This window comes from Bufo gargarizans, chromosome 1 (genome assembly GCF_014858855.1).
Source record: "Bufo gargarizans isolate SCDJY-AF-19 chromosome 1, ASM1485885v1, whole genome shotgun sequence".
NCBI lineage: Eukaryota > Metazoa > Chordata > Amphibia > Anura > Bufonidae > Bufo > Bufo gargarizans.
In genome coordinates this window covers 384,716,949-384,861,127 of record NC_058080.1, presented here as the reverse complement: position 1 = coordinate 384,861,127, position 144,179 = coordinate 384,716,949, and the positions used below count along the sequence as shown (strand labels likewise).

General features: G+C 43.9%; 2 protein-coding genes across 4 annotated transcripts; one reads left to right on the top strand and one right to left on the bottom strand.

The window, feature by feature from the left end:
- Positions 1 to 25,571: 25,571 nt before the first annotated feature.
- ARMC6 (armadillo repeat containing 6) lies at positions 25,572 to 57,837 on the bottom strand. Of its 2 annotated transcripts, none has more exons than XM_044270557.1 (8): positions 57,765 to 57,837; positions 55,191 to 55,346; positions 52,748 to 52,830; positions 48,430 to 49,000; positions 47,090 to 47,235; positions 45,640 to 45,771; positions 35,753 to 35,890; positions 25,572 to 27,043 (listed from the first exon to the last, which is right to left on the bottom strand). In XM_044270557.1, the coding sequence occupies exons 2-8, from the start codon at positions 55,309 to 55,311 to the stop codon at positions 26,831 to 26,833; spliced, it is 1,404 nt and encodes a 467-aa protein (XP_044126492.1). In that variant the 5' UTR covers positions 55,312 to 55,346; positions 57,765 to 57,837; the 3' UTR covers positions 25,572 to 26,830. The 2 variants fall into 2 exon arrangements, with proteins under 2 accessions (XP_044126492.1, XP_044126484.1); XM_044270549.1 differs by having other exon boundaries at positions 57,681 to 57,810.
- Positions 57,838 to 58,029: 192 nt separating this feature from the next.
- SUGP2 (SURP and G-patch domain containing 2) lies at positions 58,030 to 86,033 on the top strand. Of its 2 annotated transcripts, none has more exons than XM_044270527.1 (11): positions 58,030 to 58,107; positions 58,714 to 58,838; positions 72,217 to 73,512; positions 74,715 to 74,814; positions 75,848 to 76,320; positions 77,771 to 77,882; positions 78,433 to 78,773; positions 80,950 to 81,011; positions 81,183 to 81,319; positions 81,852 to 81,979; positions 83,191 to 86,033. In XM_044270527.1, exons 2-10 carry the CDS (start codon positions 58,724 to 58,726, stop codon positions 81,970 to 81,972), a joined length of 2,757 nt encoding a protein of 918 aa, XP_044126462.1. In that variant the 5' UTR covers positions 58,030 to 58,107; positions 58,714 to 58,723; the 3' UTR covers positions 81,973 to 81,979; positions 83,191 to 86,033. The 2 variants fall into 2 exon arrangements, with proteins under 2 accessions (XP_044126462.1, XP_044126471.1); XM_044270536.1 differs by having other exon boundaries at positions 58,041 to 58,171.
- Positions 86,034 to 144,179: the final 58,146 nt, after the last annotated feature.

The window sequence follows — 144,179 nt, the reverse complement described above, 5'->3', positions numbered from 1 at the left end:
CAAATCCGATTTGGGTACATTAATAAACAATCTTGAACATACAAGAATGAAGAACCCTACCCCCCCCCCCTCCCTCCTCTAACCTGCACCATGCCATATTGTCATTTTGCTTAACTCTCTCTATCTCTACCTATGACGTTCGATTTTTATCTTTATTATTTGTTATTTTAGTTCCCACATCTTGGTGGAAACTATGTACCAAGTGATCCTTCAAATTTAGGCCTCTACGGTAAGTGATGCTCTGACTTGGAGTGTGGACTGATTCCAATTCTCTGTCCGATCTTAAAAAATACCAATGTTTTTTCAGAATCTGATGTATTTCTCTATTATATCCATCAAATGTGCCAATATATCTGATTATATTATTCTCTTTCTTTGTTGGAGTTCTTAAAAGTTCTCCTCTGTTAGTATGTTTGGCCCTATTAAAGGCTTTCCTATCTCGGAATCTCTGACGGAGGTCATTATTTTCCTTTATAAACAACTCCTCACTCATACAGTTTCTTCAAGCTCTTAAATATTGGCCAACAGGAATACACCTTTTAAGGGGAAGGGGGTGCCTGCTAGTCCAATGTAAGTAGCTGTTTGCAGATGTTGGTTTACTATATATCTCAGTTTCAGGTTTACCCTCTACTGTTTTCATTATTTTTAGATCCAGAAAATAGATTTTTTATTGAATCTCATAGGTATATTTCATACCTATTTCGTTGTTCAAAGCCTGGGTGAACTCGTGAATTTGTGAATGTCCGCAATCCCAAAGGATGAGGATGTTGTCTATATATCTGCTCTAAAATAATATGTGACAGGCATATGATGACATCCCCTCCGTGAACCCCATGTGATCCTCCCAACACCCTAAAAAGAGATTTGCATACGATGGGGCACATGATGCGGTCCCTTTGATTTGTTTATAATAGTGTTCTTGAAATTTAAAATAATTGTGCTCCACAATAAACTCTAACATAGTTAATAGCAACTTATTGTGACATTGAAAATGTGTGCTTTTAGTGCTCAAAAGGAATTTAACATGCCTGTAAAGGAAGGTGATGTTGAATATTTGTGTATAGTGAATCGACATCCAAGCTTGCTAGTAGTACATCTGATGTTACTGTCGCATCATTTATTTTAATGGGAAGATCTTTGGTGTCTTTAATGTATGAGGGTAATGATGTTACAAAAGGCCTCAAGAGCTGGTCCACATACTCGCTAATTCCCTGTGTTATACTATCATTACTGGAGGCTTCCTGGGTGTTTTGTTCTTGTGTACCTTGGGGAGAGCATAGAAAGTTGGAATGGTCGGACTCTTATTATACAGGTAGAAATATTCATCCTTCGAGATTAAATTATCATCTCTGGCCTTTATCAGTATTTTAATTCACTCAGATAATAATTTGTAGGATTTTCTTGTAATCTTCTGAATGTACAGGGTGGGCCATTTATATGGATACACCATATGCTGTGAAGATACGAGATGTGCAGCACCTGAAACTACGGATACTGGAAGCCTGTGCTAGCATTTCTCCTGCGGTGTTGCTATCAGTGTGTGAAGAGTGGAAGAAGAGGGTTGCATTGACAATCCAACACAATGGGCAACACATTGAACACATTTTATAAGTGGTCAGAAACTTGTAAATAACTCATGAAAGAATACAGTTACATTAAGACCAAGCACACCATTGTTTTTCTTGTGAAATTCCCAATAAGTTTGATGTGTCACATGACCCTCTTCCTATTGAAAAAACAAAAGTTGGATTCAAAATGGCCAACTTCAAAATGGCCGCCATGGTCACCACCCATCTTGAAAAGTTTCCCCCCTCACATATACTAATGTGTCACAAACAGGAAGTTAATATCACCAACCATTCCCATTTTATCAAGGTGTATCCATATAAATGGCCCACCCTGTATTTTTGTCTAAGTAATCTGATGACCATATCCACATAGTCCTTCCTCTCTTGGATTACAATATTTCCCCCTTTATCACTAGGTTTTATTATGATATCTACATTCCCTTTTAATTCATCTAGGGCAAGAATTTCCTCTGGAGTTAAATTAGATACTGCCTGCTCTTTTCTCATTTTAAAATGAATGTCCTGTATAACCAACTGGAGAAAAAGTATCAATCTCTTTTTGAACTGTGCAAAAAATGGTGTATTATTTTTTTTCGGTTTTAGGGCTCTTTCACACCTGCGTTATTGTCTTCCGTCGTCGGGGCTCTATGCCGGAAGAATCCTGATCAGGATTATCCTAATGCATTCTGAATGGAGTGAAATCCGTTCAGGATGCATCAGGATGTCTTCAGTTCCGGAACGGAACGTTTTTTGGCCGGAGAAAATACCGCAGCATGCTGCACTTTTTGCTCCGGCCAAAAAAACTGAAGACTTGCCGCAAGGCCGGATCCGGAATGAATGCCCATTGAAACGCAGTGATCCGGATCCGGCCTTAAGCTAAACGTCGTTTCGGCGCATTGCCGGATCCGACGTTTAGCTTTTTTAGAGTGGTTACCATGGCTGCCGGGATGCTAAAGTCCTGGCAGCCATGGTAAAGTGTAGTGGGGAGCGGGGGAGCAGTATACTTACCATCCGTGCGGCTCCCGGGGCGCTCCAGAGTGACGTCAGGGCGCCCCAGGCGCATGGATGACGTCATCGCATGGCACGTCATCCATGTGCCTGGGGCGCTCTGACGTCACTCTGAAGCGCCCCGGGAGCCGCACGGATAGTAAGTATACCGCTCCCCCGCTCCTACTATGGCAACCAGGACTTTAATAGCGTCCTGGCTGCCATAGTAACACTGAAAGCATTTTGAAGACGGATCCGTCTTCAAATGCTTTCAGTACACTTGCGTTTTTCCGGATCCGGCGTGTAATTCCGGCAAGTGGAGTACACGCCGGATCCGGACAACGCAAGTGTGAAAGAGGCCTTAGGGATGTGAAAGGTGGGTCCAATGTAACATTCATTTCTTCATTCCAATGTAACATTCACTTCTTGATTTTCTCTTGTTAAAATCTCCCAAATTTCCACACTCCTCTGTTCCTTCTCAATCAGCTTAGTTATATCTGATTAATATTGTTTATATGTCTTATGAAGGGCCAGCTTGCGTGCAAAGAGGTTCACATCCTTGATCCATAAAGATTTGTCACATTGTGGTATCGGAGTAAACATTAAAGAGGACCTTTCACTAGAATAAAACTTCTAAACTAACTATACAGACATGGAGAGCGGCGCCCAGGGATCCCCCTGCACTTACTGTCATACCTGGGCGCCGCTCTGTTCTCCCGTTATGTCCTCCGGTATCTTCATAGTTAGGCTCCACCCAGGGGAACCTGCCGGCGCCTCCTTCTCCCATGCTGCATCGCTGGCCAATCACAGCGCTCAGCTCATAGCCTGAGAGGCTTTTTTTTCTCTCAGGCTATGAGCTGAGCGCTGCGATTGGCCAGCACTACAGCATGGGAGAATGAGGCGCCGGCAGGTTCCCCGTGGTGGAGCCTAACTATGAAGATACCGGAGGACATAACGGGAGAACGGAGCGGCGCCCAGGTATAACAGTAAGTGCAGGGGAATCCCTGGGCGCCGCTCTACATGTCTGTATAGTTAGTTTAGAAGTTTTATTTTAGTGAAAGGTCCTCTTTAAGCCTTTGCTCAGAAGAGACTTCTGAGCTGGCGATATTTTATATTTTGATAAATGAATAATCCGTTTATCATTTGTGTCCTCTATGGGTACAGGTGCATCTATTTGTTGTAGGCCCACTTCTCCCTGTCTCTCAGCTGTATCCCCATTTGGCCTAAAAAAAGTGGCGCTATTGTTGAATTTTTTTTACACCGTATTGATATTTCTCTTCTATTTTGGGTAGGTCTCTTACGTGTTTGATATCTTCTTTTTTAATTTTTTCCTCTTCATACCTACTCTCCCACTCGATATACTCTGCACTGAGGTCTCAGTGCCAGAGGTCTCAATATCAGAATCTGCTTTTTGATATGTATTTCTGATATTATTCCTATTCTTCCAGATATAGACACGATCGTTCTCAAAGTCTATGTGATCTCTAACGTATTTCCGATGTTTGTGTTATTTATTTCTTGCTGTAATTGGTCTATATTCTTCTTAATTTTTTGTTTCAGGTTACTGAATTCAGGATGTCGGCTGAATTCCTGTATCTCTTTTTCTAATTGCTGGTCCAATTTGGAGAAATACTGTATTTTCCGGCATATAAGATGACTGGGCGCATAAGACGACTGCCAACTTTTCCATTTAAAATATAGGGTTTGGGCTATACTTGCTGTATAAGACTACCCCTGCCTGCCCAGCCCTCTCTGTCTCCAAGACGATCTTCTCCAGTCCAGGGAAATGACCATGGCAGTCAGGGCTTCAGTAGCGTTCTGGCTGCCATGGTTTTATTTTCACATTCCCAGTTTTCCACATAGGAACTACTAGGGGCTGGGAAAATATGGTGGGTTCATTGCCATGGTGGATCTGTGGTTGGCACTGTTATGGAGGGGATCTATGGATGGCACTGTTATTGGGGGGGGGGGGGTCTGTGGATGGGACAGTTATGGGGAGGGGGATCAGTGGATGGCACTGTTATGGGGAGGAGGATCAGTGGTTGACACTGCTATAGGGGATCTATGGATGACACTATATAGCATCTTATGCTATATGTGTCATCCACAGATCCACCCCATGACAGTGTCATCCACAGATCCCCCTCCCTATAACAGTGTCATCCACTGATCCCCTTCCAATAATAGTGCCATCCACAGATCCCCCTGCTCACCGCTCACAGGAGTATACATTTATAAACTGTAATCCGTATCCTGCAGTAACTTTAAATCAGTGCTCATCTCTTTGCTACCTTACACTCAGCTCCAGTAACAGGCAGTGCCGCCTAGTGGGAGGTGCAGGTGCGTGACGTCAGTGAGTGAGCGCCGCCTGCACTCGTCTACATTGGCATTTTTTATTTCCCTTGTTCTGCTTTATTATAGGAGCAGAATAAATAAAAGAGTGGAAGCAGCATTTTCATCAAATGAAAGAAATGAACACTACCTGATGGAACTTATTAATTGTACTGGGATCTGGTTTCCATTAGAAAGACAAAAATTGCAGCATGCTGAGCTTTTCTGCCCGATATTTTTTTACAGAGTCTGCAACAGAGGCTCCTAAAGGATCCAATGTAGCTGTGAATGAAATATAAAAGGAATGTGTGACCAAACTTTTTTCTAAAATGGCACCCGCTCACAAGGGCAGACACCCTAGGGTTAATGTCCACGATCAGAAATAACACCAATAACAGATATTTAACTTCTGAGATTATGTGGTCAATTGTGACCACAGCATCTGCGGCTTTTCGCCCCCGGTGCCTGAACAGCCTACCCATGTGTCAATCGAGGAAGCCGTTCCTTCACTGTGATAGGCTAGGTCGAGCTGGAGGATCCATGGGAGCCACAACATTAGTTCTTTTGCAGGCCGGTAGTTGGCAAGGCTCCATAGGAATACACTGAATATCCCATAGAATGCAGTGTTAAATCACTGAGGTTTGTGGGACAAGCAATTTTTTGTTTAAAAAAAAATAAAAGATAAAAGTTTTTAAAAATAAAAAAATTTAACAATTCAAATCACCCTCTTTTCCCCATAATTAAAATAAAAATAAAGAATAAAAAAAAAAATCATAGGCATCACCATGTCCCAAAATGCCCAAGCTATTAAAAAAAATTTTTTTTTAAAAATGTATTTATCCTGTATGGTGAACACTGTAACTGGAAAAAATTAGCAATTTGCCATTTTTTTGACACTTCACTCAAAAAAGGGGGATCAAAAAGTCATAAATATTCCAAAATGGTATCATTAAAAACTACAGATTGCCTCGCCAAAAAAATTAGCCCTCACACAGCTCCGTAGATGCAACTGTTTCAAATATTGATATTAATTTGGGTCCAGCTCAATCCCCTTCCTGTGTATATGTTAGTGCGTGCAGATCTGTGTCCGGTCATCTAGGGCCTTTGAAGGTGTCTTCTAGCTTAGGCTACTTTCACACTCGCGTTTGGTGCGGATCCGTCTTGAACACCATTGAAAGTGATCGGAGGACGGATCCGTTTTCTATTGTGCCAGATTGTGTCATAGAAAACGGATCCGTCCCCATTGACTTACATTGTGCATCAGAACGGATCCGTTTGGCTCAGTTTCGTCAGACGGACACCAAAACGCTGCAAGATCCATGCAGGGATCTAAAAATACACATGACATACAGTATGTTGCAAACTCAGAGTCTTGCCAAAGACCTACATGTTTATAGGTACCTATTTGACCACAATTTCTCCAGCAAGTTGTAGGATATGATCAATTAATTTTGTGAATATGAGCAGGTGTAATGTACCATCTTAACAATATTTTAAATGCGGTTTCCCAATGAGACGCATTCTTAGATACCTGTTTCACTATAGGGAAAGCTGAGAACCATTCTTCCATAGAGTATATAACCCCTAGCTCATCTTCCCATTTAAGTACAAAGGGAGGTTTTGTCGTTCTCGCAGGACGTTGTATAGAGTGGTTAGATTTTCGAAAGAACACATGTTCGTGCCCTCGAAAAGATGTTGGATTGTGGAGATGCCAGCCACCACTTAATCATCCAATTGTATGTCAGGGAGCCATACATTCAAATAATGCAATGGCATGTTCCTTACTGACACTTTGGCCAGTGGACCCATATATGGTAGGAGATTTTTCCAAGCAATAACTGATGCTTTGCTACTAAAGAGTGGCTGCTGATCTCTTGGAAGCTTTCGGGGATATAAATTGAACAACGAGATAAGAGGAATAAAAGACGCAGACTTTTCCAGTCCCACCCATCTCTTGTCACTATCTCTCACCCACCAATCTTTTGAATGAGCGAGTATATATGCCCAATAGTATTTCCTGAGGTCTGGGATACTCATCCCTCCCCCCCCCCCCCCAATCCCATGGTCTAGTCATTGTAAAGAGTTTTATCCTGGGTTTTCTACCAGCCCAAACAAAATCCGTGAGCAGAAAAAGGATTTCGGCACAGGTACCACTACGTACGGAAAACATATAGTATGACCAGCAGCATCATCATTTTGATAATTGCCACTCTACCCACCAAAGATATCAATGGCACTGAAAATCTAGCAGTCATAGTGGATATCTTTGACAGCAGCGGTGTGTAATTTGCTGAGTATAAGTCTTTACTAGAACTGGTCAGCGTGATCCCTAAGTAAGTAAAGCCTTTGTCCTGCCAATTGAAGGGATATCGGTAGATAAGTTCTGATCGTGCCGAGGGGTCCACCCCAACGGTGGGTTGTGGGGTATGTTCATAGTTTTGTAAGTTTTAACAGGATTCATAAAATTGCTTAAATTGATCTGCTATTAGTCTAGGGTATGTAATTTTGTTAGCTGTAACTAATGAGTGATGAAGCTGTAGCTTGTTTAAGACGCTTAGCTAAAAAGGCACCTGCTGTATTGTTATGCACATAACATTGCATTTAGAATTTTTTAAGAAAGTACTCATGCTGGGATGCAAGAATCACTTGTAGGCGCCCTACTAAGATCCCTCAGGGTTATGGAATGGGAGGCGTGCACCAAGGCTTTGTTTAGTGTTTCAATTTTATGGATACTGGAGAGAATATCATTCATCTCCCAGTTACGTTTCCTCTTCATCTGTGCGGAGCACTGGATGAGAGTACCCCACATCACCGCCTTATGTGCATTCCACAGAGTCTGAGTATCCATATCAGGGTTTGCATTTGTGTCAAAGTATGAAGCTGAATTCAATCTATCTTTATAATCTGGATGGGTAAGTATTACATCGTTGAGGCACCATTGAGACGGGAGAGGGGACTAGAGTTTTTCTGATAACGTGAGAGAAACAGGGGTGTGATCAGACCACGTGACAGACATAATATTAGAGGAGACTACCTGAAGTAGGGACGTTTTATTCACTAGGAAAAAGTCGATCTGGGAGTACGAGTTATGGGGAGAGGAAAAAAGGGTATAGTCCCTTTCGCTACTATGCTGACAACGCCACACGTCATAATATCCCTCTTTGTGAGAGTGGAGTGATGCCTCACGGGGGCAGTAGTATCCAACTGATTGTCCAAAATAAAGTAAAACCCCCCACCACCACCAGAATCCCTTTGCTCGCCGCTTCTATCCAGGACCGGAGAGATCCCCAGAATCTTGGTTGATGTCTGTTGGGGAAGTACACATTGAAAAAGATATATGTAACATTATTTATATCACAAATTACTCCTATATAACGACCGTGTGGATCCACTACCGTGTCATGAAGTGAAAAGGCTACATTACTGTTAATCATTATGGCTACACCCTTACGCTTAGTTAGACCGGAAGCCATGAAAATATGAGGGAATCTCCTGTTAGTGAATTTGGGCGTCTTCATTTTATGGAAGTGAGTTTCTTGTATGAATAATATTTCACATCAGAGATTTCTAGCTTTCTTCCAGACCATACTCCGTTTGAAGGGACTATTAAGACCCTTCACATTCAAAGAGGCAATAGTTATTACCATATTGGAAGCATATAGTATGTCGTCCTTGTTCCCCTCCCGTGAGAAGCCATGCCAACCACCATCACTTCTAAAAATATAGATGCATAGTGTAGGAAGGCGCAAGGATCCGTCATTGACGGAAGGTACGTGTCACTGAGGTTCCTGGCCTCGGTGAGATAAGAACCGGTAATTTTGTGTGTCAGCGGCAGCTAGTGCTCGCTGACACTGTTTTACTTAGTGTGGCTGTAAAGCCGATTTGGGCCGGTTCTTATTGGGAGCAGCCAAAGAGCAGGGTGGGTGGCTGTTCCCCACGTCCAAGCCAGGTTTTGGGCTGGGAATAAAAACCCAGCCAGCAGCTCAGCTGGGTGTGGATTACCTTTCAATTTCATAGTGGATCTGTGAAGCACTGAGGTGTTTGGGTTCCAACCAGCTGGTAGCGTGCTGGAGAGCCGCATGCTGAAAATCAGGCGCCCTAAAGCCTGCGGTGGACGGCTGTGGATTGCACTGGACAAAACAGTCCGCCAGGTGTCACGTTTGTGCTGTGGACTTTATGTGGTGAGAATTAACACCAGGACTCTGCACAGTGTTATTTTTGCTTTGTTGCTTTTTGTGTGAATAAACACTGAACTTTTGCTTTATTACTGTGTTCTTGCCTCTGTACTGCGTCCGCTTACCCTGCCTACCAGAGCAAATCCCTACAATAGCTAGATGTACCTGGTAACAAAAAAAAAAAAGAAACATAAAGATAACGACTAGTAACAAACTATTACTAAGAACCATCTTACATAGCTTGCCAGTCTCTGGTAAAGGGTGAGACCAAATCTAAGCATCTGGGGGGGAAGGGGGGGGGGGAATATCAGTATCCCACAGAATACTTGGTGAAACTGTAATTATAAACCTGAAAAGAAAAAATAAAGAGACAGCACAAGACTATATTGGTATCATCACAGACCCGAGCCTTGGGGCACCATAACATCAACTGTTTATCCTGTCTTTTGTCTAACTGGAACTGTAGACCAATCGGGCTCGCTCGTGGGCGCCTGATGATGACGGGAGCGTTTGGGGCGATTTTCTACCGTCTTGCAGGTTCCACTTCTCCGCAATTTTTTTTTTTAAAACATTGTTTATTGGATTTTCAAAGAAAATTGACAAAGTAAATCAAGCATTACATATGATATCTGACATCGAATGTTGAATGTTATCATTGGTCAGCAAAATGAATGTCCATGGTTACATGAATGCTTTGGTAATGACAATTACAGGCATTTAAATCAAACCAATAATCTCTTGGGACCCAAACAATCCCCCCTCAAATGTGTAGTATCTTTTTTCCTATTTATTCCAGAAGTCCGTTATTGTTTTTGGTCCTTTCCAGATGTTGGTGTTTTCCGTACCTAGTTGAATAAGTGTTAGTGGATTTAGATATTTGGAGCATTGCCAGGAGAGTCCTAGTTTTTTCCTTACTGCTTTCCATGTTGCGTATGTGTCTTTGAATAGAAGGCTTTGCCTGGCTTTAATTGGCAATTCTGAGAATTTCGTGTGTAGTAATGTAGATAAGTTCCAGGGCCTAAGCATTTCTCTCTCTAGTCCGTAATTAGAATGTTTGCTACATCCCCCTATCCAGTCTAAACAGTGGCGTAGTAAGCTAGCTAGATTGTACTTTCTTAAGTCAGGGAAGTTTAATCCTCTGGTTTGCTTGTTCAGCTGTAATGTCGCCAAGGATATCCTTGTTTTTTTTTATGTCCATATGAACGCTCTAAAGGCTGTCTCTAATCGCTTGATCGGGATAGTTTGCATAGGATAAAGTAATCTAGATATACACATCATCTTAAGCATCTTCCCAGTAGCGATAATGGGAGTTTCGTCCATCTGGATATATCACCTAGTATTTTCTTAATTAACGGAGGGTAATTAAGAGAGTATATATTGTGCTTGGTGTCTTCCCAATGAATATCCCTAGGTATTTGATCGATTCCTTTGCCATATTTACTGGAAGTCCAGTAATCTTTCTAAGATGATTTCTTTGTGGGCGTGGCGTTATATCTAGGAGTTCGCATTTATGCTTATTCACTTTTACTCACCGAATTTGTCTAAAAGTCGTAATATTCCTCTTATTTGAGTTTCATAATTGGAGAGAAAGAGGAGTATGTCGTCTGCAAAAAGTGCATGTTTGATCTCCATTTTCCCTACAGCCATGCCTTTGATTGTTGCTTCTTTTTCTATAGCTCTCGATAGAGGTTCTAATGCCAAATTAAACAACAGTGGTGAAAGTGGGCACCCCTGTCTAGTTCCTTTCTGTAGCTTGAAAGGTTTTGAAATATATCCTGGTGTGAATATTTTAGCTTGTGGGTCAGAGTAGAGTGTCGTGATGTAGTTCCTAAAGGGACCTTGTAGTCCTATGTGGTCTAGTACTTCCGTCAACCAATCCCACTTGACATTATCAAATGCTTTTTCTGCATCTATACTAAGTATCCCTGGTCTTGAGTGAAGTGTTGGATTTGCCTGTATCATGTCCAACACTGTGAGAACTTTACGTATATTGGAAACTGCGGCCCTTCCTTGTACGAATCCTACTTGATGAGTAGATATCAGTCGGGGTAGGAATTTGGCTAATCTGTCCGCTAGTATTTATTGATATTATTTTTATATCTACGTTAATTAGAGATATTGGTCTATATGATGCTGGCAATATAGGGTTTAGGTAGAATTTTTATGTATGCTGTATTGGTGATAGTTGGTATGTTTTTGTTAGTTAAATATCCAAAGATGTCAGGATGGGACTTATTTTTTCTTTTAGAATCTTATAGAATTCCCCTGTGTATCCATCTGGACCTGGGGCCTTTCCATAAGCAAGCCCTTTTATACATTCTGTTACTTCCATCTGAGTTATCGGGGCATTAAATATACCCAGTTCCTCTTGAGAAAGTTTTGGGAGGGATAGCGAATCTAGCCAGGCATTCTTTTCTATTCTGGTTTGGGAGGTATCAGAGTATAAGTGTGAATAGAATTTTTGTAATATTTCGTTAATGCGTTGTGGGTCATGTTGAGTCTTCCCTTGTGAGTCTTTCAATGCCATTATTGGTGGGTTAGATGTATGTCCTTTCGCAAGGCGCGCTAATAGCTTCCCAGCTTTGTTGCCATATCTATAAAGTTGTGCTTCTGCTTGTGTAATTTTTATCACTCCTTTCTTATGCAACCAATCCTCATATTCCGACTTAGCTTTTTCCCATAGTTTCTTGTTATCCTGTGTAGCATTTGTGCAGTATGTTGTGTAAGCTTGTTCTTTTAAACCAAATTTTATTCATTTAGTTTTGTCAATCATCAATTGCAGTTACATTATACATAGTCCAATGTTTACAAAATCAAATTGCATAGGTACATTGACAAATGTTACAAAGGATTATCAATCAGAACCCGTTACATCACGGGGATAATCACGAGTTTCATTAAACATATTCAACTCCCTCCCTCCCCCCCAGCTTCAAGAAGATCAGGTATTCTCCCTCGCTAACGCTCTCTTAATTCCCCAAGATATCGTAACCACCGACACCATATCGAGGCCAATAGAGGCCCTACTGTTCCAATTTACCTAAAGCACCTTTCATCTGCTCCAGCAAATACCAGGACGTTTGCATTAAAGGATTCATAAGCGCTTTGATTTCAGTGGGTTCTAACACATTAGTAATAAATCCCCTCCATCTGGTCATTAACCTTTGCAGTGCCTTTTCTGTACCCTGCTCTGCTGAATAAAACTCTCTGTGCAAGCACCATTTTACCTGTATAATAATCTCTCCAAGTGTGGGGGTTGTCTGAAGCAACCAGTTCTTGAGTATACACCGTTTTGCCGCTAGGATACAAACATGTGTAATCTGCGCTAACTTCATGCTTTCGGGGTAATAGTGGAACAAAATTAACCCTGGAGTTAATGCAATCGTGATGCGCATTATGTTCTTTAGCCACTCTATGAAGGTCGTCCAAAACTCAACTATCTTAGGACAAGTCCACAATCCGTGGAATAAGTTGGAATTCTCCAATTTACATTTTGGGCAATGTGTTATTTTATTTGCCTGCATGTTATTTTATAAAACCCATATATGGCTCTGTGTGCTATTTTAAATTGAGTTTCTCGCCAAATTTCATTGGGGGTCACTTTTCTCAGGCATAACCATCCCTTCTAAATGTCCTCATGCGTTCCCTGCTCCTCAAGCTCTTTATCCCATGCCCTGAACGGTTGGAGAGTAAAATTCTCCTGTCGAGCTCCATGCAGTCTGCAGTCTACCCTGTAGGTCTGATAAGGACAAAGGGGTAGTAACTGTGCCCCTTAGGAGGTCAAATCTATTTGTGGTGAATTCCTTTCTTAGGTCAATTATCCTGTGTTTTAAAAAGTTATATACCTGAAGATATGCCAAATAGTGGCCAGAATTCAAAGTGTATTTGTTACATAACTCTTCAAAACTAAGATATCGAAGATCAGTACTATGCCAAACATCATTTACCGAACATATTCCCTTTACCCTCCCATTCACTAAATTGTTTGTTAAGTCTGCCTCCCAAAAATTCGGGGTGACCCCAAATAGGCATATATTTCGATAAGGAAAATGGTAACCCGTGTTCTTTGCGCACCGCTTTCCACGTTGCTACCGTGTCCTTTATTATAAGGCTTTTTTTCAGAGATGGAGGCAAATTAGCAAATTTAGTGTGAAGTAATGCCACTAAAGACCAGGGGGCAGCTAAGTCCGATTCCAATTTATAGTTTGAGTAACTACTTCTTCCCGACAACCAATCCAGGGCATGTCTAAGATTACTGGCAAGGTTATATCTCCTGATGTCTGGGAAATTCACCCCTCCCTTTTCCCTTGGAAGCTGCAGTTTCCGTAGTGAAATCCTCGGACGCTTGCCTTTCCAAATAAAGTAACGAAACGCTGATTCTAAAGAATGTATATCCGCATGCTTAATTAGCAGCGGTATCGTTTGCATAGGGTATAGTAAGCGTGCAAAACTGATTATTTTTTAATAAAAAACATCTAGCCATTAGGGAAAGGGGAGATGCATCCACCTGTCTACGTCTCCCTAAATTTTCTGAATCAAAGGCGGGTAGTTCAATGAGTAAATTGATTCCAGGGTTTTCGCTAAGTTAATGCCCAGATAGCGGACCATGTGTTTGGCAATTTTTACCGGGCAATTTCGGTGGTCATAATCCTTGGCCTGACGTGTCTGGGAGAGAAGCAGTTCACTTTTGTCCGCGTTAACCTTGAATCCAGACGCGCTTCCGAAATCCGAAAGCCTATTTATTAATGGGAGCAAATCCCTTTGGGGTTTCGCCAAGAAAACTAATAAATCATCCACGTATATCGCGTGTTTTATTTATTTGGAGCCTACTTTCATTCCTTCTATCTCCCTGGTGATACTGAGATAACGGGATAAAGGTTCCAAAGCAATATTAAAAAGTAACGGCGGGAGGGGGCACCCCTGCCTAGTTCCCTTGCCTATAGCAAAAGCCAGAGAAAGAAAGCCCGGGGTGTGAATCCTGGCTGAAGGATTAGCATACAGTACTTGGATATAAGTTCTAAAATTCCCAGTTAGCCCTATCTTATCCAAAACCCTACCCATCCAACCCCAGCTTACATTATCAAACGCTTTCTCTGCGTCTATTGTTAGCAGAGCTGGGGATGGATGTGATTCAGGCCTCATCTTTATCTCATCTAGCACTGTTAAAACCTTCCGAATGTTCGTAACTGCTGAGCGGCCTTTAATAAAACTCGAGATGATCTTGGGAAGAACACCTGCCAGTCTCTCCGCTAATATTTTGGAAAGGATTTTAACATCCGTATTTATTAATGATATCGGTCGGTACGAAGCGGCCTGCAAGGGGTCTCTGCCCGGTTTCGGGATTAGTTTTATATGGGCCGTGTTAGCAATCTCTGGAAGTAGCAGCCCCGATGTATGTGAGTTAAAAACTTTTGTTAGAAGTTCCGATGTTCTTCCCCCCAGAATTTTATAAAATTCTCCCGTATATCCGTCTGGACCAGGGGCCTGTGTAAGCTTGTTCTAATGCCTGACTAAGTTGCTGTAACATTAGGGTGGACTTCTTCTTTATGTGACACATATGGGAGATTATTCTCCCTCTAAGTACAGCTTTCCCATAGGAGCTGTGTGTCTGTCGTGCCTTCATTATCTATTGCGTATTCTTGCCACCAGTGATTTAACATTTCACAAAATGCCTCAGTCAGATGTTCCCTGGATGATCTGAGATCAGGACCAACACTGTGTGCTCTCTCTACAGTGCATGATCTTTACAGGGTAAGTTCTGCTGGTATTTCCTTTTCGCATATCAGCGATAGTTCATGAGGTGAAATACTCTCTGGGAGTCCTATTATGAGTAGGTTACTCCTACGTGACCTGTTCTCCAGGTCATCTATTTTTTCTCTCCCAGGCGTTTGATCTCTCTCTGTGCTAGCTGAAGAGCCGGTCTGGATGCCTCCAGCTCTTTAGACATGGCTTTACAATGCGTCTACAGAGTTTCCAGTCTCTGTGTATTATGTGCCACATCTGACTGGAGCTTGCAAGAGTAGCTAGTGACTCTTGCAAGTCAGGCAGGATCCGTGCAGCCACCTCAATAGCCAGGCGACGGTAATCGATCTGCTTGTATTCTGTGTCTTCTTCCTCTGCTGCGATGTGCGTGCTGACTACTCATTAGGGATATCGCTGTCCGCCATTTCTGTCTTTTCTTCTGTCTGTGTGGATGTTTTGCCGGTGCCTTTCGGGTTGTTCTTGCTCGCCATTGCGACCAGAAAGCGATCCATATAACTCAGGATCCCCTTTTTATTCTCTTGGCTGCTGCTATGCGGGCTTTCAGTCCTATTTGCAGGGGAGCAGGAAGATTTTTTCTGAGGGAGAGTTGGAGCGCTCACTGCATGCAGCCGCACATGATGGCGCCGGAACCGGAAGTCTTCTCCGCAATTTTCATGCCCGCTGCCCTGAAGGAATAATGGTGGTCACTCCGTTCCGCAAAACCAGAAGTTTAATTGGAAATCCCCAATGATACTTGATATTATGTTCCCTGAGCAGCTTAGTTAACGGGAGGAACTCTCTACGGGCTTGCAACGTGGCTGCTGATAGATCCGGAAAAAAGGAAAGAGCAGTTTAAAGTTGAGGAAATGAGCCGCAAATAAAATAATCTCATTAACATGATAGAAGTGCACCCTCACTAGTGTGTCCCGTGGAGCTTTTTCTGGAGCTGCTTTAGATTTGGGGATCCTATGTGCTCTGTCTAGAGTAATATCAATAGGGGTCAGAGTAGGACACCAAGGTCTGGAAAAGGCGTTTAAGATAGTCCACTCAAGGGTAGAGAGTTCCTTCGGGATGCCCCTGATTTTGATGTTATTATGTCTGAACCTATCTTCTGCAGCTTTGGTTTTGAGCCACTTGACATCTTCTTCTAAGGCATTGTGTGCGTCCACCAGCTCGTTATGTGCGTTAGAAAATTCTGCCAATTTACGTTCCAAGTGACCAGTGCGTTCCCAAATAAGGGAAAAAACAGAGGTATTAATTCCATTTTTCAATAGAGTGAGCATGTCTTTTAAAGTGTCCACTGTTACTGGAGCTGAGGACGTTGGAAATTGAGAAATATCATATTGAGGTAATACTGTAGAGATTATTTCCTCATCACTTTGCACATAGCTCTTTTTGGCGATCAGACTTTTGCTGTAAGGAGACAAAGATGGTGAGGTGGCAGACCTCCTTTTCCCACTTTCTTTCCCCACTCCCCTGTTGGTGAGAGATTGTCCCGTATTAGAGAGGGGAAAGCTTCATCTCCTGGGGGACCTGTGTGTGATAAAGTAGGGCTTGTAGGCCGCGGTGATGGGGGGGGGGGGGGGGCTGATTTATTTTGGTATACTCCGGAAGGGTCTGCAGAGTCAGAGAAATCTGTTAGCTTCCTTGGAGCAAAGGGTTTTGCCTTTTTTGGGTCGATTTAGACCCTCTATTCATTGTTTTACCCCCTTAGTGGCGTGAGAGCCCTGAATCTGGAAGAAGGGTATAGAACGCTGCTGCACTGGCTTGATATTACTTTCCCCAGCTATAATTGAGGAGTCGAGCGTGTCCAAGATGGACGCCAACACTAGGAATTATTTTATTATGGTTGCTTACTGTCCTGTTCTCACAACATGTACCCCCGGGGTCTATATGCAGTTCAAGAGGCAGATATCACAATTCTACTAGTTAATAAGCTGAGACTTGTTTCTGTAGTCTGTGGTTTTTAATAACCGGCAGTAGATAAGGTAAACTATAAGAAAATGAACATACAAGAACTGAATATACAGCACAATGTACACAAAACCTATACAAAAACATTAGTTAATTCCTTACCAACGATGCTTTAGTAAGAGACACACAATGTGCAGCTGCTCCTTCCATGAGGTGAAAGGAAAAAGGAAGAAGGTGCCTGTCTCTTTCCCACAAAGCACTGTGAGCAGGAAGTCAGGTGACCTAATGAATATGCATAGTTTAACAAGGCAGAAGATGCACTTACAGCTAAAGGTCACTAGATGGTGCTGAAGGCACACATATAAACACACACATTAACAAACTATGCAATAGTTAGTGAAGAGAAGACAGTACACTCCCCGCTTGACATCAGCCGATGTCACTATTAGAGTCCTCTACAGATAACAGCAGGATTAGTTCGGAAGTAGGTCTGATAAACAGTTTGGTCTCATTTTGTTTGAAAATCTTGACCTCAACTTTACGGACACATCCATCTTCATTTGGGAACACTTTAGTGATGAGGCCCAAAGGCCAATGATTTATTTGAGCCCGAGAGTCTTTAACAAGAACAATGTCATGGACTTCCGATTCTGGCGCACGCATGGACGGCAGGGAGTGAGGAGAGCTTCGTGCCCCACCGCCCGATTCCCATATACTAAGCCGCGCACACCAGCATTATTAAGGTGTCGGAGACCTAACTAAAGTCCTGACACCTATATGGAAATTTTTTTGAGCAAAAGCGGCGCGCACATCCCGGACTCGCCGGGGCCGCATCAAAGGCTCTCACAGCCGCAACAGCGCGGCAAGATGGTGGCCGCACAGAATAACAAGATCAGCATCTCAGCCCCCCCCCACCTCTCCAGGGCGCCACTGACCCAGGACATCAAGAGGGAGCAGACGTGGGACCACCATCTAGCCCTGGGGTGGACCTGCCGGCATCTTGTAAAGAAATAGCGCTGGCAGCCGCCCAACTTCTGGTGCCAGACAACAAAGTCACCCTAGAGGCAGCGGTCACCACCACGTTGTCGCAGCTACAAATGGAGGTATCTCATCACTCCATGCAAATAGCTGAGATGGAACAAAGAATCCTTGTGATAGAGGAAGAACTGGAGAAGGCGAAGACCCAAAGCAAAGAAATGCTCGGGAGCAACCAGGTCTTAAAGGAGAAGTTGGATGACCTCGAAAACCGCTCCAAGAGAAACAACCTGAGGATAGTGGGGCTGACGGAATCCATTCCGCCAAATCAGCTATCACATATTTGCGCTGTCGAAATACCACAGACGCTGGGCCTACAGGGCGTCTTCACGGTCGAAAGTGCAGACAGATTGGGCCCTCAAAGGGTGCGAAGTCAAGAGCTGGGTGATCCAACCCCCAACCAGAGGCCCAGAAATTCAATAGCGAGATACTTGAACTACACAGCGAAGGAAGAGATCCTCAGCAAGTACCGACGCTCCCCACAACAGCTCATAGTAAGGGGCTACAAACTCCTGCTGTTTGGAGACTACTCGGTAGAGGTGGCAAGGCGCAGACAGGCTTTTTCGGACATCTGCTCCACCCTAGCCAAACAAAAGGTCAAGTTCTCTCTCCAGTATCCAGCATTATTGAGAGTGTTCCTGTCACGGATGGTGTTGCAGAAAACTAGAAGACAACAAATGAAGATCCGACTGACTTGATCCCAAACTAAGGAACATAAGGGTGAGCCCTGTAAAAGCCCTAGCTCTCTCCCTGACTTCTCAGCCCATGCAAAGATGTCTATGATAGATAATTGCATGCCCTCGTGCCTGGACTGTATGACACCTGAACACCCTATAATAGTGAGGGGACACGACCACCGGCTCCCTACACTTAATACGGAGGGAGTCAGGGTCACCTAGGATCAAGCCAACAGGAAAACACAAATAAAGGAATAGACTTATCTGTATAAGCATCAGCTGCAGCATCTAGCATGCACACAATCCAGGAAGTTGTATAAACCGCAAAGTGATGCAGTATGGGAGGGGATTTAAAGGGAAGCAATCAGTGCAACTATATGACAGCTGAGAGAGGGAAACGAGATGACAAAACAAAAGAACTTCAAGCAAGAGGTTCTGAAGAACGTCTGTCAGAGCTTCTCAGATATCTGGCGGTGACAGTACCCCTCCTTCTAAGAGTGGACTCCGGACACTCAGAGCCCACCTTCTCAGGATGGGACCTAAGGAAAGCCCTGATGAGACGAGTGGCCTTAATGTCCGTCACTGGGACCCACATCCTCTCCTCAGGACCATAACCCTCCCAATGAACGAGATACTGGAGAGAACCGCGGACAATACGAGAATCCACAATCCTAGAGACCTGAAATTCAAGATTACCATCAACCACAATCGGAGGAGGAGGCAAAGAGGAGGGTACAGTGGGTTGGACATAAGGTTTTAATAGGGACTTGTGAAAAACATTATGGATCTTCCAAGTCTGAGGAAGATCAAGACGGTAGGCAACGGGATTGATGAAGGACAAGATTTTGTAAGGCTCAATAAACTTAGGACCCAACTTCCAGGAGGGAACCTTCAATTTGATATTCTTAGTAGACAACCATACCAGATCACCAACATTCAGGTCTGCACCAGGCACACGTCTCTTATCCGCCACACGCTTATATCTCTCACTCGTGCTCTTTAGATTATCCTGAATCGTTTGCCAAATAGATGACAAAGACAAGGAGAATCTCTCCTCATCAGGTAAACCAGAAGCCCCCACTCCAGAAAATGTCCCAAACTGCGGATGAAACCCATATGCACCAAAAAATGGTGACTTATCAGAGGACTCCTGACGACGGTTATTTAAAGCAAACTCAGCAAGGGAGAGAAAAGAACACCAATCCTCCTGATTCTCCGCCACAAAACAATGCAGATATGTCTCCAGATTCTGATTGACGCGCTCTGTCTGGCCATTCAACTGCGGGTGGAAAGCAGAAGAGAATGACAACCGAACCCCCAAGCGAGAACAGAAGGCCTTCCAGAATCTGGAAACAAACTGCGTGCCCCTATCAGAGACTATGTCTGAAGAGATACCATGCAGTTTGACAATGTGATCAATAAATGCCTGCGCCAGCGTTTTAGCATTGGGCAAGCCAGGAAAAGGAACAAAATGCGCCATTTTGCTAAAACGGTCCACCACCACTAGAATCACGGTCTTCCCCGAGGAACGAGGCAGGTCTGTAATGAAATCCATAGACAGATGTGTCCAAGGACAGGAAGGAATGGATAACAGAAGGAGAGGACCCAATGGCCGTGAATGAGGGACTTTGGCACGAGCGCAGGTCTCGCAGGCTGCCACAAAACCCTCAACGACTTACGAAGAACCGGCCACCAGAATCTCCGAGCAATGAGATCCACTGTGGCTCTACCCCCCGGGTGCCCAGGAAGGACAGTATCGTGGTGCTCCTTAAAAACCTTGTGTCGTAAAGCGAGAGGCACAAACAACCTCCCAGGATGACAAAGATCAGGAGCCTCTGCCTAGGCTGTCTGAACCTTTGCCTCCAATTCAGGATAAAGAGCAGACACAACCACCCCTTCAGCCAAAATGGGACCCGGGTCTTCAAAGTTCCCCCCTCCCGGAAAACAACGTGACAGGGCATCCGCCTTCAAATTCTTAACCCCAGGGCGGAACGTGACAACAAAATTAAACCTTGAAAAGAACAAAGACCATCTGGCCTGTCTCGGGTTCAGACGCTTGGCTGACTCCAAGTAGGCCAGATTCTTATGGTCGGTAAACACAGTAATAGGGTGTCTGGCTCCCTCTAGCCAATGGTGCCATTCCTCAAAAGCCAACTTGATGGCCAACAACTCCCTATCTCCCACATCGTAATTTCTCTCTGCGGAGGAGAGTTTCTTTGAGAAAAAGGCACACGGTTGCCATTTGGCAGGAGAGGGACCCTGAGACAAGACCGCACCCACACCCACCTCAGAAGCATCCACCTAAACTATGATGGGCAGAGAGATATCAGGTTGTACCAAGATGGGAGCGGAATCAAAACTCTCCTTGATACTAGAAAAGGCCTTACGCGCCTCTACCGACCAGGAGGAAAAATCTACCCCCTTTCTAGTCATATCAGTGAGTGGTTTAACAACAAAGGAATAATTAAAAAAAAACTTCCTGTAATAATTGGCAAAACCCAAAAAACGCATCAGCGCCTTCTGATTCTCAGGAAGCTCCCACTCAAGCACAGCACGGACCTTCTCGGGGTCCATGCAAAAACCAGAAGCAGAGAGAAGAAACCCCAGAAATTGAATTTCTGGAACCGCAAACACACATTTTTCCAGTTTAGCGTACAATTTATTCTCCCGCAGAATAAGCAAGACCTGACGTAGGTGGTCCTTATGAGTTTTGAAATCAGGAGCAAAAAATCTAAATGTCATCTAGATACACTAGTACAAATTTCCCCATTAAGTGATAAAAAAAATGCTGTTCACAAAATGCTGGAAGACGGCTGGAGCATTCATCAAACCAAAAGGCATAACCAAATTCTCAAAATGGCCCTCAGGAGTATTGAAGGCAGTCTTCCATTCGTCTCCTTCTCTGACCATGACCAGGTTGTATGCCTCTCTTAAATCCAACTTGGAAAAAACTTTAACCCCAACAATCTGGTTAAACAGGTCAGGGATTAGAGGAAGTGGATAAGGGTCACGAATTGTGATACTGTTTAGCTCCCTGATATCCAGACATGGTCTTAAAGAACCGTCTTTTTTCTTAACAAAAAAAAACCAGCGGCAACAGGTGACTTTGAGGGTCATATGTGTCCCTTTCTCAGGCTCTCAGAGATATAAGCACGCATAGCGACCCTTTTAGGTTGGGAGAGATTGTACAAATGAGATTTAGGCAGCTTGGCGCCTGGGATGAGATTTATAGGGCAATCGTACTCCCTGTGAGGGGGCAGCTCCCGAACACCACTCTCAAAAAACACCTCCGAAAATTCAGAGAGAAAAGATGGTACAGTCTTAGTAGAAACCTCTGAAACAGATGTCGAGAGGCAGTTCTGTCTGCAAAAGTCACTCCAACCATTTATTTGCCTCGCTTGCCAATCAATGGTGGGGTTATGTTTAGCGAGCCAGGGTAGCCCCAATACTAGAGGAGTAGGTAACCCGCTTAGGACAAAACACGACACATCCTCAACATGAGCATCACTCACAATCAAACGGATATTGTGAACTATGCCCTTTAACGATTTTTGAGAAAGTGGAGCGGAACCAATAGCAAAAACAGGTATGTCCTTTCCCAAAGTGCATACCTGGAAACCATGTGTTATAGCAAATTGATTATCAATGAGATTGACAGCTGCTCCACTATCTACAAAAATCTCACAAAGAATGTTCTTGCTCTCTAGCGCCACCCTGGCAGGTAGGACAAAACAGGAACTACAAGCAAACAGAAAACCTTCAATTTCCACATCAACCTTGCCAATAGTAACAGATGGAACGTTTTTAGAGGACTTTTTTCTTTTTGTTTCTTTATTACTCTCAAAAAACTGCCTGAATCTCCTAGAGGGACAAACAACTTGCCAAATGATTTATACCTCCACAACAAAAACAAACCCTCCTCTGAGAGCTGAATCCTCTGTTGTCAGAGGCAAGCAAACCCAGCTGCATGGGCTCCTGCTCAGAGAGGATTGAGAGAGATTGAAGGCTCCTGCGCACTGAATTAGACCACCCCACTGTCCTTGGACTGAGTATGACAGGAAGGAGTGATCTCTCATCTCTCTCTAAGACGCCTGTCAATACGAACAGCCCGAGACATGGCAGACTCCAAGGAGGTAGGTCTCTCATGAAAGGCAAATGCATCTTTCAATCCCTCTGAAAGACCATGGCAAAATTGACTTCAGAGTGCAGCATCATTCCAACCCGTATCAGCTGCCCATCTCCGAAATTCTGAACAGTATATCTCTGCGGACTGTTTACCCTGGCATAAAAGACGCAGTTTAGATTCTGCCAGAGAAATACGATCCGGATCATCATATATCTGACCCAGGGCTAAAAATATTCATCCGCTGAACGGAGGGGCCGTGCTCCCACCGGCAGCGAAAAGGCCCAGGACTGAGCGTTATCCCTGAGTAGCGAGATGATGATCCCCACCCTCCGCTCCTCATCACCAGAGGAATGGGGAAGTAGGCGAAAATGGAGGAAGCCTCTCTAAAACGAACAAAATTCTCACTACCCCCGGAGAACGTATCCGGAAGCGAGATTTTAGGCTCAGAACAAATTTCATGAACGCAAGCAGAAACGGTCACCTCAAACTGAGAGACAGTTTTCCGGAGATCTGCTACCTCCAGTGAAAGACCCTGCATGCGGTCAATCAAGGTTGAAACCGGATTCATGCTTAAGACGGTTTTGACGGTTTATAATGTCACGGATGGTGTAACAGAAAACAAGAAGTTACAAATAAGGATCCGACTGGCTTGATCCAAAACTAAGGAACAAAAGAGTGACCCCTATTAAAGCCCTGAAGCTCTCCCTGTCTTCTCAGCCAATGCAAAGATCTGTGATAGAAGGTTGCATGTCCACGTACCTAGACTGAATGACACCTGCAAACCCTATAATAGTGAGGGGACATGACCACCAGCTCCCTGCACTTAATACGGAGGGAGTCAGGGTCACCTAGAACCAAGCCAACAGGAAAACAACAAATACAGAAATAGACTTATCTGAAAACCCAGCTGTAGAAACTTCTAGCAGAGAACACAATCCAGGATGTAATATAAACCGCAAGGTGAGGCAGTATGGGGTGGACATATATAGGGAGGCAATCACTGCTAATAGATGACCGCTGGGAGAGGGAGGAGAGATGTCAAAACGAAAGCAAAACAAAAGAAGATCATGCAGGAGGTACTGAACAACGTCTATCAGAACTTCTCAAAGATCTGGTGGTAACAGGTTGGTGTTTGTTCACCCCGAGTAGAAAGTTCGTGCATAACAAAAAAACTGCCTCCAGCAGTCCAAATGCAGGCTTTAAGTGGCCTGCTCTCCCAACACACACAAGTCTCAGCTTTTCAGCCCAGCACAGGTCTCAGTACCCACTCCCAGCTGACACTGCCGGCTGTTTTTTTCATAGGCCAGTCAAGACCCAGCCTGGAACGTGGGGAGTAGTCACCCACCCAGCACTTTGACTACTCCCAGTAAGAGCCGTCTAGCTAAGATCAGCTATACAGCCATACTAAAATAGCGAAATGTCAATCAGCATTAGCTGCCGATGACACCTGAAAATACTGGCTCTTATTTCACCGAGGCCAGGAACTTCGGTGACACATACCTTCCGGCAACGACGGACCCTTGCGCCTTCCTACACCCCCCAGTATTAAATCATTGGTGGCAGTGCCCCCCCCTTCATTGGTGGCAGTAGCAGTTCCAATTGGAGCCCCAGCAGTGTAATCGCAGGGCTCCGATCAGTTACCATGGTAGCCTGGACGATACTGAAGCCTTCCATGGTCAGCTCCCTCCTGCTGTCTGTACTATGCCCAGGGCAGCAGGGAGAGTGTAACGACACATTCACCCTAATAGATCTCTATTAGGGTGAATAGGACAAGGGATTAAAAGATCCCAGGTTCTAACCCCTATGGGGGGAAATAGTTATTAAATAAAAAGTTAATTATTTTTTTTTTTACAATAAGACACCCTAATATTAAGTATAAATCACCAGTAATAGAAAAAAATTTAAACTTTTTTAGTCACCTTGTCCCCCCCCCAAATAAAATAGGGCCGGACGTTCCATAAAATGCGGAATGCACGCGGCTTTTTTGGTGTTTTTTTTTTTTTTGCGTGATATCGAATGGTGTCGAGTATCGCAATACTTTTTTATGGTATCGAAATCAAATCAAAATTTGGGTATCGTGACAGCCCTACAGGAGGACACTGACAAACAATAGTGTGCATGGCAGGACTGCAAGGAGAAAGCAGCTGCGTTGCTTGAGAAGTGTTATGTTTGGAAAAGGAAAGCACTGCATTTCAGCATAAAAACTTCATCCCATCTGTGGTGGTGGTAACAAGTATAGGTCCTGTTTTGCTGCATCTGGGCCAGGACGGCTTGCCATCATTGATGGAACAATGAATTCTGAATTATACCAGCAAACTAAAGGAAAATATCAGGACATCTGCTGGTGAGCTGAATTTCGAGACAACATGGGTCATGCAGCAAGATAACCACCCTAAGCACATAAGTTGTATTATCAAAGAATGGTTAAAGAAGAATAAAGTGAAAGTTTGGGAATTGTCAAGTCAAAGTCCTGACCTTAATCCAATAGAAATGTTGTGGAAGGACCTGAAGCGAGCAGTTCATAAGAGGAAACCCACTAACATAATAGAATTAAAGCATTTTTGTATGGTAGAATGGGCTGAAATTCGTCCAAGCCGATGTACCTGACTAATCAAAAATTTACGATAATGTTTAGCTGCAGTTATTGCTGCAGAGGGGGTTCACATATGGAAAGAAAATGTTCACATACTTTTGCTACCCACAGACAAGTGATATTAAATCATTTTCCTCAATAAATAAATAAATGACTAATAAATTAAAGGGGTTATCCAATTTCAAGAAAACCCCCCTCACATGTGCCCAGGCCCCTCACGGTACTTACCCCGCACCCGATACCCGCCGCTTCTCCCTGCACACGGATAAAAACATCCGATGCTGGGGGAGAGCAGCCAACTGTAGGCGGGGACAGGGACGAGCCTCCTTAGCATCGAGGGTGACGTTAGGGAGGCTCGTCCCTGCCTGCAATTGGCTGCCCCCCCAAAACCGGATGTTTTTATCCGTGTACAGGGAGAAGCAGCAGCAGTGTTTCGGGGACTAGGAGAGACGCCAGGACCGGGGTAAGTAAATTACCTGTGAGGGGCCCGGCACTTGTGAGGGGGGGAGGTTCTTGAAATTGGATAACCCCTTTGAAGTCTAATATTTTGACTTTGCTTGGTTATCTTTATCTACTTTTAGAACTTGTGTGAAAATCTCGGTTTGGATATTTTCTCCATTCTTTTGCTCATCTCTATTGCTCATCTCTATTGATTGGAGACTCACTGTTTGGATCAGTGAGCATAGAAATAACAAAGATGATTATGGCATCCACAGTGAATAGCTAACCAGCATTCCCCAGTCACCCCATACTCAAATTTACCCAAATTTGACACAGTCAGTGACTTTTCAGTCTATAGATGCAGCAAAAGAATACATTAAAGATCCAAACAGTGAATTCAAAAGAAAAGTTGTTTGCCGTTATAAGAAGATTTAAGAAATGGTGTTTGATTGAATTCCTGTATGGATAAAGAACAAAGTGTAACTCTCACAGTCTCAGGGATAAGGCCTCATGCACATGTTGCATTTGGAACGGCCATATGGATGCGGAAAGAACACGGATAATCCTTGGCCGCACAACGTGGACCATGGACCCATTTAAGTCAATGGGTCTGCAAAAAAACTAAACAGATGCAAGACGGACATCACCCACAAATACATGCAGTCATGTGCATGAGACCTAAGCTTGTTTTCTTCCACTTGCCAGAAGACAGTGCATGACCACAAAGTCTCAGGGGCTCATATTCATGATCAACATTTAAAGGCTCTTTTAAACAAGCCAATTATCTGATTGTATCAGATCGCATCCTTTATGCGGCACAAAAAAAATGCTGATTTGTCTACTGCACGTCGCCATGTTGTGCTGCCGATGAACAATGAATCTGTATGGGGGTGAACAATTGCAGTAACAGTCTTTCACCCCCAGACATTGGTGGTCAATGCTGCTAACGGGTAGGCAATGATCAAGAACGTATTCTATATCACTGCCTGTTCTATCAGTCCATGTAAAGGTACTGTAATACAACTGTAGCTGCACTTTTAATGCTGCAACAAGCAAATGCAGAAAGTGGGCTTAGGCAATTATGTGAAGACATTCGATACTGCAAGGAAACAGAGTAATAAATGAGATATATCATGTCATAAAATAAAATAAATAGGAATTTGCTCTTACTATCAAGGATACACTGAAGGCATCACATTTGGCAATTTTTTTTTTTAATATGGGTATAAGGTATACTGAGGTTACTGCTCCAAGCTGCCTTTCTGGCCAGTCCATAGCTCTTTTAGCTCTACTTCACATCCTAGGTCCCTCAGAGCAGCTTTGGCGACATCGTCACAGTCCTTGTGAGTGCTGCGGGCTTGGAGAATTAAAGACTCTGCTCCCATTTCCAGAATGGATTGTGAGAAATCGCGAGTGCGGGACACCAGGTTCCTGATCACCATGCAGGCTTGTTTCTGAGGGAGACATGAATGGCATATACTGTTAGGACAACTTTACACATTAAATGGAGTCTGTCACCAGGACATTGACCGCAGAACCAGGCATAATCCCTTGTAGGACTAGCTATGCCGCATGTAATGATACCTTTCACTAAAGTAACCCATACCTTAGGACCGGGTCAGGTGAAATGACTATACTGTATAGGTCCAACCTGGCCCCATCAAAAAAAGGAAAAAGAGGGGCTGGCAGAGGAAGCAGGAGGAGCAAGGGTGACGCGTCACTACCCTGGGTAACTTAACTGCTCATCTTCATATGAATTAAAAGTACTTTTCCTCCAAATGAAGCCTTGGTAACTAAGTGAAAGGCATCATTTCATTCAGCTGAGCTAGTCCTACAATGTGTTGTGCCTCGTTTAAAAGTGAATTTCCTGGTGAAAGATTCCTTAAATACTTAAAGGGGTTGGCCACCATACGCATAAAACAAACAAAAAATGGCCCAGATAATAACTAAAACCAAGAGGTATTAGTATCATGAGAGGTATACTGTGTATATATAATTTTTCTACTGCATTCAGCATAGCATGCTCACGTTGATGAGAGGCTGTGTGGGCGGAGCAGCTGCAAAGTGAAAGTAAAAATCCCAGCATGCACCACAGCAAGCATCTTCATATATCGCAGATAGAGAAGTGATTTTAACGTCCAGGATATGGTCAAAAGGACATTAGTCTGGTTTATACATTACCAATATATATAGGGACTAAACAAATAATATCAGGAGCAATATCATCTGAACTATTATCCTGATATATTCCTCCTATATACTGGACTAACAAACTGGCAACCACATAAGTGACTTTTATTTTTTTACTTTAAAAAAAATAAAAAAATGTTTACAGTTTCTATTTTTATATTCTGTTTTTGAAGTTGATCAACTACAGCAAACAATGCTTATGTAATATATTGTCTCTATATATATATATAGTAGATGTCTGATAGGATTAACCCTAATGTTTCAGGGAGATTAGTCACACATCCACATATTTGTATGTGCACTTTATGTTTATAATAAATCAGTATATATCTCTTTACCAGCCGACTATTGATTATACATACAGTATCCCTGTTTTATACCTACAAATGTTCAATTAAGTTGACAAAATGTTTTTCAAGGTTTCCACAAGTGGGCATACCCAGCGTGCATTCTGTTGGCCCAGCCTGCAAGTTCTTCCATTAAGCACAACTGGTCGACCTTGTTGTACCATTGCTCTAAGGTGGGGGGGGGGGGGGGGTCAGTGCTTAACCATCGAAGTAGTATTAGCAGTCTAGCTGCCTGAATAAGCAAGGTGGGTAAATCTGCCGCTGAAGGATGCCAACCAATTGAAGGTAGCCATAATAAAACTGAGGCGAGAGCTTAATGGAGGACTTACAAATCTCATTGGTCTTTTGCTCCACTTGACTACAAAATGAATACAATAGGTATATACAGTAGGTAATATGGTTTTTACATCTCCAACAAGTGTCTGAGTACGCTAGTCCCATCTTGAGTAGTTTGCTTGGATCATTGTACCAGCGCGTCATGGTTTTGTAAGAGTGCTCTTGTATCTTGAAGCATCTTGAAAAACTATGAGACTTCAGGTGGATCGGTCTTATGTCTTGAGGGGAGAAAGATCTATCAAGGTCTCTTTCCATTGCCTGATGTTTGCTGGTATAACCTCTCCAGGGGTGGAAATCAATGATTTGTATAGGAGTGAGACAGTGTGTTTTGGGATTTTGTCCCCTAGAGCCAGTTTCTCAAACCACAATGGGGCTGGGGTAGTGTTGTATTTGTTAACTAATAATTTGCAGGAATATTCTAATTCCGATGTGGCCAGGAAATTGCCTTTTCCAATAGCTTGGGTGCATATAAGAGTTATTTCTTTTTGGTCTCTAAGAAGCTCCAAAAGTGTTGAGATCGGGATGTTTCTCGTACGTTTCCAAAACTGAGGAATAGGGGTTTTAGGCATTTGCATTAAATATGGGATAAAGTCCGCTGTCAAATGTCTCGGAGGGTCAGAGAAAAGAGGGGTTTTGGTGTGTATAGAGATTGTGGTTAGTAATATTCCCTTAGTGAGACCTTCCAGAGTTCCCGCCGTTTGGCCCAAGCCCCAGAGACCTGCTAGTTGACTCTCCGGCAGTAATGCTAATTCAATGTCATCAATGCCATCTTTTTAGTTGTGTAGCTTTATAATATGTCTGTAGATCTGGTAGACCACAACCACCATCTATCCGACTCTTCATTAATTTATCATATGCCAATCTCGTTTTTTGCCCTTCCAAAGGAAGTTTGTAAATACGTGTCTAACTTGTTTGAAGAAAATTTGTGGTAGGTGTATGGGGACCATCTGAAGTAAGTATGTTAGTTTAGGGACTATGTAAGTTTGAAGTAGGTTTTTCCGTCCTAACCAAGACACCCATGGGAAAGAGAGAGATTGCAGTTGGATTTTGATCTTCTTTAAAAGTGGAAGATAGTTAGATCTATAAAGGTTTGCTGGGTTATTTGTAAGTAGGATTCCCAAGTAAGGTAATGAGTTTTGGTTCCATTTAAAGGGAAATGATGTTTTAAGCCAATTAACTGTTCCCGCTGCCAGGGAAATTCCCATAGCTTCTGGTTTAGTGTAATCTATCTTAAATTTAGACAACCTTCCAAATAGGTCAAAGGTTTAAAAAAAATTGTGGTAACACTTGTTTGGGGTTCGTGATGAGCAGGAGATCATCTGCAAAAGCAGCACACTTGTGCTCGAATCCATCCACTTTCAGGCCTTTGATAAGAGAATTGTCCCGAAATGCCTGAAGTAGTGTCTCCATGACTAATATGAATAAGGAGGGGGAAAGGAGGCATCCCTGGCGTGTTCCATTGGTTATTTGAAAAGCCTTCAATAGAGAGCCATTAAGCCTCACCCTCGCACTTGGCAAATGATAAAGAGACATAACTGCTTGAATGAATGTATCGGGGAAACCAAATCTGTGCAATGTGCATGAATAGCCAGTCTTCTCTATCGAAGGCTTTCTCCGCATCCGTGCCCAACAGTACCAGAGGAGATGCTTTTTTCTTTGCCCATGAGATAGCATTAATAAGTCTGCAAGACTGGAGGTTTCCTTCTCTGCCCATCACGAACCCAGCTTGTTCTTGATGAATGAGATACAGGTTTTAAGTCTTCCTGCCAATATTTTAGCCCAGATTTTTACATCTAGGTTTAGTAATGATATGGGTCTGTAATTGCTACATTCTGTACTATCCTTTCCCTCCTTGGGAATTATGGTGATAGTAGCTTCTAATGTTTGCTTTGGTAGGGGTTCACCTCTAGCCAATGCTTATCACCAGCTAGTTACATGTCGTACCAGCACTGGAAGTAGTTTTTTATAATAGCCACTAGGGAGACCATCAGATCCCAGGGCTTTGCCCATAGGCAGACTTTTAATAACTGTTGTAACCTCCTCTTCTGTAAAAGGTGTGGTAATAATGGTGACATTTCACCCTCTTCTAATTACGGCAAGTTAAGCTTATTCAGGAATGCGTCTATGTGGTTTTCTCGATCTCTTTCGGTTTTGGTTCTAGGTGTGTCAGGTTGTATATTGTCTAGATTGTACAGTGTTGTGTAATAGGAGCAAAATACCTCTGCGATGTCTTTTGTGGCGGAGACCAGTGGTCCTTTGGGTGTTTTAATTTCAGATATATGTTGTGCGTCTACCCTCTTCTTAATGAGATATGTCATCAACTTGTTGCGTCTATCCCCATGCATATAATGTTTGAATTTAGCATATTGATAGGCTTTGGCGCATTTTATATTAAGGAGGTCCTTTAGGTGTCTTCTCAGTGAAATAAGTTCCTCTCGGGTTGAGGTTAACATAGACTTTTTCTGAATGGTTTCTATAACAGCTATCTGACCTAAAAGAATTTAGCTTTATTTGCCTATCTTTCTTGAGTTTTGAACCTAGAGATATGAGTTTGCCCCTAATGGAGGCTTTGTGAGCCTCCCACACTATGGTCTGGGAGGTATCTGATGGCTTATTGTCTTGAACGTAAAGGGATAGCTTTCTTGAGATATCTGCTAGATGTTTTTCTGAATCTAAAAGGGTCTCATTTAGACACCACATCCATTCACGGTTATGAAGCATACTAAAAGAAAGGGTAATTATCACCGGAGCGTGGTCGGAAACTGTGATAGGACCTATAACGTAGCGACGTAGCATATCAATGTGTGTCTCGGATACTAGGATATGGTCTATTCTCTGATATGATCGGTGCACTGCAGAGAAATATGTGTAGTCCCTGTCAGATGAATTTAGTGTCCTCCAAGAGTCAATGAGATGATTTTCTTTAAATAATTTTTGTATGCCTCCAATTGTTTTTTGGGAATGTGTGGTAACACCTGATGAGGTGTCCAGAGTGGGGTTTAAAGATATATTAAAATCCCCTCCTATAATCCTAATCCCCTCAGCAAAGTCATTGAACTTGGCTAGGGTAGACTTGATCCATTTATACTGATGGGAATTGGGGGCATATAGACTTGCTAGTGAAACTAAGGTGTGTCCCACCTTCCCTTTCACAAATAAGAACCTACCTTCCTGGTCTTGTTGTGTTAAAATGTGGGTAAATGGCAAATTCTTGCTTATAGCAATACTGACACCTCTCTATGCTGTTTTGTATGTACTGTGGAACCATTGTGAAAACTGTGTGCAAGAGAAATTGGGTACTCTACCTACTTTGAGGTGGGTTTCTTGCAAGAAACAAACATCGCACTTGTCCCTCTTCAACAGGGTAAGAATTTAAGACCTTTTCTGAGGGGTATTTAAGCCCTTAACATTAAAGGAGGAGAAGTTCATCTTAGCCATATGTCGTCAGTTTTTCCAAGCTGCTCAAGCCTTAACCAGTGTGTCCAGAACCGTATCAGAGAGAAAACAGAAATCAGAACATTAACTGATGAACATTGTAAAACTTTCCGCATATGTGTAGTACCTGCTGCGTTGGGTCTCCCGATAAAACTACGAGTCCCCGAGACATCAGGCACCAGAACTCAAAGTGGTATCTTGGCTTAGCCACTAATTAGAGATGTGAGAGGGCAAGGGGTGTTCAATAACCATCCCAACCCATGTCCCCATATCTGTGTTCCCTACAGCTACATTTCCATCTTACTAGCTAGATTTACTTGTACATTGCATATTAGCTAAATTAATAAAAAAGAAAAGGAGATAAAAATCTGGTTAAAAGAAAAGCTTATGGTAGTAAGAAGTCGAGGGTGCCAGAGATTTAGATGGATATTTGTCTCCGATTCAAATATTCTTCTTATATTATCCTGGAAAGTCCTCTAGTGGTGGACCTTAGTAATACATCCCTGTTTCTTCTTGTTATAGGAATGTTAAGTCCGTACCAAACTTTGGTGTATCCAGCTTGGTGAGAATATCTTTGTGATGGTTTATAAAGATATTAGTGTGACGTTACTTGAGGCTAGGGTCTTGAGAGTTCATCAAGTCGCAGGTGGGTTGTCTTGATACAGGCTTGATAGAGAGAACTCACTTGTAGGCATGTAGCTTTCAGAAAGTCTATGCCCCGCATGGTGGTCTATAGATCATAAATAGATTGTATACTCCAGGGGAGAAAGTGGATTCTACTCATTCTTTGTATCTTCACGTTGGCCTCCTCTTGCCATTCTGGGTGTTTAGTTTAGGTTCTGTTCCCCAAGGTGTTGGGTTGGGCAATTTCAGGAAAGTGGGTAGAGCGGAGTCCACGGGCAGTGCAGCTATTTCTAACACAGTCTATGCCGCATCCAAATCCTGTGGCACGCGGATAGTGCAACGGTGGCCATTGTTTGTAAAGGTAAGGCCAAAGGGGTAAAGCCACTTGTACAATATTTTCTGATTTCTTAGATAAGCGTTTTAGCGTTTGGCTAAAGTTGAAGGGGCGACGTCTTGGTAAAATAATACTGTTGAATCGCCGTACCTTAGTTCTTTCTTCATTCAGGCAGCTTGCAGTATGGCAGATGTGTCTTTGCAACAGAGCAGTCCACAGACTACATCCCTTGGTGGATCCCCGTGTTTTGGGGCTGGGCGCAGAGATCTATGGATTCTCTCAATTATGATGGTCTCAGCTCTGTCTTCTCCTAAGAGATCTGCAAACATCTTCTGAGCTGTATTTTCAAGTTCTTCAGATGATACTGCTTCTGATAGGCCCTTTATCCTAATATTCTTTCTCCTACTCCTATTCCACAGGTTTTTAATCATAAAATATGCAGCATTTATTGAAGAGACATGGTCTTCTAGAGACCGCGCTAGAGCTGTACTGTGTGCCACTACCTGACCTTGATCTTCTTCAAGTCTTTCCACCCGGCGGCCCAGGGATCTCACAGCGTTTCTTAACTCTTTTATCTCCTGGATCAACTGGGCTAAAGCCTGGGACACGGTTGCTTTGAAGAACGACTTTGTGAGTGCGCCGCTATCTGCCGCGTGTGCGAGTTCGCGGGTACCTTGCATGGAGTCTCTGTCGTCTTCTTCCTCACCCTCTGAATTCAGCCCAAAAGCCTGGTGCGCCATGTTTTCTGAGCGCTCTGGCGATGCTGCGGAGGTCTTCTTGAAGAATCTGTCAACCTCTGTTTGGTTCTTCTTTCTTTTGGGGGTGCCCGGAGGCTCTCTGGGTCTTTCTCTCCCTATTTCAACCATGGTGGGGCTTTCTCTGGCGTAAAAGACCTGTAAAACACGGGTCTGTGAGGAGGGAGCTGTCGCTTAGACCTCCGTCTTGCTTGGCGATTAGGCTCTGCCCCAGTGGCCAACCCCTTTAAAGTTAATATCCAACTTATAACATAATATGAACATTCTGTGACAATTCATAATATATCTTTACAAGGATCAGACCTCTGCCTTCTGATACAGCGCTCTAAATCCTCTGTATATACATACAGCAAACTTATCCATTTATGGCCACCTGCTGCCACCACTAGGGGGAACTTCCTGTATACTGCTTTATCATTGGGTTCAATGTATTAAAAGTATGTAGTTTTCTCTAAGCTTACCCTGATAGCTTCAAACATTAGTATTACTTAGGACTTTGTGAATATTTTCTTGTAATTATCAATGTCTCTCTTCCCTATCTACAGTAGGAAAAAATAGACTGCTAAACCCCAACTACCCACCCCACCTGTGTGTTATGCCAGCGGGTGTGGACCCACTGTGCCACTGACTGGTTATACCATGTAGGGGCGTGACTAAGTGACTACCTGGTCTTAACTACAACCTCTAAAGGGGGGGATAGGCTTGGGCCGTTATGGTAGTTACCAGGTACTACTCCAGAGCGGTCCCCCAGGTCAGTGGCAGCTGACCAGGGGGTCAGAGATACTGAGGCAAGCAAGGAGGGGAATGACGCAGTCAGGAAGTCCAGGGTCAGGACAGGCAGTGATCAAGCAAAGTCCATAAACGAAGTCCGAGGTCAGAGGCAGGCGACAAATCAAGCAAGGTCAGTTGAATCAAGAAGCAGGGTCTGGTACACAGAAAAGCAGAACTACAAAACACCTTCACACAAGGAACCAGACAAGCTAGTGACAAAGATTGCTCAGGCGTCTTCCTGGGGCAGGAAGCGCCTATAAATACTTCCTGCAACTCAGCCATAGGCTGGGGAGATAGAGGGCGTGTACGTGCTGCCTCACAAGGGAGGAGAGACACACTCATGCAAGCTCTAACAACAGTACAGGACTAAAGTAGGAAGTAAGCTCTGGCACGGAGCACAGATACAACAGCTAAGCTACCTGCAGTCCACGCTTGTCAGCATGGTGCACAGCAGCAGATGAGAATGAGGGAGCCCGGCGCCCGTGCCCGCAGTGCTGGGCTTAGATTGTGTATAACCACCCGCCAAAGACACAGCAGACCATCAGTGGATTAAACACTTTGTTCTCTGCAGGATTTCTACAAGACTATATCAAAAACACGTAGAAAATACTGAAGACTGACAAACAGTGGGAGCAAGTAGTTTACTCTCTGATAGTTTACACAGAGGAAGTAGGCTGTCTCTGTACCCAGTCTCCCCAAGCTGTGCTGAACGACTGCCAGAGGCCTAGGCCCCAAGGCCTGCCATGTTAGTACTGTAACAGGATCATGGTAAAGACACAATACACTGCAATACAGAAGTATTACAATGTATTGTACAAGCAATCAAGGGATAGCAGGCTCAAGTCCCCTAAGGCAGTAAAAGTAGAATAGGGTTGATAAGGTTTTTCCACTGCCATATGCAACTTTGTTGTTAGCAAAGCCAAAAGAGGACTTGTTTTTTCCTTTTGTTTTTTAACAGTGTGATGTATTTTATAAAATGTATAGATTTATTTTATGCAAGGGTGGCGTGAAAGCACAGCAATTATTCCAATGTAACATGGTAACTTTATTCTGTGGTTCGGTACAATTAGGAAGATTTCAGTAGATTTTTTTACCTGAATATTTTTTCACAACACCTTTTTTGTTGCCCATATAATTCACTGCAATACTTCTGGTCAATGGGGTGAGAGAGAGAGAGAGAGAGAGACTCCTCCCTTTCGAACTACTTAGATGCCACGGCCTGCATTGACAGTGGCATCTAAATAGCAGACAATGAAGTAATGTCTGTTAGTTCTATTTCAATGTTACAATTCACTCTCAATACATGGATTTTATGATATTACTGGGTGGTGACTATGTCCATGTATAGGCTTAGTCAGAAACAGGAATTACCTGTACAATTGAATCCTTAGGGTGAGCCTTCATTGCTTGGAGAGCAGCCAAAGCCCCACCTCCTTCCATAATGACTTTACAGTTCTCTGGTTTACGAAGGGCTAACATAGAAAGGGCGGCACAGCCCTGATCACAGATCTATAGAAAGGGAACACAGTTTATGTATTAAGATTTATGGGGAAATTTCTTTGGTTTTCATACCTCCAGACAACCTCTTGCACATGCACATTTAGTTAATGCTATGCATAACCCACTTTGTACCCCCTACAGTCAAGCGCAATATCATATATGACTGTTCACTGTGGAGTAATACACATAATGTAAGTAAAGCATGCTGAGGCTGCAACTAAAGGCGCATTTACATGGGACTATTACTGGGCCGTTTATCAGGAACAAACGTTTGTACAGATCCTCGTTCCCAATAACTGGCCTGTGCAAAGGTGCTGCCAATCACCCGACGAACAAACAAATGCAGGGCATTAAATCATTGTTTCTGGGCAGCAGATCAGGCTGTTTAAACATAGATCTGCTGCCCAGAAACAATGAATCTGTATGAGGATGAGCGATCGCAGTAGCCGTTGCTCACCCCCATAAAGTGCAGGTGATTGCTACATGCAAGTACCAGTCTTATCTCCAGTGACAAGCAGGTATTTATCGGAATGCAATGCTTACCTCCCGATAATTGCCTGCTCAGTCAGTGCCCGTAAATGCTCCTTAACTCTCGTTTCACTCCACTGTAATAAGAAGATCTTAGTGGAGGTGGAACTTTTACAATCTGCTCCTAGCAGGGTAAATCACTACAAGCCACTACAAAAAGAATAAGAAACAAATTACTTATGCTAATTAACCAACAAATTAATCTATATTTCTGAGTTGTGTAAAAATGGGGGCGTTTTGGCAAACTTGGCCAGACCTGTAATACTTCCCTGCTTTCTGGTGCCGGCTCCCAGCTTATTCTCCTCCCACCCTGCGATGCTCTGCTGGACTTTCTTGCTGAAAACATCTAGTTTGACACTGCCTGCTGCCAATCACTGGCGTGGCAATGACCTGATCCTCTTGCGTCATGTGACCATCTGTCATGATGTAAAGGGAGCTGGTCACTACTGCAGCCACTGATTGGCTGCGGGTGGCATCAAAACGGTTGTCTTTAGCAAGGGAAGCATCGCAGGCCAAGAGGAGAAGGATCGGGGAGCCAGCACGGGAAGCAGTTAAGTAATCTTTGCTTTACAATCACTATCTGAATAGGGGATGTTACTTTAACCTCTTTAAACAAATGTGATAACAGAGGACAGACCATCCTTCTGTATCAAGCAGTCTAGCAGAACAATAACTGCTACACTCCGGTAGGGTCTACCAATTATGGAAGGGTCTACCAATAACTGCTACATTCCCTCAGCCAATCCGGTAGGGTCTACCAATAACTGTTACACTCCCTCAGCCAATCCGGTAGGGTCTACCAATAACTGTTACACTCCCTCAGCCAATCCGGTAGGGTCTACCAATAACTGCTACACTCCCTCAGCCATTCCAGTAGGGTCTACCAATAACGGCTACACTCCCTCAGCCAATCTGGTAGTGCTATTTTCCCTTAGCCAATCTGGTACAGTCTACCAATAACTGCTACACTCCCTTTAGCCCAATCTGGTACAGTCTACAAATAACTGCTACACTCCCTCAGCCCAATCTGGTACAGTCTACCAATAACTGCTACACTCCCTCAGCCCAATCTGGTACAGTCTACCAATAACTGCTACACTCCCTCAGCCCAATCTGGTACAGTCTACCAATAACTGCTACACTCCCTCAGCCCAATCTGGTACAGTCTACCAATAACTGCTACACTCCCTCAGCCCAATCTGGTACAGTCTACCAATAACTGCTACACTCCCTCAGCCCAATCTGGTACAGTCTACCAATAACTGCTACACTCCCTCAGCCCGATCTGGTACAGTCTACCAATAACTGCTACACTCCCTCAGCCCAATCAGGCAGGGTCTACCAATAAATGCTACACTCCCTCAGCCATCGGCAGGTCTACCAATAACTGCTACACTCCCTCAGCCCGATCAGGCAGGTCTACCAATAACTGCTACACTCCCTCAGCCCAATCAGGCAGGGTCTACCAATAACTGCTACACTCCCTCAGCCCAATCAGACATGGTCTACCAATAACCGCTACACTCCCTCAGCCAATCTGGTAGGGTCTACCAATATGTGCTACTTTCCATTAGCCAATCAGGTGTGGTCTAGCAATAACTGCTACACTCCCTCAGCTAATCAGGTACAGTCTACCGTTACTCTCCAGCCTCACTGGTGCAGTTTACCAGGACAATAACTGCTACATTCTCCCCCATAAACCACTACTAAGCAACCAATAGCAGACCTGTGGAGCATTTAAACATGTAATACATCCTACCCTATAACTGTTCGTGTATGGAAATATAAATGTCATTGTTTACTGCTATTTTATTGTGAACCATCAAGAAAATGATTTGGATCCAGTGACAACATGCAAGCTATTGAATGACCATGGTTTTAAAGGAAATTAGAGGCATTAGCAGTGACCTGTTTCAATCAAACCCTGTTCACATTCCCTGAAAAGTGCAAAGAAAAGATGCAGCAGATTTATTTGTGGCGTTTCTGAACGATACATAAAGTGTGTGTAGTGTTAAAATGTCCATCGTTCAGGATGTTTATTTTTATTTTATTCAATATGATTTATTTATAATAAAATAATTATAATCTATATCTGTGTAGACTGAGCAGGCTGGGGAGTAACAGTAGGCCGCTCCCGATTGGCTGAGGGAATATAGAATGCAAGCCCACACCTGACTGGCTGAGGGAGTGTAGCAGTCATTGTCTGATAGACTGCACATTATAATAGCGTACATTTTATAATTATACTAGAAGAAGGACCCAGCTTTGCACGGGTATATTTCATCTATTTCATTTAATGTTTCTGTGTGTCTTTAAAATATATCGACAGTATCCATCATAAGGCTCCATTCACACATCCGCAATTCTGTTCCGCATTTTGCAGAACGGAATTGCGGACCCATTCATTTCTATGGGGCCGCACTATGTGCTGCCCGGATCCGGAATTGCGGATCCGCACTTCCGGGTCCGCAATTCCGTTCCCGAAAAATTGTGGACAAGATTAGGCATTTTCTATTAAGTGTCGGCGATGTGCGGTCCGCAAAATGCACATGGACGTGTGAATGGAGCCTAACAGTGACCTCTACAGTACCCCGCCCCCTTAACAACTCCACAGCCCCTCACCCCTGAACAATGACCCCCCCCCCCCCACAGTGCCCCACCTCCTTAAAATGGGATCTCCACAGCAGCCCATCCCCTTAACTTTGACCTTCACAGCAACCCGCTCCTTTAACAGTGAGTTTCACAGCACCCCACTCCCTGGACATTGACCTCCTCAGGGGCCCGCCCCTTAAAGGGCTTCTGTCACCCCCCAAACAGCAATTTTCAGTATTGGACTTAATATAATTGCTAATGTACACAGAGTCAATATATACCCGTCTTACCTCTGGCTGTGCTTTAAATTCTTTAAAAATAGTACTTTTGTGATATGCAAATTTCTTTACTACCAGCAAGTTGGGCGGTTACTTGCTGGTAGCCGCCGCATCCTTGGTATATATATATTTATTAATTATGGGTATATTATCTCTTCCGGGTGTAGGGCTGACGTCATCGGCGCAGGCGCACTGAGGAAGGAACAGCCAAGCGAGCGTCCTCTCAGAGTGCCTGCGCCAAATGAGGACCTGAATGACGCAGGCGCGGGATTTCATCTGCAAACAGGGCCAGCGGAAGGAGGAGAGCGCTCGCTGGCCCTGTCAATCAAGTGGAGGAGGGGGCGATTTTTTAGACCGAGGATGCGGTGGCTACCAGCAAGTAACCACCCAACTTGCTGGTAGTGAAGAAATTTGCATATCACAAAAGTACTATTTTGAAAGAATTTAAAGCACATCCAGAGGTAAGAGGGGTATATATGGACTCTGCGTACATTAGCAATTATATGAAGTCCAATACTGAAAATTGCTGTTTGGGGGGGTGACAGAAGCCCTTTAACACTGACCTCCATAGGGGACTGTCCCCTTATCTGTGACCTCCACTGTTCTCTGCCCCTTAACAGAGACCTCCACAGCACCCGTCCCTTTAACAGTGACTGCCACGGTACCCCGTTCCCTAAACAGTGACCTCCACAGTACCCTGCTGACTTAACAGTGACCTCCACAGCAGCTGCCCCTTTAACAGTGACTTCCACAGCATCCTGCCCCTTTAAGGCTAGGGCTACATGACGACATGTGTCACGCGACATTTTGTCGTACCAATGTTGCGCAACAATTTTTATAATGATAGGCTATGGTGTCGCACTGCGACATGCTGCGACTGCGACACAACAGTCGCAAAAAATCCATCCAAGATGGATGCATGTAGCAGTGTAGTTTTGCCCTATGTGTCGTGCGACTTATTGTCATTGTGTAGCCCTAGCCTAAAGTTGACCTACAGCAGTGAAGAAAAATGGCTGGGTTATTATGAAAACCTGGAGTAAAACTGTGTGTATGTGTAGAATAAGGGCCTGCAAGCTTCTATTGGCTGATAAGGGACATGTGACCGTGTGTATGGCAGTTGGAATATAAGTGAAGGACTTGCAGGCTTGTATTGGCTAATGCATTTTTTGGAAATATCTTAGGAACGGTATGTCCCAGAGAGCTGAAACCCGGTCTAAAACCTTCCCTGACACCTGATGTACCTGTGTGCCAAATTTGGTGAAGATCGGTCCAGTCGTTTGGTCGAGCATAAAGAACAGACAGACAGAAACTCATTTTTATATATATGAGACTAGCAGAAGGACCTGTCTTCGCACAGGTATATTTCATCTATTTAATTTAATTTAATTTAATGTTTCTGTGTGTCGTTAAAAGATATCGAAAGTTTCCCCCATAACAGTGACCTCTACAGTGCCCGCCCCTTAAAAGTGAACTCCACAGCCTTCACCCCTTAACACTGACCCCCCCACAGTGCCCCGCCTCCTCAAAATGGGACCTCCACAGCAGCCCATCCCCTTAACTATGAACTTCAAAGCAGCCCACCCCTTTAACAGTGAGTTTCACAGCACCCCACTCTCTTGACATTGACCTCCTCATGGACCCACCCCCTTAACAGTGACCTATACAGCACCCCGCCCCTTAACACTGACCTCCACAGGGGACCGTCTCCTTATCTGTGACCTCCACTGTTCCCTGCCCCCTTAACAGAGACCTCCACAGCACCCGTCCCTTTAACAGTGACTGCCACAGTACCCCGGTCCATTAACAGTGACCTCCACAGTACCCTGCTGCCCTAAAGGGGTTCTCCGGGCTTAACCTTTTTTGGGGTATTAAAATCTAACCTGTGGAAGAAAGATTATTGGTCCCATACTTACATTCCAGAGTGCAGCCGTTCTTGTGATCTGCCTCCCGGTCACATGGTCCCTCCAGATGGCTTTTCTTTGCTTCTGGCCGAAGTCCGTCTTCTTGTCTTCTCTTCCTTTCTTGAGCAAGAGACGGATCGTCACGCGTGACATCACCGCCTCCTGCTGAAGAAAGCGCAGTGTGGCCATCTTCACTCACCGCGTAAGTGCACTATGCTTAATGCTAGTGCGCATGCGCGGGATTGGCGGCCGCTCTCTGAAGTGTACAGGCTTTTTTGTGAAGCCTGTACTGACTCCTGCACAGCGCGATGTATGCGCTGTGCAGGAGTGACAGCATAGCGATAGCTATGCTGTGGATCTCACTGGGGGCACTGACTGGCACATGGGGGGAGGCACTGACTGGCACATGGGGGGACGACGACTGTGGATGGCACTTTGGGGCAATGAGGATGGCACATGGAGGCACTGGATTTCACTGGGGCACAGTGGATGACACATGTGGCAATGGATGGCACAAGGGGGCAAGGCATGGCAAACAAGGACACTGGATGGCAAACAAGGGGGCACTGCATGGCAAACAATGGATGGCACAATGGGGGAACTGGATGGCAAACAGGGGAACTGGATGGCACAATAAGGCACTGGATGGTACAATGGGGGCAATGGATGGCACAATGGGGGCAATGGATGGCACACGGGGACAATGCATGGCAAACAGGGGCACTGGATGGCTAACAAGGAGGCACTGGATGGCACAAGGGGAGCAAATTATGGCAAACAGGGGCACTGGATGGCAAACAAGCGGGCACTGCATGGCATAGTGGGGGTACTGGATGGCACTAGGGGGAGCTGGATGGCACTAGGGGGAGCTGGATGGCACAAGGGGGCACTGGATGACAAATAGGGGGCATCGGATGGCCCTAGGAGCACTGGATGGCACTGTTATGGGGCACTGTGGATGTCACTGTTATGGGGGCACTGTGGATGTCACTGCTATGGGGACACTGTGGAGGTCACTGTTATGGGGGGCACTGTGGACGTCACTGTTATGGGGGGCACTGTGGACGTCACTGTTATGGGGGCACTGTGAACGTCACTGTTATGGGGGCACTGTGGACGTCACTGTTTTGGGGGCACTGTGGATGTCACTGTTTTGGGGGCACTGTGGATGTCACTGTTTTGGGGGCACTGTGAACGTCACTGTTATGGGGGCACTGTGGACGTCACTGTTTTGGGGGCACTGTGGATGTCACTGTTTTGGGGGCACTGTGGATGTCACTGTTTTGGGGGCACTGTGGATGTCACTGTTTTGGGGGCACTGTGGATGTCACTGTTATGGGGGCACTGTGGACGTCACTGTTATGGGGGCACTGTGGACGTCACTGTTATGGGGGCACTGTGGACGTCACTGTTATGGGGGCACTGTGGACATCACTGTTATGGGGGCACTGTGGACGTCACTGTTATGGGCGCTGAGTATAAGTGATAGGGCTCGTGCACAGAACCGTATCTGTTTTGCGGTCTGCAAGTCACGGATCCACTAAAGAAGGTTACTGTCCATGTGCACTTCACATTATTTTTGCAGTCCCATTAAGTTCTATGGGTTTTAGATCTGCATTATGAGGACCAGAATATAGGAAATGTTCTATCTTTCGCACAACTGACATACGGATGTGGAAAGCACAGGGACGTCATCAGTGTGTTTTTTACATCCGTATGTCGGTTCCAGTAAAGACAGAACATGTCCTATTCTGGTCTTCAAAATGAGGACCTCAAATCCATACAACTCAATGGAACTGACAAAATTGTGGATCGCAAAATGGATACGGTCGTGTGCATAAGGGTTTAGAAAAACTGCTCAGCAGGAAGGCTCATACAAGATACTTTAGGCTTAGATACACCACTCAGCAGACTGTGTCATACAAAATGGGATTAGATACACACTTCAGCAGGCTGTGTCATACAAAATGGGATTAGATACACAGCTCAGCAGGCAGTATCATACAAAATGGGATTAGATACACATTTTAGCACGCTGTATCATAGAAGATGGGATTAGATACACACTTCAGCAGGCAGTGTCACAGAAGATGGGATTAGATACACACTTCAGCAGGCAGTGTCACAGAAGATGGGATTAGATATACACTTCAGCAGGCAGTATCATAGTAGATGGGATTAGATATACACTTCAGCAGGCAGTATCGCACACAACAGGATGTGTATCAGGCACACATACAGGATAGGATTAGATACAGATGTGACTGGATACGCTTGCTGATTCCAGCTGTTTATCACTCTGGAGATGGTGAAGGAAGAGCCTGCAGACTGTCAGTGATGGGATTAGATACACCACTCAGCAGGCTGTATCGCACAGGATAGGATTAGATACAGATGTGATTGGATATGCTTGCTGATTCAAGCTGTTTTTCACACTCTGGAGATGGTGAGGGAAGAGCCTGTAGATGGTCAGTGATGGGATTAGATACACAGCTCAGCAGGCTGTATCACACAGGATAGGATTAGCTACAGATGTGATTGGATATGCTTGCTGATTCAAGCTGTTTTTCACACTCTGGAGATGGTGAGGGAAGAGCCTGTAGACGGTCATTGATGGGATTAGATACACAGCTCAGCAGGCTGTATCAAACAGGATAGGATTAGATACAGATGTGATTGGATACGTTTGCTGATTCAAGCTGTTTTTCACACTCTGGAGATGGTGAGGGAAGAGCCTGTAGACGGTCAGTGATGGGATTAGATACACAGCTCAGCATGCTGTATCACACAGGATAGGATTAGATACACATGATGGCAGAGCCTATGGACAGTCAGTAATGGGATTTAGACACTGAGTGAGAAGTAGATTCATTTCTGGGTGTAGAAAGACACAGGAGTTGTAGTAGGTGTGGCTGCTGCAGACAGAGCAGAGTAGGGGGCGTGGCCAGCCTGTGACTCATCTCTGTGCAGTGCAGCCAGGCTTGTGTATTAATAAAGTTATGTATTCAACAAAACAAGCAGAGGAGAAAGTAAACAGATGTGCCAGGATAATGTGATGTCTTCCAGGGGGGGAAGGAAAGCTCAGACATGAAAAACAGGTATTGGGGGCATAAGTATGCATGGAGAGGAGTGTTAGGAGCACATCAAAAATTTTTGATTTTGGGACCGGACAACCTCTTTAACAGTGAGCTCCACAGCAGCTGCCCCTTTAATAGTGACCCCTGCCCCCCTTAACAGTGACCTCCACAGTGCCCGCCCCTTTAACAGTGACCTCCACAGTGGCCTGCCCCTTTAATAGTGGCCCCTGCCCCCTTAACAGTGACCTCCACAGCGCCCTGCCTCTTTAAGGCTAGGGCTACATGACGACATGTGTCGCACAACATTTTGTCCTACCATTGTCGCGCAACAATTTTCATAATGATAGGATATGGTGTCGCACTGTGACATGCTGCGACTGACACGACAGTTGCAAAAAATCCATCCAAGATGGATGCATGTAGCAGCATAGTTGTGCCCTATGTGTCGTGCGACTTATTGTCATCGTGTAGCCCTAGCCTAAATCTGACCTACAGCAGTGAAGAAAAATGGCTGGGCTGTTATGGAAACCTGGAGTAAAACTGTGTGTATGTGGAGACTAAGGGCCTGCAAGCTTCTATTGGCTGATTAGGGACATATGACCGTGTGTATGGCAGTTGGGATATGAAGAGAAAGACTTGCAGGCTTGTATTGGCCAATGCAGATCATATTTTGGGAATATCTCAGGAACGGTACCCGGTCTAAAACCTTCCCGGACACCTGATGTACCTGTGTGCCAAATTTGGTGAAGATCACTACAGTCGTTCAGTCGCGCATAAAGAACAGACAGACAGAAACTCATTTTTATAATATAAAAGATAATTTCAGTTTATTTAAAGAGGTTGTGTCAAGTTTCTAAGTTATGCCCTATCCACATGATAGGGAATAACTAACTGATTGCTGGAGGTCTGACCTCTGGGACTCCCACCAATCACAAGAACGTGGGTCCAGTTCCCCCATCCTGATGGAACAGGAGGTGGTGCATGCGTCCATTCTCGATGGAAGAGCTGGAGATAGCCGAGAGTAGAGTGGGGGACCAGGACATAGAAACTGACAGGGTCCAAAACACATCAGAATGGGAGCAACAGGGGATTGGTAAGGTATCACAAATGTCATTATTCTACACCGATCACAGCCCATACAAGACCTGCCACTCCATCAGAACAGGGGAACAGGCTCCCCCGTTCTCGTGCTCAGTGGGGGTCCCATAGGTCGGACTCCCAGCGATCAGCTAGTTATCCCCTATCCTGTTAATATGCGGGTTACTTAAAAATTTGGCACAACCCCTTCTTCAGGTATTAGAAAAGTGCTCATGTGGACAGATGAAAATACTTTTACATATTTATCCAAGTTGTCATGTTTCTTTATTAAAATAAAAAAATACCTGGGTGTTGGAGAGGTGTCTGGTCATCGCAAGGATAACCAAATCCGTTCCCCCGGAGTTTACAATAGCGTCTTTCACATCATCGTTCCCTGCGATGGCTCTGATGGCGCTCAGTACCTGCTTTACAAGGTCCTAACAATGATACAAATTTCATGATTAAATGATAACACAGTAACATTTCTGATCCTACAACATCAGATGATATACAGCTGAATGTCTTCCATTTCTGAATAGTGTTTTAGGTACATTGGCATGCACTCAGTATAAATACACAATGTAACTAAACGGGGGTCTCTCATTCAATAATAGTAATGGTTGATACCTCTCCTATTTGTTCTCCTTTCCTCCTTTTTTTATTTACTTGGGCAAAAACACATACACAAAAAAAAAAACTTTGAAAGGGTACACTAGTCCTGAAACAATTCAGTAAGCCATCATTATCGAGAACATGTCACTATGGCAGACCTATAATCATAGTGGATACCATTACATGCACAACTGGGGAGGGGATAGAAAAGTTCTTCCTGGTTCTTTTCAGTGACAGCAGGTATCACATGATCTCTGTCAGTGCAACTAGATTGGTTGGGAAGGACCATGTGGTCTTGGTCTGTCACCACTGAGCTTCCCACAGTTGGCAGCATTGACAGAGATCATGTGAAACCAATTGTGATGCCACAGAACCAGAAAATGTTTTACCTTCAGCTCCCAATTTGGCACTCTGGGGCACTATTTTTGGGTGCAATTGTACCCATTAGTATATGTCTATCGAGATATAACTGATGTCCGTAGGTCTGTCACAGTGACAGGTTCCCTTCAAACCTCATGAAATCACCGACTGTCAGCAGCTTACCTCCTGACAGAGAAAAGGATTGGCCATGTTGAAATCCAATATGACAATCCTCATTGTTTCTGCCAACATCTGCCTTTAGGCAGAGTTAATGCTGCCCATACACAACTGAATGTTTGTGGGTTGTTGGAAAAATATGAGCAGCTTAAAGGGGTTATCCAAGACTATAAATTGCCCCCCATACACCGGGGCCCCTGGCTCCCTGCACCGCTCCTGGTCCCCGTACGCAGATGAAAACATCCGGTGTCGGGAGGGAGCAGCCAATGGCAGGCAGGGACGAGCCTCCCTAGCATTGCAGATGACGCTAGGGAGACTCGTCCCCGCCTGCCATTGGCTTGACCCCCCCGAATGTTTTCATCCGCGCATTAGGGAAAAGTAGAAGCAGCGGTGCAGGGACCAGGTAAGTATATTCATTGTCAGAAGCCCAGGCGTATGAGTATATTCATTGTCAGAAGCCCAGGCGTATGGGGGGCTTCCCATTCATACAGATTTACAATAAAAGATAGAATATTCAGTCTATGTAAGCATATGCTTTCAGCACTACTACCCAGTCCTTCAGTGTATAATCATTGCCAATAACATAAGTGACAGACCAGTTACTACCTGATGATCGATGCTGTCAGCTAGCAGGGCCAGCATAAAGTTCAGCCCACCCAGGTCGACCACATCTTGGCAGAACTCATTACGCACGCAAAGTCGAGCAACAGTAGAACACAGTTCACTTAAGACTACACTGTTATCTGTGAAGCCTACAAGAAAAAAATCATATTCTTATTAGATCATTACTAGTGTTGAGCGAACTTGTGTTTTAAGTTCAGCGTCCAAAGTTGGGGTTCGGGTTATCGAAGTATCCCATTATGGATTCAGAATTCCGTTATGATCCGTGGTAGAGGAATCCACAAAGGGATTCTTCAATAACCCGAACCCCAACTTTGGACGCCGAACTTAATTAATTCTCACGCATGTGCCGTAGTGCCCAGAGTCCATTCTACTGCAGGCATCAATCTCATTGTACAGCGCTTGTGTGAGTGGATAGGAAGACGTAGCTAATGCCGGGCACTGCCCTTTCATGCAAGCGCCATGTGACGAGACATCGACCCATGTGATGTAAAGCATAGACTGGAACTGTTCAAGTGCACCTTTGCTTTTACAGTGAGGCTCATGTTCAAGTAAAATTCACTTTAACTACGGAACGAGCAGAACACTTACATGGTGCCCTACTTTTCGTCTTTTTAGCTCCTGGACTCCCCTTCTGGCCATACAGCTTCTCAGACAACCCGATCCACACTGTGCATTGGCAGCCCAAGACAGTTTCTACTTGTCCATCCCTGCTCTTCGATTGGCCAGCACTGTTCACATAAGCCGTGCTGGCCAATTCAAGGGCAGCAGGAAGTGTTTTGGGCTACCAAATGCATAGTATGCATCAGATAGTTTGAGAACCTTATGGCTCTCTTGGATTACAGAAGAGGAGCCTAAGAATGGTCAGATCTAAAGCTAAAAAGGTGAAAAGGAGGACACTGTATATGTGTTTCTTGTTTCCCAGTTAGGGCTTATTCAGACGGCCGAATGCTGTCTGCAAAAATGCAGATCCGTTTTTTGCCGTATGAGATGCGGACCCATTTACTTCTATGGCACCCTTTTCTTCCGTTCTATGGCTCCGTAAAACAAATATAACATGTCGTATACTTGTCAGTGAAAATCAGGACGTGGCCACATTGAAGTGTATGGGTCCGCAAAAATGCTGAACTGTCCACAAAAAAATGGATCTTCATTTCTGCAGACAGCATACTGCCGCCTGAATGAGCCCTTGTGATTTTCTTTTTTTCTTGAGCTGAAGGGTCATTATAAGTAAAGAAAAAGGGTTTGCAGGTATAATAATTCTACAGCTAAGGAACGGCGCTTAAAAAAAATAAAAAGATGCATTCGGTATATAAATAAAATACCTTTTGCGGCCTCTATCAATAAGTTTAAGCCATTATTCTCCAAAACAATCATTTTAGCGTGGTCATGAGCCTGTCCAAATGGAACTCTGATGTCATCATCAAAGGTCATGATCCTCAAGGCAGAGCATGCTTCACGTACAACATCTGGGTCCGTGCCATGTTTTGATATGGCCTGTGTAAGATGGCGCAAGATTCCTGCCTTAACAAGGTTTTGGCGGTTCTGTTCATGCTTTAGGCATACATGGCGGGCAAGGCGAATGGCAAATAAAGTCACTTCAACATCTTTTGAGTAATTCTGCAGGGTACGAATTAACAGTTCTTGTCCCACATTCTCCAGAAAATCAGGCTGCCCATCAGTGAGAGAAGACATACCATAAAGGGCATTTAAAAGAGTCTCTTTGTCTCCCTCACACAGTTTCCATGCTTCCAGTACCACAGGGTAGGCAGACTTCTGTCCAGCAAGGTACCGATGTGCCATGCTCTGCTTGCACTGATCTCCAAACTGTACGAGAAGCTCTGATACACTGCTTATAGAAGATGTTCCCACAGCATTTCTCAAGGATTCTAATGTCTATAATTAAGGAAAGAAACATAATATGACATGTACATTAATGCCCAACTGTCCTTAAAACCTAAAAATGAACACGCAGATACCACTATGGTTGTCTAGCCACTATTAGGGAATCTTTAGAACTTGCTACATACTGTCTTATTATTGAGAATGTAAGCTCATAAGTGCCCTCTAGTGGTGGTTGGAATGAGATACAATTACACTTAAAGGGATTCTGTCACCTCTTTTTACCCTATAGAGATGCGGATATGCACTGCTAGATTGCGCTAGCATGTCCGCAATATACCTGTCCCATATCTCTGAGTGGTTTTATTGAGAGGAAAAAATTATTTTATAAATATGTAAATCAGCCTGGTAAGGAGCCCAAGGGGCTTTACTAACCGTTCTGGAGCCCAGCACCGTCTGTAACCAGGAATCTCCTCCTTGCTCACAAAATCAGATTGCCATAATCTCGCGATGCACAAGCTCGAGCATGCGCAGTGCCGGCATAGTGTTCCTTCCCTGTGCTGGCATCAGCCTCAGGGAAGGAACTGAGCATCGCGAGATTACGGCAATCTAACTGTGAAGAAAGTAGGAGATTTGGAGGATGCAGGCGGTGCTGGGCTCCTTCACAGGGGAGCGTGGCTGGGCACCAAGAAGGTTAGTACAGCCCCTTAGGCTCCTTACAAGGCTCATTTACATATCTCCAAAATCATTTTTTAAACTAAATAAAAGCACACAGCCCTATAGGACAGGTATATTGCGGACATGCTAGCGGCGATCTAGCCGTGCATGTCCGCATCTCTATAACCTAAAACGAGGTGACAGAATCCCTTTAAAGGGTTCTCCAGGAACGCTGTTTTTTTTTGCAAGTTCCTGCAGCCTGCCTCGGTAAACATTAGATTCATATTTACCTATTCCCTGTCTGTCCAATCCTCCGTGGTACCTCAGTACAGTCCATATTTCGGTCCCCGACTTGTTATCTTCCAGTACTGCATGGGCATGGTCACATGCTCTGCTGCAGCCAATGACTGGCTTTAGCAGTGACATGGCCAGAAGCAGCACGTCTGTGCTGAAGCCAGGAATTGGCTGCAGTTAAACATGTGACCATGCCCATGCACCACCAGAAGAAAATAAGCCACGGACCAGAAAATGGACACAGTGGAGGCATTGCGGAAGACCGGAGCATGTAAGTATGAATCTTCTGTTTACAGAGGCAGGCTGCAGGCACTTGCTGAAAATTCAGCATTCCCAGAGAACCTCTTTAAAGGGGTTGCCCGACGGCAACATTTTATTGCCTATCCACAGGGAATAAGTATCTTATAAAAGGAGGTCTGACTGCTGGGACCCAACACCAATCACTGGACCAGGGGCCCGTGTTCACCATTTGAATTGAGCAGCAGATTTGCATGTTTTTCTGCCGGATATCCTTGTACAAACAGGCCTCGTTCTAGTGATCAATGGGGGCCCCAGCAATTAGAGCCCTGCTGATTAGACAGTTTTCCCTATGCTGTGGACAGGGGATAAGTTGTAACCTTTAAATGGGGTTGACCAACGAAAAATATTCTACATATTTGAAACCAGCAATTGGGTCTGAATACTTCTGCAAAAAAAATAAAAATCTAAAAATTAAGGATAGCCACTAAGTAGGCCTTATACACACAGCTGTATTTTCAGTCCGATCTGCATTTTTTTGCGAATTACACGCAGACCCATTCATGTCTATGGGTCCGCAAAAAATGCAGACAGATGTCATCCAGATCGGCACCCTCTAATTTTTCGTTTTATACTGCCTGCATTTTCCGGAGCCATAACATTTTTATTTTTCTGTATGAATGATTGTTTTTTGATGTAGTGGGAAGCTAGAAAAAAAAAATCCAAATGTGGAGGAATTTGAAAAAAGCTAAATTCTGCCATAGTTTTATAGGTTTCGTTTTTACGGGTGTTCCCTGTGCAGTAAAACTGACCTATTAACTTCAGTTTGATTATAGCTATACCACATTTATATAGTTTTTCTTTTGTTTTTATACTGAAAAAAAACTTTAGAAAAAACTTTTTTATAGTTATCGGTATGTCTGCGGAGCTCTGTGGCTCATTTTTAGCGGGGTGATCTGTAGTTTTTATTGATACCATTTTGGCATGTGTATAACTTTTTGATCACTTTTTACTAAAAAAATTCAGATTCTGAAGTGATAAAAAAAATTGCAAAACTGACATTTTGATTTTCCCCCATTCCGTGCTGTACATAGGCATACACACAGCAGTGCAGTACGCAAATTCTACAAACACACACAAACCTCTGCAGTACTCATATTATACACGTACATTATACATACACACAAACACATAGACACACAACAGCACTGTCGCATGCACATCTGACACACACACACACAGACAGCTCTGCTGCATAAAAAGTGTTATATGAGCATTCTTTAAAGGGCTTGTCTCACTTCAGCAAACGGCATTTATCATGTAGAGAAAGTTAATACAAGGCACTTAATAATGTATTGTGATTGTCCATATTGCCTCCTTTGCTGGCAGGATTCCTTTTTCCATCACATTATACACTGCTCGTTTCCCAGAGTTATGGCCACCACTGCACTGCAGATAGAAGGTGGCCAGGATGGGCGCTGCTGCTCCACAGGCCTGCAATGCGCATATTTCTATTACATGTATATTGGAATAATACTTAATTTGCAATGCCCTATGCATGCTCCCATGGTCCTGGCCACCAGAGAGGCCGTTGCTTTTTCCTATAGGGTGTAAGCACGGCCATCGCTGCTGGATTGCAGGGTGGACATAACCTCTGGATACAAGCAGTTTATAATGTGATGGAAAAATGAATCCAGCCAGGAAAGGAGGCAATATGGACAATCACAATACATTAGTAAGTGCCTTGCATTAACTTACTCTACATGATAAATGCCATTTGCTGCAGTTAGACAACCCCTTTAAGGACACAGTCAGGGGGTTCTGGAACTCTTGGATCACCCTAACTGTGGACTATAAGATGCAAACACTTTTTAGTAAGATTTGTTCTTGCAAAAAGAGAATGTCTTATAGTCCAAAAAATACTGCAATTAGTGTAATTTGCACATGGATATAAGACTTCAGCATGTATAACCATCTAATGTATATGTAGTCCTCCCTACTCTCCCCCAATGTCAGGTAGAGAAGGATTGAGCTGTTGGATTTCAACGGGTCTAAGGCTACTTTCACACTGGCGTTTCTGGGTCCGCCTGTGAGATCAGTTTCAGGGCTCTCATAAGTGGCCCAAAACGGATCAGTGCAGCTCCAATGCATTCTGAATGGATAAGGATCCGCTCACAATACATCAGTTTGCCTCCGTTCAGCCTCCATTCCGCTCTGGAGGTGGACACCAAAACACTGCTTGCAGCAATTTGTTGTCCGCCTGACGAAACTGAGCCAAACGGATCCGTCCTGACTTACAATGTAAGTCAATGGGGACGGATACGTTTTCACTGACACAATATGGTGCAATTGAAAACTGATCCGCCTCCCATTGACTTTCAGTGTAAGTCAAAACGGATTCGTTTGCATTTTTTTGTTCATGGTGCAATGGCAAACAGATCTGTCTGTGCAGATACCAGATGGATCCGCACCTAAACGCAGGTGTGAAAGTAGTCTGATCCTTAAGTACTCAGGGAAGACAAGCCAAGGAGAGATAGCTGTCAGCAGACAACTACCTACAGCTTCTCTCTCAGCAAATGAATTGTAGCAATATATTCCCGTAATAATACATACCAGCAGGATATCATGGTTTGGAGCAGCGTCACCTTCCTCACTTTGTATCCGCACAGCCTTGATTATGTTGGTCAAGTCGACTCCTAATTAAGCAGAAAGAAGTGGTAGTCTCAATAAATATTTCTACATTTCTTGCCTTTCTTTTAGCATTATTGTGTTGGCAGCGTGGAAAGACATATGTTCTAGAACTCCAGGAGACAAGACTATTTTGCAAGAAGACACAAGATACCTCCACACCCTAACTATGAAGAATGAAACAAGATACTAGGAGCCATCAGTAATAAAACATCCCCTAGTAGCCACAGCCTGAAAGCCATACAGCAGGACATCCACTGACAGCATTAGGCCTCATCACACGGCGTATGTTCAGTCCGGATCCAATGCGCAGTTTTGTAGAATGTTGCGGAGCCATTAATTTCAACGGGGCCGCAAAAGATGAGGACAGCACACCGTGTGCTGTCCGCATCCGTATGTCTGTTCCACAGGCCTGCAAAAAAGATGGTGTTCTATTCTTATCCGTTTTGTGGACATTTCTACAGGAGTAAAAAAATAAACATAATACATTCTGCATGCACACAGCCAGAATCTGTGTTTGGATACAGTCATGTGCATGAGGCCTTATACAGAGGCAGGTAAGGACAAAGGCAGCACCAGGGGCATATATACTGTCGACTATACGCTAGCTCTATATTCTTTTTAGTAAAAGCTTACAAACATGGCTCCGTATTTTCCTTTAAGATCTGGCCTACAAATCCATAATTAGAGCAGCACTTTAAAAGGTTATCCCAAGATCTAAAATATATATATCTGAAGTTACTTGAACTATCAATGAAAAAAAACTGCTGATCTCCAGTGCAAAATTCACAATTTTTCTCTCTTTTTTTAGGCTTCATGCACATGTATTTTGCAGGCTACATACTGAAACAGGATAAACATCAGGGGGCGTCACGTGAGAGAATAATGTATTGTACATTAAAAAAAATAACAATATTTTTGTTACATGTATATTGGAATAATACCTAATTTGCAATGCCCTATTGACTGCATATTTTTCATGGGATAACCCTTTTAATGTAAAGCACAAACAGAACAAAGTTAAAGAGAACCTCTCCAGACATGTCTGGTTTACTAGCTTCATGCGTTCCCCATGTAATAACACTTCTGAAGCATCTATTCTTATGACTCAGTGTTGTACCATACATTTATTATTTCTACTAGAAGTTATGAATGAATTGCCAGCAGTCTGCAGTAAGGGGACAGAGGGGTGGTAACCAGTTGGGGTGTGTACTTGCACAGACTCACTCTATCCAATCAGTGCTGCCATTGTCAGACTGTGCAGGTATACACCCCCAACTGGTTACCACCCCTCAGTACCCCTTACTGCAGACTGCTAGCAAATCATACATAACTTCTAGTAGAAATAATAAAGGAACAGCAGAACATAGAGCCATAAGAATAGATGTTTTAGAATTGTTATTACACAGAGAATGTTTGAAGCTATTAGGCATGTCAGGAGAGGTGACAGCGGTCCTCTTTAAGGCTACTTTCACACTAGCGTTCGATCGGATCCGTTCTGAACGGATCCGATCATAATAATGCAGACGGAGGCTCCGTTCAGAACGGATCCGTCTGCATTAAATTGGCAAAAAAAAGCTAAGTGTGAAATTAGCCTGAGCGGATCCGTCCAGACTTTTACATTGAAAGTCAATGGGGGACGGATCCGTTTGAAGATTGAGCCATATTGTGGCAGCTTCAAACGGATCCGTCCCCATTGACTTACATTGTAAGTCTGTACGGATCTGCTTGCCTCTGCACGGCCAGGCGGACACCCGAACGCTGCAAGCAGCGTTCAGGTGTCCGCTCACTGAGCGGAGCGGAGGCTGAACGCCGCCAGACTGATGCAGTCTGAGCGGATCCGCATCCATTCAGACTGCATCAGGGCTGGACGGAGGCGTTCGGGTCCGCTCGTGAGCCCCTTCAAACGGAGCTCACGAGCGGACAGCCGAACGCTAGTGTGAAAGTAGCCTAAAAGGGTTATCTGACCTGTGGGAAAAAAAATTAAACCGCAGCAGATAACCCACCTTACCCTACTTTGTTTAAAAGCAGCCAGCACGTGACCCCCTGCAGCCAATCAGTGGCCTTAGTGTGCCATACCACGGTCATCACCCATCAGTCATGGGAGCTATCATGCCAGCAGTATGGCACATGACCAGAGGCCACCGACTGGCTTCAGCAGTCATGTGCTAGCTGCCTGTACACAAAGCTAGGGGGGTTGTGCAGAAGCTTCTAAGCCTCTGTGCTGGACTGGCATGGAATTAGATTTTTTTTTTTCTTTTTAGAACATTCGCTACAATTTTTATTTTTCCCGAAGGTTGGATAACCCCTTTAACTTTTTTTCATTTGTTACTAAAACCTTTTTAGGAGCTTTATGGTAGATCCCTACCCTGCGATTCAAACTGTTGAATGGCTTCAGTTAAAGCTTCTTCCGGTTCCATATCAAACTCTGCAATATTTTCTAGTACGACAGCATCAAAGGTCTCCTGTGATATCCATTTGCACGCCATTTTCGGAATGTGTATTATTCTCGTCACCCTTTTATCTGAAAGATGGAAAATACAATGTTATTCAAGATGAGTCCAACATCAGAGTCACTGCTTTTCAAAAGCTGCCTGACAAACGGGTCCCTACGCACTAGGGCTGCACGATATGGGAATTTTGTGCGATTGCGATTAGGGCCCTAAAAATTGCGATAACGATATGCGATGCGATATTTTAAAGGAATTGTGCTAGAGGTCTATTTGCTTGGATTTTCCCATATGAGCCGCTGACGCGGCTGGGTATGACATAGTTATGGGGATCTGTGGAGGACGCTGTGTTGTGGGGGATCTGTGGATGACGCTGTGTTGTGGAGGGTGCTGTTATATGGGGGATCTGTGGAGGGTGCTGTTATATGGGGGATCTGTGGAGGACGCTGTGTTGTGGGGGATCTGTGGAGGGTGCTGTGTTGTGGGGGATCTGTGGAGGGCGCTGTTATATGGGGGATCTGTGAAGGGCGCTGTTATGTGGGGATCTGTGGAGGGCGCTGTGTTGTGGGGGATCTGTGGAGGGTGCTGTGTTGTGGGGGATCTGTGGAGGGTGCTGTGTTGTGGGGGATCTGTGGAGGGCGCTGTTATATGGGGGATCTGTGAAGGGCGCTGTTATGGGGGATGAGTGGAGGACACATAGGGCCATGAGGGGGGCCAGCTTAAGACATATAGCATCTTATGCTGGTCCCCCTCATGTGTCCTAAACTGGGCACATAACTGCCTTTTGCATGTAAAGTGTTTTACTAGTGTGTGTGGGTGAAACAATCTCTCTCCTAACAGGATCCGGCCTCTGTACTCACTATGAATGCAATGCACTGCAGCGAGCTGGCCGGCGCATGACTGACGTCACTTAGTAACGCTCCTCCCACTTCAGGAAGCAGAGGCGTTACTAAGTGACGTCAGTCACGCGCCGGCTGGCCAGCTCGCTGCAGTGCAATGCATTTATAGTGAGTACAGAGGCCGGACCTGTTAGGAGAGAGATTGTTTCACCCACACACACTAGTAAAACACTTTACATGCAAAAGGCAGTTATGTGCGCGGGGTCCCTTTTATATATAATCGCGGCATTTTCGGGTCGGCCAAATCGCCATATCGCATTTGGCGATTATCGCGATTCGATTATTTTTTTGATTTATCGTGCAGCCCTACTACGCACAATGGAAAACGTGGCTATACAAAACAGACTGTTGTGGAACCTGCTAGTGTCTATCAGGGCCGCAGCGGCCACGTGCTGTCTGCCTTCAATTGTTTTCAATGAGAGGCAGCACTCTAGTTCGTGTGCCAACTGTTTAGAGCCTCAATGACGCAAGGAAGTCACAAGGCTTTGGTCACAGAGAGCGCCCCTCTGCCAGTAGATAGCCGCTTAGATGCCATGGTCGTAGTTGACCACGCCATCTCTGGCATTAAAAGTCTCTCATCTGAGCTGCCTGGCACCATCTTTCAAAAATCTGACATGCATGGCAGATGTTGGGAAGGGGTTAATAAGGCCGGGGCTACACAAATGTCGCATGACACGAAGATCTAATGATTGTCAATAGGGTCTTGATGCAACGCACTATGCGCTGCAACCGTTGCAAAATATTGCAAGTCGCACGTGACTTTGCCATCACAATCCACAATGTAAGTCGAGCGTGACTCCCCTGAGATTTATGTCTGACTTGGCTGTGTTTTTTACGACCAAATCACAGCTCTAACATGGGTGCATGAGAGCAAGTTGCTCAAACGCTTTTGGTTTTCTGAGAAATGTTGCCATGTAGACCCAGCCTAAAGCGCATGCGCAGGAAAGACACACTTTCATGCCTGGGTGACACTGATGGTGGTGCTTCCACTTAGTCACAGACTCCATGGCCGTTTACAATCTGATGCTGGATTCTATAAAGAATAGAGAAAACCACATAGAACACATACTGAACTAACTAGCCGCATTTATAAAGTGGCGTAGCTAGAAATGACTGGGCCCCACAGCAAATTTTTGAATGGGGCCCCCCTCCCCCAGTAATTTTTTCACAACCCCTTCCTTTATGCCGCCCCCATTCCTGTGGCTAGTAGAGATCGCTCTCTCAGATCAGGCAGCTGTTCCTTTCGTTACCTTCACTGTATATAATATTATTGTGTAATACTGTTGAGGGGTCCCTGACCAAATCCTTTAGACCTCCTCCTCCTGGATGGGCCCCTAAGCAGCCGCTTCCCCTATAGCTACACACCTGATATATATATATATATATATATATATATAAAAACCTGGTATATAACCAGTCCTGAGATCCTGCATGTGGATGAATGAATGACAGAATGAATGATACTGTCAGTAGCAGATCTAGGGTCATTCATGTGGCTACCCGGCTAACCTGAGTACGTGAGGCAGTCAATATATGCATATTTTATCATCATTTTATTTCCCAGCAGCACCGGCGCTTGATATATAGAATTACCGCAAATACAAGCACGCTGCACGAGACAGGAGCTCCTTGCGCAGTCTCCAGGGTCCAGGCATAATAGCAACCATTGGGCGGAAGTGACGTCATCGAGGAGCCCGAAAAGAGCGACTCGTTATAAGACTTCAAATATACCGAACCTTATCGGAGACGTGTTAGTAATCTCTTTAATACACATTCTTTGGCAAAATAGAACTCTTTTTTATGGTTTTGAAAATCTTTTTAAGGAATATGACGCGAACTAAAGCACGTCGTACGTCATCACGTCAGCGCATGTAATACGCGCGGCAGCCCGGGAGGAAGTGGCTGTACGGATTGTGTTGGAGTAGCGAGCTAATAGGTAGGGCTCGGGGTCCAGGCCTTATCGGGGGTGGTGTGTAAGCTGCTGGCGCCGGGGATATTAGGTATGGCAGTGATAGTCACGGCACCTAGCTCTCAGTGTCCGATAGTAGTTGTATATGCGATAACTGTAGACGGCACCCTGAGCACATACGTGCATGGCTAGGCCTGGCTTGCTAACAACGTGCATGCATCACTAGGCCAGGCTTGCTAAGAACATACGCTTGCTTAGGCCTGGCTTGCTAAGAACGTGCATGCATCACTAGGCCAGGCTTGCTAAGAACGTGCATGCATCACTAGGCCAGGCTTGCTAAGAACGTGCATGCATCACTAGGCCAGGCTTGATAAGAACGTGCATGCATCACTAGGCCAGGCTTGATAAGAACGTGCATGCATCACTAGGCCAGGCTTGCATATTGGTAGGAAGCTGCAGCCAAGCACCTGGAGCAGAAGGGTCAGGCATTTAGAAATCCCAACTTGCCCAAGGCTGGCCCTCGTAGACATTAGATGCGGTAGGATTGAGGCACAGTTCTGTATCCAATGCGTTAACCTGCTTCTCCTGAACTATTCCAAGCATTCTGATGCCTGTAGCTTATTGATCTTACAGATTGACAATCATGTCAGGACAAAGGATGACCCGTGAAGCCTTTGATGCCATAGTGCAAGAGAAAATGAAAAGGTACCGTGTAAGCATGGACCAAGCCATGTCGGATACTTTACGTGAATTGGATGGTAAGTGGATTTAAACTGCATGTTGATATTAATGACCTGTCCTCAGGAGAGTTCATAAATAATAGATCGGTTGGGTCTAACTCCCGACACTCCCGCTGTTTGAAGGGTTAGTGGCGCTCCTGCGACGAGTGCTACTTTGTCTTCAAAATTACCTGTGTGCTGTCTCTTTTGTAGAGGCGGCACAGTGTGAATATATCTGCTTGTCCCGTTCACTTGTAATTAGACTGTGTCGTGTCTACAAATGAAGACATGTAGGTAATTTTGAAGAGGAAGAAGCGTTTGCACAAACGACACTAAGCCTTCAAACAGCTGATCGTCGGGGGAGCAGGGAGTTGGCCCCCCACCAATCTGATATTGATGACCTATCCTGAGTATGTATATTATGACACCAAGCTTCCCTCAACCCGTATAATGATAGCGTTATTTAAACTGCACTGTGAATGTGAACAACATAGAAAAGCCAAAAAGGAATGTGTTTTTTTTTTTTTTGTTTTTTTTTTTGGTCACCCTGCCCCAAAAAATAATAAAGGTTAATCACTAGGTCTCATGAGCCCTTAAAATGGAACAAGTGAAAAGTACGTCTTGCTCCGTGTTAAAGGGAACCTGTCACCGGGATTTTGTGTATAGAGCTGAGGACATGGGTTGCTAGATGGCCGCTAGCACATCCGCAATACCCTGTCCCCATAGCTCTGTGTGCTTTAATGGTGTAAAAAAAAACACGATTTGATACATATGCAAATTAACTCGAGATGTGTCCTGTACGTGAGAGGAGTCAGGGATAGGACTCATCTCGGGTTAATTTGCATATGTATCAAATAGTTTTTTTTTTACACAATAAAAGCACACAGAGCTATGAGGACTGGGTATTGCGGATGTGCTAGCGGCCATCTAGCAGCCCATGTCCTCAGCTCTATACACAAAATCCCAGTGACAGGTTCCCTTTAAGTTCTCCTGCAAAATGTCTTGATAAACTTGAATACATTTTTCCTTCGATGATGGCAATCTGTCCAGGTCCTGACACAGCAAAGCAGCCCCAAACCAAAAAATGAGCCCCCTACATAAGACAATGGCCCAAAAAATAAAACTATGGGGACACTATAACATGATTTTTATTTTGTTTCAAAAATGATATTATTTATTATCTTGCCAGAATTACAGGCCGGGTGTACTGAAAGCATTTGAAGACTGATCCGTCTTCAAAATGCTTTGTGTTACTATGGCAGCCAGGACGCTATTAAAGTCCTGGTTGCCATAGGGGGAGCGGTATACTTAGTCCGTGGCTCCCGGGGCACTCCAGAATGACGTCAGAGCGCCCCATGCGCATGGATGACGTGCCATGTGATCACGTGATCCATGCGCTTGGGGCGCCCTGACATCACTCTGGAGCGCCCCGGGAGCCGCACGGACGGTAAGTATGCTGCTCCCCGCTACACTTTACCATGGCTGCCAGGACTTTAGCGTCCAGGCAGCCATGGTAACCATTAAGAAAAAAGCTAAACGTCGGATCCGGGAATGCGCCGAAACGACGTTTAGCTTAAGGCCAGATCCGGATCAATGCCTTTCAATGGGCATTAATTCCGGATCTGGCCTTGCGGCAAGTCTTCAGGTTTTTGGCCGGAGCAAAAAGCGCAGCATGCTGCGGTATTTTCTCCGGCCAAAAAACGTTCCGTTCCGGAACTGAAGACATCCTGATGCATCCTGAACGGATTTCACTCCATTCAGAATGCATTAGGATAAAACTGATCAGGATTCTTCTGGCATAGAGCCCCGACGACGGAACTCTATGCCGGAAGAAAAGAACGCAGGTGTGAAAGAGCCCTTAAACATTAATTGGGGGAAATCACATATGTTATTAGGAGATGCACAAACACAGGGAGACTTAGGCCCCTTTCACACGGGCGAGTTTTCCGTGCGGGTGCGATCTGTGCGGCGAACGTATGGCACCCGCACTAAATCCTGACCCATTCATTTCTATGGGGCTGTGCACATGAGTTGTTTTTAACGCATCACTTGTGCGTTCAGTTGAAATCGCAGCATGCTCTATATCGTCCGATTTCGACGTGACGCAGGCCCCATAGAAATGAATGGGGTGTGTGAAAATCGGATGGCATCCGCAAGCAAGTACTGATGCCGTGCGATTTGCACGCACGTTTGCTAGGAGACTATCGGGATGGAGACCCGATCATTATTATTTTCCCTTATAACATGGTTATAAGGGAAAATAATGGCATTCTGAATACAGAATGCATAGTAAACCAGCGCTAGAGGGGTTAAAAAAAATAAAAAAATAATTTAACTCGCCTTAGTCCACTTGATCGCGAAGCTGGCATCTCCTTGTGTCTCCTCTGCGCTGAGCGGCTGAACAGGACCTGGGATGAGCTGCTCCATTAAATACAGGTTAAGGACCTTCGATGACGTCACTCCGGTCATCACATGGTACGTCACATGATCTTTTACCATGGTGATTCACCATGGTAAAAGACCATGTGATGACCGGAGTGACGTCATCGAAGGTCCTTAACCGATATTTAATGGAGCAACTCACCCCAGTTCCTGTTCATTAGCAGAGGAGACACAAGGAGATGCCGGGCTTCGCGATCAAGTGGACTAAGGTGAGTTAATGTTTTTTCTCGCCCATATTCATTGGGGGACTCAGAGACCTTGGGTATAGCTATGTCCTCTAGGAGGCGTTGACACTAGATAAAGCTGTTAGCTCCTCCCCTGGTAGCTATACCCCCTCCAGCCTGGAGAGAGAGCTTCAGTTTTCTCTAGTGTCAATAGGAGGCAAGACCTCCCTGCTCTGCAGGGATCTCCTGAAGATTTTATTTTTTTCCTTCCTTTTCAGATGGGACAACAGTGGTTGCCTCGCCTCCCTGTTCTCCCGGGGTCGAGTTGCGCCAGTGCCGATTCCGCACTGCTGCCTCCCCCACAGAAGACAAAGTGGACCAGGGCAGCCTCGCTCCCCTGCATCCCGCCAGCCAAGGGGTCACCTAGGTCCGCCAAAGAGAAGACCCTCCCGCCATACCAGACGCCTGCCACTCCGGTGCCAGCTGCTGAGGAGGTGACCCTGCTGGATAAGGTGACCTTGAGGGTCCACTTCGGGAGGGTGAAGAGAAGAGGATGAGAGAGGTGAGTACATGGGACTAGGTGAGTATGAAGACCTCTTCCCCCTCCCTCCATCTTTGACAGTCTGGGTCGCCCTATGGTTAACGGCCAGGGGGCTTTAATCAACTATGACAAGACCCCTAAAAGAGAGAAGGGGTTAATCCGGCGGGCGCCATGCGACACGCGGTCCCCCTTTCACTTGCCCTCTAGGCCGACTGTTTCCGGCTCTTAGAGGGTTAATGTATCTTCTCTCCGGGCACCTCCGGCGACAGACTGGGCGCAGTCCGTCTCCACTGGCTGCAGTATCCTTTAATTTACTCTTTCGGGAGCAGGCGTCACGGGCAGGATTATAACTCCTGCCCAAACCCACTTGTGTCCTAGGGGCTCCCATCTCTATGGGTTTCCATTGTCCCAATCGGGAACGGTGTTGTCCGCATCAGTAGTGGTGCGTACACCATTGCACATATCTGGTTTGCGTGCCAACGGGCCAAGTGTTACACTGACTCCTTACTCTCTTCCACCATTCCTGATGTGGGAAGTGTTTGGGTTGGCACTCTGGTTTAGCTTTGCAGCCTATTCAGCCTGTGCAGGTACTAGCGTTCGCAGTCGCTACAGTGGGGCATTCTATCAGGTAGGGGTTCTACTCTGACGCTTGCTGGGCAGTTGTTCCTGTTCAGCGCCCTTCCCGGGTGGAGCGTTTAAAGTTAGCTCTCCTTCCCTGGGGCGGTATGGTACCGTGGCTTCTACCAGATTCCTCTACGGTATGGGGGTCCTGTAGTAGCCATTGCGTAATCTGGCTCCTCCTGTACGGCTCCTTCGTCAGTTGACGGATTCTTCTGTCTCCGTATTCGGTGGCGTACGCTGCATAGGCTCCTCCTTTGGCGGGGTATGGCATCCCTGCTTTCATCCGGTGGCTACTTCTGTATACTGCTAGTCTCGGATGGGGAACGGACTTCGTCCTTCCCCCTTCTCTTTCCGTTCTTCCTTCTTTGGCTCGGGGTTCACGGCCATTCCGCAAACCTTGGTGGTTCCTCTGTTGCTACTCCCCCTCATCTATGTGATGCAGGGTTTTTGGTTCTGTGGTTTTTTCTTTTCCTTTCGGTCTCGTTCCGGACCGACTGTTGGCCTGTGGCGTTCCTGTATTCCTCCTTCTACAGGTGACTCCTACCGTTGGTCCTGGCGCACTACCGGTGTGTACCACTACCTCTCGATACTTGACTGGTGTCGGCATGTCTGTCCGATGTAGTCATGCCTTTTCGCTACGCATTCCGTGACTAGACTATGAGACTCCCCACGCCAGGATGTGCGGGGGTGCTGTCGCGTCTGTTGATGGAGTTTTGTTCCTGGAACGGGACACCCCTTCTCTTCTTCCTCCTTAAGGCAGAAGTTTTTCTCTAATCTTGGTTTGGTTGTTTGCTTCCGTCAAGCGGTTTTGCTACACCGTCGATACGCGGTCGCTAACGGAGTTCTTCCGTCAATGATTCTCATATCATCACTACCTTTGACTATCCAATGTGTTGATTCCTGGCTTGCGGTTGGGCATGCCTCATTCAGGCAGCTTCTCAGTCTCCCGTCACACCTGGTCGCTCGGGGGGACATTGGTGGACCACTTCCGTTTCCGTGGAGCGCCTCCCCTTAGCAGGGGTGGATCCGGGGTTTTTTGCTTGGGCTTTGGTTCTTAGCTGGGTAGGTTCGGCACTGTGTGGCCTTCCAGCGTCCTCTGACCCACCCAGGGTCCTCAATTCCTTCCTACTGGAAATAGCCGTACGGTTCCTCCATGCCGTCCTCCTTTTACCGCCTTGGGATCAGACCTTGGTCTTTTTAGCACTCCGGAATTCTCCCCTTGAACCTGTCCTGGTTTTGCCAGGGGTAGGAGCTTCCCTGGGGCCGTTCTTCCTTTCTCCCGACGGTGATCTCTGATTTTCATCTCAATGAAGAATCTGGCTTTCTATCACTGCGTACCTTCCCTTCACACCCTAAGGAACAGGTGTTGGGTCGTTTGGCCGTTGTCAGGGCTCTGACTGTTTGTCAGCCTCCAGTTCCTTCCGGCGTACGTGCTCGCCTTGGTTTTGTCTTTCCGGAGGGTCCTCGCATAACATTGGCGGCCTCCAGGGTGTCAATTGCACGTCTGCATTTGTTTGAACTTCTGTCCCCGGGGCAGGGTTCCACCCTTCAGTGTTGCGGCTCCTTCACCAGAGGGGTTAGCGCTCTTGGGCTCGGATGGTTCAAGGTTCAGCCGCAGTTGTGCAGGGCGGCTACTGCCCTCCTCCGCTCATTCAAATATTTGCCAAGTGCATACTTATGCATCGGCGGGCACCGCTTCTGGAAGCTTGGTCTTGCAGGCGGCAGTTTTCTGTTGCCTGCAGGGGCGATGGCTCCATGGGTCTGTGTTTCTTTCCCCTCCCTTGTGGACTGCTCTTGGACGTCCCAAGGTCTCTGTGTCCCCCAATGAATATGGGCGAGAAAAGGAGATTTTTGTATAACTTACCAGTAAAATCTCTTTCTCGCTCTTCATTGGGGGACACAGCACCCACCCAGTATTGTTGTTTGGTCACAGTTGTGGCAGTTGATGGTTTGAGCCTGTTGGGTCCTTGCCATGGTTGGTGTTCTGTGTTTTTTCTTAGCTTGCTTCTCCTACTGCTTCTCACAAACTGAAGCTCTCTCTCCAGGCTGGAGGGGGTATAGCTACCAGGGGAGGAGCTAACAGCTTTATCTAGTGTCAACGCCTCCTAGAGGACATGGCTATACCCAAGGTCTCTGTGTCCCCCAATGAAGAGCGAGAAAGAGATTTTACTGGTAAGTTATACAAAAATCTCCTTTTCTCCCAAAGATACTCTACGTCCTGCAAAATGCCCCATTGAGGCTACCGCTGAATATTTTTAAGCTATTAGCCTAATGGGGGATTTTATTTGGAAGGGTGCTATTCCTAGGATAAAGAAAGAGGTGCTCCAGCTCCCAGTGAGAGAGGGTGGATTAGCTGTCCCGAATTGTTTTTTTTTTTAATTTAATAACACAATATGGTCATATAAAAGGTAGCTTAAGTGGTTTAGTGGGTAGGCAGGAAGTAAATAGATTGGGGTGGAAAGAGGAATGGAATCACTTAGAGGTGGTGGAATCGGGTACACTGGGGAAAAATAATACAGGAAATAGAATATTAAATTCATTGGACTATATATGGGTGGAAATTAAAAAAATATTAGCGATTAAAGGGTTTTTGCATTTTACACCTATTTGGAAACATTTCAATTTAATGGAACTGCAAACAGTTAGGATTTATATAGACTGGGAAAAAAAAGGGATGAAAAATCTAGGCCAGATATTTGAACAGGATAAACTGAAAGACTTTAATACATTGGCTAGGGAGTTTGGGATCCCCCAAAAGGATAGATATAAATAATCTCTCTCTTCAGCTTAGGAATGCATTGCGGACAGTGGAGCAGGATGATAAATATAGAAGGGGAAAATCAGATTGTATAAATTTACTGATGGGGGTGAAAGAGGAGGAACAACTGCAAAAAGATGCAGGATTATGATGGAGGGAAAGAAAAAACGGATTACAATGCTTGCCAGGAAAAAATGGGAAAACGAACTACAATTTTTTACGGAAGAGAAATGAAACCATGCTCTTAGAAGTTATGCTAGGGTCTCGGATAGGGGTACACATAAGATTTTAGTTTTTTATAGTTCATAGGTTACATCGGTCCCCCATGGTTGTGAGAGCCTCGGACAAGTGCCCAAAATGTAGGGGAAAGAATGCTGATTTAATTCATTGTTTCTGGAGATGTCCCAGATTGTTCAGATATTGGACAGAAATAGCAGAGACTATTTCTATTTTTGAAGGTCCAACTATCCGAAGATCCAGTAGCTTGTATATTAGGGGCAACTGAACATCTGAAGGTAAATTAAAAATATACGGTTGGTTTTGAGCAAAGTATTATTCCAAGCTAGACTCCTTATACTTAAGAAATGGGTAAAGGTAGACCCTCCGACAGCAGGACAGTGGAGAAAAGCAGTAGACAATTTGATTAAAGAAGAACAGGTCATGGTGGGCCATAGCAAAAAAAAATCAAAATATGCTGTCGAAGTATGGAAAGAATGGTTACTTTAGGGCTGGATAGGTTTTTCTATTTTATTTTTTTGTTTAGTCACCCTCCTTCTCCCTAAGTGTGGTGGGTAATTGAAAATTAGAAAATTGCTTTTTAAGCACAGAAAATTTTGCTGTTCTGATAAACCTGAAACTGTAATTATTGTTAATACGGACTTTTCTATTGTTGAATTGATGTCTTTTGGGTACAAATGTACATGTCTTTATGAAATTGAAATAAATAATAAATATTATTGTGTAAAACTTACATAAATAAAAAAATATACATATTAGGTATCGCCGCGTCCGTATCGACCAGCTCTGTAATATCACATGACCTAACCCCTTAGATGAACACCGTAAAAAAAATTGTTTATTTAGCAGTATTTTTGTCACCTTACATCACAAAAAGTGTAATAGCAAGCGATCAAAAAGTCATATGCACCCCAAAATAGTGCCAATAAAACGGTCATCTCATCCCACAAAAATCATACCCTACCCAAGATAATCGCCCAAAAACTATGGCTTAGACTATGGAAACACTAAAACATGATGATTTTTTTTTTTTAAAAAATGAAATCGCTGTGTAAAACTTACATAAATAAAAAAAATTGTATACATATTAGGTATCGCCGCGTCCGTGACAACCTGCTCTATAAAAATACCACATGATCTAACCTGTCAGATGAATGTTGTAAATAAAATAAAAAACGGTGCCAAAAAAGCTATTTTTTTTGTTACCTTGCCTCACAAAAAGTGTAATATAGAGCAACCAAAAATCATATGTACCCTAAACTAGTACCAACAAAACTTCCACCCTATCCCGTGGTTTCTAAAATGGGGTAACTTTTTTGGAGTTTGTACTCTAGGGGTGCATCAGGGGGGCTTCAAATGGGACATGGTGTCCAAAAAAACTGTCTAGCAAAATCTGCCTTCCAAAAACCGTATGGCATTCCTTTCCTTCTGTGTCCTACAGTACAGTGGTTTATGACCACATATGGGGTGTTTCTGTAAACTACAGAATCAGAGCCATAAATATTGAGTCTTGTTTGGCTGTTAACCCTTGCTTTGTAACTGGAAAAAAATTATTAAAATAGAAAATCTGCCAAAAAAGTGAAATTTTTAAATTTGTTATCTCTATTTTCCATTAATTCTTGTGCAACACCTAAAGGGTTAACAAAGTTTGTAAAATCAGTTTTGAATACCTCGAGGGGTGTAGTTTCTAGAATGGGGTCATTTTTGGGTGGTTCTATTATATAAGCCTCACAAAGTGACTTCAGACCTGAACTGGTACCTAAAAATTGTTTTTTTGAAAATTTCAGAAAAATTTCAAGATTTTCTTCCTAACTTCTAAGCCTTCTAACGTCCCCAAAATATAAAATGTAATTCCCAAAATGATACAAACATGAAGTAGACATATGGGGAATGTAAAGTAATAACTATGTTTGGTGATATTACTATGTATTATAGAAGTAGAGAAATTGAAACTTGGAAAGTTTTGGTATATATTTTTATTTTTTTTCGGCACATATTGTTCTTCATGACACTGGTAAAATGAAGTAAAAAAAATATATCTCAGAATGGCCTGGATAAGTCAAAGCATTTTAAAGTTATCACCACAAAATGACGCTGGTCAGATTTGCAAAAAATGGCCTGGTCCTTAACCCTTTCACGACCGCAATCTGTATATATACGTTCTGGCAGCTCTTTAATCCAAGCGCTGCAAAGTGCTTGGCTTAAAGCTTCTGCCCATGCCCTGTATGCTGTCACGGACAGCATACAGTGCAGTAATGCCGGCAAGGGACCAATCGGAGTGGCCCCTTGCCGGCAATCGATCCGATTGGTTAGTCTGTGCAGACTAACCAATCGGATCGCGGCAGTGAAAAAATGCCGGTTTCAGGCTCTGATCTGCGCTCTGCAGATCAGAGCCTGAAAGCCGATAGTGTTCCTCATGCCCCCCGATCCTCCAAGCCTTTGGTGCCCCTCTGTGGCCCCCCCCGATCTGTGCCTCGCTGATCTGTGCCCAGCCGGCGCTCATCTCCTTCCTGCCCTGATTGGCATGCGGTCCGCCCCCTCCCCGCCCCCTGCATTAATTTTCTGGCCGCCCATTCTGCCCCAGCCTCCCTCAATATTGTCCCTACCCCCCGATTCCCCATTCTGTGTGTGTGATGGCGGCGGCTCCATTCCTGAGCCGCCGCCATCAGCAGAGTGTCAGCTCTATGCTGACATTCTCCTGTAACCCGATAGATGCTGCGGTTGCGGCATCCATCGGGTTAACAGAGGGAGGGGGCTCCCTCTCTCCACCATCGGGGCTGCAGCGCCCGATGGTTGCCATGGCAAAGGTGTCCAGTGCTGCCACCTACAGGCAGTCTGGAAGTATTATACTTTGCAATGCAAGAGCATTGCAAAGTATAGTACAACTATCAGCCCCACTGGATCTTCAAGATCCAAGAGGGAACTGATAAAAAAAAAAGTGAAAATAATAAAAGTAAAAATAAATCAATAAATAAAAATGTAAATAAAGACATTTATTTTTTCATTTTTTTATAGGAAAAGGCAAATACACATATTAGGTGTCACTGCGTCCGTAACGACCGTCTCTATAAATATATCACGTGATGGACCCTGTCCGATAAACACCATAAAAATAAAATAAAACAGTGCCAAAAAAGCTATTTTTGTCACCTTCCATCACAAAGTGCAACAGCAAGCGATCAAAAAGGCTTATGACCCCCAAAATAGTACCAATCAAACCGTCACTTCGTCCCGCAAAAGATGATACCCTATTTAAGACAATCGCCCAAAAAATAAAAAAGCTATGGCTCTCAGACTATAGAGACACTAAAACATCATTTTTTTGGTTTCAGAAATGCTATTATTGTGTAAAACTTAAATAAATAAGAAAAAGTATACATATTAGGTATTGCCACGTCCGTAACGATCTTCTCTATAAAACTATCACATGACCTAACGCCTCAGATGAACTCTGTAAAAATAAATAAATGAAAACTGTTCCAAAACAGCCAATTTTTGGGTCACCTTGCCCCATAAAGTGTAATAACGAATGATCAAAAAATCCTATGTACCCAAAAATGGTACCAATGAAAACCTCAACACTTTCTGCAAAAAACGAGCCCCTGCACAAGACGATCGGCAGAAAAATAAAAAAACATTTGGCGTTCAGAAAACCAATCCAGCACAATCTGCCTTCCAAAAACCGTATGGCATTCCTTTCCTTCTTCGGCCTGCCGTGTGCCCGTACAGCAGTTTACGACCACATGTGGGGTGTTTCAGTAAACCGCAGAATCAGGGTAATAAATATTGAGTTTTGTTTGGCTGTTAACCCTCAATGTGTTAAAGAAAGAAAATATATAAAATGGAAAATCTGCCAAAAAAGTGAAATTTTTAAATTTGATCTCCATTTTCCTTTAATTCTTGTGGAACGCCTAAAGGGTTAACAAAGTTTGTAAAATCAGTTTTGAGTAACTTGAGGGGTGTAGTTTCTACAATGGGGTCATTTATGGGGGTTTCCACTATGTAAGCCCCACAAAGGGACTTCAGACCTGAACTGGTCCTTAAAAAGTGGGTTTTGGAAATTTTCTTAAAAATTTTAAGAATTGCTTCTAAACTTCTAAGTCTTCTAACGCCCTAAAAAAATAAAATGACATTTCCAAAATGATGCCAACATAAAGTAGACATATGGGGAATGTTAAGTAATAAATATTTTATTAGGTATCACTTTCTGTTTTAGACGCAGAGAAATAGAAATTTGGAAAATTGTGAATTTTTCCTAATTTTTGGTAAATTTGGGATTTTTTCATAAATAAAGGTGAAATATATTGACTCAAATATATGACTATCATGAAGTACAATGTGTCACGAGAAAACAATCTCAGAATCGCGTGGATAAGTGTTCCAAAGCTATTACCACATAAAGTGACGCATGCCAGATTTGTAAATTTTGACCTGGACACTGGGGCATCAATGACCCTTGGTCATGAAAGGGTTAAGGTGAAAATGAGCTCGGTCCTCAAGGTGTTAAATCTGCCTGTGGCTCTATTAGCACATAAAACAGGTTTTTATAACCTGTCATTCACCTACCTAAGGTGCCCAAGGGGACGTCGCTTCATACAGTGTGCCCGGCTGCACCCATCTCCGGCTGGTGCCCAGCGCCGTCTTCCCAGTTGAAATTGCCCAGTTAAAAATAAAATAAAAAATTTGGCTTTATGGTTCTATAAGTTTTATATCATATTTATCACAGAAAAAAATATTCAAAATTGAGTTGAATAACTGAACAGGAAAATAAGTTGATTTAAAAATATGTATTTATTATATTATATATAGCCATAAATGTGTCTGGTTATGAAGGGAGTAAAACGGCATAGTTTTGAACTAGTTAAAGGGGTTGTCCGGGTTCCCATTTCCACCCCGGCAGCCCCCCTGACATGAGCATCGGAGCAGTTCATGCAAAGGCATTTTTAGGAGATCCGGTGACGTACCAGGGCTTTCCATGGGGCTGACGGGAACCCCGGTGACATCACCGCCACTGATGGGCGAGAGTTAGCTCTGCCCTAGCCAGTAAAACTGCTAGGGCTGAGCTAAAGCCCACCCCTCAGAGCCGGTGACGTCACCGAACACACTGCTGGGCGGAAGTTACCGCCCAGCAGTGTGTTATTGAAAACAAAAAAGCCTGTGTTCTGCGCGATTTAGCGCAGGGCACGGGAGCGCATCGGAGCATGAGTTGCTCTGATGCTAGCCTCAGGGGGGCTGTCTGGGTGAAAATAAGGGTATGTCAGGGTTTAGCTCTGAACCTGGACAACCCCTTTAAAATGCGTGGCTTATCTGCCTGAGGCCAGAGTTTTATGCACCATTTTCCTGGTTGTTTGTGGACATGCTTTTTGACACCTATTACTTGAGCTTCTGCAATCCAGAGGGCATTTGTTTCATTATTGTAGTATTGACCTCTTATAAGAGAGCTCTCGGCTAACATTAAGCTGGCACAGATTGCTGGTGGTTTTCAGCTCTGAAGCCAGGAGAATGATGAATATGGGTGTAGGCTGGTTTAAGATAACATGACTAGTACAAGATAAATAATAGAGTTGCAAGATAGGGGATACTTGTCTGATTAGCAGGGGTCTGTCCGCTGGAGCAGCCACTGATCACTAGAATATGTCCACTCTGCCATTCGACACTGAGGGAGGTTTATCCAAACTGGTGCAAAGGAAAACTGGATTAGTTACCCATAGCAACCTATCAGATTGATTCTTTGATTTTTCCAAAGGAGCTTTGAAAAATGAAAGGTGGACAACGAAGCAGTTTTCCTTTTGCGCCACATTTGATAAATGTCCCTCTATAGGACTGCCGCAGTTAGCTGAGCACTTGCACTCAGTTGGACCCCCACTGTTCAGATACTTATTCCCTGTGGTTTGGGGATAAGTTATTTTGATGGAATAACCCCTGTATGTGTGTTCTGGGATTTTAAGTCTTCAGCTGGTTGAAGAGCATGGTGCCGCTCCGTGCGAGCACAGCCTTCTTTTTATTGTTTACCTGGTTGACATCGCAGCGGTGAGCAGATGTAATTGTACTCTTGAATAGGAAGCAGCTGTCCTGGCTTGTAATTACACCTGCTTACCGCTGCGATGTCTATGGCAAACAGGTAAACAATGTAGAGAAGGTGCCCTTCTCTAAATCCAGCTGATTGGCAGAGGTGTCGGACCCCTGCAGATCTGATATTTATGACCCTTCCTGAGGAAAGGGCATCAATATTAAAATCCCCCAAAACCCCTTCAAGTTGCTAGCTAAATTGAAAAATGCTGTTCAAAGGTGCATTTTAAGCAAAATTCCCAGTCAAAGGGCTGTCTTTTTTTCAGGACAAATGAACCTCTAGCACAGGGATGGCCAACCTGAGGCTCTCCAGCTGTTGCAAAACTTCAACTCCCAGCATGCCTAGACTGCCTACAGGTGTCAGCCTACAGCAAAGCATGATGGGAGTTGTAGTTTTACAACAGCTGGAGAACCACAGGTTGGCCAGCCCTGCTCTAGCATGTTTGGTCAGCCCCCTTTTATGTGGCAATTATGTGTTCTGTTTTGTATAAGCCTCTTTAGGTACAAGTAAACTTATTTGCTGTTCATATCCTGAATCACTTGTTGGCCATGCTTTTTATATATGAACAATTTAATTTTTTATAGGCCCATCCTCGTCGAGAAGACCAGTAAATGACATGGACGCTCTTTACAGAGATAAACAAAGGTATCCCATGCATGATGTCCCTTACGGTTCTTTAGATGGAGACTGGGATATGGAGATGAGGAGAGATGGTATTTCAAACCAGCCTTACCGTCGAGAATTAGACAGGGAACTCTCTGGTGGAAGAAACTTCAATCCTCTTTTAGACAGATGGGGTTCTAATGACCCAATTGTAAAGGAAAGATTATACCGAGAAGAACTACATGCTACAAATCGGCAGCTTGGTGAACTTGAAAACTTAAGAGACTTGAGCTTATCTCGTAAAAATTGGGATCTTGATCACCCTCTTCGTGAACCAGAACATCCAATGGACAGAGCAGAAATTGTCAGGGATTTGCGTTCTAGGAACGAGTTTGGCAAGGGTGTTTTCGAGGCACCAGGAGCTTTGGAGCATGTGGCCTTAAGGCGTGGGCAGAAGAAAGGAAATATAGCGCTACATGCCCACAGTTTTGCTGGCAGACCAGCTAAAGGCGGTGAACCCTCCACTAAACAAGATGAATTGGACAAAGACCAAGTCTTTAATATTGGCTTGCAGATTGTCAAATGGGCCAAATTTGACTCTGCAGAGGATATGGAATTTCTAAAACAGTATGCGTCTGTGTTCAAAGTAAAGACTGATGCATGTAAGATGTTACTGGATTGCCTCAAATGTAAAATGGCCGTCCCTCACAGAGAGATGTGCTTTTCTAGTGTAAGAACTGTAGTTCCTGCTGTCATGAGGAGCCCCAGAATTGACAATGACCTGTTGGATTTGTTGGTTAGAACCAGAACTGTGAAAACCAAGAATGATTTCTTTAACGCAATCAAACCATTTGACATGGAGATGATGTTGGTCCAGAAGAATTTGCTGCATTGTATAACGCCTTTGCTGCTTGCCTGTAATGCATATGAAATAAAGCACTTTGCTCTCACAGACCCAAGAGAGCTATTTGTTGCCCTCAAGAGCACTGTGTTGTTGTGCCGGCAGTCTCTAGTCCTGATAGGTCAGACATTTGCGATGATTAGCGCTGCCAGACAGAATAACGTTCTTAATTTGCTAAGCATCTCGGATCCAAATCTGAAGCCTATAAACTTTCCAAATTTCAAGAGCTGTTTTCTTTTTGGAGGAAAGTTTGTTTCACAATTGACAACCTGGCTTCAAAACAAAGACAATAAATTAATCTTAAAATCCCAAGCCAAGGTACCCGATGATAAAAAAGTTGCTAAGAAACCATCAAAGCCTGAAGTAGAAAGTCAAGGTTGGTTACTTTAATCATGCCAGATAAAAGCTATTGTTATGTCTAACCATATTGTGCAAAATACTATTCACTGGTAAATAGCCGCCAAACTGCTGAAAATAACACAATAGTTATGGGCCAGTAGTTTGTGGTTGCGTTGCTTTAAGGGCTTGTCCAAGTTATATTTATTGATGATCTATCCTCGGGATAGGTCATCAATATCAGAGCGGTGGGGGTCTGACACCCGGCCCCCCCGCCGATCAGCTGTTTGAAGAGGAGGCACGTGCCGTGCCAGCGCTGCCTCCTCTTTACTGTTTACCTTCTTGCCGTTGCATCTGCATTGGTGAACAGTGAAGAGGAGGCAGCCTCCTCTTCAAACAGCTGATCGGCGGGGGTGTCGGACCCCCGCCGGTCTGATATTGATGACCTATCTTGATAGGTCATCTATAAATATAACTTGGACAACCCCTTTAAGTTCCCTGCCGTCTTTGCATGCAGCACCTTTGCTTCCATAAAAAAAAAAAAAAAAGATCCTCGATGAAATCAATGGCGTTTGTCCTTCCAGTGGTGCATATTGTATGACTGACCTGGGAGGCATTTGTGCCTTGATCATATGGAGATTTATTAAAACTGGTGCAAAGAAAAACTTAGTTGCCCATAGCAACTAATTTGATTGCACCTTTCATGTTTCAGAGCTCCTTTGGAAAATGAAAAGATCAGTCTGGTTGCTATGGGCTCCTGAGCTAGTTTTCCTTTGCACAAGTTTTGATAAATCTCCCCCTATATAGTCTTAGGCCTTGTTCGCATCTCCATTAGGAGATCCGGTAGACTGTTCCAGCATTGCTGGATCCTCTGTTTCACTGTTGGATCCCCATTGACTGCATTGAGGGCCGGCAGGTCTTTGGCATGAATGCCGGGTTTCAGCCAGACAAGAACATTGCATGCAATGTCTTTTTTGGTATGGCTGACAGCCAGCATTTGCATCGGATCAAGCAGCTGCATCTCCTAAAAAGATGTGAATATATAGCAGTAGGAAAGTAGATGCAAATCCATCTTTTTGGTCTCTAATCTATCTTGCTCTCTCCTCTTTATAGTCTTCAGTAGGTATGTATCCTATTTAGTCATGGTTGTAGAGTGTGCAATGGCACAATGCAGGTTTTTTTTCACATCACCCCAAAGTGTTATCAGTTGTAAGCATGTCTTTCATCTCTTCTATATTTAAGAAAAGAAAGCCGCTGATGTCAGTGCTATTGCTACTATTGATCAGCTTTTTGAAAATGCAAAAAAAGGCAACCAGGCTGCAGGAGCAAAGTCTCAATTTGGGTAAGAACTTTTTAAATTTGGGAAGGTCAATAGAATGAATGGGCCTTTGTTTAGTTGTATCCACACAAACACAACTCTGTATAGCAATTTTTCTTCTTTAAAGGGGTTGTCTAGTTTGCAATGTATCACCTATCCACAGGTTCAGGGATAACTAGCTCATCACTGGGTCTCCATCCGCTAGGAACAACCATCAATCCTGTGTTCCTGTCCTGATGGAGCACCAAGCTGAGCATACATACTGTCGCTCCATTTATTCTCTGTAGGACTGCCAAAAATAGCCAAGTGCTGTACTCAACTATCTCCAACAGTCGCATAGAGTATGAATGGCGTATACTTCATCAGATTGGGGGATGGAGATAAATTTTAGACTTGGCACAACCTCTTTAACCCTTTTACTCGCAGATGTATTTGGAGCTAGTCCATGTTGATCAGCAAATAAACATGAATTTTAGAATAAAATTATATTATGACCAAGAGTGAATCAGTATTGAGTTTATTTTGTTCTAAATTGGCTTTGTGGCTGTCCCCACTGCCCAAGAGACTCCATTATAAATGGAAGGTGAGTCCCACCTCTGGGACCCGCTCCTGTCTCTGAAACAGAGCCCCCAAAGTGCCGCCCTCCATTCATTTCTATGAGACTGCCAAAAATATCCGAACGCTGGCTCTGCTATTTCCGTAAGCCTTATCGAAGTAAATAAAGCGGTGTCCGTGCTTGCATGGTTCGCAGCCCATTAATTTCTATGGGACTATTTTTGACACTCCCAGAGGGACCTGCACCTATCAGATATTGGGGCTATATCCTAAATAGATGCCCCCAATATATATGGGTCATCCCCCTTTAATGTGGCACATGTCATATAGGCAAGACTTCTGGCCCAATTCTGTATGTGAACTCTAACTACCACAAATCGATTCCAGATCAGAATAGCTGCAGGGAACGATTACTACTCTGTTACAACCTAAAGCTGTAGAATTCAGGAAATTATTGAAAATGATTCTTCCTTCATTAATGACTTCTGATTTTTGATTGCAGGTTCTTGTTTGATGAGGGTAGCAATGAATATAAATATTATCGTCAAAAGTTTGTAGAATTTCAGGAATCCAAAAATCTGATACAAACACAGAGCACACAGACAAAAAGTTGTAAGCGGTCTCCTGAAGAGTTGGCTACTGATTCAGTGAGGGCAATGCTGTATGCAAGAAAGGTACAAAACTTGAAGAAGAAACTCTTCAGGACCTTGGCCTTCTCAAGAAAAAGAAAGCAGGCCAAACTTAAGAGACGTGTGACAAAGGAATTGCCTTCTGTTAAGGAGGAAAAGAAGGTTGAAGAACAAGAACTAAAATCTATACCAGCAGAAGAAACTACACCAGAAACCTCTGCTTGTGAAGTAGATGTCAAGTCTGAGAAGATTCCAGATACAAGCTCTGTGTCCAGTAGTCCACCTGCTCAGAAAGTAGAGGAAAAAGTGGAGGAAAAAGAACCAGTAGCAACAGAACCACTGGATGGTTTGTAGCAAATTCTTACATTTGTCTGCCTTTTTAGTAGTTATTTTGTAGGTGACCATATAAGAAGGTTCTTAGCTTGCAGCTGATGTCTTCAATTTGTGTCACTGTGCCACTTTGTCATCTTGTTACCATATTGAATGCAACTTACAAATAATCGCAAAACCATACAGTTTATCAGTTGCAGCATATGACTGATTCATCTACCAAACACCCCCACTTGCACGCTCAGCAGAGTATACATGTATCCTGACCAGAGAGGTGAAAGAGCCACTGCCAGACATCTGCAGTTGGGAGGCCACTTTGAATCCTGCCAAAATCACTGTTTAGCCGACAGTAATGTTTAGCCAGCTTAAAGATGTTTTTAGTTGGCTTTTGATATGTAGAGACATATCAAAAGGTTTGATTGGGGTGGGGGCTGAGCGTTGAGACCCCTACCTATTCCTAGAACAAAGATCTCAGGCGCACACACACATCAAAACTTTTAATGTCTGACATATCAAAAGTTTTCTGACAACTTGGTGACCCTTTGTCTGTACCATATGGGGTTACTGCACAGCAGGTAAAGGTAATACTTTTGAGGGTTTGTATTTAATACATCCACCTCCTTCTACAATAAAGCTTATTTGTCCTATGCACATGACATGAAATGCTCGAAACATCCTCTAACATTCTCCTCCAATCTGGCTTTGCATGGCTTCAGCAATAATTGTGAGCAGTTAAGTATTTAGGCCTCTTTCACACTTGCGTTGTCCGGATCCGGTGTGTACTCCACTTGCCGGAATTACACGCCGGATCCGGAAAAACGCAAGTGTACTGAAAGCATTTGAAGTCGGATCAGTCTTTAAAATGCTTTCAGTGTTACTATGGCAGCCAGGACGCTATTAAAGTCCTGGTTGCCATAGTAGGAGCGGCATACTTACCGTCAGTGCCATGCGAGCACGTCATCCATGTGCGTGGGGCGCCCTGACGTCACTCTGGAGCGCCCCGGGAGCCGCACTGACGGTAAGTATGCTGCTCCCCCGCTACATTTACCATGGCTGCCAGGACTTTAGCGTCCCGGCAGCCATGGTAACCACTCTAAAAAAGCTAAACCTCGGATCCGGCAATGCGCCGAAACGACGTTTAGCTTGAGTCCGGATCAATAGGCATTAATTCCGGATATTTTCCTTGCGGCAAGTCTTCAGGATTTTTGGCCGGAGCAAAAAGCGCAGCATGCTGCGGTATTTTCTCTGGCCAAAAAACGTTCCGTTCCGGAACTGAAGATGTTCAGGATGCATCCTGAACGGATTTCACTCCATTCAGAATGCATTAGGATAAAACTGATCAGGATTCTTCCGGCATAGAACCCCGACGACGGAACTCTATGCCGGAAGACAAGAACGCAGGTGTGAAAAAGCCCTTAGTCATCTTTCTGTGCTTTTTATATATATTATTTTTTTTTTTTTCATAGTTGATGAGAAGACCAAGGATACGGCTATAAAGTTGGCGGAGTTTGTTGCTCAGATGGGACCAGAAATAGAGCAGTTCAGTATGGAGAACAGTGTAAACAACCCAGAGTTTTGGTAAGTGTAGAAATGTTTCACCCCCGTCTAAATGTATTCTGCAATTTGCTGGTTTACATAGGAATTCTCCTTGCTGGAGTTTTCTGTAGTGTGCTGTGTGTGACACCAAAAGTAGAAGATATTCTTTAAGAGGAATCCATTGACCCGTTACCTCCAATTTGTTATATTCTTGGCCAGGTGTTGGGCCAGCAACAACACATTGTGGAGCGAGGTCCACGCAATCTGTTTGAATGCACATTTAATAATTAGGAATAAAAGCGTTACATGCCACCTGAGGTTTTGCCCCTTCTACCACTTTTGTGGTAGTTCTGAAAAGTCTAACTTGCCACCAAATTTTCTCCAGCACATTTCAAGTTGTTAATTGTAGATATTTTGCTTTAGGAGTATTCCAAGATTGTAATATTAATGGCCTATCCTCAGGATAGGCCATCGGAATGTGATTGGCAGAGGTTTGACACCATGCACCGTGCTACTTCCATTGTCTCGTACCTATGGGGGGAGGGGGAGTATTAATATATAACGTCTTTCTGGTCTTTTCCCAACACTTAAGGTTTTTATGTGACAAAGAAAGTCCTGCATACAAGTTCTACAGGAGTAAGGTGGAGGAGTTCAAGCAAACTGAAGAGGCAATGTCTGATAATGAAGAAATTGGCCTAGAGGACTGTGATTTGGAAAATATAAGGACTGGAGATGAACCACAAAATGATTCTGATGTGGAAATTGATGCAGAGTGTGAAGCTGCTGAAGCGCTGAGCACAGAGAGTGCTCCAGTAGCTGCATTTAGTCAAATGCCTACTCCAGCTCGCCCTCCCATAGCACGAAAAAGAGTGGCAAATCTGAAGGTTGGCTTGCTTCCACCCAAAAGAGTGTGTCTTGTAGAAGAACCCAAAAGTAAGAGCTGTTTTATTTCATTTCTCTGTAGGTAAAATAATTAATTTAGCTGCACATCCCAGTTCTGATGGGTGGGGAAACAAAACTTAGGGGCATATTTATTAAGACTGTGTTGTTTTAGATGCCATTTTTAAAGCCCCATCATGACCTCTCCATGCGCAGGCCTCTACCTAACATTGGCGCATGCAGCGCCAGTTCTAAATGTAAGACTGTTTCAGAGCATTTTCTAGGCCTAAAGCAGGTGTAGAAAATGAGGAATGAGACTCTCCTTCCGGACCACATCACGCACACAATTATAGATCTGGCGTGAGTAGGGAAAAAGCTTCAGATGGCGGCGCAACTAACCGTTGTGCAGCAGTCTGCACCTAAAAGACGCCTGAGTTGGGCGTATTTCAGATTAATAAATGACCCAGATACTTGCGTTACAAGGGGTATGTTCCACGCATCGAAATGGGCCATTTCTGCAGTATGCGCATGGATTTTTATTAACACCATTCAAATGGGGATATATATAAGACTGGGCACACCTAGGATAATAGGTCACTAAATTTAATAAAGTTAGGTACAATGCTATAGATCCAAAAGGCACATATAATTAAAAATCGGACAGTTCTGGAGAACAATCACGCAGCAGTAATGGCAAAACTGTACAATTAAAAGGGAGGTCACCTATAAGTAAAGGTCATGGGATCGAAATACTATGGAATATAGCTAAAAACATTGCCCTTCAGGATAGTCCGTTTCATTTTTAGTGCTATGTGTTTTTAGCTATATTCCATAGTATTTCGATCCCATAACCTTTACTTATAGGTGACCTCCCTTTTAATTGTACAGTTTTGCCATTACTGCTGCGTGATTGTTCTCCAGAACTGTCCGATTTATTTTTAATTATATGTGCCTTTTGGATCTATAGCATTGTACCTAACTTTATTAAATTTAGTGACCTATTATCCTAGGTGTGCCCTGTCTTTAATAGATATTTCTTGAGCACTTTTTGAGTAGTGGGGTGATACTACTGGACTGTAAGCTCCCTGGTTGGTGGACCAGCAACCCTGTGCGTCCTACTATTATACAATATCCATTTGACCATTCAGATGGAATTGCAGTTTTTGCAACAAGGTGTTAAATGTACTCTCAGCCTACATTCAGATGAGCATATCCATTTTGGGAAACTCCTGTCTATGAGCAGTATTTCCTGGCCGCAACGCTGCTTCTGTGATCTGAACGCGCAGAGTTGTAATATAACTTACTTTTTTTTTTTTTTTGGCTGTAATAGGAGATCAGTCGAGTCTTCCATGGGCTATTATAGACACAGGAAATACTGCAAGTTAGCAGAGTTGGCACAGTTTAACCATGGATTTCATGTGTTTGAAAATCGTTCCCTTGAATTATTTAGCGTGCCATTACGTTTTTCCTATAATTTGATGCGATTAACCCTATGAATAACTGCCGAGATAGAAAATGAGGGAGACCCACATCTGGACACAATCCAGTAGCAACTTTCTGAGCAATGTGTTGCAGTAGTTTGATCCTGGCAGGCTAGCTTTTGCTGAATAGAACCAAATGAGCTAGCTTTGATTTTTTTTTTTTTCATGCATATTCATGAGCCATAAACTTATTAACCATATTCACTTGTTATCTTTCCTTTATAGTAGCCAGTTTTCTTTTTCGGCATCCAAAATGTCAAGTTTAAGTGACTATGCATTTGCTGCCTAGTAATAGCCCACCCCTTGACTGGTGCCATTGTGACAACCTTTATTCCATTCACTTGACCTGTCAGTTGTAGTATATGGCTGGTTAATCTGCTTAGTTTTTGGTTACAGGATCATGCACACAAGCATGTGTTTCTCCACTGTGCAGTATTTAAAATGGATAGCGCACAGACCCATACAATTGAATGAAGTCTTGGTCACATCTTCTCCACCCCATCTGAGAATCTCGTAACGACCATGGAAGCTGTTTGGTTTTTTGTTTTCACACCAGAAAACTGGTAACACATGCACATAGGGTCTGTAGAATTTCAAGATTATTCACCTGTACTCTTGATTGCTGTCTGGATTATTAGATGGCGTTAGTGACATGTTGCTGTTGTACTGAAAAAATATATATTAAAACAGACTATACATTTTAGGTTTCTTTGTAACGTGTATATATATTTTATTTTTTTATAATCTAGTTCACGATCCAGTACGTATTGAATATGAACGTCCACGGGGGCGTTCACGCCACAGAATGAAGGTAAGCCTTGCAAACCAAAATCTGTCCTCTATATTCTAAGTTCAAAAATGTAAAAAGAAACAAAGATCTACCTGCCAAGTTGGCTCTACCGAAGTGCTCAGTCGACTAGTGTAAAATAAATCTACAATATATGAATTTTAACCCTTTTTCTTCCTTTTTTTTTTCTTCAAGAAACCAGTGGATTTACAGTATGCCAATAAGAAGATTACCCAGCAGAATGTGGGTTTTAAGATGCTGAGTAAGATGGGCTGGCAAGAAGGTCAAGGACTTGGCTCCCGTGGTTCGGGCATCAAAAATCCCATTAACGTGTATGTTGCACAAGGGGTTAATTCTTCATGTTTGTCAGTAGGATTTTATTGTACACTACTTTAGAAAAAATACACTTCATGTAGGTTATCCACAACTTTACTTAGAAGCCTGTTCTACAGCTGTGTTCCTCTGCATGAACATGGTTAGAAACTTCAAGCTGCTAACAGCCAGGTATTGTCCTGCTGAATGTGTAGGATTCTTTTCACATTAGACTGGGTTGCCAACTCAAGGCTTGCACCTCACACTTATTAATAGAGATGTGATCTGATAGCTGTTACTCGCCCAGAGCTCTCGGTTTGGCAATCAACAGGGCTCTGACTCCCACCAAGGGTATTCTCTAAAGTCCCCAAAGTTTATTTAGCTTGCTCTTTAGTGCTGTACATGAGCTTGCCTGGCATTTCGCTCAGGCTTTCGCTAGCTACAGTTTTGTCATATTCTGTCAAAGTAAAAAAAAAAAAAAAAAAAGCCGTTCACTGGCTGAATTTAGTTTTCTACTTTTAAATAAAGAACGAATTTTGCCACTTTTTATAGGGGCACAATCTCTGCTGGAGAGGGCTTGGGGGCTGAAGAAAAGAAGTCTGGCAATTCTGCAAACTTTGATGCTTTTCGTCAAAGGATGATTGAGATGTACAAGCAGAAAATTACCAAATGATGAGTAGGTAAGCTTGCAGAATCCCGTAGGGTATATCTATTTATAATTTTTATTTTTACACTGCGCTAATTCTCATTTCCTTTTGAAAAGTGGTTGAGGATGTGGATTAACGAGGAAACTTCCACCTTTGGGAAGTGTATTTGAAAACACTGACACATTTTGTGTGCCTTTTGTTAACACAAGCGGGTTTACGTTCCGTAAGGAGGCGGCGGATCTGTATACTGTGTGGGGGTGCTAGATGAATTGGTAAAAATTACAAATTTAGCAAAACTTTTTTTAAATGGGGGTATTGTGCCAGTATCGTGCTTTCATTGCCTTTTTGGCCTTGCACTGGCAATTGCCCTATTGTACAGTCCACAATTGGAGCTGATTTTGAATTTCTCTTGCTTATTGACGTCATACTCACTAGCGCTTGCCTTTGCTTTCTTTTCATTTTGGACTTCAAAATGAATTGCTAGTAACAAACATTATTATAAAACCTGTCTGCAAGAGATTTTCTGGATCTGGTGGGTTGGATAGTGAAATTATTTGTTTCCTGATGTTTCCTGGAGGAGGGGGTTTGTTGCAAATTGCACTTTCTGCGTTGCTTATGTGGTCACTGGCCAGTTTTTCCGCAGCGACCTTCTTCTTCTTTTTTTTTCTTTTTTTTTTTTTTAAGATAACTTTGGCACTAGTTTGCCAAAACTGGAATTTTAAAAGCTTATGAAAAACTGAAAAGCTTATGTTTAGTTCATAGCTTATCCAGCTGGATTTCTTACTGTACTGAATTTTCAGTGTACCTTTGTGTTCTGCTGTCTTACTCTGAAAGTCACACATTTGTGTCTTTTTACGAAGCATTTGCAAGTTAAAACAGCCCAAGACGTTTTCTTATTCTTAAGGAAACCGGGGCTATCCTGTGGTATTTTTACCATCAAAATTATTTAGAAACCATACGTTTGGTTGGTTTAATGAACTTTAAACGGTTTGTCGTTTCAAGATAGGAGCGTCTTCATCATAATGATAAAGCCCTAATCACACAGTGCGTTTCCATGTGATTCCAGTTTGGGGGCTGAGTTTTTATTTTAAGACACTGTTCCGGTCTTTGCTTATGATCCATGATCATTCCCATGATAAGGCGGCTTTTCCAGGCCTGTTTGGACCTCTTATGTACTCAGTGAATTTCCTGCCGTGAAGTTTTCAAATATTCAATCTGTCTTTTTATTTTCCCCCATTTCACAGGATAATGGAAACTGCTGAAATCTGAAGCTACTTTTTCCAGTATATTTTGGGTCACAAGTAGGACCCCCATAGTTTTCAAACTAAAATGTATGTCGTCTTGATCTTTCCACAAGATGTTGTTGTTTTTTTTTTTTAATGAGCTGAGATACATGTTTTGCTCATGTAAAAATGTGTATATCCTGTTGCACATTTCAGATGTATGACTTTTACTAAACCATTTAAGAAAACAGGTTTGTTAGCAGTTTTTTTGTGCTTAATTTTTCTTTGCACAGCAAATATTATCTGCCCTAAATCTGTTAGTTATTTTCAAGTGTGTCTTAAAGGGCTTGTACAGTGCAAAGATATTGATTACTTCTCCTCAGGTTAGGTCATCAGTAATATAAAGGTCGGGCCACAGCTCCCAACATCCCCAATGATAACCTGTATGAAGAGGTAGGAGTTGTACGAGTGCTGCTTCCTCTTCAAATTTACATGTGTGCCATCTGACTTGCAAGTAATTACAACAGCTTATCCCATTCTCTTGGGCAGCTGTAATTACACTGACACCTGTACAAGTGGGACTATGTGCAGGTAGGTCTGCTGAGGATAGGTAAACGGTGTCTTTGCACTGCACAACCCCTTTAAAGTAGTTATTCGAGCCTGGTAATGCCCCCTCCCCCATATGCCTAGGTCTCACATTGAATCTACTTACCTGGCCCCCTGCGCCACTCTATTGGCTTCCTCCATCCCCTCCCTAACCCCAGATGTTTTCATCCGCTCACGCAAGAGCCAGGTAATGAGAATCGGTGTGAGGGGCCCAGGCATATGGGATGGGGGGGGGGGGGGGGGTGGTATTTCCAGGCTCAGATAACCCCTTTAAAGTGTACCTAAACTTTCAGAATAAGTTGAAATGTATGAGTTATAGCACTATATCTGACCATTATGAATTGTGTCTGATCTTTTTAGCAGTCTATCCCTTTGCAGGCTACATCTAGAATTCTCAGTTGTTCCTGGACTGGTGGCTAGACTAGCTATTATGTCTCCCCATAAAATACACAGACAGCAGATTCTGCCCTGTTACTCCCTTAGAAGCACCGTATAGGACATTATAGAGATATACTGAGCAGTGTAGATGTGAATAAAGTACCGTATTTTTCGCCCCAAAAGATGCAACGGCCCATAAGACTCTCCTAGGTTTTAGAGGAGGAAAATAGGAAGAATATTTTTCATTACACCTCAGGTCAGACCCCCAATATTAGACTTCAGCTCACAGCCCCAATCAGACCAATGTTAAGATCCTCAGTCAGACATCAGAGCCCAATATAAAGACACCCCCCCCCCCCCCCCATTCAGACTTCACATGAGACCCCATGCCTCATATAAGCCCCTAGCCATATTTCAGTAGCCCCCAGCCCAGCTGCTTACTGCCTGCGTCTTCCTCTGTTGGCTGTGCTCTATTAACCAGCGCGTACAGCGTGTAGTCAGAGTGCCCTCATGCCGTGCACAGCTGAGGACCAGGAAGAGGTGAGTACAAAGCCTTTTACCACTTCCTGGTCCTCGGTACCGTTCATTAGTATTCGCCCATAAGACGCAGGGGCATTTTTTCCCCCCACTTTGGGGGGGGAGGGAGAAGTGTATCTTATGGGGCGAAAAATATGGTAATTGGCATGAGATAGAAGACTTTCTATTAGCTGCTGAATCACTCCTGTATCTCTCTTCTGTCTGCTTGTTTCTTTCTGTACTTCCTCCATAGATTTCTATGGGATGATGTAATCTGATCCTTCAGCAGGCTGGCAGCTGTCTTGGTCAAGACTGATTTCTCGTCATGAATTGTTCTGTTCAGACCAAGTTGTCTTGGAATCTTGGTGCATCAAAAAGAAAGATGTAACACATAATTGTTATATACAGTGCTGTGAAAGTATTTGCCCCCATTTGATTTCTTCTGTTGACCATTTCACACTAACATGTTTCAGATCATCCAACTAATTTTAATACAAGATAAAGACAACGCAAAAGTAGCTTTTTAAATGATCATTTTATTGAAGGTAAAGATTTGTACAACATGCATATGCGCACATATACACGTGGCCCCGGTGTAAAGACCACTGCCTATGTGATTGCAGCAGAGAGTGGTATCGGCAGAGCAAGGGACGAGTAAATGCTTATTAAATTGCCTTCCACAAAAAAATATATATATATATATTTGATCTCCTTTAACAGCTCTGGATGAAATTGATCCCTGTGCTCAATACAGTTTGGTTAACTGGTTCGTTTAGTAGTTAAGCGGAGTTACCTTTTTTTTTTTTTTTTTTTTTACATAGGGCAAGGTAGGGCTGAGCAGCATTTTCAATAAATGAAATACTCATTCAAAAACTGCATTTTGTGTTAATTCTGCTTGTCTTTGTCTAATATGAAATTAGTTTGATCTGAAACATGTAATAGATAAGGGGCCATCTAAGTTTTCACAGCACTCTATATATTTCTACACGTTACCAAATTGAAATATGTAGAATAAATCACTTGTGTTCCTATGCAGGGAACATTCATAGCACCAAAAGTTAAATTGACCTCCACTTTCTAGTCACCACATCAGCAGGCAAGTCTGTTTTTATTACAACCCGTGCCTCTCCTTTAGATGCAGAATACAGGCTACTGTAAACTACAGTTTTGAGGTGTTTAGTTCCTAACAGTCTGTTTGCAATGGGAATGCTGCCACTTATTGAAGCTAGATTAGGAGTCAGTATGTGTTTTTATTGCTGTTTTAAAATTGTTAATTTGGAGAGGTAGAATGTTTAAATGCTTTTTTATTTTTATTTTTTTCAAAGTAACACTAAACTTTGAATAAAATTAAATTGTTGCAAGTCCCTCTTGTGTTCGTTTTTTTTCCCGGGTAATTCATGGTATGAGAGAGAAGCTGAGCTTTGTGATATATAGGTTTATAGGATTTGGAGCAGGATTTGTGTGAAAAGCAGAGGAAATCCTGACTAGACTCCTAGGATAAAAACAAGTGCAGGGACGCCCCATGTGCAGGATCGAAGGGAAACACTAGAAAATAGACATGTGCTTACCGGACGTAGATGTGCAAATCCAGGCACATCTGTTTCAAGACTCATCTGGGTACTGTGTTCTAATGGAAGAAGGGTGAAAGTGGTAAGAGGTCATCCCATGACTAATTTAAAGAATTTACAGCCATCATATAGTACATGATCATCTCTTTCAAACAAAGCTAGAACCAGCCCTGTACCTCGCATGGATCCAGAGATCTCCCCATTCATTGCTCTGCTAGATTTATATAAAGCTGGCAGCCCAAGGAGAGTGTCTTTTCTGCTGCAGCTAAGGGGGCGTGTCCATGTTCTCCCTATCACAGCTCAGGAGACAGTTGCAGTATGAAACTGAGCAGGTCAAAGAAATAAACAACCAACCAGCAGGTGGCGCTATACAGATACATTTTATTGAATAACTCACTGACTACAAAATTTTTAATTGCATCCAGTTTCAATAGTATTCAGGTGCTTGTTTGAAAACTGTAGAATATTTTTCGTAGGACAATCCTGTAAAAAAAAAAAAAAAAAAAAAAAAAACTTGAGCATGGCTTGTAAAAAGTACAATATTCTAGGGCAGTGGTGCCCAACCATTTTTCGTCTGAGGGCCGCACGAGACATGGTATAAATTTCGCGGGCCAGAACCAGGTAGCTTTGCCAGAAAGAAATGCAAACACTGAGGGGGCACATATGAGCATTACTATTGTAAAGTTGCAAATATCTGGGCATGATCACTGTGAAAAGGGGTCCCATCTGGGCATTTTGTATTAGTATTGTCCTCTGTGCCCCCTCCACAGTAATATGCCCTGACACACACACCACAGTGGGTGCTTTTATTTTTTTTTTTTTATTATATATAACTGAAGCAGCAGCAGGCTCAGCTCGGCTGCAGTGTACACTACAAGGCACACAGCAGTTTTCAGGAGGACTAGAGAGGAGCTGGATCAAGCAAGTGGCTGCACAAATGGAATGTTTTTTCCTACCTGGAGGAGGGTGAGCTGCGGCCGGCAGCAAGCACAGAAGTGAGTGAGATAGGTGTGCGCACACTTCCTGACTCAGTGCACACACGCTACTTCATAGGCTGATCGCCCTGCCCACATGACCTCCTCTGTCTGTCACTGCTGGCTGCGCTCATCCCGCCCGAGTCATTCAGTTAATGATTCACTGAATGGGAATGGCCGGCCGAGATGAGCGCTCACACATAGTTCGCTGCCTGATGGCGGCACTGCACGGGCCGCATGACACAGCTTTGCGGGCCGGATTTGGCACCCGGGCCGTAGGTTGGTCACCACTGTTCTAGGGAGTATATACATTTTGAAAAAGCAATCCGACCAAACCAGGAAAACATGCCTTTGTTCCAACAGTTAAGATCTGTTTTTATAGCTTGTAAGAGGGGAGGGTAGTTTGCAGAGTAAAGATAAATTCAGGGTCAACTGTATTTCCAGGCTTTGAGTTCTTTCAAGAGATTTGGTGATTAGATGCGAGGACGAGAAGGTAGTCTGCGTAACCTGCCACTTTGTGTGAGGTGTCTTAGATCTGGGATCCCAGCTATATCTGGGGTGTCTTATGTGTCCTAAGGGTTCTTAAGACACATAAGAAACACGGGGGAGGGGACAACCCTGCCTCGTATCGCAAGCGGCGGTGAAAATTGTCCGTTCACTTTAACCGAAGCAGAAGGGTTTGAATATAGGTTGCAAATTCGGGCCTTCATCCTCTCTCCCAGTCCCACATGCCTCAGTGTTTCAAACAGGAAATCCCAAATAACCATGTCAAACGCCTTGTCAGCAGCAGTGGGGAGAAGAAACATGGGGGTTTTAGATATGAACGCATGATATATCATATTATTCGCTGTCGTGGTGGTATCCTGTGCTTCCCTTAAGGACATAGACCCAGTCTGATCCAAGTGAGTATTTTAGAGAACTGTTTCAAATCAACATTTATGAGCGAAATGGGTCGGTAGTTTTGACATTGTGTTGGGTCTTTACCCTCCTTGGGTATAACCGTGATGTGGGCACAGATTGTCAGGGGGTAGACAAGGAGTTGAAAGCTGATTTAAAAACCGCGGTGATGGTGTTAGAAAAGGTTATATATAATATGTTAAGGGTAGACCATCTGGTCCAGGGGCCTTTATCATCTGTGAGTCTTTGATGGCCAAGGCTAGCTCAGTGGAAGATGTATGGGATTCTAGTGCAGAGATTGCCTCCACCGGTTGGCGACCTAGGCCTGAAAATTGTAGATATGAATGGATAGACTGGATTGTTAGTTATATAATGTTTGGTAGTATTATCTGAAAGCTTCAGTTATTTGTATTGACTGGCGATACCCAAGAGGTGGGGCATATATGAGCGTGTCTGCATTTTGTGCAATGTCTTCGCAAGCGTCCTACCTGGTTTGGTCCCATGTTTGTAATAGTGCCTACGGCATTTAAGCGGGGTTGCTTTTGCTCTAGATAAAGATCAGCGCCTTGTGTCTTAAGTTGTCAGCTTAGCTCCCAAGTGTAAATCTGGGCCATGATTCTAGCTAACGCTGCCTGTTCCTTTTTGATGCGATCGCCCATCTTAATGAATGTACCCCTGATGTAGCATTTGTGTGCCTCCCAAACAGTGAGAGAATCGCTGTATGGTGTAGCGTTGAGGGAGAAATGTTCAGGCATTCAATATGACCTGCAGATCTTGTAGCAAAAAAAAAATTCTGCCAATGCCATGGTCTGGCTTGTAAGGTTGGTATTGTGAGTGACAGATATTAAAGTGTGGTCCGAGAAAGTACTCTAGTCAATTTGTGCCCTAGTAAGTTATTCCAACTGGTAGTGGTGTACGAAGAGATATATTCCAGGTTGGACTGAGTTGTGAGGATTTCAGTAAATGTATAGTCTTGGGCCATCGGGTGCAATATACGCCAAGAATCTGCTAATTGGTGTGAGTGGAGCAGTTCAGTTTACACTGTGTAGAGTGATGTAAATATGAGTGCCTCCTAAAGGAGTCAATGGTGGGGTCTATAGTGAGGTTCCCCCCTAGTATCAGTGCACATCCATAAATTCCTCCAAGGCCACCAGTGTTCTATCAAGAAACCGGACTTGCCTGGAGTTTGGAGCATATATTGTTGCTAGAGTGGTAACTGTGCCTGCCAGCCTACCTTTCATGCAGAGGAATCTACCTGCTCCATCAACGTGAGTGTCAATCAGCTCCCAAGTGATAGAATTGGAAATGGAAGCCCCTTTGGTGCAGTGGTATGCATGAGGAAATTGGGCAGTGGTGAGGGGACTGAATTCCATCAGAGTGGAAATGCGTCTCCTATAGAAAGGCAACATGTGCTTTTCTAAAGGCAACTTTTTTTCCCCCCCGGAACGTTCAGGCCCTGGACATTGAGACAATTGGTATATCTGAAAAGGCTTTTCTTAAAGATGAAAAACGGTATACAGAGAAAAAGAAAAACGGAAGTATACCTAACCCCCCCCCCCCCACAATCTTCTGGAAGGTCCATCCTAGACTGTTTAGTGTCCCTTTTTGTATGTCTTTCTGCTCCAAAACTTGATGGTGTACCTCAGCCAAAAGTCGTGGATGGGGGTGAATTAGGCCCCGGTTGAGCCTGTGATGCACGTTGAGGAAGAGGTGGCCGGGTCCTCCAGTTCTGGTCGTCTTCTGGATTCAAGCTTTGGAGGAGAGGTGGTAGGGTCCAATCTGGTACCAGTGAGATATTCAGGAAGCATTCCACTTCAGGGAGGCCCACTGGGGAGTGAATGTTCATGGAGAGTCCTCCCTGTTTGCGTAGTAGAATGTGAAAGGGGTGGCCCCAACAGTATGTGGCTCCTGCTGCTTTTGTTGCCTCCAGCAACAGTCTTACCAACCTGCGCATATGCAGAGTCAGTCGTGAGACATCTGACAGAATAGTGATGGGCACACCATTGTGTAACATTTCCCCTTTCTCCCAGGCCCCTCAGAGAATGTCCTTTTTCACCTTTTTATAGTAGGGTATTTAATTATTCTTTGTGCTTTTTTGGGGCCTAGCATTAACAAAATCCCCAAGGGGATCCTTTCAGTCCACATTGGTTTAATCTGTTTTATTAGATTTAAATGTACTTGCACTTGTATGTGCTACAGTTTTGTAGGGGGCAATACACATGGAGTTAAAGTATAACTGGTTTTTTTTTTTTTTTGGAGTATTGGATTGTGGTGATATCTCCTTGTGGAATTAAGGGGTAAGGGCCACCAGTTTTGTTCCCTCTACTGCCAGCTTTTACCTGTGCTTAAAATCAGGTTGCTATGCAGGGTTCATGTGTTGAAGGGCAGAAGCAGGCAGTGTGCAAGGTCAGATTACTGACAGCCAGGGACTGTAAGTAAATGATTAAAGCCAGGTCCTCCCCAGCAGCTGATAACAGTGCCTGGGCTGTGTGCACTTTTCCCTGTCCCCGTGCTTGGCAGACGCTCCCTCACTCAGCAGACTGGGACAATGCAGAGCCGAAGCAGCGCAGTCCAGGGAAGGGAGATCTGCCATCTGCTCAGTGTATAAATGAAAGCAACATGTGGTAAGAGGACCCCTTTGTGCTGCAGGAGATTAACCCTTTAGGAGGGAGGGCTCTGGTTACTGACACTTTGGGGGGGGGGGGGGGGGCTATTGTTACTGGCTAGTGAGGGCAGTGCTGGCCATCTTAACTGAATAGTGAAATTGCAGTTTTATGCAGACTGGTTGCTAAGGGCTGAATCTTATTAAATATGGGGTAAGTCAGTCTAATAGTAACTGATTCTGGAATATCATGTTATTAGTAACTACATATATGAAAACTGAAATTAGGGTCTAAGTGTGACAGTTATCCTTTAATTGTCCATCTGGTAATAGGATAAATGACAAGTTAATGCAACAAAGTTTATTATTTACACAATACCTCACCTGTTATTACTTGAAAACCAAGCGACAGTCCATAGGAGGGTGGGGAATTGGAAACTCAATCTAAAATGTATGGTGGCTTTATGACTTCCCTGATGGTGGATGTTGAGGGGATATGCTTGTAGCATCATGTCCAGTCCATTGTTCTGTGGGTGATGGGTTACTACTAGAGGAACAGGGAGGTGATGGCTTTTGGCGGAACAACATTATTTGTGTCTGGCCTCACTCTGCTGTGCTACATTCCAAACCTACACAAGTCTATAGAGCCATACTTTTCAAAAGTTATATTTTCTACTAGGGATGAGCTAATTGACTTTGTATGAAACACTGTACGGAGAGAGCACCACTAGGCTGCTTTCCTGTGAAGTGGTATATTCGGGTGATGGCTGACTTGGGCGCATGAGGAACTGGTTCGAAGCACCATGGATCAGGCAACACTGTAGTAATGACAGGCAGAGATTGTGTGATCCAATAAACAGTCTGAGGTCAGGTCAAGCAGCAAAAGGTCAAATCCAGGAACCACTAGTGAACAAAAACCTATTCCTCAGTCACCCCAAGGTGCTCAGCCATTGGCTGGTGAAGATTAGGATGTGTGCACTGGCCTTAACACCTTCACGCAACATCACGTACATGTACCTGGGGCCGAATGTGGTCCCTCACCGCATCCCCACGTGTACGGGATCTGCTTTCTCTGTCAGTGCACGGAGTGAAGCGCGGAAGGTTCAGTGAAGCTGGGGTTGCTAGGCAACCAGACGCCGGCGGGAACTGCATCGGAGCTCTGACTCGCCCGCTGTGATTGGTCCAATACTGCAAAGGGACCAATTGCAGCGCATCAGGGAGGGGGGAGGGACTATGTGCTTCTTCTCTGATCGTCCCAATTCCTGTCAGGGAAGCGATCAGAGAAAGGAGAGTGTGAAAAGCTGCTGTACATTAATACCTACCAGATGGAATTAACCCATTTTGTGCCTAAAAGCTGCTTCTGTCCCCCCGTCAGGGACACAGATCAGTTCTGTGCCTCATCAACAGCCTGTCATCTGTAGTCAGTTCTGTGCCTCATTCCCTGCCTCGTACATAATTAACCCCTTCAGTACTGATTTGCCATACTTCTGTGCCTGATTTGTCCCAGTCAGTGAGATTAGTCCGGTCATCATGACCTCATCCAGACATCTGTCACTACTGTCTGTCTGTCAAGGCACCTGTCACTCCAGCCTGTCCGTCCGTCAAGGCACCTGTCACTCCAGCCTGTCCGTCCGTCAAGGCACCTGTCACTCCAGCCTGTCCGTCCGTCAAGGCACCTGTCACTCCAGCCTGTCCGTCCGTCAAGGCACCTGTCACTCCAGTTTGTCTGTCCGTCAAATCACCTGTCACACACTCCCAAGCTACATAAAAAAATGGGAAAAAAATAAGTCAATAGGTGTGCCATCCTCCTGTGTGTGTATATACTCGTGTCCTGTGCTTGAGTGGCACCATTCTGTAAAATATAAGTCTTATGCCCCATGTGGATTTGTGCCACCTAATACTGAAAAATAGTACATTAATTTACCCATTTTCTGCCCCAGTAAGGATATTGGCACTGCTCTTTGCCCCATACTAGACCCCTGGCTCATCGCCAGCCATCTGTGCTACCTGTGACACCTGTCAATAATTTCCAAGTGACTCGGGGAGTTTTTATCCTATCCTAAAGGATATACAGTATTTTAGTCTGCTGTTAAAGTATATATTAAAAAAAAAGACAAAAAATTCTACATTAGTTTACAGTTTAAAATGACTAAACTGCTTTTCACTGCCGAAGAGGAATATGCCGAACTTTTTGTGGACACTGACTCCAACAGTGGAGATGAAGTGACATTTTTAGTTTCATCTTCCTCAGATGATTCCTCTAATGATGAACCCCCTCGTAGGCATCCTAGGGGTAGTGCGCAGTCGCAGCCCCGTACAAGTGACTCTTCATGGATCCCCGCAGATAACTATGTGCCCCAGGTGCCTGAATTTACAGCCACTCCAGGCATCAATGTAGATACAACAGGTTTCAGTGAAATTAATTTTTTCCAATTATTCTTCACTGATGACCTAATTAACTTGATGGTGGAACAAACAAATATATATGCAGAGCAATTTATTGCCTCCCATCCAGACAGGTATCTCTCAAGGCCCCGCAAATGGACCCCTACTAACACGACTGAAATGCAAAGATTTTGGGGACTTCTCCTAAGCATGGGCATTATAAAAAAAATAATAATACGTTCGTATTGGAACAAAGATATAAAATATCACACCCCTCTTCACTGTCTTGCCATGCCCCGAGCCCGTTTCAAAGCTCTTCTAAGATTCCTACACTTCAGCAATAATAATGAATGCCCACCCCCAAGCGACCCCAGTTATGACAGACTCTTTAAAATTTGGCCAGTGGTTGACAAATTTGGTCAAGTGTATACCCCCCAAAAATGTCTCTCAGTGGATGAATCATTGGTCCACTTCAAAGGCCGATTACATTTCCGCCAGTACCTGCCCAATAAAAGGGCTAGGTATGGTGTGAAGTTGTATAAGGCCTGTGAAAGTGTATCCGGGTATACACTGCGTTTTTGTATTTGCGAGGGAAAAGATTCCAAAATTGAGCCACCCGATTGTCCCCCGGTTCTGGGTAAAAGTGGGAAGATAGTATGGTATTTAGTCCACCCCCTGCTGGACCACGGATACCATCTGTATTTGGACAACTTTTACAATAGTGTCCCTCTCCTGAAGTGCCTTGGTGCCAGAGCATAGGCACATGTGGCACAATTAGAAGAAATCAAAAAGGGCATCCTAAATCCTTTATAGATCAGACAGTGCGTCGTGGGTAAAGCAGGGCTGTTTGCTCAGAAAATTTGATGCTGCTAAAATACAAGGACAAACGGGATGTTCTTGTGTTGACTACCATCCATGCAGATCAGTCCACCCCAGTCACAGTCTGAGGAACCAAAGAGCAGAACATCAAGCCTGTGTGTATCCAGGATTACAACAAGTTCATGGGTGGAGTGGATCTTTCAGACCAGGTACTACAGCCCTACAGTGCCTCAAGAAAATCTAAGGTGTGGTACAAAACACTAGCTGTGTACCTAACCCAAGTGTCACTATATAATGCCTTTGTCATCCACAGAACAGCTGGTCATGGGGGGACCTTCTTGGAATTGATTTTTGGCGTCCAGGAAGGAGAGGGCAGTTTTTCATGCAGTGCTTCTGGGGTATCAAGAATAATACGTGGGCAGCATTTCCCTGGAGTACTTCCCCCTACAGAAAAAAAAAGGCGACCCCAAAAAAGGTGTTGAGTTTGCGCGGTTAAAGGGATTAGGAAAGACACCACTTATACTGTCAGACCTGCCCCTCTAAACCGGGCCTCTGCATTGGAGAGTGCTTTCAAGTTTATCACACTTCCACTGATATCCTTCAAGTCCATTTCACTAATTTCTTAATTAATCCATGGCAAGACATTTTCAGTTGAGCATTTTTCCATTTGGCAATCCAATAATAGCTCCCCCCCCCCAATGTACCCCTAGATTAATACATTGAAAGGTGTAATTTTATTAAATGAGGCAATTCTTCAATTTCCTTTTATGTTCTGGCACCCCTAGAGCCTTGTTTGTGGGGTGCCTCAGAGTGTCTTCAAATGCGACATGGTGCTTGAAAATTATTCCAGCGAAATCTGCCTTCCAAAAGCCACACAGTGTTCCTCTCATTCTGAGCCCCGCTGTGCCCCCATATAGCACTTTATGACCACATATGGGGTAACAAATATTGAGGTTTATTTTGCTGTTAAACCATGCTGGGTTGCAGGAGAAATGGATCTAAATGGAAAAATCTGCCAAAAAAGTGAAATTTTAAAAATTCACCTCCATTTTCCATTAATTCTGGTGGAACACTTAAAGGGTTAACAACGTTTGTAAAATTAGTTTTGAATACCTCGAGGGGTGTAGTTTCTAAAATTGGGTCAGTTTGGGTGGTTTCTATTATATAAGCCTCACAAAGTGATTTCAGACATGAACTGGTCCTTAAAAATTGGGTTTTGGAAATGTTCAGAAAAATTTTAAAATTTGCTTCTAAACTTCTAAGCCTTCTAACATCCCAAAAAAATAAAAAAAACATTTACAAAATGATGCAAACATGAAGTAGACATATGCTAAATATAAAGTAATAACTATTTTGTAAGTTACCACTGTCTGTCAGAGTACCAGAGAAATTCAAATTTAGAAAATTGTGAATTTTTCCAAATTGTCTGTAAAGTTGCGAATTTTTTATAAATAAAGGTGAAACATATTGACTCAAATTTACCACTAACATGAAGTACAATATGTCACGAGAAAACAATCTCAGAATCGCTAATATAAGTAAAAGCGTTCCAGAGTTATTACGACATAAAGTGAAACATGTCAGATTTGCAAAATGTGGCTTGGTCCTTATGGTGAAAACTAGCTTGGTCTTGAAGGGGTTAAAGAGGCAGTGGGAGGATCTACATCCTACAGGCAAAGCAATAGCATGCCACAGCCTGTGGACAGAAGCAGAGCTATTACTGCAGCTGGACCTGCCAGGAAGGAGGGGGGAGAGATCCTGGAAGGAAGCAGGTGAGCAGATTGGCAGCCTTGCCAAATAACAAGTTTAATTTGAAATACTAACTTCAAGTTATCTAAAGAGCTGCTCCACATACTAACCCAACTCAGCAGCGATGGCAAATGTCAGAACTTATGTGCACAGGCCCACATAAACCGTGGAATACGTTTTTTTAGGTTTGTATTCTCCACACAGCATATCTGCTTTGGTATTACTAGGTGCAAATATGGCATGTTATAACTTCGTCTTGTTCTACATCTTTTTATTGTTTTCTGATGTAATCTACTCAGAACATATCTGTCAATGTCGCTACTGCACAACACTTTCCTAAGAGAGGTTTTCTACTGGTCGTATCTTAGATCAAAATTTGCTGCATATAGGGTACAGATTGAAATGTTGATTTCTAACATTATTAAATATAAATATATATTGTTTTCTTTTAGTCTTAACAGTAGCACATTAATGGGGCATTTCTGCCCTGTGTACTGGTAGGACATGTGGCATGTTTAATTAAATCAAACTAACTACTAGAACACACCCAATCTATAATAAAGGCCCGACCCACCACCATTCTTATCAAGAACTGAAACAAATTATTTGTTAGGGAAACATGCTGCAAGAAGTAGAACTTAGGGGCTCATCCTGAAGTATGCCTATATTAGGCGTATTTCAGGTACAGATTGCGGCACAACTGTTAGTTGTGCCACAATCTGACTTTTCCTCGCCCATGCCAGGTCTAAAAATGTAAGCATGGCAGGGAAGGGGACAGGCTGGCAGGCCCGTTTATTCATCATTTTCTTTGCCTGGTTTAGGCGTAGAAAATTGTCTAAATGTAAGCCAGCTAGGAAGCTGTCTTACATTTAGACTGTCGCTGGATGTGCCGAAGTTATGACGAGCCCTGCGCCTCTTTATAACTTCGGCATATCCACCTCCAGGTATAAGGGTTATTAAGACCAGCATCTAAAATTCCAGTCTTAATAAATGACTACCTTAATTCATGGCAGGCTGCCCAAAGGCCATACTTTCTGAATTCTGGGCAAACTAACTGTAATAAAAAAAAAAAGTGCACTCCAATAAGGTGCACTACATCTCTGATCCAAAAGGGGGTAGAACTATTCCCGCTGACAGAAAGAAGAGAATAATAAACTTCCCTAATCCACCTACTCAAAGTTTGTTTGGAGGGCTTTAAAACCCTTCTTCCTTAAAAAAAAAAAAAAAAAAAAAGACATTAAATTCTCAAACATTTGCATTTGGCAAGTTTAACCTCAGCAGAGGTGATAGGACAAAATACTATAAGGGAAATAGTTGGCAAAGGTTTACAAAAGATGGAACCAAATGGAGGAAGTCTGGAAGTAACATAAACGATACTCTAGCTGGCAGAAAGGTAATAAAATTCTCTGAAACAAGGATCAGTGAACCTCGATTTCATTTCAGGTTTGTGGAATTTTAAAAAAAAGTTTGGTTTGGGTCCAAATCGATTCGGGCTGAAACAAAGTAGCTCCATTTGCCCTGAAAATTGGTACATAACACTTTAGTCTCCTAGGATTTTTGCTCCCCCACCCAAAGGTTCTTGAATGCAATTACTGCAATAGAAAATCATGTCTGTGTGACGCGGACATATATAGCTATGGGTAAACGCACGTTTTAACATTTTAAAAAACACACCGTGCCATGACATGATTTTTTATATTCTAAAAATGTCTCTTATTGGGGGCAGATGGTGTGTAAACATGGTGTTATGGGATAAAAATAAATGTAAAAGTGGCTTGTTGGGGTACCAAACCGGGACAAGCAGACAGCAACAGTGTCAAGATGGAGCACTGTCAGCAAGGCCAGGTCTATTCATCGGCCTCAGCCGAAGTGTGAAAGTCCTTCCCAATCTGGCCTTGGTTCATTTTGACCAAAGTTATGTTTTGGACACTGGTGGAGGCCAATTTGGTCAGTTTGGGTGTCATGCCTCTTGCTGCACTTAAGACCCTCTCCGACATGACACTGGAGGCCTGGCAAGAAATAACAAAGATAGCATGTGCCAGTTTAGGCCACTGTTCCAGTCTACCTGCCCCGAAATCCTTGGGGTCAGGGAATAGGTTATGGGCCAGAGACTGGGCAGAGTATAGGTAGGCCTGAACCTGAAGTGGGAGATCTTGGCTTGCTGATTGTCCTGAGCTTAGCACGGAATGTGGAAAGACTACTCAATCATGTTGAGAAGAATGAACTGACTGCTGCTGCTTATGGTCACGGGAGAGGGACCTCCCTGTCAGGATAATGTGACTTCTATCACACACAAACAGGGATAGTGTAGCTCTAAAAGTTCCCGGACCCACTATCTCTACCGACTTGCACGGTCACCCTAGGCACCCCACAACTGGACGATAGTCCATATACTGTTCTATGTATGAGGGCCGACAAACAAACAGGAAATACCAAAGAGTAGCTGTACTCAAATGCCAGACAATGAAGTACACAAAAATGGCAGAGGCAAATGAGAAAACCAAACATGCAAAAGGGTAAGAAGCAGAGAAATGTAGTCACGATACCAGGCACAACATTTAATGGAAAGAGCAGCTTACACTGGCGTCTCTGCACACCAGGTGGAGCTGTCTGCAGCGCATTCTTACGTTATGGAGCCCCAACCCGCCACCTCATTTTCCCAGGGCTGCCCAGCAGCCCTTATTCCCCAGGCAACCGGGAGTGTCTTCCGCACTGGACCTGTCATGGCAGGGAGTGGGGAAAACCCCCCACCGTGCAATAGCTGAGGCTGCAATTGCAAATCCAGATAGCAAGGAACAGGGAGCAGGTCACCTCCTAATGTAACCCTGAGCTCTCCCTAGACTCCTAGTGCATGAGCCACCTCAGAAGGTAAGGGGGCTCATGCTCACCAACCTAGGACCCTGCTATGCTTTAGGCCTGATGACACGGCAGAGAATACCTGTGCATCCACTACACGGATGACAGGCGTCTCCAGAGGCCCAGTAGCTGACAGGATGCAAGACTATGGGTGAAGCAGTACGGCAGGTAAGTCACACAGCAACATAATGCTTTCTGCACTTACCTGCCGCAGCCGAGATGGACGGAGGCTCCAGGCTGGGAAACCCACAGTCTTGCCTTCGCTTAACCCCTCCGGGAAAGCACGCCCCTTCCGGAGCCATCACACACCACAATCAAACCTCCAAGCAAAACCCACACCATAACTACATACACCAGGTGGGGGGAGGAATGACAGAAACACACCGGAGGGGACAACAGACACAGCAAAGGAAACAGAATAATAAATAAGGGTGACTCACACAGACAATCACAAACAGCCCACACCAAGCTGACAACCAAAATCAAACTGACCTTCAGGCTCCACCACACCAACATATAAGGAGACCTGAGGTCACACCCACCAGACACACCTTAACCCTGTGCATACCAAAATGGGGAAACACCACATCCAAGGAAAAGTGCTTCACGTGCAAACCACGTTGCCAAAGGCAACTGCATGTGAAGACACAGAGTCACGACCCAACCATGGGTCGTGACAGGACCCTCAATAGGAGCAGATTTGTCAGGGTGTAACTCATTAATCAACCAATCTGCGTGGACCTCTTCAGCCAACACCCATGACCTCTCCTGTGTCATCCTGTTGAGTGGCCAAGATCCCACGCATGCGCAGTTCACCACCAGGACCAGTGCCAGCTATCTGTAGTAGAATGCCGTTAGCTGGCGCATGCGCACTGCTTGGAGCAATGCTGTTGGCCACAGTGGTCATCACAGTGCACATGCCCTGGCCTGGGGGTGAACTGCACACTCAACAAGATGACGCAAGGGGAATACAGGGTGGGCCAGACGAGGGGTTAGGTAGGGGTTATGCATGCAGAAGGCAGAGGAGCCTGGGAACTTACTGCCCGAATGCTGCCTCTGGGCACATGTGAACCCTTATTTTCATATCATTGAAACAACATTTTAGCTGGTGCAATTTAATTTTTGTTTATTTGTGCTCCAACACAGTGTGGCAACTTGTGACTTGATACATGATAGGAAGGAGGGGGAGTGGGAACAACACTGTGCCCTGCTGCTGTTGGGGTGAGTAACCATGGAGGAGAAGGTGAATAAGTGCCAGTGGGGTAAAGGGGTGAACCTTGAACCATAGTCTGAACCTTGCCACACAATAAGACATGGGGTCTAGGTATCTTTGAGCAAGGCTTTGTGCACGCATCAGCTCCCTAAAGGCAGCAGACTCAACTGAATGGTACATCAGCAACTGTACTGCCAGCAACTCTAGCCAGGTGGAAATTAAGCTTGTGCACTAGCGGATTGCTAGGCATTTACAGTGGCAGAAAGTATGGAACGGTTTGCAAATCTGGTTTAAAGGAACTTAAAGACAGAGAGGCGCAATATGATGTCCTTCCCATTCCACGAACATACTGAAGAAACTGCTACCGACAATTTCCTACTTTCACTCAGTGACGCTTTTGGTATGTCCTCTAGGATGTCATCCCAGTGTTCTTTGGGTATCTACATCTTTCTCCCACCCTCTCATTCTGGACAGTGGATATGCCTCCAGGAATTTATCTAAGAGCATTTGGTAAATTATGGATTTTAGTCCCCTTTTATCTCCTCTTTTGTATCACAACACTACTGTTTTAAACATAGCGTTAACTGTGTGCCTAATTTGCAAGTATTGATAGAAGTTTCCTCTTGGTAGATTATAGATCTCCTGTAGGTTGGTGAATGTTCTAAGCACCCCCTTGTCTAGCAGATCGCCCAATCTGGTCACTCCTTTGTTCTGCCAATTTTGAAAGCCCTTTAAAGGGAGATATTCGGGAAGCATGTGGTTGTTCCATAAGGGAGTAAACTCTGTGACTCCAATAACTCTTCTCAATTGTTTAGATTTTTCCCATAATTTCCTCATCAGCAGCACAAAGGGATTACGTTTATCCACTAGCGGTATTCCTGACCCTTCTAGCACCCACAGGAGCTCCCTTCCACCCAATTTATGACGTAATATTTGGCCAGTCATGTCCATTGTGCCCAGATCTATCCAACCCCTAAAGTGTTGACATTGTGCCCCCAAGTAATATATACAGGGATTAGGCAGTGCCTAAACCACCCGCTGATTTTGCATGTTGTAAGGTTTCCAGTTTCCAGTTGTGTTCAAAATAAGACAGACATCACTAAACTGATCAATCACTAATTTTGGTAGAAATGATATTTCTACATGGCAAATAATTTACTAGCAGGTGTAGTAGAGTAATAGAAACCCAACAATCATGACATGCATGCTGCTGATTCTTTGTAATTCAATCACTTATTGAAAGGGGCATGTTTAAAATAATAGCAATGTGGAGTTCAATGAGTGAGGTCATTCATTCTTTGAAAAACAGGTGGCAATTATTGCCCTTATTTAAGGAAGGAAGGCAGCAAATGTTGTACATGCTGGTTACAGTGTATTTCTCTCTGAAATTCTGAGGAAAATGGGTAGTTCCAGACATTGTTCAGAAGAACAGAGTACCTTGATTAAAAAGTTGATTGGAGAGGGGAAAACATATAAAGAAGTGTAGAAAATGATAGGCTGCTCAGCTAAAATGATCGCAAATGCTTTAAAATGGCAACCAAAACCTGAAAGACGTGAAAGAAAACTACCATTCAAATGGATAGAAGAATAGCCAAAATGGCAAGGACTAAGCCAACAATCAGCTCCAGGAAAATCAAAGAAGGTCTAAAGTTACCTGTGAGTACTGTTACAATTAGAAGACGCCTATGTGAAGCCAAGCTATCTGCAAGAAGCCCCCGCAAAGTCCCACTGTTGAAAATAAGACATATGCTGAAGAGGTTAAAATTTGCCAAAGTGCACATTGACGGGCCTAAAGAGACATTTTGCGGACTGATGAAAGTAAGATTGTTCTTTTTGGGTCTAGTGGCCGGAGACAGTTTGTCAGACGACCGCCAAAGTGAATTCAAGCCACAGTACACTGTGAAGACAGTGAAGCATGGTGGCGCAAGCATCATGATATGGGGATGTTTCTCATACTACGGTGTTGGGCCTATTTATCACATAACAGGTATCATAGATCAGTTTGAATACATCAGAATACTTGGAAGAGGTCATGCTGCCTTATGCTGAAGAGGAAATGCCCTTGAAATGGGTGTTCCAACAAGACAACGACCCTAAACACATCAGTAAACGTGCAACATCTTGGTTCCAGACCAACAAGATTGACGTTATGGAGTGGCCAGCCCAATCCCCGGATCTTAATCCAATAGAAAACTTGTGGGGTGACATAAAAAATGCAGTTTCTGAGGCAAAACCGAGAAATAGAGAAGAACTGTGGAATGTAGCCCAATCATCCTGGGCTGCAATATCTGTTCACAGGTGCCAGAAGTTGGTTGACTCCATGCAACACACATGTACAGCAGTTCTCAGAAACAGTGGTTATACAACTAAATATTAGTTAAGTGATTCAAAGCAAAATCTTCAAACATTTTTCAGTTTATTTTTTTTTTTTTTTTTTTTTTTTGTTTTGAAAATACTTTATTCCAAATCTTAAGCAGAAAATACAGAAGATAATATATCCCCACAACAGGGTACACATTTCCAATTCGTACAATGAAATACAAACATTTTCAAGTACCTGCCGTAATGAGGAAGAGGGGGGGGGAAGAAAAAAAAAAGAGAGAAGGGAGGGGGGGGGGGGGGGGGGGGGTTGGAGGGGGGGGGGGGGGGATCCTACTTCTCCTTTATTACCAAGCACTAATTTACTAAGTTCTATCCACCATTATGAGGAGAAATTCCTATATTGTTTCCATGGGGACCATGTGGCTTCAAACACCTGTGTTCTTTTGGACTCCCACCCTGCTATCTGTTCCAACCTATAAAGTGCATCACACTTTGTAATCCACCGAGAGACGGTCGGGGCCCTCCGACTTTTCCACAAGAATGCTATCAGAACTCTCGCAGCCGCGAGTAGCTGACTCAATAAGGAGATAATATATCTGTTTCCGTTATCCTTTTCCAATAATCCTAATAGACAACTTTTAGCTGAGGGCGTAAAGTGTACCCCACTGACTTGTGAGCAAATTAAACAGACCCGTGTCCAATACTCAACTATAGTAGGGCAAGTCCACCATATATGTAACATGGATCCTTCAGCCTTAAGACACCTCCAGCATGAAGAGTCACTATTTGGGTAAATAAGATGCAGTTTCTGGGGCGTGTAGTACCACCTAGTGATGACTTTGTATAGGTTTTCTTGCAACTTCACACATCTAGAAACCCTGGGAGCGTTAGAGCATATACGCGCCACTTCCCTACCTGAGAACTGAACTCCCAGTTCCTTTTCCCACTTACGGACGAAGCTATATGAGTCAGGTCTGGTCTGGGAAACAAGCACAGAGTATAGTTGTGCCACTTTTTTCCTAGGTGGCACCTTGGAAAGTGTCATCTTTTCAAATTGCGTCGTAGAAGCTATTGGAGAGACTGTCTTTTTCCCCAAATATTGCTTAATGAATAGTTTGTGAATAAAAGACAAAGTTAGCAATTTAGGGTGATTATCCCACCCTTCTTTTAGTATCCCCGAGGGGTCCATTAAGTCTACTAACGGAAGGGACAGATCTCTAATTCCTACGGGCAAGGTAGATCCGAAGATTCCCCCAGAACTCCACAGAACATCCCTCACCTGTATCACAGGCGACACCTCGTGGTCTGACAACAGCCTTTTAGAAAGCTCAGAATGCCATAATTTCAATGTATTTTTTGTCATGTCGCTAAGTGACCTGATCTGTTGAGGCATATCTTTAGGGGGCGAGAGAAGAAAGGACCTCAAAGGAATTCTCGAGTCTCCTGCCTCTGCTAAGGTATCCAGTCTGTTCTCTGAGTTCCTAATCCATTCCAAACACCTCACTCCCTGGATAGCCCTGTAATATTCCGCCATGTCCGGAAGACCCATTCCCCCTAGCCTGTTAGGCTGTATCATTGTTGAATGCGGGATACGGGGCCTAGCTTTTTTCCAGAGGAATCTAGAAAAACATTGTCTTAGTTGTGCAAAAAAGACTTTTGGCAGGTGCACAGGCAATACCGACATATAATACAGTATTTTAGGAACTAACACTGATTTAATCAGCGTACGTCTCCCAAAAACATTTTTCAGTTTATATAGTGAATGTTTGAGTTTGTAAAGAAGAATACAAACACTGCTATTTTTTTGAACATTTTTTGCATTTGTATGTATGGAAATAAAAGCTATTAGAAGGATTTTGAGCTTTATTCACTTTTTTAAACACACTGCTATTATTTTGAGCACAACTGTATCTAGTGATATCCAAACCGGGGCATTGTGTAGGACATATAGTAGTTGAGGCATCATAATCATTTTTTAGGAGGTTAACTCTCCCCACTGCCAACAGGAACAATTTACACCACGTCCTTGACTTAAGTCTAAACTTAGCAAGCATTGGTGTTAGATTCAGCTCCTCAAACTCCTCCAGACGGGACAAGATGTTAATCCCCAAATATTTTATATGAAACGTGATAGAAAATTTAAATTCCTCTGCCTGTACTGGCTATGTCACTTTTTGCAAGTGGTGCTCTGCCTAAAAGTAAACTTGAAAACATACAAAATTAAAATGTGTAGGCGGCACTCACCAATCGGTGCAATCTTCTTTTATTTCCTCCAGAGCTGGATATATAAGCTGAGTACATAAGATGGCTGGAGGCAGACTTGCATACATGCAGTGCTGACACAGGTGCTAAGCGCTTCTTCAGGCCAAACAACATAGTGGCGTCACAGAGCCAGCCTTTGAATACCGGCGCTCATCTCACATGCGTGATGTCACCAGCGGCACCCGCTGATGACATCACCACGGCCCGGCATTCCTTCCTTACCGTGTTGCAAAACACACAATTTTAAAAACAAAACCCTGCATTATGACATCATCATCAGCACTAAGCCTTATTTTGAAAAACAATACCTTCAGATTTGGGGATAGGTGGTACAGGCAAAAGTTTGGTACCGCTATGGGTACCCCTGTCGCATGTACATTCACTAATTTTATATCTGGCAAGATTTGAGGATAAGTGCATATACTCAACCACCAATCCGTTCCTTCCCTATATACAAACATATTTTAGGTTCATAGACGATATATTCATAGTGTGGTCAAGTACAGAAACTATCTTCAGGAATTGTGTACCTTAATCAAGATAACAAGATGAATATGCTGTTCACGTATACATTTGGGGGCTTACAGATCGAGTTCTTGGACATATTAATAACAGTAAGGGATGATGAGCTGGTGACTGAGGGGTTTTGTAAGCCCAAAGCCACTAGCTCATTATTACACTAATCCAGCTATCACCCATGTAGCGTTAAAAAAGTGGTTCCATATGGTCAGTTTGTGAGACTGAGACATGTTAACAAAATAGAGGAGGATTTTAGGAGGTAGGCCCTAGCCTTAAAGGGACGCCTGTTGTCTAGAGGTTACCCTATAAACCTATAAAATTATGCAATGACAAAGGCCACAAACTTAGGTCAACAAAAAAAAAAACCTGTCAGAGTGAGGGATAGTAAGATGGGACATCAGCAGGCCAATTCACCACCCTTTGTGTTTTCCTTGGCTGATCAAATTAAAAAAGTTATTGGAGATAATTGGGATATGTTGGAAAGTGATGATAACCTCAGAGATATAAAAGGGACCCGTCCTATAATAGCGTTTAGGAGATGTCGCACATTAAAAGATAGGTTGGTACAGAGCCGTTTTACAGAGAGTAAAACCAATACATGGCTAGAAGGCTGGCGACCACAAGGAAATCGCCGGTGTGGGAATTGCTCTTGTTGTAAGTTTAACCCCCAGGGGAAAGATCTGTCCTTTGGTGGGTTACAACACCATGTCTACACTTTGATCACATGTAAAAGCAAATTTGTGGTTTACCTGATATTGTGTACTGTATATGCGGTAGATTTTATATAGGGAAAATTATTAGATGCCTGTATGAAAGAATCTGTGAACACATAAATTCAATTGCCTTATTAACCATGTCAAAATTGAACATGGAGGAAACCGTGATGTGTTAAAGTTCGCAGGCTTAGAAATTGTACCGCACCCCCCACAAGGGGGAGACAGACATAAAGAGCTTCTCAGGAGATAGTTGATTCTGCGCTCTGCGCAATGGGCGCCCTAGGTTTAAATGAAAAAATTGATATTGGTGTGTTTCTATAGTATTTAGTATGTCATAATGCAGGGTTTTGGTTTTAAAATTGTGTGTTTTGTAACACGGTAAGGAATGCCGGGCTCATGGCGCCGGTATTCAAAGGCTGGCTCTGTGACGCCACTATGTTGTTTGGCCTGAAGAAGCTCTTATGCGCGAAACGGCCGTCGTCTTATCACCTGTGTCAGCACTGCATGTATGCAAGTCCACCTCCAGCCATCTTATGTACTCAGCTTTTGTGTATCTAGCCATCATGTACTCAGCTATGATGTACCCAGCTCTGGAGGAAATAGAAGAAGATTGCACCGCCTACTGATTTTCTTTTTGGATGTTCCCAAATAGTTAATCGTTTTTACACAGGGAATATTGTTCTCTATAGCAGTCCGCCTGCATTTCTACACAATTTATATTTGGCTCTGGGATTAATCTGCCAAGTCCTGTTGCACTGTTAACAGAGGCAAGTGGTGTCTTGACATCTTCCAGGGAGGAAAGAGGAAGATATTTTGGTGTAAATTGTGCCAAAATGTGGTGCAATTAGTCACATCTAGGTTTAGAGACGTTATTTGCACATAGGGCGACAAGAGAGCATGGAGTAATATGCAACAGTTTGCACCCAACTTTGTCCACAATTCTGGTGTAAAATACCGTCTCAAACTAAGCCAACCAATAGTTGGTATAAGGTCAGAGAGAAAAGGGTCTATCCCTGCACCAGATTCATTATCCTGTCACTATGGAAAATTTGGTAGAGGTTTAGACAGCCTGTCTAAAGGTTGATTTAGACTTCCGATTTTTGGGCAGATTATCGGGAATGACTGATCTGGTCATCTAAATGTGTCGCCGATCACCCGATGGATGAGCGAAATGTTCATTCATCTGGTGATCCTGTCGTTCGTGCAGGCACATCAATCATCATTTTTGGTCTAAACAGTGATCTGCTGCCCAGAAACAATAGTTCTGTATGGGAAACATGATTGCAAATAGCGACTGCTCATCCTCATGCTGTGAAGGAGATCACTGCATGTAACTGAATGAGCAGCCGACTGTCTGGAAGAAATGCCTCCTTCCTGATAATCGGCTGTAGCATCATGTGGTGTAAACTCTCTTTTAGGATTACACCATATACAGGATTAGTAAACAAGCCCAAGCCTTTCCCACTAAAATTTCCAGCTTGATATAGATTGTGCTCGTCGCCAGCAACACCTCTCCCTGCTTTATAGATATAGATATTGGTGCTCATTGCCAGCAACACCTCTCCCTGCTTGATAGATATAGATATTGGTGCTCATTGCCAGCAACACCTCTCCCTGCTTGATAGATATAGATATTGGTGCTCATTGCCAGCAACACCTATCCCTGCTTGATAGATATAGATATTGGTGCTCATTGCCAGCAACACCTCTCCCTGCTTGATAGATATAGATATTGGTGCTCATCACCAGCAACACCTCTCCCTGCTTGATAGATATAGATATTGGTGCTCATTACCAGCAACACCTCTCCCTGCTTGATAGATATAGATATTGGTGCTCATTGCCAGCAACACCTCTCCCTGCTTGATAGATATAGATATTGGTGCTCATTGCCAGCAACACCTCTCCCTGCTTGATAGATATAGATATTGGTGCTCATTACCAGCAACACCTCTCCCTACTTGATAGATATAGATATTGGTGCTCATTGCCAGCAACACCTCTCCCTGCTTGATAGATATAGATATTGGTGCTAATTACCAGCAACACCTCTCCCTGCTTGATAGATATAGATATTGGTGTAATTACCAGCAACACCTCTCCCTGCTTGATAGATATAGATATTGGTGCTCATTGCCAGCAACACCTCTCCCTGCTTGATAGATATAGATATTGGTGCTCATTACCAGCAACACCTCTCCCTGCTTGATAGATATAGATATTGGTGCTCATTACCAGCAACACCTCTCCCTGCTTGATAGATATAGATATTGGTGCTCATTGCCAGCAACACCTATCCCTGCTTGATAGATATAGATATTGGTGCTCATTGCCAGCAACACCTCTCCCTGCTTGATAGATATAGATATTGGTGCTCATTACCAGCAACACCTCTCCCTGCTTGATAGATATAGATATTGGTGCTCATTGCCAGCAACACCTATCCCTAGTGGCGTCGCTAGAGGGGGGCGAGGGGGGGCAATTGCCCCCCCTATGTTGTTCCTTGCCCCCCCGGGTGCCCCCCCGCTGATTCCCCTGAGTGAATACTAATGAGCGCTTCCATAATGGAAGCGCTCATTAGTACCGAAGAACCAGGAAGTGGTGAACGCTCTGTACTCACCACTTCCTGGTCCTCGGCTGTCGGCTGTGCAGGGCTGCGCACAGCGTGAGGTCGCTCTGTGACCTCACGCTGTGCGCGCCAGTTTAGAGCACAGTCGACTGAGGAGGGAGAAAATGGCAGGCGGCGTCCGTCCAGGAGCAGGAGAGGTAAGTGTTTTTTTATTTTATTTTATAAAAAATGTGGCTGCTGGGGGCATTATGGGGGCTAATAGGAGGCATATGGGGCTAATAGGAGGCATATGGGGGCATTTAGACGCACATGGGGCTAATTGGAGGCATATTTGGGGGCTAATTGGAAGCATATTTGGGGGCTAATTGGAGGCATATGGGGGCATTTGGAGGCATATTTGGGGGCTAATTGGAGGCATATTTGGGGGCTAATTGGAGGCATATGGGGGCATTTGGAGGCATATTTGGGGGCTAATTGGAGGCATATTTGGGGGCTAATAGGAGGCATATTTGGGGGCTAAAAGGAGGCATATGGGGGCTAATAGGAGGCATATGGGGGCTAATAGGAGGCATATGGGGGCTAATTGGAGGCATATGGGGGCTAATTGGAGGCATATGGGGTCTATGGGGCTAATTGGAGGCATATGGGGGCTAATTGGAGGCATATAGGGGCTAATTGGAGGCATATAGGGGCTAATTGGGGGCTAATAGGAGGCATATGGGGGCTAATTGGAGGCATATGGGGGCTAATTGGAGGCATATGGGGTCTATGGGGCTAATTGGAGGCATATGGGGGTTAATTGGAGGCATATGGGGGCTAATATGAGGCATATGGGGGCTAATATGAGGCATATGGGGGCTAATTGGAGGCATATAGGGGCTAATTGGGGGCTAATAGGAGGCATATGGGGGCTAATTGGGGGCTAATTGGAGGCATATGGGGGCTAATTGGAGCCATATGGGGGCTAATTGGAGGCATATGGGGTCTATGGGGCTAATTGGAGGCATATGGGGTTAATTGGAGGCATATGGGGGCTAATTGGGGGCTAATAGGAGGCATATGGGGGCTAATAGGAGGCATATGGGGGCTAATAGGAGGCATATGGGGGCTAATAGGAGGCATATGGGGGCTAATAGGAGGCATATGGGGGCTAATAAGAGGCATAATGGGGGCTAATTAGAGGCATAATGTGGGCTAATGAGGCATAATGTGGGCTAATGAGGCATAATGGGGCTAATATGAAGAATAATGGGGGCTAATGAGGCATAAGGGCTGATATGGGGGCTAATGAGAGGCATAATGAGGGCTAATGAGAGGCATAATGTGTCATCCACAGATGCCCCCATAACAGTGTGTCTTCCACAGATCCACCATAACAGTGCGCCTGTGCACTGACGAGAGACAGAAAGAAGGGGAAAGAATCCGCGGAAGCAAGCAGAGGACGGCACAGCAGACGACTGAATAGCTTCTTTTGTAAGTAAATTGTTTTATTATAAATGTATCCCTGCATACCGCAACTCTCTAGTATTTTGTAATCTTATTTCTATATACTTATTTTGTTTTTGCCCCCCCATTTTTGACTGTGGTATCTTTGTGCCCCCCCTATATATTGTTCCTAGAGTCGCCACTGCCTATCCCTGCTTGATAGATATAGATATTGGTGCTCATTGCCAGCAACACCTCTCCCTGCTTGATAGATATAGATATTGGTGCTCATTACCAGCAACACCTATCCCTGCTTGATAGATATAGCTATTGGTGCTCATTACCAGCAACACCTCTCCCTGCTTGATAGATATAGATATTGGTGCTCATTGCCAGCAACACCTATCCCTGCTTGATAGATATAGATATTGGTGCTCATTGCCAGCAACACCTCTCCCTGCTTGATAGATATAGATATTGGTGCTCATTACCAGCAACACCTCTCCCTACTTGATAGATATAGATATTGGTGCTCATTACCAGCAACACCTCTCCCTGCTTGATAGATATAGATATTGGTGCTCATTGCCAGCAACACCTCTCCCTGCTTGATAGATATAGATATTGGTGCTCATTACCAGCAACACCTCTCCCTGCTTGATAGATATAGATATTGGTGCTCATTACCAGCAACACCTCTCCCTGCTTGATAGATATAGATATTGGTGCTCATTGCCAGCAACACCTATCCCTGCTTGATATAATTAAAGGTGAACATCGCCAGCATGCACCTACTGTGAAAGAAAATAAATATACAGCCCAATGCTGCAATTCTGGTCACCGGCCTTCGAGGATGAAGATGATGCATGTTTCCAGAGACTTCTGGGTGGGAAGTCAGTACACAGAATTGGATGTATGCTTGCACCAAAGCTCCTGGCCACAAAATAATCCATCCTGATATGATACTGGGCTGCTATTCAGTAGGATGGCACTAATTTAGACAGGATGATGTGTCAGGGTGCTCAACAGCTCATTGAAGCATGTCTTCTCAGGCAGACATCACGCTATACTTCCTAAGAAACATTTTGTTATGATTAATTTTCACATGTGCAGGTTTAAGAAACACATGCCCCTGCTCAGAAGGGAAGTTAAAATTAAAAATCTTAATTAAACTGTGTTCCAGTTTGCTTGTCTAAGCTGGGAGCTACAGATTTTATTACTCGAGGAAAAATCTCTATACCAGACATCTAGCTAAAGTTTTGTCAGAAATAACATACTAAGATATTTTCAGTTGGGATAGTAATTATTTTGGTCGGTGCACTCACACTGTTAAGGGATGATAGTATAACCAAGGCCTCATGCACACGGCCGTGGCCCGGCCTTGCCCATATTGCAGCCCAAAAACATCAGGTCGGCAATACAGGGCATCGGCCGTGTGCACTCCGCATCACGGATGCAGACCCATTCACTTAGATGCAGTGGCGTACCGCCAATAGCATCAGCCCACGCAACTGCTATGGGGCCCGTGGCAGGAAGGGGGGGGGGGCAGAGTAAATGCAAGGCCCTGCCCCCTACAATGTCTGCAGTTATTTATGTATTATGCCACTTCGGCGGGACCTGCTTCCATTCTTCTCAGGCACCCCTCCCCCACTGTGTGCACACACAGTGCACGTACCAGCACAGATGTCCCTGACCCTGCCAGCGCTGCAGCCAGGGTAGCGCTCGCTTTATTCTTTCAGCTGGGCACTGCACTGGCCAGTCAGCATTTAGCAGGCTAAGCTCCTGCTGCTGATTTGGTTAGTGTATCGCTCGCACCAGCAGACAGAACTGAGCAGGTGGGACCTGGCAGTGACTTGCTCACGTGCTGCTGCCTTCTTCAGCTTTCAGCCTGCCACCATACTACAGCATCCCCCAGCATTGCCTGCCCATGTGTGCCACTGCTACTGTCTCCACAAAGTGAGTTGAGTGCCTGTGCTGTGCCTCTGTGCATAAAAAAAGTTTATGGTGGGGACAGCAAGTAGAGACTTTGGGGGGGGGGGGGGGGGGGCACACTGTGTTCTGTATGTAATTTACAGTGTATAAGGCTTATCATGTCAAGGACAGTGTGCTCCAGCCTTCCCCCACCCTATGAACTCTGCTAAAGCCTGACATTGCCCATATATGCCCAGCTTTACCAAAGCAGACGGCAGGGGAGGGCTGGCAGCCTTAGTCCTGGGGGGGCAAATCCAGTCAAACGGCCAATTTTTAACCCCGCCCATTATTAAAAGCCCCTCCTACATATAATAGGCCACTCCCAACAAACACTGTACAGCTGACATTCTATTGTTGAGGCCTGTCTCTACACATCATACGGAGAAGGGAGGCCTGTCCTGGCTGCACTGCCTGCTTATACAACAAGATACAGCCAGGAAGCTCCTCCGATCTCCTCCCTCCCAGATCCTGCTCAAGGTCTGTGGTTCCCCCCACCATCTGCCACCCGCCCTTGGCCTGCTGCCCCCTTTGGCCATCCTCACCCAGCTCTGAATCCTTCTTCTGCAAATGGCAGGTGGAGGAGCCGGAGCATCTCTCCTACATAGCACCACATACCTCTTACATCCAGTGATGTCACCTTTATTGTAGACGTTCTCTTTATTTATCTTCTCCATTCAGACCAGACTGCCATGATGATTTTTCAGCCATCTCCCGTCTCTGGAGAGATTGACAAACAGACATTAGTTTCCCACATTTCCATCATCTTCATATCTTCTGAACACCCTTTCCTGCCATCCCCAATACTATACTGCAGAAACAGTCCCCCTGGAAATACTACAACCACACAGATAGTGCCCCCTATACTGTGCCCGCTGTGCCCCCAATACTATACTGCAGAAACAGTCCCCTTGGAAATACTACAACCACACAAATAGTGCCCCCGTCAACATTTATTGGCACACAGTTGTCTAAAAAATAACTGCGCCCAGACACTAATAGTATAAAGATAATGTCCCCCAAAAAGAATTGTGCTAAGCTGATACTGTGCCAGGATACCCCCTAAAGTAACAGTGCTCTCCAAAATCCCACCAATAGAAATAATTATCTGCCAGAGCACACTTAGTAGTAATAATGCTCCTATAGTGCCCATACTAGTAATCATGTTCCTTATAGCCCCGCAGTAGTAGTATAGCTCTGCATAATACCTCCTAGTAGTAATAATTCTCCCTATAATATGACAGTACATTTTATAACCCTCCTTAGTGCCCTCAGTTGAGCGAATGTCCCCATAATGTATGCCCGTATAAAATACGCCTATATAGTGCCCCAGTAAATGCCTTCATAGTGCTCCTCTCCCCCTTCACCATAGTGTCCCCCATAATATTCCAGTAAAAAATGCCCCTTCTTAGTGCCCCCAGCAGATGCTCCTATAGTGCTCCTCTCCCCCATAATGTGCCAGTAAAAAATGCTGCTTCTTAGTGCCACCAGATGCCCCAATAGTGCTCCACTCCCCCATAGTGCCCCCAAATAATGCCACATAGTGCCTCTCTCCCCTATAGTGCCTCCCATAATGTGCCAGTAAAAAATGCCCCCATAGTGCCCCCCCAAAAAATCAGCAAGAAATAAATACCCCCAGAGTGCCACCCCAAAAAAATGGGGCTGTAAGAAATGCCAGATGCCCCCATAGTGCCAGTTCCCCCCGCAAAGAAAAAAACTAAAATCACTAATACTTCCATCAGCAGTGTGTCCCCCGCTGTGTGCTGCCTGGCTCAGGTGGTGCGATGATAATGATGTCATCGCGCCGCCTGAGTCGGCCTCTGATAGGCTGCAGACACCTCTCCCTCCCCTGCACCGCCGCAGCACAGCCATCTGTATCGCTGTCCTGAGGATGGCGATACAGATGAATATGGAGTTGAGCGCTTCCACAATGGAAGCGCTCATCTCCTACTGCCCCCCCCCCCCCCCCCCCCCACCGCTGCAGGCAGCTAGAACAAGGACCGCACCGCCTGTGGTGATCGGTGGTGCGGCCCTGAGGAATAAAAATTTTTTTTAAATAATTTGTTAAAGATGGCCCAGCGGCCGTTTTTAACATGCTTTAGGGTGGCCTGGGGGGCAATTGCCTCCCTGCCCCCTTTCCCAGCCCTCCCCTGGCAGACGGGCAGGAGCAGTGATGTGTGCTGCACATGGCTCACTGCAGCCCCAGAGAGATCCTTACTCCCTATACAGCACTGTCATATCAGCGGTGTATGAGCGTACGGAATATAAACCGATATAGGCACCTGAATTCAGCGCCTATTTCTCATACAGAAAATGTAATTTTAAAGCACTTACAATAGGGGTTAATAAACTTTATTTAAAAAGTTTACTTTTTTAACTCTTTAATGACCGGGACATTTTAAGTTTTTTCCTTTTTTACTCCCAGCCCTCCCAAAGCCATAACTTTTTAATTTATTTTTTCATTCACATAGCCGTATGAGTGCTTGTTTTTTCCAGGACAAGATGCACTTTCTAATGGCACCATAAACAGTTGCAAAATGTGGTGGTAAGCGGGAAAAAAAATTCCAAATGGGATGGAATTAGAAAAAAAAACACCATTCCATTGTTTTTTTTTACACCATATCCTTTTTTACAGCTAACCTGTTATTTTCCAGGTCAGAACGATTATGGTGATACTACATATGTATAGTTTTTCTTGCGTTTTAATACGGAAAAAATAAATAAAACTTCTACCCCCTCTAACTTTTTTGTAGTTAGGTGTATTGAGCTATGTGAGGGCTCAGTTTTTGATCATTGGAAAATACTTTTTTTTTTTTAAGTTACTGCAACAAAGTTGGTTAATAAAAAAAAAATGTATCCCTAATGGTTTCAATAGGTTATTTATACATTGTATTTCTTTATTTCTTTATTGGCAAATGGGGGTGTGGCAGCGGAGGATCCAGGGCAGGTAGTGGGGTGGGTAGGGGACTGAGTTAGGGGACCCAATTCAGATTCCTGCTATGGGGCCCAACGATTTCTATGTACGTCCCTGGTTAGATGGGTCCGCAATCTGGAAGGTCGGTGTGAAACTGAGGCACGGAACCCAAAAGAAGCACCACGGAGTGCTTTCGTGGGCCTTCTGTCCGTACCTCCGCACCGCAAAAAAAGTAATGCATGCTCTCCTTTTTTGCATTGCGGACAGGCAGATTTAGGGACCTTTATTAGGCCCCTGGCTGCCATACTAAGATCTCATTCGTGGCTTAGTTGATGGCTGACAGAGGGAGCCCCCTCCCCCTAAACCACTTAGATGCTGCGGTCACTATTAACTGCAACATCTAAGGGGTTAAATGGCCCAGATTGGCACTTCAGTTAAACATAATTGGTATTGCTAAATAGTGTTTTGGCACTGATAAATCCTTAATTTTTTTATCTTGTTATGGAAATTTTATTAGGATGTGTTTCTAATATATTGTGTATTGTCATCATGTCTCTCAGTATCAGGGTAAACCATTGGAGTGGATATCTTCCCGTGTATGTCCTGTCACAGCTGCTGGGCGCAGAGGTCTCCTTCGGCGAATGGTCCATGTGCTATGCACTGGGCTGTGGGCTGGGGGAGACTGATGTGTTCAGCAGAGCAGTGTTTTGTTGGCTGATGTATGGACGCCGGCTAGGTCCCCCGCGCAAGACGCGGATTTATTGGCTTGGTGTGGAATAATATAATAAAAGGAACGTGCGTTTGTTGTCTCTAGTGCGCCTGATCAGTCGCTGGAGATAATGACGCTGTCCTGTAAATAAACATGCATGAGGATCATAGTAACTTTATCTGGCATTGATCACTGAGCAAGGCTGGATAAAGTTCGCTCCAGTGGTTATAGGATACATGTGTTTGTTAGCTGGCTATGTTATTCTAAATGATGGTGTCTTGTATTGCTATGTCATCACTTCCTGCACCCTTGTTACATGAAGTAAGTGGTCGGTGATGGGCTAGCCCCTTTTCTATTATATAATATTTCTATAGGTCATCACAGGTCATCTCCCCAATATACACTAGAGGACAATGGCACCATAATGCATAAGTAATGTATACATGGAGTCACAAATTAAATAATGCTTAATGCTATATATTTTACTTGTTCTGAAATGTACAAAACTTGCACCCTTATTCATAAATTTGCAGTTCACACAATTCAGACATGTAAGTTTGCATATAAGTTTTCTGTATACCAACATCACTCTTTGCTAACCTATCCCTCAAGTTGGGAGGTCTCCTATAGGACATTAGAGGACTATTAACCAGTTCCCAAACGCACATAGGGGGTCATTCATTATTGGTAGTACACTACTTTTTGGCGTAATTTTGTCACCGATTTGGTTGCAAAAGGGTTTGTGGTCAAATCTGTGACTTTTCTCCACTTATGCCACTTTTCCAAGGTGGTGTAAAAAGGAGCATGGTGAGGGCGGGCGGGCCGGCCGCCTCATCTCATTCATAATTTTTCATGCTAGGTTATGGCATGGAAAATGATCTTAACCTACGCCAGCAAGGGAGCTGGTATAGTTTTTAAATCATGTCACATGGCCGACTACACCAGGCGCAAAAATTATGCAGAGGCCTGCTCTTCTACATAACTTTGGCACATCTGGTACCAGTGCAGGGGGAATAAGACTGGGGTCTAAATAAATGACCCCCATAGACTAAGCATGCCCTGGCAGTCAGGACTTAGCTCTCAGCGGAGGTTCTAGAGCGACCATTCAGAGATTGCAACTGCACGCTAATTGTACTGCTGCTATGTGTGGCGGCCCGCTGTCAGTGACAGCAGGACACCCCGTAGAGAAGGCAGAGACGGTTCCTCTGTGTCCTTGTCTTCTAGATCGCTGTATACGGAGCGCTGTTTATACAGATAGGAAGCGCGATACCAACAGGGCTGGGAGACTGCCAGCTTTTCCTTAGACTTCGATCAGCCCTGCAGTGAGGCTGTACAGCATAGTATACTGCTATAAAGTCTCTCTGGGAGCTGTATTCCCCCTGTAACTGAGGCTAGTATGTCCGCTGCAGTTACAGAAGAAATCAGCAGTATAAACAAAATAAATACAATAAAAAAGTGTTATGCAAAATTATGCCTTGCCTCCCAAAAAATATGATATCAAGTACTGATAAAAAAGTACAGTCTGTCCTGCAAAAGGCAAGCCCTCAGACATCTACGTTGGCAGAAAAATAAAAATCTTATGGATGTTAGTATATGGAGATGCAAAATATAACAGTTTTAAGAAAGTGATTTTATTATGCAAAAGTAGTAAAATATAAAAAAAAACTATGTAAATTTGGTATCACCAAAATCATATCAACTTGCAGAATAAAGTTATCATATCACATATACCACATGGTGAACCTCATCAAAAACCACTAACAATATTTCAATTTTTGTCCACCTCATCTCTCAAAAAATTAGATAAAAAGTGATTAGAAAGCCAAATGTACCCCAATATGGTGCCAATAAAAACTACAGCTTGTCCTGCAAAAATAAGCCTTCACACAGCTCAGTCAACAAAAAATAAAAACGTTATGGCTCTCAAAATCCATTTCAGCAAATTCCATGTTAGAAAATGCAGATGCTGCACCTTCCCTTCTGATCCCTGGCATATCCCTAAGCATCCGTTTACGACCGCAAATGGGGTGTTACTGTATTCAGAAGAAAATGGGTAAGAAATTGTGTGGTGATATTCTCTTGTTATCCCCTTGTGAAAGAGAAAGTTTGGGCCTAAAGCACCATTTTCTTGTAAAGAAAAAAAAGCGATTTTTCATTTTCACAGCCAAGTGTCATAAATTCTATGAAACACCTGTTGGGTCAAAATGCTCACTACACACCTTAAAAATTCCTTGGGTGGTGTAGTTTCCAAAATGTGGTCACTTTTTGGGGGGTTTCACTGTAGGGGTATGTAAACTACAGAATCAGAGTAATTCCTCTATAGATACACTATAAGTTACCTCTGGATATGCACGTTTTTAATTGAAGTCAATCTCCAACTGAAACCAATTTGTGTCAGCAATAGGGTAAAAACGTTGTCCTTTTTCTAGTACATGAATGTGTGTGTCTGTAAGTCCTTCTGACTTCAGTTTTTTTACGTTGGTTACGTTTGCAGCCTGCACATCAGGTGGGCTTCTTGTAGAACTTTCCACTGGAGTTGCTAAAAAAGAAATTTATTGGTCATAGTATGATTAGATGTATTAATATGCTTAGGCTTCCTATCAGATTTAGTGACTATAATAAATTAAGGGAGTCCAATTATACACATTGCCAGAGGAATAATCCAGCGCTTACCTATGCCACTGCCTCCTTTTCGTATCTTCAGTTTCCAGTCTAAACTTGTCTAAAAGTCCTGTATAGATAAAGAGGCATCCTCCATGACTTGTTTTTTCCTCAAAGTTTGTGTCAAGTCCTGTAACAATTCCATATTTAGTAAGATAATATCTAGAGATGAGCAAAGTTTTGGAAAATTTGATTAGGCTACTTCGCCTAATTTCACCCAAAAATTTGCTTTGTGACGAATTTATATGTAAGTAGTGGGTGTAATGACAGTGAGCTGCGATAGCGCCGCTCGCCATCATTGTAAAATTAGCAGGAAAAAAAATGCAATCGTACTTACCGCCTCCATTTGCTTGCGATGGCCTGGCCACCGCTATCTTGCTTGAAGATCTTGCGTTAAATCTTGCACGGCCCAAGATGACTCCGTCACGCCGGCCGGCGTTGTGACCCCATACGTTACAACGCATGGGATTTCGGTCGCGATCTTCTATCAAGAAGGCGGTGTCCAGCCCTGTTGTGAGCAAATGGAGGAGGTAAGTATGATTTTATTTTTTACACTATTTCATGTTAAATCGATTTAACATGAAATCTCGTGAAGCACAAGGAAATTTGGCTTCGCACGAATCGAATTTATCCTGAAATTTGGATCGAGTTCCACTTTGTTGGATTCAATTCGCTCATTTCTAATAACATCACGTGGATATCTGTTATAAATCTGTTCATGTTTCTTTCAAAAGTCTACATCATGTGTACTGTATGTATAGTAGGTTCTACATGGGCTCGCCTTTCTATTGAAATTACCCTCTTTGTTTCTCATTCATATTGCTTTTTACAATCCAATAATGAGGACTCAGAAAAAAATCCTGCATTTCCCCTACAAGCCTCCAATATTCTGTCAGTATCAGCATCCGTTATCAAAAAAACATTTGGTGTGGATCCATATTATCTTAACTGTCCAATAAGATACAAACACATGCCAGGTAAGTGGCTTATAAATAGTCCAAATATAAGCAGTACTGTAATAACCAGAAGAAACGGTGTACCAGTGCAGTACCCCAGAAAAGGGAGTTTGAGTCCATACAGTGAAGGGAGACGTAGCACGTTAGAGCTCCTACTCCTAGGTACTCAATCCAATTCTCCTGTGAGACCATCACTCCAGAGAGATCTTCAGAATGCAGAACACTGCTTCCAGAAAGTATCAGTGTGCCAAGAAAGCAGAGTGATCAGTGAGCTTTAGACACTGCTGCAGGTGAGAGACTATGGCTCAGACACCTATCACCTAGAACAAGTATCACAGTTGACACCTATATCAACAAGTGCATGTAAGTTCTGTTAAATAGCCATCCAACCAGCCACCATACCGCCTCATCTGGTGCCAAAAACTGTACTTTGTACTTAATACTGCTGGATGTGCCACAAGTTATATTTTGCAATAAGTAAAGAGAAACTGTTATACTTCTGTCCTGATTCTTCAAACTACCTTTCCACCCCACTGATTCCCAGGGACCAATGGCCTGATGGTGTATACTGTGATACACCTCATTAGAGTCACTACCACTCCCATCCTCTACACCAGCTCCTCAGGGGCTCGCTGCACTAGCAGCTGAAAATGTGACCAAATTTCCAGACAGTAAAAGGAAAACATCTACAGCACTCCAAGGTATAATTGCCAGAGCCATTTCCACTCCGATCCCTCCTGGGCTTGCAGCACTACTACCGGAGAACAATACAAAAACACATATACACTAGTGATGAGCGGCATGGGCAATATTCTAATTAGCGAATTTCATGAATATTTGGGTGAATGTTCATCATATATTTGAGAATTTGCAATTATTTTCTTGATTGCGAAAATCGACAATGTAATATGCGTGTATTGCGTGCCAATACAGACGTGGGTCACTGTTGCTACATTTTTCAAGCTGCTAGAAGTTTCCTGAGACTGGAGAAAATGGTTGGCATGGAAGAACATCACAATAGCTTTATATGCAGATAGAGTGCTCCAATATATTCGTGATTGTGCAAGTCGGATATTAATGATGCGCATATTTTTGCAAGTCTGACTTCTGTGAGGATTTGCTCTGGTAGGCAGGGTAAGCAGACGCAGTTTAGAGGCAAAACAAGTTCGTAAATCAAAATGTCAGTGTTTATTAACACAAAAGACAAAAGAAAAACGACTTCTTACAGTCTTGGTGTTAATTCACAGAATGAAAAGTCTATAGAACAGACACGTCACCTTGCTAGCCGTTTTATCCCCGGCAGTCCACAGCAGGCTTTAGGGGGCCTGTTTCCCAGCCCTCATGCGGCTCTCAACCTTCCAGCACAGCACCATGCTTCAGATCCCAAAACAGAGACTCAGCTGCTGAGCCCAGCTGCCTATTTAAAGGATAGCCAGGTGCTGCCAAAACCCGGACCAGCACTTAAACTTCGGTCCGGTATTTGATCTCACCTGGCTGGAAATCAGCCCAGCCGCCCATGTTGGGAGGAAAATACCTGCCTTTCCAAACAAATCCCCTTTAACAGGGGAGTCCACCTTTGACATAAAAGGGGTCCCCTGGTCACTCAGAACCTCTTTAGGTAGCCCCACTCAGGAGAATATCTCCATTAGCTCCTTAGCTATAAGCTTCGACGATGTATGTCGCAGTGGCACCGTCTCCGGGTACAGAGTGGTGTAGTCCATGGCGACCAAGATGTGTTGGTGTCCTCTAGCGGACTTCGGTACTGGGCCTACAAGATCCATAGCGATTCGCTCAAATGGCACCTCGATGATCGGGAGAGGTACCAAGGGACTGCAAAAAAGGTGCTGGGGGCTAGTTGCCTGGCAGGTCGGGCAAGACTTACAGAATTCTTCCACCTCCCTAAACACACTGGGCCAGTAAAACCATTGTAGTATAGGTCCTGTGTCTTCTGCATTCCCAGATGACCACCGAGAACATGTTGGTGGGCTAACTCTAACAAGAGTTTGCGATAAGCCTGGGGCACCACCAACTGTTCAATGGATTCACCTCGCAGCTAGTTTACCTGGTACAACATATCCTGATGAACCACAAAGCAGGGGAACACCGACTCTGCCCCTGGTTGTTGTGGTTCACCATCTACTGTTAATACATTTTCCCAGGCTCGGGATATGGTTGGGTGATACCAAAATTATCCCCGGAGACATTGAGGTCTGTCAGCTCAGGACCCGGCGGCAAGTCCTCCATGTCTCCCACCATGACACTTAGTGGGGTTGTCTCCCCCTCTTCCACTGAAGTGGCGGTCACACCTACCGCTGGCCCTTCTGACTCAGGTTCCCAGGGTTCTTGTCTTTCCCCTGAGCTGGGCCACTCTGCTAGGGTTACCCCTGTCTCATGGGTATCAGTCACTGTCGTAGCAGGCCACAGTGCCGGGAAGCCTGGGAAATCTCTCCCTATTATAAGTTCGTAGTGTAGATTGGTGGCAAAAGCCACCTTATGGGTCCACCTGCCGGCAACCGTGGATAGAGACACCATAGCAAGTTTGTAAATCAAAATGTCAGTGTTTATTCACACAAAAGGCAAAAGAAAAATGACTCATTACAGTCTTGGTCTTAATTCACACAATGAAAAGTACATAGAATAGACACGTCACCTTGCTAGCCATTTTATCCCCGGCAGTCCACAGCAGGCTTTAGGGGGCCTGTTTCCCAGCGTGCACCCCAAATGGGGCTCTCAACCTTCCAGCACAGCACCATGCTTCAGATCCCAAAACAGAGACTCAGCTGCTGAGCCCAGCTGCCTATTTAAAGGACAGCCAGGTGCTGCCAAAACCCGGACCGGCACTTAAACTCCGGTCCAGTATTTGATCTCACCTGGCTGGAAATCAGCCCAGCCGCCCATGTTGGGAGGAAAATACCTGCCTTCCCAAACAAAACCCCTTGCTATGTCACACTACATATTACTGATTGGTGCACTAAGTATTGTTGTGAACTTGTGACATCACAGCACTATGTCTGTAGCATGTATGCATGGACAGCAGAACCTATCAGCTACACTATATCACTATCTACCCTACACTGACTATCTCCCACTAACTATCTGTATTATATATATAAGCTAACTAATTAACTAATGTAATGACACAGCAATGAGGGTGGGCGGGGGGGTGGGGCTTGGGGGGCGGGCAGGCATGCGATCATCCGCCTGTCCCCTCTCTCAGGATAGCCGAGCGGTTTGCAGAGTGTTAGCACATTGCTGACACTCTGCTCGAAACGCCTGACATCTGTGCTGGCACAGATGCCATGCGTTTAACCCCTTCCATGCTGTGGTCTGTTGGGACCGCTGTATGGAAAAGGTTAAGAGGGAGGGAGCTCCCTCCCTCTCCCATCTGGGGCTGCTGTGCCTTTTCAGCCCCCGATGGGAGAGGGAGGGGGCCCCCCTCCCTCCCCATCACCCACTGCTCTGCTGTGGCAGCGAGTGATGGTTACCATGGCAACCGGACGCCTTCACAGGCGTCCGGCTGTCCATGGTACTGATCAGAGGCTGTCCATGGTGCTGATTAGACTTCTGCTAAAGTGAAAATACAGTACAGTACTCTATATAGTGTACTGTACTGTATTATACAGATATCAGACCAACTGGATCTTCAAGAACCAAGAGCGTCTGGGTAAAAAAAAAGTGAAAAAAAAATAAAATCAAAAAACACATTTATCACTGTTTAAAAATGAAAAAAATAAAATTCCCTACACATGTTTGATATCAGCACATCCGTAACGACCTGATCTATAAAACAGTCATGTTACTTTACCCGAACGGTGAACGCCATAAAAATAAAAAATAAAAAACTATGATGAAATTAAAATTTTGCCCACCTTACTTCCCAAAAAAGGTCATAAAAGTGATCAATAAAGTCATATGTACGCCAAAATAGTACCAATCAAACCGTCATCTCATCCCGCAAAAATCATACTCTACCCAAGATATTTGCCCAAAAACTGAAAAAATTATGGCTCTCAGACTATGGAGACACTAAAACATGATTTTTTTTGTTTCAAAAATGAAATCATTGTGTAAAACTTACATAAATAAAAAAAATTGTATACATATTAGGTATCGCCGCGTCCGTGACAACCTGCTCTGTAAAAATATTACATGATCTAACCTGTCAGATGAATGTTGAAAATAACAAAAAATAAAAACGGTACCAAAACAGCTATTTCTTGTTACCTTGCCTCACAAAAAGTGTAATATAGAGCAACCAAACATCATATGTACCCTAAACTAGTACCAACAATACTGCCACCCTATTCCGTAGTTTCTAAAATGGGTTCACTTTTTGGAAGTTTCTACTCTAGGGGTGCATCAGGGGGGCTTCAAATGGGACATGGTGTAAAAATTAACGGTCCAGCAAAATCTGCCTTCCAAAACCGTATGGCATTCCTTTTCTTCTGCACCCTGCCGCGTGCCCGTACAGCGGTTTACTACCACATATGGGGTGTTTCTGTAAACTACAGAATCAGAGCCATTAATATTGAGTTTTATTTGGCTGTTAACCCTTGCTTTGTAACTGGAAAAAATTATTAAAATGGAAAATCTGCCAAAAAAGTGAAATTTTGAAATTGTATCTCTATTTTCCATTAAATCTTGTGGAACACCTAAAGGGTTAACAAAGTTTGTAAAATCTGTTTTGAATACCTTGAGAGGTGTAGTTTCTTAGATGGGGTCACTTTTATGGAGTTTCTACTCTAGGGGTGCATCAGGGGGGCTTAAAATGGGACATGGTGTCAAAAAAACCAGTCCAGCAAAATCTGGCTTCCAAAAACCATACGGCGCACCTTTCCCTCTACGCCCTACTGTGTGCCCGTACAGTAGTTTACGGCCACATATGGGGTGTTTCTGTAAACTACAGAATCGGGGCAATAAATATAGCATTTTGTTTGGCTGTTAACCCTTGCTTTGTTACTGAAAAAAATGGATTACAATGGAAAATCTGCCAAAAAATTGAAATTCTCAAATTTCATCATTTGCCAATAACTCTTGTGCAGCACCTAAAGGGTTAACAAGGTTTGTAAAATCAGTTTTGAATACCTTGAGGGGTGTAGTTTCTTAGATGGGGTCACTTTTATGGAGTTTCTACTCTAGGGGTGCATCAGGGGGGCTTCAAATGGGACATGGTGTAAAAAAAAAAACTGTCCAGCAAACTCTGCCTTCCAAAAACCATACGGCACACCTTTCCCTCTACGCCCTACTGTGTTCCCGTACAGTAGTTTACGGCCACATATGGGGTGTTTCTGCAAACTACAGAATTAGGGCAATAAATATAGCATTTTGTTTGGCTGTTAACCCTTGCTGTATTACAAACATGAAGTAGACATATGTAGAAATGTAAAGTAATAGCTATTTTTGTAGGTATTACTATGTATTAGGCCTCATGCACACGACCGTTGTTGTGTCCCGTGTCCGTTGTTCCGTTTTCCGTGATTTTCTGCGGACTCATTGACTTCCAATGAAATGAAATGTATGTATGAAATGTTGTATGGTTGTAGAGATCATATTTATTTGATTTCCCCTTAGGATCAGCTTCAAAGAGCGATCACAACTTTTAACTGTTGTGAGTTTGATGCTCCAGGCAAGGTTTTAATTACAAGCTTTAATGAACAGAGATATACACTGCCTTAGCAACAGTGATAGAACATAGGGAGAAATTAAAATGATTGCATTTAAATTGTAAGTTTAAACAAATTAAGTCAATGTAAACTCTGCTCTAACTTGGAGAAGTTATCTGTTAAAACGTCTAGAGTGCCAAGTAGAGGAAGACTGATGGAATAATAATTTTAAAAAAAAATCACTTTCCCAAACCTTCTTCGATTTTTGCCACCACTCAGGCACTCAGTTAGACTGCAGCCATGATTTGTTGTTTTGGCTGCAGTGGTGATGTCCCATATACCACTGTACCCAATCACTGGCCTCAGTGGTCTGATACCATACACCGATGAAGGTAAGCTTACTATTTTTTTATTTTATCAGCTTCCCTGCAGTTTGACCCTAGAAGTTTCAACCCAGGTAACCCCTTTAAAGGTGTTTGAATAGAGGAGGCTGAATGTTATGTCTGTTCACATGACCATTCATCAGAAGCCATCTTATGGATAGGACCTCTATGTGGACAGTGCAGAAGATGTATCCAACAAGGGGACATGTCTTTATGAAATCTAGCAAACAATACTGAATATCAATATAGACTATATAAGTAAGTTCCATATATTCATCTTACATACACTTTGATCAATAGTAGCCAGAAAGTGACCAACCCCTTTAAGAAGTCATCAAATATGAAATGACAAAATTCTACTCCTAAAATCACCAATTTAAATATAAATATCAAAAACTTCACTAAAGTGAAAACTCCAATGACAGCAGATTAACCGTTTAGATGTCACAGTCAATGCTGACTTCACTATCTAAAGGGTCTGCACGGAACCCCTGGTCCTTGTATTACTCCATTGGGACCCTGTGCTGCAGTGGCTGGGTCCTGATGGTTGCCATGGCACCCAGAAGCCTTACAAAGTATCCCGGGCCTGCCATCTACAGAGGACTATAAGGTCCAGCCCACAGTCTCATACGCAAACTGTCAGTGTAATACAAAAGTTGAAGTCCCAAAGTCAACAAAAAATAAATAAATTTAAAAAAGTGTTTTTCAAAAATAAAAAAATTTGTATTTTTCAAAAATAAAAAAATTCTTTAATAACAAAAATAAAAAAATAATACATTTAAAGTAAAAAAAGTGCCCTTTTACCATAATAGTCATTTCAAATTGTAAAAAAATAGACACTGCCGGGTGTCTGTTGTTCTTACTTTCACTGCAGCTGCTATTTTATGAAAACCTGATTTGTTAACACAAAGTGCAAGAAAATTTGCATTTAATGCGTATTGAAGTTTTCCTAAACTTTGGACTGAATTCTGCATCGAATGCTTTGTTTCGCTCAATACTACTCAGAGCCTCTTCTGTTGTTAGTCAATGCTGTATAAATCACCAAGCTAGGCCTCAAATGCACATGGCGTTGCTGCACTGAGTCCTGCAATGTGTCCATACAGCACCTTATGTCGACATATATGGGGTGTTGTATTCAGGAGAAAATGGGTAATAAAGTGTGGTGTGATTTTCTCCTGTTACCCCTCAATCATATTTTTATTTTCACACCTCAAGGGTTTCTAAATTCTATGAAATACCTGTTTGGCCAAGGTGCACACTACACCACTTGAACAATTCCATTTGGTGTATAATTTCCAAAATGGGGTCACTCTATTGGGTTTATACTGTAGGAGCACCTCAGGGGGTCTTCAGATGCGACATGGGGCCTGAAAAATCTGGAGCTAAGAAACATTTTATTGGAAAAAACGTAGTTTTTCATTTTAACAGCAACATGTATCTAAATTCTATGAAAAGGCTGTGGGATCAAATCACTCAATACTTCCATCAAAAAATTATTTGAGGGGAGTAGTTTCCAAAATGGGGGTCACATTTTGGGGGTTTCCACTGTAGGGTTACCTCAGTGTCTCTTCAAATGCAACATGGCGCTCGAAAACTATTCCAGCTGTTGTGCCTTTTCATAGGTAAATGCATTGATATCCAATTTATTCTAGTCAAGATGAATGTTCATTGCCTTTAAGAGCCATGCTCGACTATAGTTACAATTTTGTATGTCTTGAGTAGGCCAAAGTAAGGTCGTACGAAGGTTTCTGCTTTTTAGTGTTATTCTTCTCATGAATGTACCAGTCTGAGAAGAATCCTCCTAGTCTACTTTTAAATTTATGACGGGAGATAAAGATAAGCTCTATGCAGCTGGTGATAATTACCTATACAATTAGGTATTTATTAATGAAGCAAAATATATAATATTCATGTATTTATTTATTGAGCCTTAGTCCTTAGCATAAGACAATTAGTAGGACATACCTGTGTGTGTGTGTGTGTGTATATATATATATATATATATATATATTTGTTTATATTATATTGTTATATATTATGAAGACAACATGTATCCAGTATATTATATATATTTCTCATTAGGAGAATATTTGTCTCTAAAAGAGTGTCTGTAAAGATGTGTATTTTGTAACAATTAATCACATCTTTGGTATGACAGAAGTTACTGATATCTCTGTGAGAAAACCAGGTCATTCATATCATTATGGTCCACAAATCAACAGTGTGAGAAACATTCAGAGAGACGCCTAGAGGTCTGTCTCTAATTGCTACACGTGTCAGAATTAATCCTTATAGCTTTGAAGTAAAGCTTCTAAGGTCAAATGTATAGAATACGTTTTATTCAGACTTACATAAGTTAACCCTTTATACTATGATGCAAATAGCTTACACAACAGTGCCACCTAGGTATGAGTAGGTGACATTACAACAGTAGCAAAAGTGCATTCTCGGTAAGATTATGATGTCACGCCCATCCGACAATGATTGGAAAGTTCCAAACTAGGAAGGTGTGTCTAACGGATAAGTTTGTGATCATAAACCATACACGGAGGGAAAAGAAGGGGGGAGAAGTGGAGCTCTATAGAGAGGGGTCTTTAAGATGAAAGCCATGGTCAGATGCGCTATTATGGACCACCCAGCTTTCCTAGGAGCAGAAGTGAGATTCCTACTAGGACTTGGTAAGAGACACAGAAAATTATATTTCATTTTATTAAGACTAATTTGATAGTGTGGGTGAAATTATACCATCTAGATTGGCGAATAAATAAATAAATGAATTCATTAATTGATCATCTTCATATTGAGATGTAGTCTTAGGATATTGTGAGGCTTCATTCTACCTGCAGAAGAATCAAGACTCATAATCTATCAAAGCATTAAATAATTGCTTAGATATATATATATATATATATATATATATATATATATATTGATAGAATATTCTTCGCCAAGCTAAATGATGGATTCCCACAGGAAAGACTTGTTTCAAGTCCTTCCCATTTAAGATATGGTCTAGCAAGATCCTAGATCCCTGTTATTTGTCTTAATAGCCTTACCAAAGTCATATGTGTGAAAATAGTCCAGGATGGGGCGGAAGGATACAGTTATCTCTTCTAAGTTATATCCTTGGATGGATTTGCCCATGCCTGAAGTCATGTGATGTATAGTTGGTTAGAAGGGGGCAGAATGTATTTAGCATTCTATATTTATGTCTAGGCTTAGTCATGTCCATCTTGATATTATGAGGTTTTCTCTGAACAGCACTAATGTATATAACTTATGTTCCTACTTTGATATCCTAACCTAGTAATAGCTTGGTTATAATTAGTGATGTCCCAAATAGTTCACCGGCGAATAGTTCCCAGCAAACATAGCTTGTTCGCGTTCGCCGCTGCGGGCGAACATATGCGATGTTCGGTCCGCCCCCTATACATCATCATTGAGTAAACTTTGACCCTCTACCTCACAGTCAGCAGACACATTCCAGCCAATCAGCAGCAGACCCTCCCTCCCAGACCCTCCCACCTCCTGGACATCAGGGCTGGTACATCAGTGTGCTTTATTTTTTTTTCATATATATATATATATATATATATTGCAGTTGCCTGGCTGCCCGTGTGTGAGAGGCTGCAGGCTCAGTCATAGACAGCACTGTGTGCACAGTGCACACCATTCATACAGGGTGTGACAGAAAATACCTTGCAGATAAAAAAATTATTATATTTAATATTTTTCTGTGATCTAATCACATTTGCAAGCCCGTGTGTGTCAGGCCCACACATACTGTATTGTGGCCACTGGCTAGTGGCTGGCTAGGCCTGCACTCATACTGTTACAGGGTGTCATTCACTCATATACCTTGCAAAAAAAAATAAAAAATTTACTTTTTTTGGGGATCTAATCACATTTGCAAGCCTGTGTGTGTCAGGCCCACACATACTGTATTGTGACCACTGGCTAGTGGCTGGCTAGGCCTGCACTCATACCATTACAGGGTGTCATTCACTCAAATACCTTGCAGAAAAAAAAAATCTGTTTAAAATTTAACTGATCTAATCACATTTGCAAGCCCGTGTGTGCCAGGCACCCACACATACTGTATTGTGGCTACTGGCTAGTGGCTGGCTAGGCCTGCACTCATACCGTTACAGGGTGTCATTCACTCAAATACCTTGCAGAAAAAGAAATTCAATTTAAAATTTAACTGTGATCTAATCACATTTGCAAGCCTGTGTGTGTCAGGCCCCCACACATACTGTATTGTGGCCACTGGCTAGTGGCTGGCTAGGCTGCACTCATACCGTTACAGGGTGTCATTCACTCAAATACCTTGCAGAAAAAAAAATTCATTTAAAATGTAACTGTGATCTAATCACATTTGCAAGCCCGTGTGTGTCAGGCCCCACACATACTGTATTGTGGCCACTGGCTAGTGGCTGGCTAGGCCTGCACTCATACATTACAGGGTGTCATTCACTCAAATACCTTGCAGAAAAAGAAATTCATATTTAATATTTACTGTGATCTAATCACATTTGCAAGCCCGTGTGTGTCAGGCCCACACATACTGTATTGTGGCCACTGGCTAGTGGCTGGCTAGGCCTGCACTCATACTGTTACAGGGTGTCATTCACTCATATACCTTGCAAAAAAAAAAAAACAATTGACTTTTTTTGGGGATCTAATCACATTTGCAAGCCTGTGTGTGTCAGGCCCACACATACTGTATTGTGACCACTGGCTAGTGGCTGGCTAGGCCTGCACTCATACCATTACAGGGTGTCATTCACTCAAATACCTTGCAGAAAAAAAAAATCTGTTTAAAATTTAACTGATCTAATCACATTTGCAAGCCCGTGTGTGCCAGGCACCCACACATACTGTATTGTGGCTAGTGGCTGGCTAGGCCTGCACTCATACCGTTACAGGGTGTCATTCACTCAAATACCTTGCAGAAAAAGAAATTCAATTTAAAATTTAACTGTGATCTAATCACATTTGCAAGCCCGTGTGTGTCAGGCCCCCACACATACTGTATTGTGGCCACTGGCTAGTGGCTGGCTGGCCTGCACTCATACCGTTACAGGGTGTCATTCACTCAAATACCTTGCAGAAAAAAAAAATATATTTAAAATTTAACTGTGATCTAATCACATTTGCAAGCCTGTGTGTGTCATGAGCCCCACACATACTGTATTGTGGCCACTGGCTAGTGGCTGGCTAGGCCTGCACTCATACCGTTACAGGGTGTCATTCACTCAAATACCTTGCAGAAAAAGAAATTCAATTTAAAATTTAACTGTGATCTAATCACATTTGCAAGCCCGTGTGTGTCAGGCGCCCACACATACTGTATTGTGGCCACTGGCTAGTGGCTGGCTAGGCCTGCACTCATACCATTACAGGGTGTCATTCACTCAAATACCTTGCAGAAAAAAAATTCATATTTAAAATTTAACTGTGATCTAATCACATTTGCAAGCCCGTGTGTGTCAGGCCCCACACATACTGTATTGTGGCCACTGGCTAGTGGCTGGCTAGGCCTGCACTCATACCGTTACAGGGTGTCATTCACTCAAATACATTGCAGAAAAAAAAAATCTATTAAAATTTAACTGTGATCTAATCACATTTGCAAGCCCGTGTGTGTCATGAGCCCACACATACTGTATTGTGGCCACTGGTTAGTGGCTGGCTAGGCCTGCACTCATACCGTTACAGGGTGTCATTCACTCAAATACCTTGCAGAAAAAAAATTATATTTAAAATTTAACTGTGATCTAATCACATTTGCAAGCCTGTGTGTGTCAGGTGCCCACACATACTGTATTGTGGCCACTGGCTAGTGGCTGGCTAGGCCTGCACTCATACTGTTACAGGGTGTCATTCACTCAAATACCTTGCAGAAAAAAATAATCTATTTAAATTTTTTGGGGATCTAATCACATTTGCAAGCCGGTGTGTGTCACGCCCACACATACTGTATTGTGGCCACTGGCTAGTGGCTGGCTTGGCCTGCACTCATACTGTTACAGGGTGTCATTCACTCAAATACCTTGCAGAAAAAGAAATTCAATTTAAAATTTAACTGTGATCTAATCACATTTGCAAGCCCGTGTGTGTCAGGCCCCCACACATACTGTATTGTGGCCACTGGCTAGGCCTGCACTCATACCGTTACAGGGTGTCATTCACTCAAATACCTTGCAGAAAAAAAATATATATTTAAAATTTAACTGTGATCTAATCACATTTGCAAGCCCGTGTGTGTCATGAGCCCACACATACTGTATTGTGGCCACTGGTTAGTGGCTGGCTAGGCCTGCACTCATACCGTTACAGGGTGTCATTCACTCAAATACCTTGCAGAAAAAAAAAATCAATTTAAAATTTAACTGTGATCTAATCACATTTGCAAGCCCGTGTGTGTCAGGCGCCCACACATACTGTATTGTGGCCACTGGCTAGTGGCTGGCTAGGCCTGCACTCATACTGTTACAGGGTGTCATTCACTCAAATACCTTGCAGAAAAAGAAATTCAATTTAAAATTTAACTGTGATCTAATCACATTTGCAAGCCCGTGTGTGTCAGGCCCCCACACATACTGTATTGTGGCCACTGGCTAGTGGCTGGCTAGGCCTGCACTCATACCGTTACAGGGTGTCATTCACTCAAATACATTGCAGAAAAAAAAATCTATTAAAAATTTAACTGTGATCTAATCACATTTGCAAGCCCGTGTGTGTCATGAGCCCACACATACTGTATTGTGGCCACTGGTTAGTGGCTGGCTAGGCCTGCACTCATACCGTTACAGGGTGTCATTCACTCAAATACCTTGCAGAAAAAAATTATATTTAAAATTTAACTGTGATCTAATCACATTTGCAAGCCTGTGTGTGTCAGGTGCCCACACATACTGTATTGTGGCCACTGGCTAGTGGCTGGCTAGGCCTGCACTCATACTGTTACAGGGTGTCATTCACTCAAATACCTTGCAGAAAAAAATAATCTATTTAAATTTTTTGGGGATCTAATCACATTTGCAAGCCGGTGTGTGTCACGCCCACACATACTGTATTGTGGCCACTGGCTAGTGGCTGGCTTGGCCTGCACTCATACCATTACAGGGTGTCATTCACTCAAATACCTTGCAGAAAAAAAATCTGTTTCAAATTTAACTGTGATCTAATCACATTTGCAAGCCTGTGTGTGTCAGGCCCCCACACATACTGTATTGTGGCCACTGGCTAGTGGCTGGCTAGGCTTGCACTCATACCGTTACAGGGTGTCATTCACTCAAATACCTTGCAGAAAAAAAAATCCAATTAAAATTTAACTGTGATCTAATCACATTTTCAAGCCCGTGTGTGTCAGGCCCCCACACATACTGTATTGTGGCCACCGGCTAGTGGCTGGCTAGGCCTGCACTCATACCATTACAGGGTGTCATTCACTCAAATACCTTGAGGAAAAAAAAATTATATTTAAAATTTAACTGTGATCTAATCACATTTGCAAGCCTGTGTGTGTCAGGCCCACACAGACTGTACTGTGCCCACTGCCCACCACTTATATAGGGTGGCACAGTACCTTGCACGCATAGTAAAACTTATCTAAAAAAAAAATGACAGGCAGAGGCAGGCCACGCCGTAGGGGCCGTCATGTTCGTGGTGCTGTGATTTCCACTGGCCCTGGAATAATCCCCAGTGTTCAGAGGCCATGTACCCTGAACCCCAAAAATTCAGAGAAAATAGTTGACTGGCTTACACAGGACACCCAAACTTCAACAGCTTCCGCTAGGAACCTTGACGCACCATCCTCCTCCAGCTCAGCTTTGGTCACCTGCTCTCAAGTTACCACTCTCCCGCCCGCTGCCACCACCACCACTACCACCACAGCCACCACAGCTGCTTCACTTGATCCCTCAGAGGAGTTATTTACACATCAGTTGGATGAAATTAGTGATGCGCACCCATTATTGACAGGGGATGTAGATAACAGGGATATGTCTCAGTCAGGTAGCATTACACACATGGACGTACAGTGTGATGATGATGATGATGTTGTACCCGCTGCTGCTTCCTTTGCTCAGGTGTCAGATACAAGTAAAGTGGTTGATGATGACGATGTGTCCGTGGATGCCACGTGGGTGCCTGCTTGAAGAGAAGAAGAAGAGGGGGAAAGTTCAGAAGGGGAGACAGAGAGAAGGAGGAGATGAGTTGGAAGCAGGGGGAGGTCATCGCAAGGAGCAAGTGGCACAGTCAGACAGCATGCTGTTGCCACCACCAGAATGCCGTCATTGCAAAGCTCAGCAGTGTGGCATTTTTTTTGTGTATCTGCCACTGACAACAGCGATGCCATTTGGAACTTGTGCCAGAAGAAACTGAGTCGTGGGAAATCCAACACCCACCTAGGTACAACTGCTTTGCGAAGGCACATGATCGCACATCACAAACGCCTATGGGATCAACACATGATGACGAGTAGAAGCAGCACACAAGCTCAAAGCCACCATCCTCCTCCTGGTCCAGCATCTTCAGCCACCCGCCACTCCTCCTCTCACCTTCAGCAGTTCCATCTCATCTGCCCACAGTCAGGTGTCTGTAAAGGAAATGTTTGAGCGTAAGAAGCCAATGTCCCAGAGTCACCCCCTTGCCCGGCGTTTGACAGCTGACTTGACGGAACTCTTAGCCCACCAGCTTTTACCATACCAGCTGGTGGAGTCTGAGGCCTTCAAAAAATTTGTTGCTATTGGGACACCACAGTGGAAGGTACCCGGACGATTTTTTTTTTCTAATAAGGCAATTCCAAACCTCTACTCAGTGATTGAAAAGAAGGTCCTGGCATCTCTGGCATACAGTGTTGGGGCAAGGGTCCATCTGACCACTGATACCTGGTCTGCAAAGCACGGTCAGGGCAGGTATATCACCTACACTGTGCATTGGGTCAACCTGCTGACGGCTGCCAAGCATGGAATGCGTGGCTCTGCAGCGGAGTTGGTGACACCGCCATGACTTGCAGGCAGGCCTACTGCCACCTCCTCTACTCCTCCTACTCCATCCTCTTCCATAACCTCCTCGGCTGAGGCCCCTTCTGCTGCGGCGTCTGGCTGCACATCAACTGAATCCCCCAAGCTCCCCAGGGGCTATTCCACATCCCGGATACAACAGTGTCACGCAGTCTTGGGGTTGACTTGCCTGAAAGCAGAGAGCCACACCAGACCAGCACTCCTATCCGCCCTGAACGCACAGGTGGATCAGTGGCTGACCCTGCACCAACTGGAGATCGGCAAAGTGGTGTGTGACAATGGAAGCAATTTTTTGGCGGCATTGAATTTGGGCAAGTTGTCACATGTGTTGAATCTCATCGTACAACGCTTTTTGTCTAAGTACCCAGGCTTACAGGACGTCCTCAGGCAGGCCAGGAAGGTGTGTGACCATTTCAGGCGTTCCTACATGGCAATGGTGCACTTTTCAGACATTCAGCGCCGAAACAACATTCCAGTGAGGCGCTTGATTTGCGACAGCCCGACACGTTGGAATTCAACACTCCTAATGTTCGACCGCCTGCTCCAACAAGAAAAAGCCGTCAATGAGTACTTGTATGACCGGGGTGCTAGGACAGCCTCTGCGGAGCTGGGAATATTTTTGCCACGTTACTGGACGCTCATGCGCAATGCCTGTAGCTTCATGCGTCCTTTTGAGGAGGTGACAAACCTAGTCAGTCGCACCGAAGGCACCATCAGCGACCTCATCCCATTTGTTTTCTTCCTGGAGCGTGCCCTGCGAAGAGTGCTGAATCTTGAGAGTGCTGAAGAGTGCTGAAATCAGATGAGCGGGAAGAGGAAGAGCTTTGGTCACCATCACCACCAGAAACAGCCTTGTCATCATCGCTTGCCGGACCTGCGGCAATGCTGCAAGAGGAGTATGAGGAAGAGGAGTCAGAGGAGGAATGTGGCTTTGAGGAGGAGGAAGACCAACCACAGCAGGCATCCCAAGGTGCTCGTTGTTGTCACCTATCTGGGACCCATGGTCTTGTACGTGGCTGGGGGAAGAACAGACCGTCAATGACATCAGTGAGGAGGAGGAACGGGAAATGAGTACCTCAGCATCCAACCTTGTGCAAATGGGGTCTTTCATGCTGTCATGTCTGTTGAGGGACCCTCGTATAAAAAGGATGAAGGAGAACGACCTGTACTGGGTGGCCACGCTACTAGACCCCCGGTATAAGCAGAAAGTGGCAGAAATGTTACCAAATTACCGGAAGTCAGAAAGGATGCAGCAGTTCAAAACCAAACTAAAAAATATGCTTTACACAGCTTATAAGGGGGATGTCACAGCACGAGAATCTAACAGGGGAAGAGGGGAAAGTAATCCTCCTCCTTCCACGACCACGGCGGCAAGGACAGGACGCTTTACAGATGTGTTGTTGATGGAGGACATGCAGAGCTTTTTCAGTCCTACACATCGCCACAGATCCAGCCTTAGAGAACGACTCGACCAACAGGTAGCAGACTACCTCGCCTTAACTGCAGATTTCGACACTCTGAGGAGCGATGAACCCCTTGACTACTGTGTGTGCAGGCTTGACCTGTGGCCTGAACTATCCCAGTTTGCGATAGAACCTCTGGCCTGCCCCGCTTCAAGTGTCCTGTCAGAAAGGACCTTCAGTGCAGCAGGAGGCATTGTCACTGACAAAAGAAGTCGCCTCGGTCAAAAAAGTGTTGATTACCTCACCTTCATTAAGATGAATGAAGCATGGATCCCGAAGGGACTGACAGTAGGGGATACGTTTAACTTACAAAAGGCCTGATGACATGCCTTGGCCTCAAAATGGTCCCCACGCTGCTATATTTAATGTCTGCATACCGGATGACTTTCGTGAATTCTCCGCCACCAACTAGTGTTCAAGCCGCAATGTTAGTCACCTTTCTGCCTTGAAAACATCAATTTTTCCGGCCGCTGCTACAACAGCGGCTGCAACAATAACATTATTTTTCAGGCATGTGTACATGCCTAATTTTTCTGGCCTCTGGTGCTGCACTGTGGCTGCAAAAACAAAACAAACAAAAAAAGGCACATACAGACGTGGACAAAATTGTTGGTACCCTTTGGTCAATGAAAGAAAAAGTCACAATGGTCACAGAAATAACTTTAATCTGACAAAAGTAATAATAAATTAAAATTCTATAAATGTTAACCAATGAAAGTCAGACATTGTTTTTCAACCATGCTTCAACAGAATTATGTAAAAAAATAAACTCATGAAACAGGCATGGACAAAAATGATGGTACCCCTAACTTAATATTTTGTTGCGCAACCTTTTGAGGCAATCACTGCAATCAAACGCTTCCTGTAACTGTCAATGAGACATCTGCACCTCTCAGCAGGTATTTTGGCCCACTCCTCATGAGCAAACTGCTCCAGTTGTGTCCGGTTTGAAGGGTGCCTTTTCCAGACTGCATGTTTCAGCTCCTTCCAAAGATGCTCAATAGGATTGAGGTCAGGGCTCATAGAAGGCCACTTTAGAATAGTCCAATTTTTTCCTCTTAGCCATTCTTGGGTGTTTTTAGCGGTGTGTTTTGGGTCATTGTCCTGTTGCAAGACCCATGACCTGCGACTGAGACCAAGCTTTCTGACACTGGCTAGTACATTTCTCTCTAGAATTCCTTGATAGTCTTGAGATTTCATTGTACCCTGCACAGATTCAAGACACCCTGTGCCAGACGCAGCAAAGCAGCCCCAGAACATAACAGAGCCTCCTCCATGTTTCACAGTAGGGACAGTGTTCTTTTCTTGATATGCTTCATTTTTTCGTCTGTGAACATACAGCTGATGTGCCTTGGCAAAAACTTCGATTTTTGTCTCATCTGTCCACAGGACATTCTCCCAGAAGCTTTGTGGCTTGTCAACATGTAGTTTGGCATATTCCAGTCTTGCTTTTTTATGATTCGTTTTCAACAATGGTGTCCTCCTTGGTCGTCTCCCATGTAGTCCACTTTGGCTCAAACAACGACGGATGGTGCGATCTGACACTGATGTTCCTTGAGCATGAAGTTCACCTTGAATCTCTTTAGAAGTCTTTCTAGGCTCTTTTGTTACCATTCGGATTATCCGTCTCTTAGATTTGTCATCAATTTTCCTCCTGCGGCCACGTCCAGGGAGGTTGGCTACAGTCCCATGGATCTTAAACTTATGAATAATATGTGCAACTGTACTCACAGGAACATCTAGTTGCTTGGAGATGGTCTTATAGCCTTTACCTTTAACATGCTTGTCTATAATTTTCTTTCTGATCTCTTGAGACAGCTCTTTCCTTTGCTTCCTCTGGTCCATGTCGAGTGTGGTACACACCATATCACCAAACAACACAGTGATTACCTGGAGCCATATATATAGGCCCAATGGCTGATTACAAGGTTGTAGACACCTGTGATGCTAATTAGTGGACACACCTTGAATTAACATGTCCCTTTGGTCACATTATGTTCTGTGTTTTCTAGGGGTACCATCATTTTTGTCCATGCCTGTTTCATGAGTTTATTTTTTTACATAATTCTGTTGAAGCATGGTTGAAAAACAATGTCTGACTTTCATTGGTTAACATTTATAGAATTTTAATTTATTATTACTTTTGTCAGATTAAAGTTATTTCTGTGACCATTGTGACTTTTTCTTTCATTGACCAAAGGGTACCAACAATTTTGTCCACGTCTGTACAAGTGTCAATTCCCCTTTCATGATCGTTACCTTGTTGTGGTGAAGGGGCTTGCGTATCACAATGAAGCGATCATCACCTCTATGAGTGTGTTGGCAATGTTGCCACACCCCAGATGATAAGGCCGTTGCTTCATTATGATCAGACCAAAAGCGATCGGCTGGATAATTTTCTCATAGAAAAAGCTTAAATTTTGTATTTATTTTTTAAGTTGTATGGGTGGGTTTTTAATACATAAAATAAAAAAATCATAATAAAGTCTCTTAATAGTTTAGTGTTAAGCAAAATACTAGTATTTGGCTGTATTTGTGAGAGGAGAGGCTGATTACACGGCTACTTACTTGCACCTGTGAGGCCAGGCTGGGTGGGTACTAGGCTATTTATAGGCTCCTGTAGGCCTAGGCTGACGACGGGTCAGCTGATTTCACCCACCCACGCCATCTTACAGTCACTTCATATAGGGGTGGCCCCCTTTAGGCTACCCTACAGCAGCAGTTACGGCACAATTCTACTGCTTGTTGAAGATAGGGTTAGATAGGTTAGGGACACCTTTCTGATAGCCGATCCGAACACAATTAGAAATAATGCAGACAATTTAAAAAATCCCCATCAATTCCAATACAAAGCAAGTACAAAGCTCAGAACTAAATTATTCCAGGATGTCGTAATGGTTCGTTAATTCGACAATGGTTAATCAATTCGACACACGTCCCCGGATAGGGGACGTAACAGGGATTAAACTGATAGGAATAGTACTAGTTAAGACACCACTCATATAGGGTGTCACAGCACATTGCTCCGTGCATGCACAGTGCCCCAACTTGGGAGTAAGAGGACCAACCAAGCTGCTTTTTCCATCTCACGGTTCCTAAAATCAATTCAGTTTGGTGTATCAGAGTTTGGTCTGTCACTGTGAAGGCAGTCGAAGGTACCCGGCCTAAATTTTTTTTCACAAAAGGCAATTCCACCCTGATATGGGACATAACAGCGATTAAACTGATGAGAATAGTACTACAGAAAATAGCACTCATATCGGGTGTGACAGTAAATTGCACGGCGCAGACGCAGTGACCGTGGCGTGGATTCAAACAAAGGGGAGGGAGCCAGCAATTTTTTAACCATCTCCCCGTTCGAAAAATCTATTTAATAAATGGACCCCAGATTGGGGACGTAACAGGGATTAAACTGATGAGAAGAGAGAACTACAGGAAATACCACTCATATCGGGTGGGACAGTAAATTGCACGGCGCAGACGTACTGACCATGGATTCAAACAAAGGGGAGGGAGCCAGCGTTTTTTTAACCATCTCTCCGTTCGAAAAATCCATTTAATAAATGGACCCCAGATTGGGGACGTAACAGGGATAAAACTGATGAGAAGATAGAACTATAGAAAATAGCCCTCATATCGGGTGGGATAGTAAATTGCACGGCACAGACGCAATGACCATGGATTCAAACAATGGGGAGGGAGCCAGCGTCTTTTTAACCAACCCCCCGTTCGAAAAATCAATTCAATTCACCTTTCCGGGACCCTTGGTGTTGTACGTGGCTGGGTGGAGGAAGAAACCTTCAATGACCTCAACGGGACATGGCTAGCTTGGTATCCAACCTTGTGCAAATGGGAAGTTTGCGGTTGGGCAAATGGACTGTTTGCGGCTGTTTGCAGTGCATTAAAAGGGGAGTTTGGCCTGTCAATGTCTGTGAAGCGGGCGTAACCCTTACACTACCTGATCGATACAACATCATACCTGATCGTATACACACACTGGATGTTTTAAACCACGTTGTTCAAAAAAAATTGGGATTGTTAGGTGATTTATGCCCTTTATGGATTAAAATCCAACTCTGCGTCAACTGTGTAATTTTCCATGGGAGTTTTGCCATGGATCCCCCTCCGGCATGCCACAGTCCACGTGTTAGTCCCCTTGAAACAACTTTTCCATCACTATTGTGGCCAGAAAGAGTCCCTGTGGGTTTTAAAATTCGCCTGCCTATAGAAGTCAATGGCAGTTCGCCCGGTTCGCCCGTTCGCGAACATTTGTAGAAATTCGCCATTCGCCGTTCGCGAATGGAAAATTTTATGTTCGCCACATCTCTAGTTATAATGTGACAAGTTATTTCCACTCGCATGTATTGCATAAGCTTGTAATGCTTTATATTAACGCTATATATATTCATTTGCATGTATCATTGTGTTTATTTACTTATGTATGTTTAACCTTGTAACTAATAAACCTGTGTATTATTGTATAATGCAGGACTACATGTTTATCATTAACATCATCTCACATCAAAAATAACTTATTAATCTGAGGAACTAGGCGGACGCAGATGTGAATTGTATCGATTAGTTTGTTTACAATTCACAGGTCATGATTTTAAGAATTTATGACAAATTTTATAAATTTTATTTTTTTATGGTTAATTATTTTTATGACCATAATTAATAATTCTTAATTGAATTATTACTTCCCGACACAGCAGAATCTGCCCTCCAAAACAAATTTTATAAAATCAGTTTTCAATAATTTGAGGGGTGTAATGGGGTCATTTATGGGTGGTTTCTAACATGTAAGCCATTCAAAAGTGACTTCATAACTGAGGCTAGACAAGAAAGTTCTGGGCAGTTTCAGAACAATCTTGCAACCTGGCTTCCCAGCAGTCCATGTGGGTCCATGGGAACACAGGTGGTTTGTCTCCATTGGCTGATTCACATCAGCCTGGTGCTGCACCTTAAAAAACGGCTGCATCATGTTTATGGTACTGAACTGGCTGCTGCGACTTTTTCTACTTGTAGTAGCAGAGACAGTGGGAGGTTTGTGACTTGGCATGGGGAGGAGAGGGGGAGAGAGGCTTCCTGGGTAGACACGCAGGATGCAGGCGCCTGCTCTCCAAAAGTCTATCCTGGTAATACAGTAATTTGCCCTCCCTTTCAGCAACAGGAAAACATTCCCCAATTTTGCTTTGATAGCAAGGGTCTAAAATCCTGGCCATCCAGCAATCTGATTGCTTGATGCTAACAATAAACCTGTCAGTATGTAAGCATAGAGCTTGCCATGCTTTGATAGAGTGCCCAAGGAATCAGTTCCAACTCCACCCCCCACTACTATGATTGGTCGTCATGGCCAGTGTCATGATCATCAGCCTCATGCTTCTCCCCCACCAACTCTTCCTCCAGTGGTAGCTCCTCCTCTTCCACTTCCTCCTCCATGGGACTTTATTTGTGTGTCCCCCCAACAGCTACAGGGCAGCCATCAAGATATGGAAAATGCAACCTTGTTGCATCAGCATGAGTGTCTGCTCTAAGATAAGGCTACTTTCACACGAGCGTTTGTTCAGATCCGTCATGGATCTGCAAAAACGCTTCCATTACAATAATTTATCATATGCACGGTGTGTCATGTTTGAGCATGTGTTATTTTTCTAAATGCAGCAAGGCCACAATGTTCCTGCTATCGTAGCTGGCAAGCTTTCCCAGTTGGAGTTGGTGGGGAGACAGCCAGTGGGATATTTACTCTTGATGCATTTTAGCAAGTGATCGGCTGTCTCACTCAGGCTGATCAGCTCTAACACAGCATGGCAAAACTTTCCTTTACACATATGATGGGAGGTGGAGTGGAAGCAACTCTCTGCCCTGTTTCTCTTGGGGACAGGAGCAAGAGGACATGGAGGTGGCTGTATGGGAACCAACCTACACAAATGTAAAGGTGTCAATAGGACCTGGCCTCGTTGCTGCGGTGCTGCATCTCCGCTGCCACAGAAAACATTGAGCCAGTGGGCAGTGAAATACATGTAGTGTCCCTGCCTTTAATAGCTACTCCAGGTATGCTAGGTTGTGTACATCTTGCTGCACAATGACAATTTCAAGGAGTACCACGTTCCATGGTACGTGACAATACAAGACAGGATTGGCTTTTTTGGAGAAATAATGACAGTTAAGTATTTTCCAGCGAGGCTAAATGCATACCAGTAGTTCCCTAAAGGCAGCAGAATCCACTAAGTGGTATGGCAGCAACTGAAATCTCCAGCAACTTGCCAAGTTAGAGTTAAGCTTGCACACAATCTGTTTTCTGGGTGTACAGAGTTGTTTCCTTGCCACAGAGTGGGGAAGGGGGAGAAGAAGGAGGAAGAGTAATTTGAGCGGGAGAAACAGTAACTGATGATGATGATAAGGACACTGTACTGCATGTGGATGTGGCCTGGCTGCTGCAAATGAGAGCAGGAGGAGGCTTACACTCTTGTTCTAATAGCTGGTGGCCAGTTCTGTTTTTCCACAGGATCTGGTAATGCCGCCTTATGTCCTCCAGTAGAGCAGTGGTGCTTATGTTTATGTTTGAATGCTCACAGCATATTTTCATTATGCAGATCTTGCACACGATAGTGGTTTTGTCTGCCAGCTTTGTGGTGAAACACCTGCCAGACGAGAGATACTAATACAGAACTAGTGGCAAGTACCAAGCTTGGATTAGGTCTTGCACATTTTGAGTCTGCGTCCACGGTATCAGCAGCATCACCAATTCCTGAGCTAACCACAATAGAAGTAGATGGGGGCCTGACAGTTTTTTGTGTGGTTTTGCCCAAACGCTGCCTATGCTCTTTATTGCCGCCATAGCCACCACCCTTCTCCTCTGATGTCACCTGCTCCTCAGCACCCGGATATTCAGCTTCCAGGTCTTGTCCAGCACACAATAATCATTATAGTCCTCACCCTCCCTGCCACTTTTATCAGACTATGATATGTCATCTTGGGCTTCTTGGCCCCCTCCTAATTCCTTCCTCTGTATTTGATCCAAGTGCCACTGTAGCCATGGCTATCACTGTACCTACCACCACCACAGTGACTATAAGTGCCACTACAGCTACCACTACCACCAACACCTCAGGGCACTCCAAAGGCTGACTGTTCTCACACAAGTCATCTACAGGGAGACTATCCTGAGTATCTATAGCGGTTTTGTTGCCTCTTCTTAGGAAAACAGAAGGCAACCCACTAGAAGGGGGCAGTGAAGAGAAAAATGGTGCAACTGAAAGGCTTTTCTGGGGCTGAAAGGGGGAGGAGCAGGAGGAATGATGTGACTCCTGGCTCCATAGCACAGTGTCAGATTTAGTAGTGACCTCAACTTCATCCTGGTGTGAGTGAGGAGTGAACCATCTGCCGCAAGCCCTGGTGAAGCAGAGGATGGAAGTGGTAGCGGCTCTGGTTGTAACAGACAATCACAGTGACAATCCTCACACTAATGCTTCCAAGGGCAAGGGCAGTGTTGGGGGGTGCACTGCACACTTTCTTTTGGTAGTTGCAGTGCCCTTGGTGTTATAGGTTTGGTGCAAGGCAGGAAGTGTGGGGTGAAATTGCTGGAGTATGGTACAGGAGTCGGTAACCAGGCCAGATGTAGACATTAAGGGGCACATTTATTTAGACCTGCGTTTTAGGTGCTGGTCTTATAAGCCCTATACCTGGCAGTGGATCTGAGTAGCAGGCCTCTAGGGAGATGTGATGTGTAATACCTTTAACAAGACACAGAAAAGTGAAGATTATTTGTAAGCTAATTGTAAGGTGTGAACCCAGCCATAAAGAAAAATTATTATATATGTGCACCACCAAGTCATATAAAATAATTTGGTTTTAACACAAATTGTTCCTGTTTGATATAAGCTTTTGATTGATTATGGGTGACGACCAGAAGACTTTGGCAAGCAATGGCAGAAATAGGCAATAGAGATTATCAGCAATTCTGGGTGTGGTGTTTATATCTGTTTCCAGGAAAGCTATGTAGCTGAGAGCCATAAATCATTCATTGGAATGTGAATGGGTGCGGCTTTTAGTTTTGGACGTTTGAAGTTGTAGTGGAGATGAATGGATGCTCAGCAGAGCTGTGTGTACAGTCGGTACTTCAAGAATCAGGGTTTGGTTATGTGCTGTGTGTAAATATCGATAACCGATGCTGCAGCAGGGAATGAAATTGTGGATGTGGATGAAATAAGAAGGTGGAGTACAATATTTGTTTTTTTATAATGCATATCAATTTAAAAAAAAATATTTGGGGGATTTTTTTTTTTATTGGTGCCAAAATTTTGATTGAGCTCAAGAAACAAATGTGATGGAAATGTTTCCTATGGTCCTTCATATGTTCACATCTGTATTGTCAGTTTGTTCCTATGTTTGTAATACATGTTGACTGTGATAACTCTGATTGTGTTCTGATAACACCAGAGATCTGTCTTCAGGACTGGTTGAGAGCATACTGACTTAAAGAGGGAGGATCGCACAGTTCAACCGGAAGTAGTGGACTTAGATGACCTAGAGGGAGGAGGATAGGGAGGACGTCACAGACAAAGACAGCCCATTTGCCCATCCCCTAATTACGAGACACCCCCATGAAAGATGAGAAGTCCTGTGTTCTGGTGTATGCCTTCATGAAAAAAGTCTATTTGTTTCAACATAAGGAAAAACTGGGTACATCTGCGACCCAAAATGACAAAGGGTATTAAGTGCAGAGTAAACCACAAACCAACATTAGGTATCTTAGAACGTTTATGAATAAATGTGATCTTAATGTTAACCAATGTTAAACCTTGTTTGTCTAATATGTTGAAGAATGAAGAATGAAGACAAGGATCTCTATTACTTGTAAAATTGAAATGTATAAGTTTGTTTTAAAACATAGCAACAATAAGGCTAGGCTCAGGGTTTAACAAAGTTCATGTTGCTTTTGC

What these genes read in the sequence shown, in the direction of transcription:
- ARMC6 (XM_044270549.1), bottom strand. Translation starts at nt 57,723, where the DNA reads ATGATGATAAAATATGCATATATTGACTGCCTCACGTACTCAG. An exon ending in CTGACAGCATCGATCATCAG is followed by an intron (nt 45,772 to 47,089) that starts GTAGTAACTGGT and finishes TATCATTGTTAG; the next exon opens with GACCTTGTAAAGCAGGTACT. An exon ending in CTAAGGATTCAATTGTACAG is followed by an intron (nt 27,044 to 35,752) that starts GTAATTCCTGTT and finishes TGTCTCCCTCAG; the next exon opens with AAACAAGCCTGCATGGTGAT.
- SUGP2 (XM_044270527.1), top strand. Translation starts at nt 58,724, where the DNA reads ATGTCAGGACAAAGGATGACCCGTGAAGCCTTTGATGCCATAGTGCAA. An exon ending in GCCTGAAGTAGAAAGTCAAG is followed by an intron (nt 73,513 to 74,714) that starts GTTGGTTACTTT and finishes TCTATATTTAAG; the next exon opens with AAAAGAAAGCCGCTGATGTC. An exon ending in GGAGCAAAGTCTCAATTTGG is followed by an intron (nt 74,815 to 75,847) that starts GTAAGAACTTTT and finishes TTTTGATTGCAG; the next exon opens with GTTCTTGTTTGATGAGGGTA.